Source organism: Salmo salar, chromosome ssa11 (genome assembly GCF_905237065.1).
Source record: "Salmo salar chromosome ssa11, Ssal_v3.1, whole genome shotgun sequence".
NCBI classification, from domain to species: Eukaryota; Metazoa; Chordata; class Actinopteri; order Salmoniformes; family Salmonidae; genus Salmo; species Salmo salar.
In genome coordinates, this window is record NC_059452.1 from 24,045,572 (window position 1) to 24,185,568 (window position 139,997).

Consider the following 139,997-nt stretch of genomic DNA (forward strand, 5'->3'; position numbering starts at 1 on the left):
AAATGGAGTCATGGTCAGATTTGCCAAAGGCAGGGCGGGGGAGGGCTTTGTACGCATCGCGGAAGTTCGAATAGCAATGATCCAGAAAGCTACCAGCTCTTGTCACGCATACGATATGCTGATAGAATTTAGGAAGTATGGTTCTTAGGTTAGCTTTGTTAAAATTCCCAGCTACAATAAATGTAGCCTCAGGATGTATGGTTTCCAGTTTACATAGAGTCCAGTGAAGTTCTTTCAGGGCCGATGAGGGATCTGCTTGAGGGGAGGGGGGTATACACAGCTGTGACTATAATCGAAGAGAATTCTCCTGGAAGATAATGCGGTCAGCATTTGATTGTAAGGAATTCTAGGTCGGGTGAACAAAAGGACTTGAGTTCCTGTATGTTGTTGTGATTACACCATGAGTCGTTAATAATAAAGGCATACACCCCCGCCCTTCTTCTTCTTACCAGAGAGATGTTTGTTTCTGTCGGCGTGATGCATGAAGAAACCGGGTGGCTGTACCGACTCTCACAACATATTCAGAATTTGCCATGTTTCCGTGAAACAGAGAATGTTACAATCTCTGATGTCTCTCTGGAAGGCAACTCGTGCCATAATTTCGTCCACCTTGTTAACTAGAGATTGGACAGTAATATGCTCGGAAACGGTGGATGGTGTGCTCGCCTTCTGAGTCTGACCAGTAGGCCACTCCGTCTGCCACTCCTGCAGCAACCACGTTGTTTTGGGTCGGCTTCTGGGATAAGATCACATATCCAGGGTGGAGGTCCGAACAAAGGATCCGCTTCGGGAAAGACGTATTTCTGGTTGTAATGATGGCAAGTTGACATCGCTTTTATATCCAATAGTTCTTCCCGGCTGTATGTAATAACACTTGAGATTTTCTGTGCTAACAACGTAAGAAATAATACATAAAAAACAAATAACTGCATCGTTTTCTAAGGACCTGAAGCGAGGCGACCATCTCTGTCGGTGCCATCTTGCACGTTAGCAGTGCTGTTAAGGTTAGGGTTACAGTAAGGGTTAGGTTTCAAATCAGATTTTATAACTTTGTGGCTGTGCCAGCTAGTGACTACCCTGCAGAGCTGTGGCTGCCTCCAGTACATGAGTCATCCCAATAAATGCCAAACTGCGTCTTTAACCATGGCTGCAAGACAAACACAAAATCTTCCCATTGGGCAACATCGTGACTAAGATAACAAAACATTATTATTATTTATTTATTTATTGTAAAGAGAGCAGGATTTTTAACCACCCAGTACATCTCACGGACCATTTCCAAGAGCCAACATGGAGAATTACAAAAATGTACTTTCTTCAAGACCTGAAAATATCTTATGAAAGCATTTATTTTTGGAAAAGGTCATGTTCAGGGTCAAGCAATACATTGTAGGCTGAGTGTAATAGATGCACTGTAAACTGAGTGTGAGAGATTAAATGTTTGACAGGGTTGACAGAGTTCCTTCTCTCTTTCTTCCTGACTTTCTTGAGTATGTGTTGGCTCTGCTGGGACTCATACTCGCCCTTCTTTGTTTGACTTTTTGCTCTTTCCCCCTCTTCCTCCTTTCCCGCTCACTTTGTGTAGGAGTGATCGTGGGCTTAGGGTTCTTATAGGTCAAGTCCTCTGCAGGGTCAGAGGTCATGCAGCCTTTCCCTAGCCCAGAATCCTCTGGGACCCACACCACCTGCTGTGTCTGGGTCTATGTTACTTCCTCTCCTCTCCTCTCCCAGACACACACACACACACACACACACACACACACACACACACACACACACACACACACACACACACTTGATGATGCCAATGAGTAGATAAAATATGTGCCCTCTTCTGGTGAAATAGTGCAACATACACAAAATACTGAATTATACGTTCCTATTATACAGTATAAGCACAACATATATTCAAAGCATAGTTGTTTCTATGGCTCATTGTGCTGTGTTAGATACAGGTCCAATGTACTCTTTAGTTATGACAGCAGTCTCTGTTTCTCTTTCTCCACACATCTTTGAATAACAATGAAAATCATTTCTTCACCCACTCCGCCTTAGACATGTCCTCCTGCTGTGTTATGGAAAGGATTATCTTTCTTCTTACGCTTTCTTTGTCTCTGCATTTCTCTGTGATGCTCTATATATAATATCACTGCATGGTAATTCCCATTGGTGGAACAATAAGGATTTCTCAGAATCTTCAGCCCTCTCTGAAATGTCTGGAGATGTTAGTGAAAGCTGCCATGCAATCTATCCTAATTGAGTAAATGGTAGAGAGAGTAGGGGTGGGGGGGCTTCGTATCTCCCCATGTGACATGAGTGCTCTTGGGCAGGCTAGAACCAGAGTCGTGGCCCGCTAAACCCAACACCGCCCCTAATTGAAAAGCTTACAAGGGCCATGGGGAAGCTGTTAAAGAGCACTCAGAGAGTCACACTCCTCAGGCCCACACCCAATCACACACTGAGAAGAGCAGGGGGCTCAGGCTCCACTGGGTACCATAACATTATGATTTGGGGCTTACTAAGGGAAAAATATTCAACTCCATTTTACAAGCTCAGTCAATGTATCAACTTATATAGGTGAATGATGATGATCATTCCCAAATCAGTTCCGGGACTATCAAATTACTCAAAACAAAGAGGTGGATTGTTCCTTCTCTATCTGTTACTAAAGGGAAAAGATCCAGGGAAACTCTTTGCTGAGCCCTGTTGGAAAGATAAATTAATTAACTACAGGCTACCGACATCACAAACACACACACACACAATATAGAAAATAGTAAAAATATAGAAACATCCTGGAATGAGTAGGTGTGTCCAAACTTTTGAATGGTACTTGCTTAATTAATTTGATTGATATTATGGTGTTTTTATTCCATGAAAAATGAAAAACCCTCTGGGTTTCTGTTAGGATGGAACGGAAAATATAGCGCTGTACAACGTGACGGTCGGCAGTACAGTACTGGGCTATTTAGCTAAAGAATCCCTGTGTCCTGCAGACGGGAGACCGGGGTTCAATCCCCCAACAGGGAGGACGGAGTAGGCTGTCCTTGTAAATAAGAATGAGTTCTTAACTGATTTTATATGTGTTATTTCATAGTTGTGCTTTTGGTGAATTAACTTTATGACAAAAAAATATGCACTATCGTTTGTTTCTACATTAACTAACATATTCCTCTCAATTGTACTTTTTTATCTTGACTCGTTAGGACGTTATAACTACTTACATCTGCTTCCCCCGTAATGTTTTGTCAGCCATCTTTGTTGAAGAAAGCCACCAGGGATGGGTGGCTCGTGTCAAATTCGTCATTGGAACCACTCGATATGATTGGTCATATAAAAACCTTGGGACCCAAATGCAAAATGAGTGCTCTAACTCCCCCTTGTGGTGGTCTGGAGCAATGAAGCCGTGATGCTGGGTACCTCTAAGTCACGCTGTGTAAGCTCGCAACTTTTAAAGGAGGAACCACTGTAAGTAAAAATCTCTCTCCCTATCTTCTGAATCAAGCTTGTAACTTCAGTACAGTAGCCTATGCTTTGAAAAGGGAAAGGGACAGGTTGCCTAATCATCCACAAGCAAAGATTTTCATTTTGCAGGCAGACACTAGAATAAGTTTCTGAGTGACAGAGTGAGGCTTTGCATTGTTGCATTTTGTTGTGGGACTAGAAAAAAAATGCCTGGAATGTAAAAGAAAGTTATTAACCAGTTCCCATGCTTTTAAAATAATGGTTCTGTTCTGGAACACTATGGATCACTTTTGTTCCAGGTACCATTTCTGTTCCTTAGAAAATGTTATTATTTTCAGGTTTTTGTTTCTGTTCCCTGAACCGTTTCCAACCCGTTGACAACTCAACCAAATGTAAATCAAAACTAGACTTTGAATTGACGTCTGTACAGAGTGGGTAAAGGCTTTATAATTCATTAAGATCATGTTAACAGACTGATATTATCTAATAGAACAAAGATCTCCTAAGCCTGTGTTAAGGGGCAGGTGAAAGAGAGGCTTGCTTCAGTAAGGGGTCGGGGAGAAAAGAGGGGGGGCGTGTAGTAGCTTGTCAGAAGTGGTTTTCTGCATGACATGAGTATGGCTCCAATACTTGCCTGAATCCATGTTTTGCTCAAACTGAGTAAAAGCAACGACCCCTGACCATTTTATGTCACTATAGGCTCAGTGCACGTTTCGTGTATTTTTATTTTTGACATTCAAGATTTGAAAGAGAAATAAAGGTCAGAAAGGTGGGAAACAAAAGCTTTACACCCTCTTTAACTTTGGAAGTTTTTCCTTGAATATTGCACAAATCTGTTATAAATAAGATCACAACTTTACACTGCTATCCAAATGTGTCAGACTTTGAATACAATTAGGCCTTGGCAGTTTGAACTGACTCAAATCTATTTGTTTTTGCATATCTGGTTTAAATCTGTTATTTTTCCTGCAGTCTGAACAGTGGCCTGCATGTATTCATAGATGCCAAGGGAAGCCAGGCTTTGCCCCAAAAATTACCAAGAAAAAAAACCTGTCTAAAATAATTTATCTTTCGTCTCTCTGTGTTTCATACTTTTCCTTCAATTCGCAAGAGGCTGACTGTATCTCACCTGAGAAAGCATCCGAGCGGGGGAACAGCGCCCCTCTGTCTCTGTATGTGTAACCCATCTTTCTGATGCTGTCTGGTCAAAAAGAGTATGGTATTGTTGCCGCCATAGCAGTGAATGCAAAGGAAGCCAGTTTGGATTTGGCTTCACACCAATCACTTCACATCAAGCCAAACATCATTTGACAGAAAAAAATCTGGAATTGTTTCATCTTGCTGTTGTTGTCCTCCGGTGGCTAGCTAGCTAGCTAAAATTGCCCTTTTGCTAAATTAGTGAAGGAATGGGATTTGGACTTGTGGTTTTACTTCATTATCCGTAATGGATTCTGATCCAAACATAAATTAATATAATGTGCCTCTGGCCTGAGAGGTTGAAAGTTCAATATGTACACTGAACAAAAATATAAATGCAACATGCAACAATTTAAAAGATTTTACAGTTCATAAGGACATTGAAATAAATAAATTAGGCCTTAATATATGGATTTCACATGACTGGGAGTACAGATATGCATCTGTTAGTCGCAGATACCTTAAAAAAAAGGTAGGGGCGTGGATCAGAAAACCAGTCAGTATCTAGTGTGACCACCATTTTGTCATGCAGCGCAACACATCTCCTTCGCTTAGAGTTGATCAAGCTGTTTGTTAATTGTGGCCTGTAGAATGTTGTCCCACTCATCTTTGATGGCTGTGCAAAGTTGCTGGATATTGTCGGGAACTGGAACATGCTGTTGTACATTTTGATCCAGAGCATCCCAAACAGGCTCAATGGGTGACATGTCTGGTGGGTATGCAGGCCGTGGAAGAACAGGGACATTTTCAGCTTCCTGGAATTGTGTAGAGATCCTTGCGACATGCATTACCATGCTGAAACATGAAGTGATGGCAGGGATGAATGGCATGACAATGGGCCTCAGGATCTCGTCACGGTTTCTCTGTGCATTCAAATTGCCATTGATAAAATGCAATTGTGTTCGATGTCCGTAGCTTATGCCTGCCCATACCATAACCCCACCTCCATCTTGGGAACTCTGTTCACAATGTTGACATCAGCAAACTGCTCGCCCACACAACGCCTTCTGCCGGTACAGTTGAAACCGGGATTCATCTGTGAAGAGCACACTTCTCCAGCGTGTCAGTGGCCATCGAAGGTGAGCATTTGCCCACTGAAGTCGGTTACGACTACGAACTGCAGTCAGGTCAAGACCCTGGTGAGGACGACGAGCACGCACATGAGTTTCCCTGAGACGGCATGATTACACGTGTTCTGCAGTTATGAGACTGATTGGACGTACTGCAAAATTCTCTAAAACAACATTATGGCGTATGGTAGAGAAATTAATATTTACAATTATCTGGCAACAGCTCTGGTGGACATTCCTGCAGTCAGCATGCCAATTACATGCTCCCTAAAAACTTGAGACACCTATGGCATTGTGTTGTGTGACAAAACTACACATTTTAGAGTGGCCTTTTATTGTCCCTAGCACAAGGTGCACCTGTGTAATGATCATGCTGTTTAATCAGATTATTGCTATGCCACACCTGTCAGGTGAATGAATAATCTTGGCAAAGGATATATGCTCACTAACAGGGATGTAAACACATTTGTGCCCAAAATTTGAGAGAAATAAGCTTTTTGTGCATATGAAAAATATCAGAGATCTTTCAGCTCATGAAACAAGGGACCAACACTTTACATGTTGCGTTTATATTTTTGTTCAGTGTAGCTAGATGTAGTAGGTTAATGTTAACTAGCTGGCTAATCGTTGCCCATGAAAGGAAGTTAGGCTAGCGAGCCAGCATTTTAGCCAGGTAGCCTAGGACAATAAAAACTTAAAGCATGTAATGTATGACAAAGTCATAGACTATTTCGGCAACATGAAACAGAGGAAGATCACATTGGTATTTCTCTACAAGTAGGGTGAGTCAGCATGATTTTTCTACTTACGCACACACACACACACACACACACAGCCACATTATATTTAGCTTATGTTGATTGGACTAATTTGGTTTTGGAATCTTTTAGTTGTCACTGTGTTAGACTAAGCATAATATAGGTGATTTCATGATATTGAAATGTTGAAGTTGAAATGGTGCTGGAATAGCGGAGGCAGCTCATGTTTTCTTTGCGACTTGCAGTTACTCTCCAGTGTTCTAAATCAATAGTTGTTTAGTAGTCTGAAAATGTGGAAAACATTAACTTGATTGACAATGCTGACTTGTCTAGTTAAATAAAGGTTAAATAAAATAAATAAAAATAAAAGGCAATGTAACGGTTTGTTACATCCAATATGCTTTGTGGACTCCATCTGACAGTTGCTCTCCGGTTTTGTGATGAAACAAAAGTGTGGTTGAATTGTGTGAGTTCATAAATTCGCTCTGGCTATCTACTCTGATTTCAGAGCACTCTCTCTGAGCGCAGAATAACTGATGAATTTACCAACGCTCAACACCAGTTGAATATGGCAAGTGTCAGTAAACGTTGACAAAAAAGCATAATTAAATTGTTGCCAGCAGCACAGTTGCAGTCACCAATGCTCTAGATAACATGAAAACAGCCTAACCAGCTCTACTAGGGGGGAGTAAAATGGTCAGAGTGATGTGTACTCTCATTTGTGTCTGGAAGTAGCTAGCAAGCTAGACAACATTAGCCAGTTAGCTTGGCTGCTATTGTGAAGTCAGAAAATGGTCTGAATTTAGGAAAGGACAATCTGACATCACTGTGAATTTACAAACAGCTCACTCTGACACTCCAGGTTCAATTTACGAACACACCCGTGTCTTCTTAATGTTTCGGCTGTAGGCCTATATATCACGGTTGCAAGGCATATGAACTAACAGGTTATAGAACTTCACAGTTATCCCAACACATAGGTAGTAATATGGCTTCCCCAGTGATTTTACCCATGCACCGCTACTGAATCTGAACAGCCAAAAAGCACATGGAACCAGATATCAAACCACATGAAGGTGGTTTGAAGTCAGATACAAATCTGTCCATGTACCTTGTGTCTGAATGGTCAAATCTTATTGATTTTCCCTCAGCTGGTTTTTAGACTGTTATTTGGCATATCTTGTTGCTTGATAGCTGCTTTGTTGACAGTTTGCCAAGAACATGTGGTAGCTAACTAGCTTGTTAATTGTTTACAAACAAATTAGTGAATGTGCTAGAAAGCTAAAGGGCTAGCTAGCTAGTTGACTACTGTGGCCAAAAATGGCTTGTTTTTAATGTTGGATCATCTTATCCTTTGAGGCTTTAAAAGTATTCTTACACTATGATTTTGACCATTCAAAGCAACTGGGAAACGTACATGGCAGGCATTGTTGTCACCTTAGCTTGCTACATAACTTCTGAGTGATAGGAAGAAGTAAGAGCACCACCACCAATCAGCCTACACCACTGCCAGTACGCACACCAATCGTTACTATGACAACTAGCTTGGCCATGTCAACTAATGACTGCTGTCTGAAATCCGATTTGGTCACTTGTAACTTGCTGTTTGGACAGTCAGTATTCCTAAATGGAATTGAAAATCTAAACTGATTTGAGCATTAAGCCCTGCAGTGTGAACGAGTTTAAACTCACAACGATTCAATCTAATAGGAGGAACATAATGGATTTGATGGATGAACTCGGGACCATGAGTGCATAGCCTATGCCTTCCTGTCCTCATCTGCTTTTCCTCTATGCACATGTTGGTAAAGAAGTAAGACAGGTTAAAGCAAATTCTGGCTGTCCTGTTTTTTGTGAAAATTAAGGAGAAAAGCTATTTACTATTATGGATGATTGAGAGGCACTATATGTTTCTCTCGCCCAAATCAGACAGAAATTGCGACTTCACGCTTACCGGTGTCCTGCAACGCACCCACCAGAAGCGGAACGACGTTAAGTCAGCTGATTATCAAACCAGCCCCGATTGGATTCTTGGCGTGACACGATTGGATAACTGGCGAGCTTGAGTTGTTTACTTTTTTTGCGAGTGATATTTCCCCTCTTCTTTCTAACTGTATACGGTTGCAGTAGGTTTTCGTTATTTGTGAAACTGACACACTTCAAAACGGAATGAGTACTACCATTAGCACCCAACGAGGACAGGTAAATATAACGACTAACGTTAGATAACAAGCTATAGTAGCTAGCTAATGTTAAATTAGCTAACGAACACGGATAAACACCATTTTAGCTAACGTTAGCTTCAATAATCACTCGTTTTCATTTTAACCCAAATTGGCCAGATTAGCTGTAGCTAGCTGCAACGTTTTAATGCAAACAAAACGGTAACGTGAGTTAATTTAACAAACATTAGCTAGCTACAGATTTTACTAACTTCCAGCTAGCTTGCTGGGTCGTTTTTACGACAGCTAGCTAATTTAGAAGCCTAAAGTTTGGCAAGTCTCTCTTGATATAGCCATATAGCTAGCTTGCGCTCCTTAGGTAGAGCTTGCCAGGAGCAATAACCACAAAGGCGTAGTTAGCATTCGGCTAACTAGCTATGAAAATGAACTACTTACTGGTTAAATCTAAAGTCAACTAGACAGTTATATAGCTAACTACTTCTTCGATGGGGTTTAACGGCGATTGGTTTCCAATGTCAGTGGTCCATTACCGCCTCCAGCTGGACGGGGTATTGAATAAGAAACTAACAAGAAAACATTCCGGGAAAGGTGGGAAAACGACATACAAAATAAAACACGTCAACTAACAAAATAAATAAAACATCATACTTCTCCAATCACAGTCCACTCAAAAATACATCCCTGTGATGGGGCTACATTCACTGACAGGATGTCTTGCACGGCTGTGAAATCACAAAGACACAAACGTTCAGCAGCATTCACAATGATTCCATTTTACTTAGACGTCTTCTCAGCTTGTGCTGTACAGTTTATGACCATTGCAATAAATAATACAAAGTCCACCTTTTTAACATGTAGTGTTTCACTATCCCTCGGTTGATGAGAAACCTTCACTGGTCATGGTGGCTCTACCATTGCTTCTTCCCCGCCACTTGTTCCTCCCAATTTTCTCACCACCTCCAGATAGGAGACACACTGGACACTCTTTACCCTTTCCACCTCATTCTCCTTCACCCTAACAGGGCACTCCAAGAATTCAGGCGCATGTTCACCTCCACAGTTGCAGCATTTCCCTTCATCTGGCATACGATATTCTTCCCGTCTGCACACACTTGACACAAGACCAAATCTTTTACATTTATGACACTGAAGGGGCTTGAGCACAAAAGTTCTTACAGGGTATCAAGGGAGAGACTCTTTATCAAAGAAGAGTAGCATTGATGAAGTGAACTTCTTTTCTCCGTCCGCCATACAGGTCAATCGACGTGCACCAACCACTCCATCAAAGTCTTCAGTTATATCCTCTGCCCTTATTTCTTGCGCCACCCCAGAAATAACCCCCTTGATAGGCGTCCTGCTATGGAAATCCATGCAGGAAACATTCCACTCCAATATCATTTTGACTCTTAACACACGCTTCTAACACATGCTTCTTCTGCTCCGCAGACACAAAGAAATCGAAATAAGACCACTTCTTGTGACTCACCGACTCCATACTTTCTTCCAACACATTCCAGATTTTCCTGGAGATGTTAAATGGATTTCCCAAGTGGCAATGATCCAAAACTGATCCAAAACCCTGATTCAGACCAAAAATGAGTCTAGTGGTTTCCTATTTTCCAACATAGCGTTACTTCTCTTGTTTCCCTTTTTCTTCGCCACTGTAACCCACTCATTCTCACTTTCTGTACTATTAGCTTCACTCGACTCACTAAGTTTCAAACAAAAACTTACCTTCCGCCATCTTCTGTCTAGCTAACTACTGTATTCACAGAAGTTGATTTATTTTTTTTATATATTTTTTTTCCGCTCCCCAGACACGATCAGGACACGCAGATTGAAATATCAAAACAAACTCTGAACCAACTATATTAATTTGGGAACAGGTCGAAAAGCATTAAACATTTAAGGCTGAGGTCTACATTTAACAGTTAATTTGACCTGGGATGTAAACATTGGGTTGTTATTTTACCTGAAATGCACAAGGTCCTCTAATCCACAGATAAAAGGGTACAAGTTTTATTAGTAATCTCACCTCCTTCAGGCTGCTGCTTCTTCTTCTGACTTTATTGGCGGTTGGCAACCAACTTTAAGGTGCATTGCCACTACCGACTTAAGTGTAGACCTCAGTTCATCTTTGAATCACCCACGTGGGTATATGCTCCTAAAATCCAATTAAGAGATGGCACGTGGTATATGCTCCTAAAACCCAATGAGGAGATGGGAGAGGCGGGACTTGCAGCGCGTTAAGCGTGTGTGTGTGTGCAATGTGTGTGCAATGATTGAATAACATGTATTTGGACATTTTATTTTGCAACGCACGCGACGCGAGCGGAGGGGTCAGCATGTGAGGCAAATGGCTGTAGCTAGCGTCTATATGGCCAGTTTAGCTAACGTTACTCGCCAAGATTTAAACTTGCTTGAGTTTCTCAGGACACAGCTAAACCAGTGTCGTCTGTTAGCTATTTGAGCTGAAGCCTAGGCAGGAGGTATTAAGCAACATTTTACTGAACCACCTCTATAGGGCAGTGATGGAGAGGCAAGCAAGATCTGATGATGTTGAACTGGTTTCCCAGACTGATTAAACCCTCACCAAATCACCCAACACTTTTTGTCCAATAACTAAAGATGGGGTAGTGATATTTTTATGACATTTTCAAATAAAATGTAATTAATGAAATTAAAATGCCATATTATGCAAATGTGGCACTTAATATGCAAATTAGTCAGTAGGAAAACACAATTACAGTAAATAAATCCCAATTTAAAGTAGGGATTGTCATATTATTAACAAATCTTAATGTTTTATGCAAAACTGAGAGTTTGTAACAATTTATGAAATTAGAACAACTTTTTTTATGATTTATAAAAATGTGATACTTAATATGCTAATTGACTGTGTACACAAAATACAACAAGTTAAGACCATTCATTTAAACTAAGGTGGTCATTGTTAACATATATTGATGTTTTATGCAGAACTGGGAGTTTACACTGAGGAGTAATACCCTGACTACACCACTCGCGTCACGTGCGCTGCAAAATAGATGTAGAAATCCATATTATTAAATTATTGCACCCACACTGCTCATGTGCGTCAACGAGCGTCTGCGTTGCCAAGGGCTAAAATATAAGTATTTTCTATTTGTGACGCAGTTTGCGCTGCAAGTCCTGCCTCTCCCATCTCCTCATTGGTTATACCCACGTGGGTGACTGAAAGACAAACGCGGTCGGTGGCGGTAATGCACCTAATTTATGAAAGTTGCCAATCGCAATATAAAGTTCAGAGAAAAAAAGGCCTGGAAGGAGGAGAGATGACTAGAAATGATTCGGTTGACCGTTTTATGTGTGGATTAATTGTCGGAGTAGAGGACCTTGTGCATTTCAGGTATAATAACAACTCAATGTTTATATCCCAGGACAAATTAGCTAGCAAGTGCTAGCTAAATTGCCATAAATGTTTAATGCTTTTCGACCTGTCCTCAAATTAATGTAATTGGTTCAGAGTTTGTTTTGATATTTTAACCTGTGCGTCGTGATCGCGTTTGGTGTGGGGGGACAAAATAAATGTGTTCATGATTGTGCACGATGGCGCACGCGCACAGCCGGTTTGGGTTTCGTGTAAGGTGGAGCCCATGCGTGTGTACACACACACACACACACACCAGGGGTGTCAAGAGTACATATAATTGGGATTAATTACATTATCATGAACAGAAAGCTGGCTTACTATTTAGTATTTACCAATTAGCAACTGTTAGGCAGTTTATATCACAGTTATGTTGGATTTAGTTGTCCAACTGAAGAGGCCTGGAGTGCCAAATATTAGGCCCAACCCTGTGCCACCTGCATACACACTCTGCATATCCCACACACACAGCATCCACAGCATACCTTGTCAGCTCGGGGATTCGACTTCGGTTGCAAGTCCAACACTCTAACCACTATGCTACCTGCCACCCGGGTTTCTATAGTTTTGATAGCAATTAGCGACTTTTCCTAATCAATTCTGCCGAAAATAAGAGTGGGAGAAGTTGTCTGCAACAGAAGTCATATCAGAGGCACAAGGGGAGGGGGGTTTGCACCGGGAGAGGGGGCGAAAATGCTTCGTCAGGGACCGCAGCTGTGCCGCAAGGCAAAATGTCAACTAGCAACAAATCAAGGAGCCAATAGTTGGTCTCACTGAAAAATAGTTGGCAACACTGGCTATGACGCTCTACTTTGTAACCTGTTATGTTTTTTTTCGTGTATCTGAGGAAAACATGTAAACATAGACCCGAAAGAATATAGTTTTACCTTATATTTCAGTCCAAGGATGTCCAATACTCATGAAACACCCTCAGGACTTTCCAATACTTCTTAGCAATACAATGTCACACCGATCTTACTATGGTAGGTTGAGGAATACTTACGCCAAGAGCAAATATGAACACGTTGATTTTGCGGGTTTCACAAAAAGGGCTGTCCCACAGAATTCTTAGCATTGCACTTACTTTAGATTTGGGCTCATGTCGCATAAATATCATAACATACCGTATTGGGATTTTTAGGCATTGTTAACAACTGCCACATTAATGTTTTCAAATGATTAATGTACTTTGACGACCACGTTATTGACATTTAGTGGAAGTAGATTTGTTTACTCCTGTTCTTTGTAGAATTCTCACATAGTGTCCATTGTTTGTCGCGTCAGTTAACACCCTATCAATGGTGTGTCCGTGAAATCGCTGCATATTATGACCTTTTTCTTCCTCTAGTGTGGTTTACCTGTCCTCACTCTCACAATTCCTCTGCTCGTCTTTTTTAGGTATACATTGGGGAGTTGCCTCAAGACTTCCTGCGTATTACTCCCACCCAGCAGCAGCAACAAGTTCAGTTGGATGCCCAAGCAGCGCAGCAGTTGCAGTATGGGGGATCCCTGGGCACTGTAGGACGGCTTAGCATCACTGTTGTGCAGGTAAGGTGTTTTTAACTGCATCTGCTTGGTCTTTCCCTAGAGTCAAGACTTATTGTGAGACACAAGGTTATGAATGCAGTGGGAATGTTTTCCTGTGAATCACTTATGTCCCTCTTCTCTCCAGGCCAAGCTAGCTAAAAACTATGGTATGACACGCATGGACCCTTACTGCAGGGTCCGACTAGGGTATGCTGTTTATGAAACCCCCACAGCCCATAATGGTGCCAAGAATCCACGATGGAACAAAGTTATCCAGTGCACTGTCCCACCTGGAGTAGACTCCTTCTACCTGGAGATCTTTGATGAGGTGAGGAAGAAGGAATTAGGGGGCGGTGGGTGAGGAGAAGTTCGTAACTTATCGGCTCGCAACTAGGCCTGTCTGGAGTTATTGATAGCAATCTACTTTGTGTTTCTTCTTGAAGATCATCCTTGATTTTAGGGACAAGTTATTGATTTTAGGTGTTTGTGCTGGTCACTTTTCCAGAGGGCATTCTCCATGGATGACAGAATTGCATGGACACACGTCACCATCCCGGAAGGCCTGAGAGAGGGCAGTGTGGTTGATGAGTGGTACAGCCTCAGTGGCAGACAAGGCGACGACAAGGAGGGCATGATCAACCTGGTCATGTCTTATGCTGTGAGTTCATAAAACACACATGCTCACATTGTCATTGTAGGACAGTTTGAAAGTTATTGATTGATGTTCCTCTTGGCTCTCATGCTTTCAGAACATGCCAGCAGGTATGCATATGTCCCCACCCGTTGTCCTCATGCCCACAGTCTATCAGCAGGGGGTAGGATACGTACCCATTGCAGGTGAGTAGAACCATACTGTGACGTAGTGTTAGGTTGAATGAATAATAATAATCCAAATGGATTCCAAGAAAACTCGAGCTAGATTAATTCACCACACTGGGTGTTGCAGCAAAAGCACACATACAGGTCATAACACGACTACAGGCTACTGCAATCCACTAGATAATTACACTCCTCATACACAAAGAGCCTAAATCTAACACTACTTTTGATCTCTAAGAATATATAAAAACTGTATATTCAGAGTATATAAAACAGTAAAGATACAAGACAGTGTTATAGAACAGTAATTATGATCTATCAGCTCTAACTCCATCAGCCCTATTCCACCCTTATGGAATCATTCTTGCCCTCAGAGACAGGCCCCCTTTCCCTCTTCCCAAATACAATGCACATAGATCTTTCCATCTAACCCATAACATAATAATTACTACTGCTAGGCTAATTATACAATTATAAACAGATTAAAATGGGCTCAAGTCAGTCTTCAACAGTTGGCAATCTTGGACAGAGACACTGCAGCCATCTAAGGCCCGATTCTATTTTGATTGCTAGTCTACGTTCCAAATGGAAGTGGGCATAGCTTGCCTTTATGTAAGTGAAACTAAAGGACGAAATAGACCACGCCTCTGACTGACCACAGAACATTGTCATTTTCTGTTCATTTTCCTGACTATTGTACATGTTGAATTGCCACTGCTCATCGGCACCCAGCAGGTGATCTACTTACTGTGCACGGCTGATGTTTATTAGTGTGTGTTGACCTGTTTAAATTATACATTAATAGGAGATTGTTGCTTACCCATTTCTCTCTGGTTTGCTCTTCTCAGGAGTGCCCACTGTATACAACCAGGGAATGGTGCCCATGGGTATGCCTGCAGCACCCACAGTCGCCGCACAAGAGGCTCCCTGTAGCGAGGAGGATCTTAAGGCACTGCAGGACATGTTCCCCAATCTGGACAGGGAAGTGATCCGCACTGTAATTGAGGCCCAGCAAGGTAACAAGGATGCCGCCATCAACTCTCTGCTGCAGATGACAGAAGAGCTGTAACAGTGGAGCCACAAATAAATCCACTGTGGCGGCCAGAACATTGCCCATTCACAGCAACAGCACCCTGCACAGTTTGTAAATATGCACTCAGGCCTGCGAGCTCTCAACTGTCACTCACACTAAATAAAATATAGCAGTTTTTTTTTTTTAAACCATAAGCAGATGTCCATATCTGAGGTGTCACACATTTTTACATCTGTATACATTACCATCTGTATTATGAAACAACGTATAGCTTTGTTCCTAGTCCACATCTGGGATTGGGACAAATTGGTTTACCTATTGATAAGTGCTGTGATGGCTGGTTGGCTTCTCAATTTTACATTCCGCTTTATTCAGAATGGGTTATGTACAATTGATGTTGATGCAGTGCTACTGTATATGGGGTAATGAAAGGAATTGATCCTGCAGAAGCTTTAGATCTTTGTGAAAGCAGTTGTTGTGAGACATTGTTGAGAGCTCCCTAACCTGTCTTCTCTGTATATGTGTATTGACCAGTACTGTCCTGAGCCTATCTGTATTTGATTGAGATTGATTGATATATATATATCAATCTGTCTAAATATAGTTATATATTATAAATTATGAAGACAAGAGATTTAGGTATGCAGCGGTTCAGAGCAGAAAGAGAACTTATCACAATATAACAAACCGCGATGACTTAGGACATGTGAAAATTCCCACACAGCCAATGCCTATCAACCTCTCAAATGTTGAGGTTAATTTGCCACCATTCCACTCTACTCTAGATAACGCCATATGATTTTGTACTTCTCCAACCAAAAATGCCTCTCCCCGAATGTTTCAATATCACTGGTCAGTGGTTTAGTAACAGTGGGTAACTATGGTGGAAGAATATATCATGGTAATCCAATATCAAATAATGACATGGTAATATCAAATTATTGAATGCAGTGAAGAAATAAACTTATTACTGATATCATCCTTTTCCTTCACCCTATCTGAATTCACAGGCTTTATTGCAAACCGTTATAGGCTGTGAAAATCCCTGCTGGATTAATAAACAAAATTGTGTGCACAACCCAATACCATGATATTCAGAACATTTGTAAATGTTGGTATGACTATCTTACAGATAAAATGTAATGTCCTACCACTACCATATATAGGCCCACACATAAAGAGGAGACTTGTAAAGATCCATTGACATGAGGTATTGAATGTTGCCGGCCCCCAAGGGTCTGATTTTAACATGGGGTTTTCATTTGATATTTGTATAAGCTTAATCTTCAAAGATGTGCATATATTTTTCCAAGGAAAGATCCTCTGTTTTGGTGTGATTCATTAAAGAAAATATATAGTACATTTCCTTTATGCTTAGGCCATCTCCATGAGTGTCATACAGTATGTAAAAATACTTCTTGTTTAAATTTAAAAGACCCAATTCTGGGCACTTATGTTTGATTTAGCGCTCTATCCCCTCTTGATTTAACAAATTTCTCTACCTTTCACTTTCGTGAAGACACAACAAGCACTTTCATTTTAAATGTTGGGTTTTCTTCTCTGTTTTCCCACATGTCCCATTCTCATAGACATATTTTGAACATGATTGTGTCATGTTTAGCCAGACATCTGTATAACCCCTAACACTTCCAACGTTTATCCATTCTACTTGTTTGTTGGTGGTAGTCCATAAGTAAATGTATCTTCCTAAGCTAAAGAGACCATAACATTTCTTTCACTTTTACAGTCCTTTTAGATCAATGTGCACAAGGATGTTCAAAGGCACTCAAGCGGAAGTTAGGAAGGTTGTTCTGATTCTGTTGCAATGGAATGGCAAGGCTATGTGCTACAGCAGTTTATCTGGTTTGAATGTACAACACTTTTTTGGCATCAAATTATGTTTGCAATTTGACATTTGCTCTTGTTTCTTTTACTCATGACACATTATGGAAATAAATGTTTTATCTGCATGTGTTTGGTCTTGTAGTGTAGATCTCATCGTGGTTTGTTTGCTATGCCATTTTTGGACTTGATGATTGAAATATACCATAGACTTTTGAAGAATATCACTTGTGCTGCGTTTACCGTTAATGTGGTCTCTGTGATCGCTGGAACATTGCCTTTAAAATGTGCATATAGTGGACAAACGTGATTGGATTGAATCTGGCCCTTAAACTATAATTTTGAACTCATGGATGGTACATCAATAGAGACAGAGACTGTCTGAACTGCAGATTTCCCCTTTAAACCCCACTATGTTGTCAATGTCACAAGAACATCACTACCCTATTCTAGCTACATATTTTATTATACCCCTACTGTCTTGTGGCTTACTGCTTGGCAAGTTTTGTTGCATCAATATATTTTCAAAAGTCACTAGTATCTAGCTACAAGTAACTGCCAAAATAATAGAAAAACTTGAGTAAATGAGGGTTCTGGTGGCTCTGTTATGGTGTGTGGTGCATTTTCCTGACATGGTTTATGACCACTCAACCCATAGAGCAGTGGTATTCACATTATTTCAGCGCAAACCCCCAATTTTTTCAGCCAGATTTTTACATCAACAAATAACCTTCAATTCATTGCATTTTCATCTCTTATCAAAATGAGAAACCAATAAATACATTTACTCAAAAATGTTATCTTTCAAATAATCTTTCTGAAAAACGTTTGTATATTGTCCCATACAACAATTGGTACCCTATTTTTTATTTATTTTTTGACATTTTGGCGACCCCACTACAGTTCCGTCGCAACCCTGACTTTGAATATCACTGCCCTAGAGGGCAAGATTAACACCAGTACTGTACATACACAACCATGTGATTAGCGATCAGCTTCAATTTATGGTGAATCATTTCTATCCTGATGGGAGTGGATGACAATGCCCCCATCCACAGGGCACGAGTGGTCCCTGAATGGTTTGATAGGAATAAAAACGATTTAAACCATATGCCATGGCCGTCTCAGTCACTAGATCTCAACCCAATTGAACATGTATGGGAGATTCTGAAGCAGCGCCTGAGACAGCATTTTCCACCACCATCAACAAAATACCACATTATGGAATTTCTCTTGGAAAAATGGTGTCGCATCTCTCCAGTAGAGTTTCAGACACTTTGAGAATCTATAACAAGGTGCATTGAAGCTCTTCTGATGACTCCTGTTGACCCAACGCCCTATTAGGACACTTTATATTGTTACTGTTATTTTGCCAGTTACCTGTACATACTTCTAAGTAGCATAATGTCACTGTGAATAGCTTGAAGGATTGTGAGAATTGCTGAAAGAGCAAAGGAACATGCAGAAGCAGATGATGTTGCTGTTATTTATTAATCATTACAAATGAGAAAAAAGATTACCCTCTACATTTATCATTGAAAATACATTCATTCTACAATGAAGGTATAAGAACATAATACTAAGTGCTGCCGATTGTGGAAATACACTGACATGATAGATTTAAATAAAACGTAACAAGAAAACAAATTTGAACTAAGACATTCAATGTCATGAGGATAATTCCTATATCAGTGTGCATGTTGTCTCCCTAGACGTTTAGCGCCTCCTCCTGCGCTGTCTGGTTGTCCCCGGGGCCGCAGTCGCTCCTGCATCACAGTCTGTGACATGACATCCGCACGACTCAACGTGGATGTAGGAGTGCTTGACCTTTGACCCATCAGGGCACATCAGCTCCACCTCTTTCTGGCTAGTGGTCGCCTCTTGGCAGCAGGAGCAGTAGTGCATCATGGTGTTCGCCTCTGCTGAGTACCTGCACATTCACAGAAACACAAGACAAGTTGAAAAGAGGGCTTGAATTCCCTAGGTTGTCTTGCCAAGATGAGCACAGGAACAATAAGTAAGTCAAATAGGCTCCTAGTTCATAAAGGGCACACTAGACAGCGAATAGGTGATCACTGACTGGGGCTTGCATGACATTGACTAGTGCTGCATTCAGCATCTGTAGTACTTACATGGAAGAGGTTCCACAGTTTCCTGAGCAGGAATTGATCTCCACAGGCTCAGCGGTCGCACAGCCACTGATGACAATGCTATTGGTGGTGTACTTCATCTCACAGACATTCCTGCGTTCTGTGCCTGGTCAGGAAAGATGCATCAACAGTTATTGTTTGAAACAGTATGACACAGTAGATGAAGCAGAAACAGCCAACATGTACATTATTGGCCAGTATGTAGGCACACAATGTTTCCTGTTGTTCTTATTTAGGTGACATAGCATGCTATTATTAACCAGTAGTTGCGTGGTTATTAGGACTGTTGGCTGGATGTGTTACTTACAGGTCTTGCAACATCCATTTGCATCTGTCTTTTCTGTTCCCTGGGGTGAAAAATAGGAGAGATGATTTATAAGCGGCAGATTGTATACATTATGCGAGCTCCCTTCCATTCTAAATGTTACTGAAACATCTATCGCTATGACCCAAGAGCACTAGAAATTATAGTAACATTCTGAGTGAGAATGGGAAACAGTGTAACTTCAGTGTTGATTGTCCCCACGAAGGAGGTGAGATAGGATAGAAACTCACTGGAACACAGTTCTCTGGGCTGAATGCAGGGCACACAGTCTTCACCTCCACTGGTATATATTGGTCATATGTTTTGTCACACGTGTACATCACACATTTGTCACCAGGTGGTGACCATGTTTCGTTCACCTGTCGCACAAGGAGAAGTTGATGAAGAATTATGATGGAGTTTCAGATCATGCAGACAGATTTTGCATCCTCATACACTCTTGTGGTACTCACCTGAATAGTGTGTTTGGTCTTATCTGGCATATTAACCACACAGCTTGTCTGTACACACTTCCCACAACACTGACCAGGTATGGCCTGATACTGGAAGCCCTAAGACGAGGATGGAGAGTACATTAGTAAATCATTGGTAACCTACTTCATAAGCCTCCAGAGTTGGCTACTGCAAGTTTTTTATAAATATGTAAATCCATTTATCATGTTTGTTAAGAGAGACATGACTACCTGTGAACATGTAGTGTCGCAGGAGATATTTGTGCACACAATGTTGTTGAGCTTGGTGCTAGGATCCATGGTCGAGCTGCAGATACAATTCTCACATGTTCCTTTGGGAACTTCAGCACCAGCCTGGAGAGAAAGAGAGAAACACAAGTTATAATCCACTATAACAGACTGTTTGAATAGAGGAGGGTCAGAGTGCAAAGGGAGCAGCTCTATAGTAGAATGTGGCCAATTATGAGGGCAGCATTCACAATACAGCTTATCTCAAGCTATGTGTGTGGGTATCTTTCAGAAGCTTGTTGAATTTAATTTATTTGAAATGATTTATTCTTACCTGGTACTCAATGTTATTGTAGACACATACACCCTTAGGAACTGAACAGACACACATTGAGAAGGAATCAGTCAGTGATACCAGTGATTCATGTCATAGTTAACACAAACGTAATTCAAACCAGTGATACCTGGGAATTACAAAGTCAATGAACTAACTAAACCACTGATGAAGTAAATCAAAGGGACCTACCACAGGTATACTCTGGACAGCAGCTTGAGTTGGACGTGCTTATAATTGCCTCCCACCCTGGCTGGCAGTCCATCATGACTTTGGGGCAAAGCAGTGCATCGCACTCTGTTACAGAGGTAACCAATGAGAAGTGATTAAAAGACAAGCCTATAGAGGGTCAAATAACCCATATAACCCTACAGAACACTTCAGATAATCTTGGTCTAGTACTGTATGAATAAGAGTTGGCATTCTAATGATTTACTGAAGGGTCTGTTCCATCACTCACCACATGTATATTTCTGGCAGCAGCCTTCTGTCTTGTTCACCAGTCTGTAACCGGTCTCATTGCAGATGGGTATGGCTGGTGTGGGGCAAGTGATAGGCTGGCACTGGACAATCATGGAGTCCATGTCACAGGTGCACTGCTGGCAACTACTCTCCCATGTATCACCAGGCTTAAGAAAAAACAGGGTAATGTCAGGTCAATACATAAAAAGAAAAGAGTAACTCAAATGTTGTTGTTCTGCAATGAACTGGATTTAACCATGGCAGTTAATATGAACCATCATTAGGTGAGAAGAAATGGGTTGGAAGTGGTTATTCAGAGATGAAACTTTTTCTGGTCTGGTCTTTGGAAGGAATACAGAGGACAAGACCTATGCTATGTCAATGAAAAGTATCCATCCTAAGTATGTGAGTTTCCGTGACTCACGTGAAATGCATCTCATGATATGTCTATGTGAGAATGAATATCTGGAGAATATTTAGATGGAGGAAATTCTTACCATTTGGGGGTTGCCATCAGGTCCGGTGCAGCCTGAAAAATAAATACAGGGTGTGTTTAAAATGTTTGTCTCACATAGTTGGGGTCAAGTTCTTTACACCTCCTCATTTTAACTGTTCCATTACAAATAAAGCCAGTAAACCATGATTCGTGCTGGATTAAAGGTTTAAAAGTACAGAAAGGTCTAATTCTTATATTGATAGCTACCTGCAAAATGACCCATAACCCATTCTTACCACAGGAGACCACACAAGTATCAGAGTAGGTGCTGAACAAGACGGTTTTAGATGGACAGAAGCAACCCTCCTTCGTCTTATTGATCATTTGGGTTTGGTTGTTCAAATACTTCTCATTATATCTGAGTGCAAAAGAGGTTTGGGATTATGCAGTAGATCCTTTATTTAAAAGAAGGCTCATATGAAGGAAATTCATATGACATCCAATCAGACTTAAGCTTACCTGGTATTACATGTTGGTTCAACTGCTGGACCACATGGCATGTACACCTTAGTGGCTGGGCATGTATGCTCTGCAGGACAAAAATAGGTCACAGTTATGCTAAACACCAGCAAACATTTTTTTAAAGTAGTTGCCTATGACAAAAGTCGCTGCCTATGAATTTGTGGCATGACTACTATGCTTGGATTCATAGCTCACCACATTCTCCATCGGTGGACTTCCTCCATTCAATGCAGATCCCTTTATTTGCACATTCAGATGCATACGCCTCCAGACTAGAGCAGCTAGAATTAGCATTGTAGCAGACATCTGATCTACAGGCCTGAACGAAGGCATCAGGAGAAACTGCTTTATGGCATTCCTCAAAGACCCTTTGACAGAAAAGAACATAGTGATTTAGAGAGATGCATGGAGTGCAAACTTTAACCAGAAATGCCAATGGAATGGTACCTGTATTATGGTAAAAAAACTGGTTTCAAATACAAGCAAATTAACATGACAGAAAACGTACATTACAATTGATAAAACACATTAGGAAGTGAATGATTATTTAGGCATTCCTATTGTGTGCTTGTTCCCTTTTTCAAACTTAGTTTGATATGTTCCTTACTTGCTGTTCATGATTTCACAAATGGCTGTCTTGCAGGGGGTAGGGGATGTGCTTGTGGGTGGTGCTGTTGGAGGAGTTGGACAGTCCTGGTTTGGAATTAGCCACTGGCTAGCTGCGACTGAGCAGCTCTGAATCTGACCATTAGGTGACTGGCAGTCATTCTTCTGGGAATTATCACAGGTACCTTGAAAAATAGGGATATTGCATAGTGTAAAACCTAGTTAGCAAGGCCAGGTCATAGTTTTTAGTTGTATTCAATTTTATAGGGTGGTCTAGATAGGAGCATCTACTGAAAGTTTGAAACTGTGAAATGTATATTGACCCTCTTTAATAATACTCACCACACTGGCCCTCTGTGCTGCTTTGGAAGAGGGAGTAAGGAAGGTTGATGCTAAATGATGACCCCTTGTAAGACACCTGAACCTTAAGATCAGGGATCTCCAGCACGACCTCCACACCAGTACTTGTTAGAGCAATGTCACCCATTCTGTAAGCTGGGTAGATTCGTTTACTGTTGACATATACCTGCATTTGTGCAAAAATGAATACACATTTAGATGGTTGAGTCATGTGTTATCTTGAAAGTAGTAACATGACAATGTTAACCCCATTATTGGTTTTAATTTAAAGTTATGGGATTTTAATAATGCATGATAACGCAGCAGCATAAAATGCAGGAGCATAAAAAAATACAAGCAATGAGAATGATATTTTTGAAATAGTTACCATGTTTTCTGTTGTTTCACCAGATCTCTGCTGGGTAAGAATCACTTCATAGGAATTGTAGTGAATGATAAGGGACTGAGGACAGAATCCATTGTCAGCGTTTCCACAGTAGTGATTATCAACAATAATGGTAAGGTTGTATTTGAAGTTGATTTCTTTCACTAAGATGTATGAGCAGTTCTCCTGGAAATTGTAATATACTCCATCAAATGTCATGTAGTGAGATCCACCCCATCCACTGCATACACCTGCAACATGTTAAAATATGAGTTGATAATAATCAAGCTATTGACAGAGGACATTAAAAAGGAATGAGCAATAATGTCTTATTTTCATTCAGATTGTTGGGTTGTATGTTGTCACTTACATTCACATTCATATGTAAAGCAGCATCCAGTTGAATCGTAGACCTTGACAGGTGGACGGCCATTCTCACACTGTAGTGGCTCCACTGGCTTGCATTTTACTGGTAGCTGGACAACAATGCCATCCTGGCAAATTGCTGTGGTACAGCTATTCAGCTGCCAAGATTCTCCATTCTGCCATTGATTTGATAAGGGAAAGCAATTACTCAATCATTCACAAGGAGGGTTAAACATACTCTAAGTGTACGTCAAGGCATGGACTCTACAAGGTGTCGAAAGCTTTCCACAGGGACGCTGGCCCATGTTGTCTCCAGTGCTTCCCAAAGTTGTGTCAAGTTGCCTGGATGTCCTTTGGGTGGTGGACCATTCTTGATACATAAAGGAAACTGTTTAGCGTGGAAAAACCCAGCCTTGTTGCAGTTCTTGACACAAACAAGTGAGCTTGGCACCTACTACCATACTCCATTCAAAGGCACTTCAATCTTTTGTCTTGCCCATTCAACCTCTGAATTGCACAGATACACAATCCATGTCTCAAGCAGTACACCACAAAGAGATATATAAATATTCACCCATTTTATTATTACCCCCCCCCCAAAAAAAAAGATTTGTAGGGAAAAAATGACCTTTCTTGGTGGCTGAACACTAGTGCAGTCTGAGGAGGATTGAGTTGTTGGTGGTGTGGTCGTGGTCTCTTCTGACGTTGTGGGTGAAACAGTGGGTGGTGTAGAGGAAGGACATGGATTTGATTCCACTTCAACTTGACACGTTGTTTTACAGTAAGCGGTGAAGCACCACCCTGAACCATCAGTCACATTATACACTAGGTTCCCTGATTGTTGAGAAAGGCAAGTGTTATAACATTTCATTTTGCAAAGTTCTTTAAAAGATTAGGGAAATGTAATTTATTTTGATTGTCTGAATGATATTTATAACATGTTACCTGGTAGATATTGTGTCCCATTAACATTGCAAATACACTGGCTGGTGGTGACTACTTGTGATGTAGGTGTAATAATCACTTGATGCGATGTTGAAGGAGTTCTTGTTGTTTCTAATGGGCCTGTGATGACAACTGGCTCAGTTGTTGTTTCTTCAACTGTTGTAGTTTCACCTGTGGTAGGTGTAGTTGTTGTGGGTGCAATTGTAGTTGTTGTTAAAGTAGTGGGATTGGATGTTATGACTATTGGCCCTGATGTTTCTTCACCAGTTGCTGTGGGCTGTGATGTTGAGGTTTCAACAATTACAGTGGTGGAAGTGGTTGTTGGGCCGGTGGGGACTTCTTTAGGTGGCTTTGTGGATGTAGATGGAATTGTCTCAGTTGTGGTTTCTTCAACTGTTGTAGTTCCACCTGTGGTAGGTGTCGTTACCTTGGTTGTATGGGTGCAATTGTAGTTGTGGTTAAAGTAGTGGGATTGGATGTTATGACTACTGGCCCTGTTGTTTCTTCACCTGTTGCTGTGGGCTGTGATGTTGATGTGGTTTCAACAATTACAGTGGTGGAAGTGGTTGTTGGGCCGGTGGTGACTTCTTTAGGTGGCTTTGTGGATGTAGATGAACTTGTCTCAGTTGTGGTTTCTTCAACTGTTGTAGTTCCACCTGTGGTAGGTGTAGTTACCTCTGGAGTTGTAATGGGTGCCTTTGTAATTGTGGTTAATGTTGTGGGATTGGAAGTTATGACAACTGGCCCTGTTGTTTCTTCACCTGTTGCTGTGGGCTGTGATGTTGAGGTTTCAACAATTACAGTGGTGGAAGTGGTTGTTGGGCCGGAGGTGACTTCTTTAGGTGGCTTTGTGGATGTAGATGAACTTGTCTCAGTTGTGGTTTCTTCAGTTCTTGTAGTTCCACCTGTGGTGGGTGTAGTTACCTCTGTAGTTGTTGTAAAAGTAGTGGGATTGGATGTTATGAATACTGGCCCTGTTGTTTCTTCACCTGTTGCTGTTGGCTGTGATGTTGAGGTTTCAACATTTACAGTGGTGGAAGTGGTTGTTGGGCCGGAGGTGACTTCTTTAGGTGGCTTTGTGGACGTAGATGGAATTGTCTCAATTGTGTTTTCTTCAACTGTTGTAGTTCCACCTGTGGTAGGTGTCGTTACCCTGTAGTTGTAATGGGTGCCTTTGTAATTGTGGTTGATGTTGTGGATTGGATGTTATGACAACTGGCCCTGTGGTTTCTTCAGCTGTTGCTGTGGGCTGTGATGTTGATGTAGACGTTTCAACAATCACAGTGGTGGAAGTGGTTGTTGGGCCGCTGGTGACTTCTTTCGGTGGCTTTGTGGATGTAGATGGAATTGTCTCAGTTGTGGTTTCTTCAACTGTTGTAGTTCCACCTGTGGTAGGTGTCGTTGTTGTAGGTGCAATTGTAGTTGTTGTTAAAGTAGTGGGATTGGATATTATGACTATTGGCCCTGATGTTTCTTCACCAGTTGCTGTGGGCTGTGATGTTGAGGTTTCAACAATTACAGTGGTGGAAGTGGTTGTTGGGCCGGTGGGGACTTCTTTAGGTGGCTTTGTGGATGTAGATGGAATTGTCTCAGTTGTGGTTTCTTCAACTGTTGTAGTTCCACCTGTGGTAGGTGTAGTTACCTCTGTAGTTGTAATGGGTGCCTTTGTAATTGTGGTTAATGTTGTGGGATTGGAAGTTATGACAACTGGCCCTGTTGTTTCTTCACCTGTTGCTGTGGGCTGTGATGTTGAGGTTTCAACAATTACAGTGGTGGAAGTGGTTGTTGGGCCGGAGGTGACTTCTTTAGGTGGCTTTGTGGATGTAGATGAACTTGTCTCAGTTGTGGTTTCTTCAGTTCTTGTAGTTCCACCTGTGGTGGGTGTAGTTACCTCTGTAGTTGTTGTAAAAGTAGTGGGATTGGATGTTATGAATACTGGCCCTGTTGTTTCTTCACCTGTTGCTGTGGGCTGTGATGTTGATGTTGAGGTTTCAACATTTACAGTGGTGGAAGTGGTTGTTGGGCCGGAGGTGACTTCTTTAGGTGGCTTTGTGGACGTAGATGGAATTGTCTCAATTGTGGTTTCTTCAACTGTTGTAGTTCCACTTGTGGTAGGTGTAGTTACCTCTGTAGTTGTAATGGGTGCCTTTGTAATTGTTGTTGAAGTTGCTGGATTGGATGTTATGACTACTGGCCCTGTGGTTTCTTCAGCTGTTGCTGTGGGCTGTGATGTTGATGTTGAGGTTTCAACAATTACAGTGGTGGAAGTGGTTGTTGGGCCGGTGGGGACTTCTTTAGGTGGCTTTGTGGATGTAGATGGAATTGTCTCAGTTGTGGTTTCTTCAACTGTTGTAGTTCCACCTGTGGTAGGTGTCGTTGTTGTAGGTGCAATTGTAGTTGTTGTTAAAGTAGTGGGATTGGATGTTATGACTATTGGTCCTGATGTTTCTTCACCTGTTGCTGTGGGCTGTGATGTTGATGTAGAGGTTTCAACAATTACAGTGGTGGAAGTGGTTGTTGGGCCGGTGGGGACTTCTTTAGGTAGCTTTGTGGATGTAGATGGAATTGTCTCAGTTGTGGTTTCTTCAACTGTTGTAGTTCCACCTGTGGTAGGTGTCGTTGTTGTTGGTTCAATTGTAGTTGTTGTTAAAGTAGTGGGATTGGATGTTATGACTATTGGCCCTGATGTTTCTTCACCTGTTGCTGTGGGCTGTGATGTTGATGTAGAGGTTTCAACAATTACAGTGGTGGAAGTGGTTGTTGGGCCGGTGGTGACTTCTTTAGGTGGCTTTGTGGATGTAGATGGAATTGTCTCAGTTGTGGTTTCTTCAACTGTTGTAGTTCCACCTGTGGTAGGTGTCGTTGTTGTTGGTGCAATTGTAGTTGTTGTTAAAGTAGTGGGATTGGATGTTATGACTATTGGTCCTGATGTTTCTTCACCTGTTGCTGTGGGCTGTGATGTTGAGGTTTCAACATTTACAGTGGTGGAAGTGGTTGTTGGGCCGGAGGTGACTTCTTTAGGTGGCTTTGTGGACGTAGATGGAATTGTCTCAATTGTGGTTTCTTCAACTGTTGTAGTTCCACTTGTGGTAGGTGTAGTTACCTCTGTAGTTGTAATGGGTGCCTTTGTAATTGTGGTTGATGTTGCTGGATTGGAAGTTATGACAACTGGCCCTGTGGTTTCTTCAGCTGTTGCTGTGGGCTGTGATGTTGATGTTGAGGTTTCAACAATTACAGTGGTGGAAGTGGTTGTTGGGCCGGTGGGGACTTCTTTAGGTAGCTTTGTGGATGTAGATGGAATTGTCTCAGTTGTGGTTTCTTCAACTGTTGTAGTTCCACCTGTGGTAGGTGTCGTTGTTGTTGGTGCAATTGTAGTTGTTGTTAAAGTAGTGGGATTGGATGTTATGACTATTGGCCCTGATGTTTCTTCACCTGTTGCTGTGGGCTGTGATGTTGATGTAGAGGTTTCAACAATTACAGTGGTGGAAGTGGTTGTTGGGCCGGTGGTGACTTCTTTAGGTGGCTTTGTGGATGTAGATGGAATTGTCTCAGTTGTGGTTTCTTCAACTGTTGTAGTTCCACCTGTGGTAGGTGTCGTTGTTGTAGGTGCAATTGTAGTTGTTGTTAAAGTAGTGGGATTGGATGTTATGACTATTGGCCCTGATGTTTCTTCACCTGTTGCTGTGGGCTGTGATGTTGATGTAGAGGTTTCAACAATTACAGTGGTGGAAGTGGTTGTTGGGCCGGTGGGGACTTCTTTAGGTGGCTTTGTGGATGTAGATGGAATTGTCTCAGTTGTGGTTTCTTCAACTGTTGTAGTTCCACCTGTGGTAGGTGTAGTTACCTCTGGAGTTGTAATGGGTGCCTTTGTAATTGTGGTTAATGTTGTGGGATTGGAAGTTATGACAACTGGCCCTGTTGTTTCTTCACCTGTTGCTGTGGGCTGTGATGTTGAGGTTTCAACAATTACAGTGGTGGAAGTGGTTGTTGGGCCGGAGGTGACTTCTTTAGGTGGCTTTGTGGATGTAGATGGAATTGTCTCAGTTGTGTTTTCTTCAACTGTTGTAGTTCCACCTGTGGTAGGTGTCATTGTTGTAGGTGCAATTGTAGTTGTTGTTAAAGTAGTGGGATTGGATGTTATGACTATTGGCCCTGATGTTTCTTCACCAGTTGCTGTGGGCTGTGATGTTGAGGTTTCAACATTTACAGTGGTGGAAGTGGTTGTTGGGCCGGTGGTGACTTCTTTAGGTGGCTTTGTGGATGTAGATGGAATTGTCTCAGTTGTGGTTTCTTCAACTGTTGTAGTTCCACCTGTGGTAGGTGTCGTTGTTGTTGGTTCAATTGTAGTTGTTGTTAAAGTAGTGGGATTGGATGTTATGACTATTGGCCCTGATGTTTCTTCACCTGTTGCTGTGGGCTGTGATGTTGATGTTGAGGTTTCAACAATTACAGTGGTGGAAGTGGTTGTTGGGCCGGTGGGGACTTCTTTAGGTGGCTTTGTGGATGTAGATGGAATTGTCTCAGTTGTGGTTTCTTCAACTGTTGTAGTTCCACCAGTGGTAGGTGTCGTTGTTGTAGGTGCAATTGTAGTTGTTGTTAAAGTAGTGGGATTGGATGTTATGACTACTGGTCCTGATGTTTCTTCACCTGTTGCTGTGGGCTGTGATGTTGAGGTGGTTTCAACAATTACAGTGGTGGAAGTGGTTGTTGGGCCGGTGGTGACTTCTTTAGGTGGCTTTGTGGATGTAGATGGAATTGTCTCAGTTGTGGTTTCTTCAACTGTTGTAGTTCCACCTGTGGTAGGTGTCGTTGTTGTTGGTTCAATTGTAGTTGTTGTTAAAGTAGTGGGATTGGATGTTATGACTACTGGCCCTGATGTTTCTTCACCTGTTGCTGTGGGCTGTGATGTTGATGTAGAGGTTTCAACAATTACAGTGGTGGAAGTGGTTGTTGGGCCGGTGGTGACTTCTTTAGGTGGCTTTGTGGATGTAGATGGAATTGTCTCAGTTGTGGTTTCTTCAACTGTTGTAGTTCCACCTGTGGTAGGTGTCGTTGTTGTAGGTGCAATTGTAGTTGTTGTTAAAGTAGTGGGATTGGATGTTATGACTATTGGTGCTGATGTTTCTTCACCTGTTGCTGTGGGCTGTGATGTTGAGGTTTCAACATTTACAGTGGTGGAAGTGGTTGTTGGGCCGGAGGTGACTTCTTTAGGTGGCTTTGTGGACGTTGATGGAATTGTCTCAATTGTGGTTTCTTCAACTGTTGTAGTTCCACCTGTGGTAGGTGTAGTTACCTCTGTAGTTGTAATGGGTGCCTTTGTAATTGTGGTTGATGTTGCTGGATTGGAAGTTATGACAACTGGCCCTGTGGTTTCTTCAGCTGTTGCTGTGGGCTGTGATGTTGAGGTTTCAACAATTACAGTGGTGGAAGTGGTTGTTGGGCCGGACGTGACTTCTTTAGGTGGCTTTGTGGATGTAGATGGAATTGTCTCAGTTGTGGTTTCTTCAACTGTTGTAGTTCCACCTGTGGTAGGTGTAGTTACCTCTGTAGTTGTAATGGGTGCCTTTGTAATTGTGGTTGATGTTGTGGGATTGGAAGTTATGACAACTGGCCCTGTTGTTTCTTCACCTGTTGCTGTGGGCTGTGATGTTGATGTAGACGTTTCAACATTTACAGTGGTGGAAGTGGTTGTTGGGCCGGAGGTGACTTCTTTAGGTGGCTTTGTGGATGTAGATGAACTTGTCTCAGTTGTGGTTTCTTCAACTGTTGTAGTTCCACCTGTGGTAGGTGTCGTTGTTGTTGGTGCAATTGTAGTTGTTGTTAAAGTAGTGGGATTGGATGTTATGACTATTGGCCCTGATGTTTCTTCACCTGTTGCTGTGGGCTGTGATGTTGATGTTGAGGTTTCAACAATTACAGTGGTGGAAGTGGTTGTTGGGCCGGTGGGGACTTCTTTAGGTGGCTTTGTGGATGTAGATGGAATTGTCTCAGTTGTGGTTTCTTCAACTGTTGTAGTTCCACCTGTGGTAGGTGTCGTTGTTGTGGGTGTAATTGTAGTTGTTGTTAAAGTCGTGGGATTGGATGTTATGACTACTGGCCCTGTTGTTTCTTCACCTGTTGCTGTGGGCTGTGATGTTGATGTAGAGGTTTCAACAATTACAGTGGTGGAAGTGGTTGTTTGGCCGGTGGGGACTTCTTTAGGTGGCTTTGTGGATGTAGATGGAATTGTCTCAGTTGTGGTTTCTTCAACTTTTGTAGTTCCACCTGTGGTAGGTGTCGTTACCTCTGTAGTTGTAATGGGTGCCTTTGTAATTGTGGTTAATGTTGTGGGATTGGAAGTTATGACAACTGGCCCTGTTGTTTCTTCACCTGTTGCTGTGGGCTGTGATGTTGATGTAGAGGTTTCAACAATTACAGTGGTGGAAGTGGTTGTTGGGCCGCTGGTGACTTCTTTCGGTGGCTTTGTGGATGTAGATGGAATTGTCTCAGTTGTGGTTTCTTCAACTTTTGTAGTTCCACCTGTGGTTGGTGTCGTTGTTCTGGGTGCAATTGTTGTTGTTGTTAAAGTAGTGGGATTGGATGTTATGCCACTATTGGCCCTGATGTTTCTTCACCTGTTGCTGTGGGCTGTGATGTTGATGTAGAGGTTTCAACAATTACAGTGGTGGAAGTGGTTGTTGGGCCAGTGGTGACTTCTTTAGGTGGCGTTGTGGATGTAGATGTAATAGTCTCAGTTGTGGTTTCTTCACCTTTTGTAGTTCCACCTGTGGTTGGTGTAATTACTTCTGCAGTTGTTGTGGTTGAAGTTGTGGGATGGGAAGTAATGCCAACTGGTTCTGTTGTTTCTTCACCTGTTGTTGTTGGCTGTGATGTTGAGGTAGAGGTTTCAACAATTACAGTGGTAGAAGTGGTTGTTGGGCCAGTGGTGACAACTTTAGGTGCCATTGTGGATGTAGATGGACTTGTCTCTATTGTGGTTTCTTCAACATTTGTAGTTCCACCTGTGGTTGGTGAAATTACCTCCGCAGTTGTTGTGGATGAAGTCGTGGGATTGGAAGTAATGCCAACTGGCTCTGTTGTTTCTTCACCTGTTGTTGTGGGCTGTGATGTTGAGGTAGAGGTTTCAACAATTACAGTGGTGGAAGTGGTTGTTGGGCCAGTGGTGACTTCTTTAGGTGGCATTGTGGATGTAGATGTAATAGTCTCTCTTGTGGTTTCTTCAACTTTTGTAGTTCCACCTGTGGTTGGTGTAATTACCTCTTATTTTGGTGCATTTGTTGTGGTTGATGTCTGCGGATTGGAAGTTATGACAACTGGCCCTGTGGTTTCTTCACCTGTTGTTGTGGGCTGTGATGTTGAGGTAGAGGTTTCAACAATTACAGTGGTGGAAGTGGTTGTTGGGCCAGTGGTGACTTCTTTAGGTGGCGTTGTGGATGTAGATGTAATAGTCTCAGTTGTGGTTTCTTCACCTTTTGTAGTTCCACCTGTGGTTGGTGTCGTTGTTGTTGGTACAATTGTAGTTGTTGTTAAAGTAGTGGGATTGGATGTTATGACTATTGGCCCTGTTGTTTCTTCACCTGTTGTTGTGGGCTGTGATGTTGAGGTAGAGGTTTCAACAATTACAGTGGTAGAAGTGGTTGTTGGGCCAGTGGTGACAACTTTAGGTGCCATTGTGGATGTAGATGGACTTGTCTCTATTGTGGTTTCTTCAACATTTGTAGTTCCACCTGTGGTTGGTGAAATTACCTCCGCAGTTGTTGTGGTTGAAGTCGTGGGATTGGAAGTAATGCCAACTGGCTCTGTTGTTTCTTCACCTGTTGTTGTGGGCTGTGATGTTGAGGTAGAGGTTTCAACAATTACAGTGGTGGAAGTGGTTGTTGGGCCAGTGGTGACTTCTTTAGGTGGCGTTGTGGATGTAGATGTAATAGTCTCAGTTGTGGTTTCTTCAACTTTTGTAGTTCCACCTGTGGTTGGTGTAATTACTTCTGCAGTTGTTGTGGTTGAAGTCGTGGGATTGGAAGTAATGCCAACTGGCTCTGTTGTTTCTTCACCTGTTGTTGTGGGCTGTGATGTTGAGGTAGAGGTTTCAACAATTACAGTGGTGGAAGTGGTTGTTGGGCCAGTGGTGACTTCTTTAGGTGGCATTGTGGATGTAGATGTAATAGTCTCAGTTGTGGTTTCTTCAACTTTTGTAGTTCCACCTGTGGTTGGTGTCGTTGTTGTGTGTAATTACGTAGTTGTTGTGTAAAGTCGTGGGATTGGAAGTTATGACTATTGGCTCTGTTGTTTCTTCACCTGTTGCTGTGGGCTGTGATGTTGATGTAGAGGTTTCAACAATTACAGTGGTGGAAGTGGTTGTTTGGCCGGTGGTGACTTCTTTAGGTGGCTTTGTGGATGTAGATGGAATTGTCTCAGTTGTGGTTTCTTCAACTGTTGTCGTTCCACCTGTGGTTTGTGTAATTACTTCTGCAGTTGTTGTGGTTGAAGTTGTGGGATGGGAAGTAATGCCAACTGGTTCTGTTGTTTCTTCACCTGTTGTTGTTGGCTGTGATGTTGAGGTGTTTCAACAATTACAGTGGTGGAAGTGGTTGTTGGGCCGCTGGTGACTTCTTTCGGTGCCTTTGTGGATGTAGATGGAATTGTCTCTATTGTGGTTTCTTCAACTTTTGTAGTTCCACCTGTGGTAGGTGTCGTTGTTGTTGGTTCAATTACCTGTAGTTGTTGTTAAAGTCGTGGGATTGGAAGTAATGCCACCTGGCCCTGTTGTTTCTTCACCTGTTGTTGTGGGCTGTGATGTTGAGGTAGAGGTTTCAACAATTACAGTGGTGGAAGTGGTTGTTGGGCCAGTGGTGACTTCTTTAGGTGGCATTGTGGATGTAGATGTAATAGTCTCAGTTGTGGTTTCTTCAACTTTTGTAGTTCCACCTGTGGTTGGTGTAATTACTTCTGCAGTTGTTGTGGTTGAAGTTGTGGGACTGGAAGTAATGCCAACTGGCCCTGTTGTTTCTTCACCTGTTGTTGTGGGCTGTGATGTTGAGGTAGAGGTTTCAACAATTACAGTGGTGGAAGTGGTTGTTGGGCCAGTGGTGACAACTTTAGGTGCCATTGTGGATGTAGATGGACTTGTCTCTATTGTGGTTTCTTCAACATTTGTAGTTCCACCTGTGGTTGGTGTCGTTGTCTCTGGGCAGTTGTTGTTGTTGTTAAAGTCGTGGGATTGGATGTTATGACTACTGGCCCTGTTGTTTCTTCACCTGTTGTTGTGGGCTGTGATGTTGATGTAGAGGTTTCAACAATTACAGTGGTGGAAGTGGTTGTTGGGCCGGTGGTGACTTCTTTAGGTGGCTTTGTGGATGTAGATGTAATAGTCTCAGTTGTGGTTTCTTCAACTTTTGTAGTTCCACCTGTGGTTGGTGTAATTACCTCTGTAGTTGTAATGGGTGCCTTTGTAATTGTGGTTAATGTTGTGGGATTGGAAGTTATGACAACTGGCCCTGTTGTTTCTTCACCTGTTGCTGTGGGCTGTGATGTTGAGGTTTCAACATTTACAGTGGTGGAAGTGGTTGTTGGGCCGGAGGTGACTTCTTTAGGTGGCTTTGTGGATGTAGATGGACTTGTCTCAGTTGTGGTTTCTTCAGTTCTTGTAGTTCCACCTGTGGTGGGTGTAGTTACCTCAGTAGTTGTTGTAAAAGTAGTGGGATTGGATGTTATGAATACTGGCCCTGTTGTTTCTTCACCTGTTGCTGTGGGCTGTGATGTTGATGTAGAGGTTTCAACAATTACAGTGGTGGAAGTGGTTGTTGGGCCGGTGGTGACTTCTTTAGGTGGCTTTGTGGATGTAGATGGAATTGTCTCAATTGTGGTTTCTTCAACTGTTGTAGTTCCACTTGTGGTAGGTGTAGTTACCTCTGTAGTTGTAATGGGTGCATTTGTAATTGTGGTTGATGTTGCTGGATTGGAAGTTATGACAACTGGCCCTGTGGTTTCTTCACCTGTTGCTGTGGGCTGTGATGTTGATGTAGACGTTTCAACAATTACAGTGGTGGAAGTGGTTGTTGGGCCGGAGGTGACTTCTTTAGGTGGCTTTGTGGATGTAGATGGAATTGTCTCAGTTGTGGTTTCTTCAACTGTTGTAGTTCCACCTGTGGTAGGTGTCGTTGTTGTTGGTGCAATTGTAGTTGTTGTTAAAGTAGTGGGATTGGATGTTATGACTATTGGCCCTGATGTTTCTTCACCTGTTGCTGTGGGCTGTGATGTTGAGGTTTCAACATTTACAGTGGTGGAAGTGGTTGTTGGGCCGGAGGTGACTTCTTTAGGTGGCTTTGTGGATGTAGATGGAATTGTCTCAGTTGTGGTTTCTTCAACTGTTGTAGTTCCACCTGTGGTAGGTGTAGTTACCTCTGTAGTTGTAATGGGTGCCTTTGTAATTGTGGTTGATGTTGTGGGATTGGAAGTTATGACAACTGGCCCTGTTGTTTCTTCACCTGTTGCTGTGGGCTGTGATGTTGAGGTTTCAACAATTACAGTGGTGGAAGTGGTTGTTGGGCCGGAGGTGACTTCTTTAGGTGGCTTTGTGGATGTAGATGGAATTGTCTCAGTTGTGGTTTCTTCAACTGTTGTAGTTCCACCTGTGGTAGGTGTCGTTGTTGTTGGTGCAATTGTAGTTGTTGTTAAAGTAGTGGGATTGGATGTTATGACTATTGGCCCTGATGTTTCTTCACCTGTTGCTGTGGGCTGTGATGTTGATGTTGAGGTTTCAACAATTACAGTGGTGGAAGTGGTTGTTGGGCCGGTGGGGACTTCTTTAGGTGGCTTTGTGGATGTAGATGGAATTGTCTCAGTTGTGGTTTCTTCAACTGTTGTAGTTCCACCTGTGGTAGGTGTCGTTGTTGTAGGTGTAATTGTAGTTGTTGTTAAAGTAGTGGGATTGGATGTTATGACTATTGGCCCTGTTGTTTCTTCACCTGTTGCTGTGGGCTGTGATGTTGATGTAGAGGTTTCAACAATTACAGTGGTGGAAGTGGTTGTTTGGCCGGTGGGGACTTCTTTAGGTGGCTTTGTGGATGTAGATGGAATTGTCTCAGTTGTGGTTTCTTCAACTGTTGTAGTTCCACCTGTGGTAGGTGTCGTTACCTCTGTAGTTGTAATGGGTGCCTTTGTAATTGTGGTTAATGTTGTGGGATTGGAAGTTATGACAACTGGCCCTGTTGTTTCTTCACCTGTTGCTGTGGGCTGTGATGTTGAGGTTTCAACAATTACAGTGGTGGAAGTGGTTGTTGGGCCGCTGGTGACTTCTTTCGGTGGCTTTGTGGATGTAGATGGAATTGTCTCAGTTGTGGTTGCTTCAACTGTTGTAGTTCCACCTGTGGTAGGTGTCGTTGTTGTTGGTTCAATTGTAGTTGTTGTTAAAGTAGTGGGATTGGATGTTATGACTATTGGCCCTGATGTTTCTTCACCTGTTGCTGTGGGCTGTGATGTTGATGTTGAGGTTTCAACAATTACTGTGGTGGAAGTGGTTGTTGGGCCGGTGGGGACTTCTTTAGGTAGCTTTGTGGATGTAGATGGAATTGTCTCAGTTGTGGTTTCTTCAACTGTTGTAGTTCCACCTGTGGTAGGTGTAGTTACCTCTGTAGTTGTAATGGGTGCCTTTGTAATTGTGGTTAATGTTGTGGGATTGGAAGTTATGACAACTGGCCCTGTTGTTTCTTCACCTGTTGCTGTGGGCTGTGATGTTGACGTTTCAACAATTACAGTGGTGGAAGTGGTTGTTGGGCCGGAGGTGACTTCTTTAGGTGGCTTTGTGGATGTAGATGGACTTGTCTCAGTTGTGGTTTCTTCAGTTCTTGTAGTTCCACCTGTGGTGGGTGTAGTTACCTCATTAGTTGTTGTAAAAGTAGTGGGATTGGATGTTATGAATACTGGCCCTGTTGTTTCTTCACCTGTTGCTGTGGGCTGTGATGTTGATGTAGAGGTTTCAACAATTACAGTGGTGGAAGTGGTTGTTGGGCCGGTGGTGACAACTTTAGGTGCCATTGTGGACGTAGATGGAATTGTCTCAATTGTGGTTTCTTCAACTGTTGTAGTTCCACCTGTGGTAGGTGTAATTACCTCTGTAGTTGTAGTGGGTGCATTTGTTATTGTGGTTGATGTTGCTGGATTGGAAGTAATGACAACTGGCCCTGTTGTTTCTTCACCTCTTGCTGTGGGCTGTGATGTTGATGTAGACGTTTCAACAATTACAGTGGTGGAAGTGGTTGTTGGGCCGGAGGTGACTTCTTTAGGTGGCTTTGTGGATGTAGATGGAATTGTCTCAGTTGTGGTTTCTTCAACTGTTGTAGTTCCACCTGTGGTAGGTGTCGTTGTTGTTGGTGCAATTGTAGTTGTTGTTAAAGTAGTGGGATTGGATGTTATGACTACTGGCCCTGATGTTTCTTCACCTGTTGCTGTGGGCTGTGATGTTGATGTAGAGCTTTCAACAATTACAGTGGTGGAAGTGGTTGTTGGGCCGGAGGTGACTTCTTTAGGTGGCTTTGTGGATGTAGATGGACTTGTCTCAGTTGTGGTTTCTTCAACTGTTGTAGTTCCACCTGTGGTAGGTGTCGTTGTTGTAGGTGCAATTGTAGTTGTTGTTAAAGTAGTGGGATTGGATGTTATGACTATTGGTCCTGATGTTTCTTCACCTGTTGCTGTGGGCTGTGATGTTGAAGTAAAGGTTTCAACAATTACAGTGGTGGAAGTGGTTGTCGGGCCGCTGGTGACCCCTTTAGGTGGCTTTGTGGATGCGATGATCTCAGTTGTGGTTTCTTCCTTTGTTGAAATTTCAGCTGTGGTCGATGTAGCTTCTCCACTTGTTGAGGGTTCTGTAGTTGTTGTCATCTCCATTGTTGTTGAAGACCATGTTGATGTTGATGTTGGTTCTGTTTTTGAAAAATATATATCTTTAGTTAACTCGGCCAGAAAAATGACATTTTAGTTGACCACATAGCTCGTTTTTACAATTCAATATTTTAACATATCGTTAATATGAATTTAACTTATCATTACCACCTAGAGGTCTTCACGGGTCCACCCAAACCCGAATACTCAAGACCCCACCTGGGACCCGAGCGGTTCCGGGTCCAAAATGCAACGTTTTTCCCGGGTTCGGGTCGATTTCTGTTTGATTTTCATCAGGTCTCGAGTCAATTGTAAGTACAGCTGATAAACCTGAGTTGGCCCGAAATTACCCAATCAAAGCTCTGCATAGCTTATAGCATATTTAAATTACGCTAATAAGGTTAAATTACATACTTATAGAAGGCAAAATACAAAGTCCTTTTTGTTAACCAGTGGAGAAACTTGGCTGATAAACGTAATTTTTTTTACACTTGGGTCCAATCGGGTTTGGTCTAGACCCAGACCCGATAGGGTATGGGTCGGGTCTAGATCTAGTTATCGTCGGGTTTGGGTATAATTGTTTTTGGGTCCGTTCTTGTCCGAGTTTGATTGTCCTCGGGTCCGTTCGGGTGTGGGTCCAACTTTTTGGACCCGAAAAGGCATTTACTAACACGTTACATACCAATTTCTATTAATTGCCATCCAGATTGATATTTAGAGAAAATCTGTCTGCACTTTAATCATTCAAGAGTTTCTCTGCTTACCAGGTGTTGAGAAGTGGAAGACAGTTGTGGGCTTTAGTGTTGTTGTAAAGGCCTGTGTTGTAGTTGCATGGACAGTTGTTGTGGTCAGAGGGGATGTTGTGGTTGGTACTGGAGTTGTGGTCACTTTACAAGGGGAAATGTTCCTGGTAATGGTTCCGTTCGCGGCACAAACAGCAACTATGCAGTTACCAATCCCATCTGTTGTATTGTAGAGGGTTTCTCCATATGGGTGCTGTTTACCATTATGCAAGCATGTACAATCTACAGGGGGGAAAGTATTTTACAATTAAATTCAATCAATGTTGCTTTGGTCATTGCTAAATATGTTACTTTTATTTGGTGATGTCATCCTTACCATTTACATCATAACTACAACTCACTCCAGTCATTGTGCAGGTGCTTTAAAGAAGAAAAATTATTTAAACATTGAAATTATTCACAGGTTCAAATTATATAGATATAAATGTTTTGTTCAAAATACCAGTAAAGAGGTAAGACTAGTCAGGACTTGGTAATAAAGTAAGTTGCGAGCAGGGCACGTTTTCATATTGTCATACAACCATAATTGGCATCACTATGGAAAAACTAGCATGACCCTTCCAATCTTTGCCGAACTCCTACCCTCTTCCCTAGAATTAAGATAGCACAGAGTACCTGGTACTTTCACAGATGGAACATTCAGAATATGCTCTGAAAGAGTACAGGTACTGTGAACTGAATTATTCAAACATACCATGTTTCACAATTTTGTGCCGGAAGATTCTGTCCATTGGTGTACTGGTTTCCTTCATTGTCATAGCAACCACATTGTTCCCTCTCCACACACTTCATTGTCTCCTCATTGAAGTAAGGTTGTGCCGCAGGACAGTTAGGATAGCAGCCTGTAATAAGCACAATAGCCAAGAGGTTACAAAAGGTCAAGTCTTGTTAAGGATAACAGTAGTCAGTGTAAATGTAGCCTGAGGCTGCTCAGACACACAGCATGTAGATGTATAACAATTGTTGGGGTCAGTTTCAGTTACAATTGTTATTCAGAAATAATATCCAAAATGAGACAAAATATGAGTTCGACGGTCATATCCTTACCTTCCAATGCTGGAATTAAACTAGAACAGTCTCCAGAGGGATTCCTGCAGGTCTTCATACACTGAGCTCCACATGCCTTGTAGTGCCACTCACATTCTCCAGTAGGGTTGTAGTAATCACAGAACAGTGCTGTTTGTGGTGGACAAAATATGGTGGACAAAAAAGTTGTCATTGTTTGAACTAGAATAATGATGCCTTTCCATGATCAACTGTCCTATATGATAATGTGTCAACCTAGTCCAGTATTGAATTGACACGCGCCTTAATTTAGTTGAAAATCACATTCACTGTTGATTGTGAAGAAACTTACGGCAAATTCGAGGGGTTCTCCAGGCTACGCATGCTCCAGCTTCATTGCAGGCCTTTGCATAAGCTGCCACTGCTGTACAGAAGCACTCACAGTCTCCACCACTGTCACAAGCACATGAGTCTCTCACACAAGCATCGTAGTAAGGAGAGGGGTCCACCTTAAAAGCACAGCAATGCAGTAAGATATACAGAAGTTGCATGGTGAAGTACATTGCTTTGTCCACAAAAGACAAGACCACATATCTTACTAGTAATATATCCTAGTTGAATATATCCATACCTGGTTCTGGCAAGCTGCGAAGACATCACTGTTAATGATGCTGCACTGTTTCTGGGCCCAAGACGCTCTGTACGGGTTGGAGGCACATGGGTGCACTACAGCGGATACACTTGGGCAGCTTGATGAAACTTTCCAGCTGTTTCCAAATTCCACCGGATCAACAACAGTCGCTTGGGCTCTAGTGGTGAAGTCATTGTTAGCGTTGCCATCATAGTTTCCACACAGACCACACACCAGCCCCTGAAGAAAAGAGATCATGATTTAAAATGATTGATTTGGCAGGGTTCTACAAAAGTCTTGGTAATATCAGTTTTGACTGAATACTGAATGCAGTTCTTTATCAGAGTATCTTAATGTACCTGGTATTGTGGGCTAAGTTTGATAAAGAGACTGGTCTTCTTGTCCCACATGAGGATTAGACCACTTTTGACTTCAATGACCAGATAATTCCCCAGAAGGCTGATCTGTTTAGGAAACTGCTCTTCTGGAGTACTCCTGACAACTTGAGCGTTTCCATCTGCCAGTATGAGTTCACTGGTCTGAAGAAGAGAAATATGGTTTCGTACATAACTTGGTCTGAAATCGGATCTCAACCTGATGTTTGGTTGATGATTTATTGATTGTTCTTTACATGAGGGATGGAATGTACAGTATTGTGTGAAGTCAAGTTGCTCATTACCCCCAGGAAGAGCTTGATGGTCTTGGAGCAGGTGGTGCCTTTAGTTCCACAAGGAACGTTCTCTGTGAGAACCCTGAAGCTGCCACTGCCGTTAGTATTGCCACAGTAGTCCTGTGCGAATGGAAAATATTATTAATATGGTTAAATTTCACACTTTTCAATGCTGATACAATTCTACCAAATAAAGAGACACAAACCTGAATGAGAGTGTATTCACAGTTTCCATTAAAGTTGAACCTTTTCTCATCAAAAGTGATATAGTGACCCTCTCCATAGATTGCACAAACTCCATCACAAAGATGTGTGGTACACTGCCATTGTCTGTCGTTGCAAGTACTGTGAACAACACACACATAATGTCAGTTTTTTCATTATTTGTAAGTCTGTGTTCATTATGTTTTCTCCCCCATGAGATGTAAGACACAAAACAGGCATACCATGTATTGCAGTCAACCTTAAGGGTCTTTCCAGATTGGTAAGTATTTCCATTGTGAGAACAAGGACAAAGTTCCTCCTTGATGCAGTCTCCGTTTCCATCAGAGACCAGTCCGTTGGGGCACATACAACCTGATGTGCACTCTGTGCTAATCTAAAGGGATTTAACAAAAAAAAAAGTACATAAATAAGTCATGGCAAATGAAAGAGATGTGGACTATGTTTTTGTGCGCAGAGGTGGGGGGTCTATTTGACATAACTTCGATTTTCCAAGGGTTATGTTCATTTAACACGAATCTGTATAATAGTGACAGTGTTTGACAATCCCATTTAGAGTGAATGAGGGACTCACACAGGTCATGTCCAGAGTTTTGCAGCTCTTCTGACACTCTGAACCTGAAGCTCCCGGAGGTGCAGTTGAGCAGTTGAAGAAAACCATAGGCAGTGTGCATACTGGGGATAATGATATAAGAATACAAGTTATAAAAACGATTTTCAATTCTCAAACAAGCAGAATATAATTGTAATAAGTACAGAAATATCCACATTCATTAATCACATTGTCTTACATGAATTCCTTGAATCCTCTTGGGTCGTTTCAAATGTACCTGTTTTGTGAAGGATGCATGTAAAGGGTTAAATCATATCGAGCCATATATTTTATAAATAACTATTAAATTGCAAGCAAAGAACATAAAACTTACTAAATAGTCTTGCTCCCCCAGTGCAACTCAGTGTCCCTTGTCTGCAAGTGCTGTAAAATAGTTACAGTATTAATAGTTATAGTTAGATAATCAAATGAACAGCAAATATCATTATGACATAATTTAATACACATTTTTAAATATATCCATCAAGTTTCACTAGTACTTGTATTTATTTTGGTCTCCTAGCTTTATACGTATGAGGGAGGTGCTTACCAGGTGGCACCGTCTCTGCTGATAGTCTCTCCTGCAGGGACCACTGAGCCCTTGTCATAGCAGGGACAGTTGGTGGGGGCAACACACTGGCCAGCCTCGTCCATGTAGGTGCCCTCTGCACAGCCACAGCCGTCCACCGGAACAAACTCCACCTGGCAAGATTGGTCTGTCATGCTCAGGGAGCGGCAGGTGCGTCCACAGCTGGTCATGTTGTAGGTATAAACTGTTTGACTTGGACAAGTGGCGAATTTATCTGAGAAAAGTCATTAGATATGAGTAGTATTAGCAAGACCATTTTTGGTTTCCTTATATCTTTGTATTTGTGCAGTTATTTCTTCAGGTTGTTTGTATTTAGTAACTCAACCCTACAGTTGTTGTTTCAGTAAATCATTCTATTCTAATAAATTTTCAGCACTCATTAAAATGACACATTGATGCCGTGTTGTCTACTCACTGCAGATAGTGTCTCTCCAGCCGCTGAGCTGGATACCCTCGGCAGCACAAGCGTGGACATAAGAGGAGACGGCAGCACACATGCAGTCCTCACTCTTCTCGCAGTTACAGCTGTCATACATGCAGTTCTGTTGGAAAAAGAGTCAAAGTGTGTCAGGACTATAACCTCATCACATAAGAGTTTAATGGTTTTACTTTGTGATTGTATCCTTCTTAATTAACTTACGGTTTTGTAGGTGTCAGGTCTTATTTCAGAATGGCAAGGGGAGAACACTCCTTTAGGATCTGATAACATGGAACACCAGTGCTGGGCATATTTTTCTGTGAAAAAGACAATCATCATTTCCACATACGCATATACTATCTTATATGCATTTGTTATAATCATTCAACAAGTGATTAATCTGTAGGCTTAATAAATATGTACCATTTTCAATGCTCAAACTGCAGGGGTTTTCAAAGCTAGTCTTGACATCAGGGCAGCTAGACATGGTCTTCCATGTGTTGGCAAAAGCTACAGCTGTGCCCTCCACCAATCCACTGATGACTCTGAACTCATCTGCCTGAACATCATTGTAGTTTCCGCAAAGGCCTGTGGAAAAATAATTGAAGCCATATGATGTATTATATTTTTATGAATAGAGATACTGAAGAAAAAGGTATGAAACTGGTGGATGAATCTGAAGCATACCACAGGTTGTTCCTTTGTAGGATGAGATGGTAGTTATGTAGATCTGCATAATTGGTGAAAGCTGGATCTGAAGTTGAACTCCAAGAGTTGTCTGGATAACAATGTAGAATGAGGAGGGCTTGAAGACTGTCACTTCAGCTGCAATACATTAAATAAATAGAGGGAAACCATTAATGTTTCATCTAGTGAATATAAATAATATGGAGTTTATACGCTGATCCACACTACAGTTTAATTTGGCATTACAATGGATTATCTCACCTGTATAGAGCGGGAGCTGAGAAAGAATCTGATTTACAAAAACACTTCCACATGACTGGACTCGGATCACCTGTGAATTAGATAAGATAATATATTGTATTAAATTCTCATTTGTTTCCATACATGAGCATTTTAAAAGATTGCAAACAGCCCAGCAATAATTGCCAAATCAGGGCAGTTTTAAATAAGGTTATTGTTTGTTAAGTCAAAATGTTTGAGGAACATTTATTTGCAAGCCAGTATAATTATCTTCAAGAAGTGTTTTTGTTTGGAAATGAGTTGATTGTATCATTTTCTCTGAAACATATTTGGAGAGTTGCCTTACGGTGGATCTGCTGGAGAGGGATAGGGTAACAGCCCTCATGCACGTCTCAGTGTCAGTCAACCCACACTTCACAATGTCTCCCAGCACGGTGAATTCAGTTCCATTGCATTGCTAAAAAAAAACAAGTATGAGTTTGAAGGCAAAAACATGAAACGAGAGTGACTCATTTGGACCCATTTCTACTTCAACATATGGCTTGAGGAAAAGCTATTTTACCTCACCTTTTCACCTTAGTTTGCACTGAAAAGTTATGAATATTTTCTACTTGCTTATATTGCTTTGCTATACTGCACCATTTGCGCTGACCTTGGTCAGAATGTAAGAGCAGCCCCCATGAAAGGTGTAGGCTTTCCCATCATAGGTGTTGATGTGGGATCCTCCTTCCACAGAGCAGGTCCCAGGACAGTCCTTGTCTGTACAGGCCCACTGACCACCAGCACAGGTGCTAAAGGGAACATTTATACAGGCTCATCTGTTTGGAATGATTTGGTATGATTCATGAAAATGAGGCATGGGATATGTCATGTTTAAATCAGATGATGTACTTGGCATACCATTCTTTACAGTTGCTGGTGTAAGATTCTCCAGATTTGTATAATTGTCCATTGTGGACACAGAGGCATTCGCTCACTGGAATACAGCCACTGTTGTTGACATCATCGAAAACAGTACCTATTTGGTGAGAGATCAGGCAGAATTTTAAGACAATATTCAGAAAGATTTTAGTTCCAGACAGAAAATTATTCCTTTTCACTGTTTAAGAGATTGCTGTAACTGCATTCAGTAAGGAGTGTTATTCTAATGTTTACTTTACACAGAAAACTGCACTGCCTCCAAGAAGTAACTGAGAAAAACATTCATTATTTACTCCTTCCTTTGTCACCTTATTCAGATACTTTGCACACATTGACATAAAAGGCATAATGGGTAAAATGTAAGTTTTTTCATGATGTGCTTAAGGTTAACTTGTACACCAGAGTTGAAACTATGTGGTACCTAGAGGACAGAAGCAGCCGCCTGTACAGTGGTCTTCACACAACTGTCTGGCCTCTGGGTTGGAGCAGGTGTCAACACAGGGGCTTCCACACTCCTGGTACTCCATGTTGTAGGGGCATGTCTTATCTGACAAAATAAACATTGTGATGAACAGTTTCCTTAAAATAGATTGTGAACATGATCATTAAGTGTTTGGTGGGCATATTGAAGAGTATCTGCATGCTTACAGCAGAACTGTTTAGTCCTCCATTGCTGGGGCTTCCCCCCTGCATGAACACACTGACGGGAGTACTCTGAGATGGTGTTGCACAGGCAGAAGGAGTTGGTGCTGTTATCACAGTGGCACAGGTCAGCCAGGCAGGTCTCGACGAAGGCGTCCTTGTCCAAATAATTAGTGCAGCTACTGAAAGCTGCACTGGAGAACAGCTGCTTACAAAATTCCTACAAAAATAGAGACAAACCACAAAAGGTTACCATATAGAAAACATTTGATGGATCACATGGAATAATTACCATTTCTAACTTCTATTAATATTGTTTTTGTATTCTTCTTCTGTGGTTTGAATTGGAATACCTCATCTCCACAACTCTCCTCAGAAGTTAGCGTAGGCTCCTCACAGACTTCCAGAGGACCATCCAGTTTCCAGAGGTTTCCATAGTCAGAGCTAGAGAGTTTCCCACCTGCAACACAGACATTGACAATTAGCCTTTCCACCTACGGTATGTAATGTAGTTAAATTTCAATAGTTTGGTCTGATTTTTTATTTTACCATTGATGATGAACTCGTTGTATGTTTGGACTTCATTGAAGTCACCACACAGTCCGCAGGTCTGGTTTCTGTACTTATCGTTCATTTCAATCTGTAGAATGACCAGATGCAAGGTGTTTAGTAAAACATAAAATCTCATCCTGTTCAGCACCATTCACGTGTTCTAAGTCCTGGCTGTCCTCCACGTTTAAAACCTTTCTTTTTGTTAGTCTTTATATTAGGGAGTGACAGAAAATCTAATTCAAATCTACAAGTATTTGCAAACACTTCTTCAAATAAACATTGGAACATTAGCCTGTGTGTGTATAGCCTATACATCTTCACAGATCCTGTTAAATTCATCCTCATTCTTCAGGTAATTCTGCCTTTCAATGTTAACATTTTAGGAGGGGAGTAGACAGTGAGAGAAGGTGCAGCCAAAAATAGGTGTCTCTCACTCACGATCAACTGCTGATCATTGCCAACGATGACAAAGATTTTATGCTTTTAATCTAAAGAAAAATGTAGCATTATTAACTAATCAACCATTGAAGAGGAAAGTTAGAAAAGCAGGTATTTTACCATTAGGGAGTCATCCTTGTTCCAAACAGCAACCAGCCCCAGTTTGGCTACGACCTTCACATTGGATGTAGTCTTCACGATGCTGACTCCAGACAAGCTGAATGGCAGGGTCACCCTTCAGGAGGAAAAATATACTTAAAGGTCATCCTATACATTATGATTGTAATGTTTATTAAACTCCAGAATGTAGCACATAAAATCCTCAAGAGAGGTGCTTGCAGAATGGCGTATCAGTCAAATGACAGGGAAACTCACGTCTGCCCATTGACCACAACAACACCCTTGGATAGCTCCACCACTACACCATCCAGCTTCATGGTGATCTTGCTAATGGTGGGCTGGTTGTCCACCACCTGCCGCCTCATCTGGATGTTGAAAGCCTCATAGCTGCTCTTACACAGTGAGGTCACAACATGGTTGCAGGTGGAGGGGAGCTGGAAAAAGTCCCCGTCGAAGGTCTTGAAGTGGTAGTTACCCCATGTGCTGCAGACCTGGTCATTGTGTGAGGCATTCACTCCTGAGGGACAAGGAATACAAATGTCAGTTCCTTCTTAGATTATTGATGGATACCCAGTCATTTATTTGGTGTGCATTCTGTCAGAGATTTACCTGAAAGTGTGGATATCGTTGTGATCATAGTCGGGATGATTGTTACACTTGTGGTGGGGCTCACTGAAATAAAAGCAATTCATGAGTATTTTACAATATTATATGAATATTCCAGATGGAATTCAATAATTGCAGATATAGATTGTTGCACTGAGCTTTTAGAAGTGTATTTGATTTGCACAGCAGTATGTCCAGACAAAGAGACATTTGAGGCATGATGTGACCCATTCAATAAGGCTCCAATCAATTCGTATCGCCGAAGTTCAGCGCTATCATGCAATTTAATTTCAAAGGGAATGTTCCTGCGTTCGGGGAGTATTCTGTGCCTGAACTACAGTACTTTGATGTTTTTTGAATCGCATAGGTGTGGTCAAAGCTTTTGGAAAGCTCAGCCCTGCAGGTCATCCGACAAATAAAACAGACCTAAAAATTCCATAATCAAATGTCATCTGCTTTGTAAACTAAACATATTGAACTCCGATGACTGTTCAGGTCCCTATTTTACATATTTAGGCATCAGATGTTTCCTGTTAGTATCCTGTCAGTTTCCTGTCCTGTTATTTGAGTAATATCAGACATCAGACTTAGTTACCATAACTGTTATTTTAAAGATATACATTTGAGTTTGTATTCTGTTCTTGTTTTCGTTCCCGATCAAACGTTTTCTTTTCAAAAGTATTAACTCACACCCAGTGTGGGGAGTGATTTATGTATTTATAACACTTTAAACTATGCTACAACCACTCATGATAACAATCACAAATGATAATGATTTCTATAAGTTTACACATTTTTCACCACGTGTAACATTTTCAAATTTAGATGGAAACAATCTCATAAGCAAATGTGTATAAGGAACAGAAATTGGATGAATAATGTAATCATATGATCGTAGTAAATGTGTATGCTGCCCTAAAGCAGAAAACAGGAAAACCGTTATTACTGATTGCGTAAAAACTGCTACTGTATACCTACTGTCGAATTCTTCAAAATGCTATGTATAATACATGTATAATACATGTAATCAATGTTCTGTGTGTTAGTACATTTCTGAATAGCTAACACATACATTTTTTTGATAATGAGATTTTGCATAAAATATATAGATATATTATCAAATCTGAAAGTCACCTAATCATATATTGATAGGGTATATTTGTAAACTAAACTTGTGGTTACAGATTTTAAACCTATAGACCTGCTGAATTAACATAGATTATGTCGATGACATTCTTTCATACATACATTCCAAGTATCAATAATCATAATAATGTGGTGTGGTCCTGAATACTTACTATTTGTTATTCATATTCAGTGTGATTTATGACATAATATGTCGATTTTACAGATTTGTCAGACTTTTAAAAATGTAGAATAATTGTATTATAATAATAATCATAAAAGTTTCTGATTTAGGCAAATGAATGAATATTCTACCAACCTGTTTGTGTTGATCTGATCAGTAGTGCCAGGTATATCAGCCTCCATATCAGTGTATCCTTGGTTGTCCCCATGGTGATCCTGTGGGTCGTGAACAGGTCCTACACAGGTGATATGAGAGAGGTGCTTAGGATGGATCTGGTCTTTATAACCACCTGTATTTGAGGAGGGACCTTAAAGGTTAGCACAAAGGTGGGGCCACAGGTTAAACATGACTCAATGACTTAAAGACTTCAATGTTCTGTTTTATGAGGTTTTTCAGTACATTAACAGTACATTAAGCATGAGCATTTACATACAGATTTAGACATTTTCATTAAGTATTCTATTATTGGGATTATTTGTGTACCTCTTGTTATTATAAACTCAGGTGGTTCATAACGTCCTTTATTATATTGCTCAAGATAATTTACTTAGTCTTATGTGATTTCCTTTCCTTCCTCATTCACTATCTATCTCAGGCAGCATCTCCACTCCAGTGGTTTAAGCATTTGGTATTGTATTAGGATCCCCCTTATTCCGAAAGCAGCAGATACTCCTCCTGGGGTCCACAATACAATACATGCTTTTTCTTTATGTAATGTAGATTAATGTATAATTACAGATACATTCATAATAAGTAGTGAGGTTTGATAGAACAAAAAAGGTGTATCTCCATGGCCATCCCAAACTCTGGCAATGTATAACAGATTAATAATACATTAATACACTTTATTGGCTCAGTAGCTTGAGCACACATTGTCCAAATGCAAACATTTGTCTCTCTGCTGTTACTCAAAGGAGTGATCATACTAATTGTGTTCATAGTTAGTATTCATAGGCTAGTGTGACTCACCAAGCTGATCCAGGAACTGCATCCTGATTAAAAAAGATGAGCCATTTTTTTCAAAATAATTTTGACACACTGATGTGCATTTCTTCAATTATGTTAATCATTTCAGCTTTCATATATGACCACTAAGTCTATCAACCTATTCTTTTTGGTTTAAATTCAACAGGAATGACTAGTTGGTATGTAGCACATCGCTTTAACAGCATAAGTTCGTTTTGCAGCAGCATAGGAAACTGTCTACATTTTCCAAATTTATGTTTTAAAATATAACATACATTTTTTTGTCAAACCATCCCTGTTCAATTGGTGGGTGTCATTTTAAGGCTTATGGTTATTGTTAAGTTTAGACACCTTCAAACCCTCACTTTAAGCATAGATAAAAATAAAAAAAAGTCTCAACATACTGGAAATATGCTCCATTTTCTTTTACTAAATGACCAAAAAGTAGACATTTTACTAAAAACCCATTAAAAGATGTTTGCTCTACCTGTTTGCCTGTTAAGGAGATGCAGGGAGTCTGGAAGCAGGTGCAGTTGGTGAGTTTAATAACGAACATGGAGATATACAAAACAAAAGAAGTGTCTGGACAACAAAACAGAACCAATAATGCCTGATGAGTGAGGCTACAGAGTGCTAAATAAAGGAGTAGTAATCAAGGTAGTGATAAAATCCAGGTGTGGGAGTAGGCATGACAGAATCCCCTGACGCGCGGCTCCAGCCCCAGGGGGATGCCGGTCAGGACGTCCGAGGGCGAGGGGCAGGCCAGTGGGCGAAGGGGGAAATCGTCCACCGGGACCCAACACCGCTCCACTGGACCGTACTCCTCCCAGTCCACCAGGTACTGGAGTTGGCACCCATGACGTTGGGAGTCCAGGAGGGATCTGATGGCATAGGCGGGGCTCCCCTCGATGTCTAGGGGAGGTGGAGGACGGCATCAGCCAGGGGACCAGGAACCACCAGCCTGAGGGAGGAAACATGAAAAGGGTGAGAGCCAGTAGTTAGTGGGGAGCTGTAATCTATATGTTACCTTGTTGACCCTCCGGAGAACCTTGAACAGCCCCACAAACTGGGGTCTCAGCTTCATACAGGGCAGGAAGTGTGGGAGGTTCCTGGTGGAGAGCCAGACGCGAACATGGCTGCGGAGGGCGTGCTGGAGCCTCACCTGGGCATCGTTCAAAACCTCCTCAGTGCGCCTGAACCACTCACTCATTCACCGCAGGAGCTTTGATCTGGCCCAGGGTCCATGGAGCCAGGGCTGGCTGGTATCCCAGAACACACTGGAAGGCAGTCAGCCCGTTGGAGGAGTGACGCAATGAATCGTACTCCGCCCAGGAAAGGAATTGGGCCCACTCCCCCTGCCCGTCCTGGCAGTGACTCCTCAGGAACCTCCCCAGCTCCTGGTTCATCCTCTCCACCTGCCCATTAGACAGAGGCCGGTACCCAGAAGTGAGGCTGACCATGACCCCCAGCTTCTCCATGAAGGCTTTCCATACCTGTGACATGAATTGGGGGCCATGGTCGGAGACGATGTCCTCCAGAATGTCATTGCTGGAAGACCTGCTGGAACAGTCCCGCAGCAAACCAGAGAGCGGCAGGGAGACCAGAAAGAAGGATAAAACTGCAGGATTTAGAGAATCTGTCCACAACCACCAAAATGGTGGTGAAACCAGCAGAGGGGAGATCAGTGACAAATCAATAGATGAGACCAGGTACGCTGAGGCACAGGAAGGAGTTTCCCCGCTGGAGCGTGCCAGGGAGTATCAAGGCACAAGGCGAGACCCAAATGCAGTCACAGGAGGCAGATGGTTGGAGTCTTACAATGTTTATTAATCCAAAGGGGTAGGCAAGAGAATGGTCGTGGACAGTCAAAAGGTCAAAACCAGATCAGAGTCCAGGAGGTACAGAGTGGCAGACAGGCTTGTGGTCAAGGTAGGCAGAATGGTCAGGTAGGTGGGTACAAAGTCCAGAAACAGGCAAGGGTCAAAACTGGGAGACTAGAAAAAGGAGAATGCAAAAAGCAGGAGAACGGGGAAAACGCTGGTTGACTTGGAAACATACAAGACACACTTACACAGTGAGCGGAAACACAAGGTTAAATACACTGGGGAAAATAAGCGACACCTAGAGGGGGTGGAGACAATCACAAGGACAGGTGAAACCGATCAGGGCGTGACTGGGAGATTTAGTTTGGGCACATATGGAACAGGAGTTGACATAGCGAGTGATGTTCTGCACCAAGGTGTGCCACCAGTACTTTCCAGAGATTGAATAGTGCGGGTGATACCTGGATGTCCACGACGACAGCTGTGTGCGCCCAGGTCCACAGCCGATCAATTATCCCTGTGGGAACACAGGAGGATAGGTAGCAGGTGCGGGTTCCATTTCCAAGGCCTGGCGAATGTCTACATCTATGTCCCAGAGCATGGGGCCTACGACTCAAGAGGGCGGAATTATGGGTGCACTCAGGACAGGAACCTCTCCCGAATCGTAGAGAAGGGACAGGGCATTGGCTATGGTGTTCTGTGAAGCTGGGCAATATGTGAAGTCGACTCTAGTGAAGAAAAGCACCCACCTTGCTTGTCGCGGGTTCAGCCACCTCGCTGTCCGTATGCACTCCAGGGTCCGATGGTCAGTGAGGATGAGAAATCCTTGGCGGCCTCCAGCCAGTGTCTCCACTCCTCTAATGCCAACTTCACCGCCAGGTGGTCCCGATCTCCGACATCATAGTTCCTCTTTGCAAGAGACAGTTTCTTTGAGTAATATGCACATGGATACAATTTCTGTGGATTACCTTGTCGTTGGGACAGGACAGCCCCCACATCCACTTCTGAAGCGTCCACCTCCACCACGAAGGGCAGCGTACGTTCTGGGTTTTTGAGCAACGGGGCCGAGGTGAAACATACCTTCTGGAGGTGGAAGGTTTCATTGGCTGCATTACTCCACCCCAACTTACAGGGACCACCCTTAAGGAGAGGTGATAGAGCTAAAGTTCTTAATGAAACGGCGGTAGAAGTTGGCATACCCCAAAATCCATTGTAACCCCTTTATGGTGGTTAGGACTGGCCATGACCTGACAGCGGTGACCTTCTTACCATCCACCACTCCTTGCATGCCGATCTGGCAACCCAAAAAGGAGAAACCCTCCTGATGGAATTGGCACTTCGCTTTGACATACAGGTGGTTGGCCAGGAGGTGTTCCAGGACTACTTGGACTTGAGCGATGTGATCCTCCAAGTTAGCCGAGTAGACCAGGATGTCATCAATATACACGACCCCCTGGCGTCCGAGCATGTCCCAGAACACCTCGTTGACGAATGCCTGGAACACTGATGGAGCATTGGCTAATCCATAAGGCATCACAAAGTACTCGTAGTGACCAGACATTGTGCTGAAAGACATTTTCCATTCATCCTCCTCCTGAATGCATATACGATTGTAGGCACTCCGCAGGTCCAATTTGGTAAAGAGTTGTTCAATTGTGGCCAGCACTAACGGGAGAGGGTAGCGGTACTTTGTGGTGATGGAATTCAGACCTCTATAATCAATGCATGGGCATAACCCTCCATCCTTCTTGGCCATGAAAAAGAAGGACTGCGAATGAAACCCTGTTGGAGCCTCATGGATGTACTCCTCCATAGCCTTGGTTTCAGCCACTGACAGAGGGTAGATGCGGCTGCACGGAGGCGCAGAGCTTGCATGCAGATCAACGGCACAGTCCCAGGGGCAATGAGGAGGGAGATAGATGGCACAGGTCTTGGAGAAAACCTCCCGCAGGTCTTGGTATACCTCTGGGATGTTGGGCTGAAGGGCAACCACAGGACTCTCGACCGACTTGGATCCACAGGGGAAGGGAAAGCAGGTCATCGGTGAGGGTGAGTGGTGCTGTGATGTGTGTGATAGTCCCGGATCCCAGTGGTCCACGATCCAGCACTTGAACCGGAAAAGGAGAGGAAAGCAGATATGAGGTGATGTTCAGGGAGGAGGCAAGGGCCTGGTCCATAAAATTCCCTGCGGCACCGGAGTCCACTAGAGCTGTAGAAACAACACACGGGGGACAGGCAGCCAGTGAAATCAGTACTAGAAAGGGTTTGGCAGAAAGTGATGGAATACTCACTCCTAACCCAGGAGACAGATGATCACGGGGCTGTCCCTCTGCTCTTGTGAACCCCAGGTTGGAACATACCGGACACCGTTGAAGCCGGTGCCCCTCCTGACCGTAATAGGGACAGACCCAAAGCTGTCTCCGACAGTGTCACTCAGCCGCGGGGAGGCATATGCCCCTACCTCCATTGGTTCAGGCTCTGACTCAGAATGGTCAATGGAGGAAGGAGAGAGGCAATGGAGGTGTCAATGCTCCCAAAGGAGGTTATCCAGACGGCTGGCCATCGTGATGAATGCATCCAAGGAGAGTGTGTCGTCTTGGCAGGCCAACTCTGTCTGGACCTCTTCGCGCAGTCCTGTTCCGAATAGGGTGTGGAGCGGTGGCTCATTCCAGGGTGTACTCCACAGCGAGGGTGTACTCCACAGCGATCTGGCCATCCTGCTGTAGTTGGAGTAGGAGCTCACCCCCCTCTCTACCCTCCAGTGGATGATCGAAGATATCCCTGAACAGAGCCATGAACCTCTCATAGGAACCCAGCTCATCTTCTCCCAGATGGTCGTAGCCCACTCCAACCCCCGTCCGGTCAACAGGGAAATAACCATGGCAACCTTGGACCTCTCGGTGGTGGGGGCTCCCATCTGATGGCCGATATAGAGGGAGCACTGGAATAGTAAGCCACAGGATTTAGATGGAGTCCCGTCATATTTGTCCGGGAGGGACAATCGGCCATCGCTGACCTGGGCGGACTGATGGATAGGCTGGCGTAGTGGCTCGCTGAATCGACTCGTGGTAGATAATCCTCCGCTAGTTGGAGGTGACGCCCCTTGGGTAATGTCAAGGCGTTGAAGAACATGGAGGACCTCATCCATAGCCATCCCCAGTGGCGCCATCTGGTCATGGTGTTGGCGAAGTAGGTGTCCCTGTTTGCCGACCATCTGGGAGAGGTCTTGATTACTTGCTGCTTCCATTTGCTAAAGCAGTATTCTGTAACGGAGATACAGGGAGTCAGGAAGCAGGTGCAGTTGGTGAGTTTAATAATAATGACCATGGCATGATGTAAAACAAGACCAGCGTCTGGACAAGAAAACAAAACCAATACTGAATGATGAGTGAGGCTACAGAGTGCTAGATAAAGGGGAAGTAATCAAGGTAGTGATGAAGTCCAGGTGTGCGTAATGATGGGTTGCCAGGACCGGTGGTGGTAAACCAGCGATATCGAGCACCGGAGCGGGAGAGCGGGAGTAGGCGTGACAATACCTTTCTATATTTCACTTTACATTGACACTAATTTATTTTATCACCATTGTGGAGGTAACTGCCAAAATAAGGGAAACACTTGAGTAAATGAGGGACACAAAGTATATTGAAATCAGGTGCTTCCAAAAAGGAATGGTTCCTGAGTTAATTAAGCAATTAACATTCCACCATGCTTAAGGTCATGTGTGTATGTGTGTGTGTGTGTGTGTGTGTGTGTGTGTGTGTGTGTGTGTGTGTGTGTGTGTGTGTGTGTGTGTGTGTGTGTGTGTGTGTGTGTGTGTGTGTGTGTGTGTGTGTGTGTGTGTCAGTCAACAGATCTCAACCCAATTGAGCATTTGTGGGAGATTCTAGAGTGGAGCCTGAGACAGTGCTTTACACTACCATCAACAAAACACCAAATTATGGAATTTGGTATCATAGAAATGTTGTTGCATCCCTCCAATAAAGTTCCAGACACTTGTAAAATCTATGCCAAGGTGCATTGAAGCAGTTCTGGCAGCTCACGGTGGCCCAATGCCCTATTAAGACACTTTATGTTGGTGTTTCCTTCATTTCAGCAGTTCTGTGTTCAAACCAAGCCAAATCCTGCTTGGTTTTCCTTCTATAAATGTAACACGACATGAAATATTGTACTGTCAGTTGATTAACATTTGTTGAAGAATTGCTTTTTCTTATTAAGTCAATCATCTAACTTGCCTAACAGGAATTTTATGATCCATTGCTGACAGAGCCGACCTATGTGTGAAATGATCATATCTGTATATGATCTTGTCTACATTCATCTGCTAAAGGGAAGAATCTGTTGCAGGTTTGTAGGTTAGTACTTTTTGTATCTGACCCATCTTTACATTTCACAATGGAATATTCATAGTGGTCAATCAGGAATTCAGACAGAGCTCAAACCTCACTACCGGGCGCTCTTCCAAAATGCTATTGACTGATTTATGACTGATAATTGGCCCAACCTTTCAATGTCTTTCACACTGCCTAGGCTATGGCATATGCCCTTGTGTCTACACCCCAGGTGGTTTCTTTCCTAACAAAGCCTTCACTGAATAGCCTATCCATCCTTCCCCACGCATCCCCACCTAGGTCTTGCCAGAGGCTGTGTGCGGCTCCACCTTACCCAAAGGCTTCAACGATTTTTGATGATTTTAGCAGCTCCGGGTTGTGTATTTGGCTCATCTATCGTCATAGCTATACTTGGTTTTTGTATGGAACCATTATTACACAAGCTCTGGGTAAATAGATTGAGGTTGAGAGTAAACTCAATTCAGCATACAGAAGTAATATCATACAGAGCAAGTTGATGAGCACTCTGAATAACTCAAACAAACTGTGATGATTTATGGGTGACAGCTTAATGTTAATTGTAACTACAGGTTAGATTGAGGTAGGTTGATACAGGAACTTTTATGTAAAAGTAAGTGTAATATTAAAACATGTTGAATAGAGTGGGAGAAATGAATCATAATGAACTATCCAGTGTGGAGAACACAGTTGAGCTACATATGTTTACAGGTTTTTTTGGCTATATAGGTTAGTAAAGAGAAGTTCCCCAACAACACTACTGTATGTTTAATAAAAAATTAAAAAATACATTAGCTTATTTATTTGACCATTAAATTATTGCATGGGTATTTTACTGTCCCTGGTCTAATTATGTCACACATATGACCCACTTTCTGTGAGCTCAGAGTTCCTATTTTGATGACTTGGCAGCAAGTATACAGTGCCTGGAGCTGGGTAAAACTAATAACAGTCCTAGTATTATGGCCTTTGGGCAGTGGGGTCCCTATTAAGTTGATCCTACCTGTTCTACTGCATACTTTTTATCTCACAGGAAGGTTGTTTACCTTCTTAGGTGTGACTTTCAATGTTGATTCAAAGTCAATACAATTATTGATCTAATTCCAATTTAAATGCATATCTAATCCACTGTGACACTATGGCACCTCAAGGCATAATCTTCTAAGTATCTGTCATGTCCTGTCCAAAGCAATTGGCACTACACTGACTTTGATTGAAATCGATTTTATGTTTGTCAAGTGCCTTGACTGTGGTGGTCTATTGAAGGGCCCATTATTCCATTATCCATCATTCTGTTTCAGGTAAAGGGTTTCAAGAAACTGTAGAGAGTATTTCTCATTTTAAAGAGCCATTGAAGCCTCAACTAACCAAAAGCTGTCAGCAAAATGTCCCTTTGGACACCAACACTTGTTGTGCCAGTTGTAGACGAGTCAGTATAACATGATCATGCTATAAAGCAGGCATGAGTGCTCTTTTCTGCAATATTAGTTATGATTTGAATGAGTCTATTGATCCCCTTTTTGTCTGATTGTTGTGAAGCTACAACATCAGTAAGATACTGTAAGTAATCTGTAACAGAGGACTGGTTATAATAGCAAAAGAGTTTTATAATTCCCTCCAACTCAGGTGGGAACCTTCCCATTTCTGTTCACGCAGTTGACAAACACTATCAAAATAATTTGAAAGAAATCGTTTAAGCGCATAAAAAAACGGTGTTTGTTTTATATAATCACACATACCACATAGAGACCCCCTCAGCCCCCAGCTGTGCCCTGGACACCATATGTGAATTAATTGTTTTGAGTTTGTACTGTTAGGTGACCTAAACTGGGATATGCTTAACACCCCGGCAGTCCTACAATCTAAGCTAGATGCCCTCATTCTCACACAAATTATCATGGAACCTATCAGGTATAACCCCAAATCCGTAAACATGGGCACCCTCATAGATATCATCCTGACCAACCTGTCCTCTAAATACACCTCTGTTGCCTTCAACCAGGATCTCAGCGATCACTGCCTCATTGCCTGCATCCACAATGGGTACGTGGTCCCTGTCAAACGCTCCCTTAAACACTTCAGCGAGCAGGCCTTTCTAATCGACCTGGCCCGGGTATCCTGGAAGGATATTGACCTCATTCCGTCAGTAGAGGATGCCTGGTTATTCTTTAAAAGTGCTTTCCTCACCATCTTAAATAAGCATGCCCCATTCAATTTTTCTTTTTAACCAGGAACAGATATAGCCCTTGGTTCACTCCAGACCTGACTGCCCTTGACCAGCACGAAAACATCCTGTGCCGTACTGCATTAGCATCGAATAGCCCCCGCGATATGCAACTTTTCAGGGAAGTTAGGAACCAATATACATAGGCAGTTAGGAAAGCAAAGGCTAGAATTTTCATACAGAAATTTGCATCCTGTAGCAGAAACTCCAAAAAGTTATGGGACACTGTAAAATCCATGGAGAATAAGAGCACCTCCTCCCAGCTAGCTGCCCACTGCACTGAGGCTAGGAAACACTGTCACCACCGATAAATCTACGATAATCGAGAATTTCTACAGCTGACCATGCTTCCACCTGGCTATCCCTACCCCGGCCAACAACTCTGCACCCCCCACAGCAACTTGCCCATGCCTCCCCCACTGCTCCTTCACCCAAATCCAGATAACTGATGTTCTGAAAGAGCTGCAAAATCTGGACCCCTACAAATCAGCTGGGCGAGATAATCTGGACCCTCTCTTTCTAAAATTGTCTGCCTCAATTGTTGCAACCCCTATTACTAGCCTGTTCAACCTCTCATTCGTATCGTCTGAGATCCCTAAAGATTGGAAAGCTGCCGCGGTCACCCCCCTCTTCAAAGAGGGAGACACTCTAGACCCAAACTGTTACAGACCTATATCTATCCTACGCTGCCTTTCTAAGGTCTTCGAAAGCCAAGTTAACAAACAGATCACCGACCATTTCGAATCCCACCATACCTTCTCCACTATGTAATCTGGTTTCCGAGCTGATCATGGGTGCACCTCAGCCACGCTCAAGGTCCTAAATGATATCATAACTGTCATCGATAAAATACAATACTTTGCAGCCGTATTTATTGACCTGGCTATCGACTCTGTCAATCATCGCATTCTTATCGGCAGACTCAATGGCCTTGGTTTCTCAAATGACTGCCTTGCCTGGTTCACCAACTACTTCTCAGACAGAGTTCAGTGTGTCAAATCGGAGGGCCTGTTGTCCGGACCACTGGCAGTCTCTATGGAGATAACACTGGGTTCAACTCTCGGGCCGACTCTTTTCTCTGTATACATCAATGATGTCGCTCTTGTTGCTGATGATTCTCTGATCCACCTCTACGCAGATGACACCATTCTGTATACTTCTGGCCCTTCTTTGGACACTGTTAACAAACTTCAAAAAAGGCTTTAATGCCATACAACACTCCTTCCGTGGCCTCCAACAACTATTAAATGCAAGTAAAACTAAATGCTTGCTTTTCAACCGATAGCTTACCGCATCTGCCTGCCCGTCTAGCATCACTACTCTGGACGGTTCTGACTTAGAATATGTGGACAATTACACATACCTAGGTGTCTGGTTAGACTGTAAACTCTCCTTCCAGACTCACATTAAGCATCTCCAATCCAAAATTAAATCTAGAATCGGCTTCCTATTTCGCAAAAAAAGCATCCTTCAATCATGCTGCCAAACATACCCTCGTAAAACTGACTATCCTACCGATCCTTGACTTCGGCGATGTCATTTACAAAATAGCCTTCAACACTCTACTCAGCAAATTGGATGCAGTCTATCACAGTGCCATCTGTTTTGTCACCAAAGCCCCATATACTACCCACCACTGCAACCTGTATGCTCTCGTTGGCTGGCCCTCCCTTCAAATTCGTCGCCAAACCCACTGGCTCCAGGACATTTACAAGTCTCTGCTAGGTAAAGCCCCGCCTTATCTCAGCTCACTGGTCACCATAGTGGCACCCACCCATAGCACGTGCTCCAGCAGGTATATTTCACTGGTCACCCCCAAAGCCAAATTCTCCTTTGTCCACCTTTCCTTCCAGTTCTCTGCTGCCAATGACTGGAACGAATAGCAAAAATCACTGAAGATGGAGACTCATACCTCCTTCACTAACTTTAAGAATCAGTTGTCAGAGCAGCTTAAAGATCATTGGACCTGTACATAGCCCATCCGTATATAGCCTTCCCAACTACCTCATCCCCATATAGTTTTTTTTTCTTCCCCTTTGCACCTCAGTATCTCTACTTGCACATTCATCTTCTGCACATCTATCACTCGTGGTTAATTGCTAAATTGTAATTATTTCGCTGCTATGGCCTATTTATTGCCTTACCTACCTAATCTCACTTTATTTGCACACACTGTATATAGATTTTCTATTGTGTTTGTTATTGACTGTACATTTGTTTATTCCATGTGTAACTCTGTGTTGTTGTTTGTGTCGCACTGCTTTGCTTTATCTTGGCCAGGTCCCAGTTGTAAATGAGAACTTGTTCTCATCTGGCCTACCTGGTTAAATAAAGGTGAAATAAAAAATGTATTTCCCTTTGTTTTATATAATCACACATAGCCCCATGTATTTCCCTTTGTTTTATATAATCACACATGGCCCATGTATTTCCCTTTGTTTTATATAATCACACATAGCCCCATGTATTTCCCTTTGTTTTATATAATCACACATGGCCCATGTATTTCCCTTTGTTTTATATAATCACACATAGCCCCATGTATTTCCCTTTGTTTTATATAATCAGACATAGCCCCATGTATTTCCCTTTGCATTTTGTACTGTACATTTTGTACACTTGGTACAGTTAAAATGAAATGATCTGTTTTTTATTTTCGGTGAAACCAAAGGACTATTATTGCCCGGACAATATAGTTTCTATTTTGTATACTTTATTTAATATGAGAGATAAGTTAGGACAAATACTTTATTACTTTATTAGTCCATCAAAGTGGAACATGTGTCTTTAGTACTGTATAGGGAGGAGCACAGTGTAAGCCTCAGTGCTGCCCCTGGAGATATGGAGAGGTTAACTAAGTGCTTTGCTGAAGGACAACATTAGGAAGTGGTGCCAGGGATCTGAAACCAGCAACCTTCCGATTACTGATCCGTTTCTCTAACCTAACACCATCTCAAATTGAAATAAGTGTTTGAGACTTTGAATTGTGGTTGTTTGTCTGGAAGAGGATAGGCCATTGTTGAACTGCGTGTCTGCAATCAAATATTTCTCAACAGAATTACAAAAAGGAATGAAAACAAGAATGTGGTACATATGCATAGCCTATTGCCAACTTTATTTTGGCTAAAATTAAATAAAAATTGAATAAGAAGCTGAAACTATTTCTCCTACGTTTAGCAGATTACTTTGCAGGAAAGTGAACAAGTTGAACATAAGTAGAAAACTAATCTAAGCAGTAACGGGATGGCAGTGGAGAGTCATTCATCTTCTCCTGCGTCGTGACCTTGTGACCTGGGTCGCCTCCGGGGTCACGCACTCTGTCCTCTGGCAGCCACATTTATTGATGTGGATGTAGGAGTGGTTGAACTTTGACCCGTCTGGGCAGATCATCTCCACTTCCTTCTTGGTGGTGGATTCTTCCCGACAGCAGGTACAAGAGCGCTCCATCATGTTGGCCTCAAGAGAATACCTGAAAACAGAAAGGAGAGGCGATGTCATTATGTGGAAGTACTGATGGTAGCAGTTGTAATTATATAACATTGGCTGTGTTTACACAAGCTGCCTAATTCTGATCTTTTGACCAATCAGATGAGCTCATTTGCCAATAATTGGGAAAAATATCAGAATTAGGCTGCCTTTGTAAACACAGCCATTGTAACATAACATATTACTGAAAATATAATTTGTAGATTGCATTTAGCCAGGCAGCCCAATTCTGTTTTATTGGGAGGAATAATGTGTTAGTGTTCCTGAAATATTTCAGGAATGATCAAAATACTCACATGGCATAGGTGACACAGGATCCACCGCATGTTGTCACTTCCACCTTGTTTGCAGACTTGCAGCCATTGCTGTCCAGGTACACTTTGCCCTTTGTCACGTTGCATTGCTTAGTTATTGGAATACCTGCACACAAAAGTGAAATTTTCAAATGAATTCATTTTCCGAGTAGCTAAAACACTTTTTCCAATGCATGATAAAAGGCAAGAATGATTTACAAATGTCTATCAAAAAGGATAGTGTTAAAAAGACACTCACAGACATGGCAGCAACCATCTGGAGCAACAACTTCAGTTCCCTTAAAAACAAGAAAATGGAAGAAAAAACAAGAACATTTTTAAGTCACTGACATAGCGTTTACCAAACTGTCTCCACATGTTTTTATGTGTAGTGTTCTTGCATTGTTCACTTTAAGCAACAGGTGTCAATAACGTCACATAAATACACAGTAGGCATACTATATTAAGCAACAGGCCTTGGTCTGAGTGACTGGGCATGTTTAAACTGTATTTCACGAATATGATTTTGCACATTGTCCAGTTGTTTTCAAATGAGCCAGTTTCCCAGACCCAGATAATTTGCCAGATGTTTATTGTAACTCACGGGTATGCAGTCTTCTGGGTAGAAGTCAGGGCACACAGTCTTAGCCTGGATTGGGATGAGTTGGTCCATAATATTTACGCACTCATACTTGAGACACTTGTCTCCAGATGGTATCCAGACAGAACCAGGCTGTAGAGGTGAGAATATGAATGATATCAACAGGATATTCTTCAAATTATATAAGATATATTGTATCATTGCTAAGATAGTTATTTTGCATAACACTTTATTACTACAGTAAAATTACATGTTGGGGTTTTTAAATAATCAAGTGAAATAGGACTGATATGTTTTACGAATTGTAAAAAAAAAAAATGCAATTTTTGTATCTGTGAGAGATCAATAATGCGGCTTGATGCTATTTTACCTGAATAGTGTGTGTGGTGTTATCTGGCAGCATAACCACACAGCTTGTCTGTACACACTTCCCACAACACTGACCAGGAACGGCTTGATAATCATAGCCCTGAAAGGAAGAAGACAGACCGAAAGAAAACCTTTATATTGCACAATTATACCAATGTGTGATCCTGGTAACTCACTAGTAATTACACTTATCCAGTAGTAGCCCAATAGTGGACACAGAGGAATCAGTGTTATTATAATATTTTGACATGGATAAGAACTCACATTACACTAAGTTTGTTGAATTACTTAATGAGGCCAAAGGGTGTCGATGTGTCAATGGAGATCAATTACCTGTTGGCAGTGAGTGTCACATTCAGTAGGTTGACACTCAATGATATGTAGATGCGCTTGGGCATCCACACTGTCACCACACACACAATTCTTACACTTGTCCTCAGGAACATTGGCACCAGGCTGGAATGAGAAAATACAATATTTCTATGGAAAATCTATGAATTGAGACACTTTTTTTGTCCTATCTAATCTCATACATGGATTGACCAAAAAATATTGTTGGCACCCTGATAGAGGCCTCTAATTTTTTAAAGGAGGTATTTGCTTAGTTTAACTTGTTTGTAATGAATGTATGCAAGTAAAATAACGTTGTCCTCTTTTATTAAGTTGATAATTTAGAAGTGGTGGGACTGGCCAAAATGAACATAGACACATCGACATCTCACCTGATATTCAGTGTTGTTAAACACACAGACATCCTTTGGCACTGTGGGGCAAAGAACATGGATAATCACTTAATACTGCAACTAACATGTTGGGATTTCTAGGATATGCACACACATGCATATGTACACGCACACTCAAGCACATGCAGATGTATACTCACCGCATTGATAAGTTAGGCAGCAGACTCCCATAGTTGCCTCTGTCTCGAATCCGACTGGACAAGTTATCTTGGAAGTAGAGCATCGTGTGACATCACACTCTGTTTGGAAAGAAAAAACGATTGTTTTAAAATCTATGCAAATCGCCACAGTGGTTGGATATATTAGGTAATCACCAAAAATGTTAATGTTTTTACCGAGATGTTAAAAAGCCCACATATAGCGCACATTATCCAAACAAGTCACTCACCGCATTTGTCCTTTTGACAACAGTCAACGGTTTCTACGACCTTAACTTGGCCCTCCTGATCACAGGTGAGAGGAGGCTGATGTTGGCATGCCACAGGCTGGCATTGGATTTCCAGACTGTACGGGTCACAAACACACTCCTGGCAGTTGCTCACCCAGGTCTCATTAGCCTGCAATGAGGAACAATTTAAGCACACTAAGGTTTGTTTGGACACTACCAGTACAAAGTTCAATCATTCAGTGTGTGGAATCATAAATTACAGAAGCATTTTGAGGTTCTATGAGAAGCGCTATAGAAATGTAATAAATAATTATTATATATTATTACTATTGCACACATTATTATACAGGATTGGCAAAAGTGAACTATCCACATGTGACTACCTACATGATGTGTATGTCATTAATTAATAGTTTCTCTTCCCTGCTAAAACCTGTGAGTGAAATTCTAACTATTTTACCTCTTTCCATTCTCCATTTGGCAACAGGCAAATATCTGATGAACCAAAGAGAAGAATATACATTAAAAAACGAAGTCATTGAAGTACAATCCACTAGGTCGTTTTGATAATGTACTGTATGTACCGGAAGCACTTGATAAAATCTATATAAAATCAATATAAATCAAAATCCACACCATTGAAGTATCTGTGAAAAATGCTGTGGATATTTTTTGTTTGTTTTACAAAAAGCTAAACCAGCTTTCAAACCAGCTATCACAACACCATACTGTAAATCACCACACACTCATTATACAATGCTGTTATTTGACCATTCTTACCACAGCTGGGGATACAGTAGTTTGAGCTGGAACTCATAAGAGTGGTACCAGGGGGACAATAACATCCCTCCAATTGTATATCTCCCATGACACTGAACTCATTTTGAGTCTGGATGAATTTGAAATTGTACCTGCAGAGATATTCAAAAAAAGTTTCAATAGCTGAGAGAATATTTCTCCATCATTATACCCATCCACTGAACAACAACAGCATTATACATACCAGGCATTACAGGTTGGTTCAACTTGTGGACCGCAGGCATTATAAACCTTGGGTTTCTCACATGTGAAGTCTGTAGCGGGTGAGATAAAAAGGTTAATAACCAATAAGCTACATCATAGAGAGGCTATCTGAGCTTTATGGTCTTGAGGAGTGACCTACTTACCACATTGTCCATTTGTATAATTTCTCCACTCAATACAGACTCCTGCTTGTGCACATGCATCAGCATAGGTCTGCAAGCTGGTGCAGCCAATGGTAACATCATCCATATAACACGCATCAAAGATACATGCCACAATGAATGGCTCGTAGGGGATTATCTTATGGCAACTCTCAAAGACCCTTAAAAATATACCACACTTCAGTTAGATACTTAAATATGTTAATTCACTTTGTTTTGTCATCAGGCTTTGTCAAATGATTGCCGTGTTTTAGTATGTCAAGTTATTGTTCGCACTGAGATTATTCTGATTGAGAGGTTATCGATACTACAGAGGAGATTTATTGTGAATACTAATTGCTACTTACTTGCTTTGAATGAGATAACAAATGGGTGGATCGCAGCCTGGTGGTTGTGTTGGTGTCGGCTCTGGTGGTGGTGTGCACTGACTGTTATTGTGGTCAGCAACATGCCATTGGTGTGCCATGTCAGGACAAGATGAATCAATAGCCCCATTTGGCAAGCGGCAGTCATCTGTCCGGTTGTTGTCACATGTACCTGAATAAGATTGAAAACCATCGTTAGACAATGAGACATCATGGGGTAATCATCGTAACAGAGTGACCATAAAACACCTGTACTCACCACACTGTCCCTCAGTGTTGCCATTGAACTTGTCCCAGGGCAGGTATATGCTAAACATAAGACCAGTGAAAGACACCTTGGCATTAATTGCTGGTATGACTAAAAGGGTCTCAATTCCGTTGTCTGTGATGCGGAAGTTCTTGGTCTCATATGCTGGGATGATGCGTTGCTGGTTTACATAAATCTAAGACAGAAATATTAAGAGATGGACAAAATGGTTACAATAATTCAATATTTGCATACCCAATAGTATTCTAGAACTGTATCCTATATCTAATACATAAAGGAATTATATCAATCTTAAATGGAAGCTAATCAATATCTAAGCTAATCAAAAAGCAAATCCCTCTTAAATGAAAAAGGAATGAAAATGTCTTGAACACACAGTATTTAAGATATTTTAATTACCAGACTTGTGAAAACTCCATCAACGTCCTTCTTGGTCATGAATATCTCATAAGATTGATAATAAATTGTCAGAGACTGAGGACAGGAAAGTCCATCTGGGGCATCACAATAGTAATTGTCGATTACAACACTGAAGTTGTACTTTGGCAGGATTTCTTTGACCAAGACGTAAGAACAATTTCCTTGGAAGCCATAGTATGTTCCATCAAAGGTGACATAGTGAGGGTCTCCCCAACCATAGCAGATACCTTTGTAAGAAGAGAATGATTATCATTTAAAAGGACACGGATGTGGAATGTTTTATGCTAAATGAATAGTGTGGTGCTGAAATGTTTCCAATGTTAGACATTCATATACAATTACTGCTGGTAACTATTAGATAAACCTAAACAAGTCAAAGAGTAAGAATAATTTTGAACTAAAATCAATAGCTAAAGTGGATTTTATGACACAAAGAATAAACATATATTTTTTTCTTGGGGGGGGGGGGGTAAACTTACATTGACACTCATAGTGGAAACAGCATCCAGATTCGTCATACACTTTGATTGGAGGATAGTTATTTTCACATGCAATAGGCTTCGGAGTCTCACAATGTACATGCTCATAAATAACTTTCCCGTTGGCGCATGTTCCGTTGGTGCACTGGTTATGTTTCCAGCTGTCACCATTCTACAAACACAGAAAAGTATTAGTCTTACAGGAAATATCTATAAAATCATACAATTTATTTTTATATATAATCACCCTTTTGTAAATAATAATTCCTATGGAATGTTTCCAAAAAGGTTATTATCTATAGAAGAGCAAATACCTGTCTTGGAGGAAGTTCATGGTCACAGTTTTTCTCAGATGGATATTTTGGGGTGGTGGTTGTTCTTTCTGTTGTATGTGGTATTGTTGTTGTTGGGAGCAGTGTAGTGGTTGGTGTAGTAGTAGTAACTGGGGTATTTGGATACACCATCTGACGGAATGGGCTTCTACTTTGCAATTCTTGTTGCAGAGAGCAATGTAGCACCATCCATCATGGTCAGAGATATTATAAACAATTGAACCTGAAAATATTTTGACGAGTATTACATTTTGTACAATTTAACATGTATAATTCAATATAAATTGAACATTACTAATGGCTGAACTAATGGTAATATACAAAAGGTTTCGAAAGTGAAAAGGTGGAAAATAAAAACTTACCAACGGAGAATTCACGATGATTGAAAAGGCAAGAAAACAATTAAGGGGTAATGTGGGTATTTGGTTTTGTTATCAGTTGTTACAAATTTAGGAATATATTGGGTGGCAGAGTTGTTGTTTTTGTTGTTAGCTGTTGATGTCAAAAGTAATTGGAACCAATTGCTGTTTAGTTGTGGTTGGGATATGTGTTGTGGGAGGACATTGACAACATTTCACTCGTATCTCATAATCGAAGCACTTTTGCTGAAGACCTTGCTTATTGTTTTTACAAATCAGTCCAACGGATGGATTGCAAGTCACGTCTTGGCCAAGCTGAGAGATCTGAAGTCCAGGGTATTGTTTTGCTCTACATTCAACTGCCTCTGGAGCTGAGCAAATGTGATAACCAGCAGCAATGATGTTCTTAATGGATTCATTATCTCCACCTTCAGAGCCAGACGTTGGCTGACCAAGGTTGATCCAGTCTGACCACACACAACTTTCTTCACCACTGCACTGGGCAGTTGATTCTCCTTTTGAGGTTGATGCAGGAGTAGAGGTTGGAGTTGTGGTGGAAGGCAGAGTTGTTGTTTTTGTTGTAGATGGAGCTGTTGATGTCAAGATTGTAGTAGAGGGTGTAGGAGTAGTGGTGGGAGGAACTGTTGTTGTTGTTGTAGTTGTGGTTGGGATGGGTGTTGTGGGTCCACATTGACAACATTTCACTCGGATCTCATAATCAAAGCACTTTTGCTGAAGACCTTGCTTATTGTTTTCACAAATCAGTCCAACGGATGGATTGCAAGTCACGTCTTGGCCAAGCTGAGAGATCTGCAGTCCAGGGTATTGATTTGCTCTACATTCAACTGCCTCTGGAGCTGAGCAAATGTGATAACCACTAGCAATGATGTTCTTAATGGATTCATTATCTCCACCTTCAGAGCCAGACGTTGGCCCACCAAGGTTGATCCAGTCTGACCACACACAACTTTCTTCACCACTGCACTGGGCAGTTGATTCTCCTTTTGAGGTTGATGTAGGAGTAGAGGTTGGAGTTGTGTGTGGTGGAAGGCAGAGTTGTTGTTTTTGTTGTAGATGGAGCTGTCGATGTCAAGATTGTAGTAGTGGGTGTAGGAGTAGTGGTCGGAGGAACTGTTGTTGTTGTTGTTGTTGTTGTTGTCGGGATGTGTTTTGTGGGTCCACATTGACAACATTTCACTCGGATCTCGTAATCAAAGCACTTTTGCTGAAGACCTTGCTTATTGTTGTCACAAATCAGTCCAACGGATGGATTGCAAGTCACGTCTTGGCCAAGCTGAGAGATCTGAAGTCCAGGGTATTGATTTGCTCTACATTCAACTGCCTCTGGAGCTGAGCAAATGTGATAACCAGCAGCAATGATGTTCTTAATGGATTCATTATCTCCACCTTCAGAGCCAGACGTTGGCTGACCAAGGTTGATCCAGTCTGACCACACACAACTTTCTTCACCACTGCACTGGGCAGTTGATTCTCCTTTTGAGGTTGATGCAGGAGTAGAGGTTGGAGTTGTGGTGGAAGGCAGAGTTGTTGTTTTTGTTGTAGATGGAGCTGTTGATGTCAAGATTGTAGTAGAGGGTGTAGGAGTAGTAGTGGGAGGAACTGTTGTTGTTGTTGTTGTTGTTGTTGCGGATGTGTGTTGTGGGTCCACATTGACAACATTTCACTCGGATCTCGTAATCAAAGCACTTTTGCTGAAGACCTTGCTTATTGTTGTCACAAATCAGTCCAACGGATGGATTGCAAGTCACGTCTTGGCCAAGCTGAGAGATCTGAAGTCCAGGGTATTGATTTGCTCTACATTCAACTGCCTCTGGAGCTGAGCAAATGTGATAACCACTGCGCAATGATGTTCTTAATGGATTCATTATCTCCACCTTCAGAGCCAGAGGTTGGCTCACCAAGGTTGATCCAGTCTGACCACACGCAACTTTCTTCACCACTGCACTGGGCAGTTGATTCTCCTTTTGAGGTTGATGCAGGAGTAGAGGTTGGAGTTGTAGTAGTGGTGGAAGGCAGAGTTGTTGTTTTTGTTGTAGATGGAGCTGTCGATGTTAAGATTGTAGTAGTGGGTGTAGGAGTGGTGGTCGAAGGAACTGTTGTTGTTGTTGTTGTTGTTGTCGGGATGTGTGTTGTGGGACGACATTGACAACATTTCACTCGTATCTCATAATCAAAGCACTTTTGCTGAAGACCTTGCTTATTGTTTTCACAAATCAGTCCAACGGATGGATTGCAAGTCACGTCTTGGCCAAGCTGAGAGATCTGCAGTCCAGGGTATTGTTTTGCTCTACATTCAACTGCCTCTGGAGCTGAGCAAATGTGATAACCATGCAGCAATGATGTTCTTAATGGATTCATTATCTCCACCTTCAGAGCCAGACGTTGGCCCACCAAGGTTGATCCAGTCTGACCACACGCAACTTTCTTCACCACTGCACTGGGCAGTTGATTCTCCTTTTGAGGTTGATGTAGGAGTAGAGGTTGGAGTTGTTGGTGGAAGGCAGAGTTGTTGTTTTTGTTGTAGATGGAGCTGTTGATGTTAAGATTGTAGTAGTGGGTGTAGGAGTAGTGGTGGGAGGAACTGTTGTTGTTGTTGTTGTTGTTGTTGCGGGATGTGTTTTGTGGGTCCACATTGACAACATTTCACTCGGATCTCATAATCAAAGCACTTTTGCTGAAGACCTTGCTTATTGTTTTCACAAATCAGTCCAACGGATGGATTGCAAGTCACGTCTTGGCCAAGCTGAGAGATCTGCAGTCCAGGGTATTGTTTTGCTCTACATTCAACTGCCTCTGGAGCTGAGCAAATGTGATAACCAGCGCAATGATGTTCTTAATGGATTCATTATCTCCACCTTCAGAGCCAGAGGTTGGCTCACCAAGGTTGATCCAGTCTGACCACACACAACTTTCTTCACCACTGCACTGGGCAGTTGATTCTCCTTTTGAGGTTGATGCAGGAGTAGAGGTTGGAGTTGTATATGGTGGAAGGCAGAGTTGTTGTTTTTGTTGTAGATGGAGCTGTTGATGTCAAGATTGTAGTAGTGGGTGTAGGAGTAGTGGTCGGAGGAACTGTTGTTGTTGTTGTTGTTGTTGTTGTCGGGATGTGTGTTGTGGGACCACATTGACAACATTTCACTCGTATCTCATAATCGAAGCACTTTTGCTGAAGACCTTGCTTATTGTTGTCACAAATCAGTCCAACGGATGGATTGCAAGTCACGTCTTGGCCAAGCTGAGAGATCTGAAGTCCAGGGTATTGATTTGCTCTACATTCAACTGCCTCTGGAGCTGAGCAAATGTGATAACCAGCAGCAATGATGTTCTTAATGGATTCATTATCTCCACCTTCAGAGCCAGACGTTGGCTGACCAAGGTTGATCCAGTCTGACCACACACAACTTTCTTCACCACTGCACTGGGCAGTTGATTCTCCTTTTGAGGTTGATGCAGGAGTAGAGGTTGGAGTTGTGGTGGAAGGCAGAATTGTTGTTTTTGTTGTAGATGGAGCTGTTGATGTCAAGATTGTAGTAGAGGGTGTAGGAGTAGTGGTGGGAGGAACTGTTGTTGTTGTTGTAGTTGTGGTTGGGATGGGTGTTGTGGGTCCACATTGACAACATTTCACTCGGATCTCATAATCGAAGCACTTTTGCTGAAGACCTTGCTTATTGTTGTCACAAATCAGTCCAACGGATGGATTGCAAGTCACGTCTTGGCCAAGCTGAGAGATCTGAAGTCCAGGGTATTGATTTGCTCTACATTCAACTGCCTCTGGAGCTGAGCAAATGTGATAACCAGCAGCAATGATGTTCTTAATGGATTCATTATCTCCACCTTCAGAGCCAGACGTTGGCCCACCAAGGTTGATCCAGTCTGACCACACGCAACTTTCTTCACCACTGCACTGGGCAGTTGATTCTCCTTTTGAGGTTGATGCAGGAGTAGAGGTTGGAGTTGTGGTGGAAGGCAGAGTTGTTGTTTTTGTTGTAGATGGAGCTGTTGATGTTAAGATTGTAGTAGAGGGTGTAGGAGTAGTGGTCGGAGGAACTGTTGTTGTTGTTGTTGTTGTTGTTGTCGGGATGTGTGTTGTGGGTCCACATTGACAACATTTCACTCGGATCTCGTAATCAAAGCACTTTTGCTGAAGACCTTGCTTATTGTTGTCACAAATCAGTCCAACGGATGGATTGCAAGTCACGTCTTGGCCAAGCTGAGAGATCTGAAGTCCAGGGTATTGATTTGCTCTACATTCAACTGCCTCTGGAGCTGAGCAAATGTGATAACCACTGCTGCAATGATGTTCTTAATGGATTCATTATCTCCACCTTCAGAGCCAGACGTTGGCTGACCAAGGTTGATCCAGTCTGACCACACACAACTTTCTTCACCACTGCACTGGGCAGTTGATTCTCCTTTTGAGGTTGATGCAGGAGTAGAGGTTGGAGTTGTGGTGGAAGGCAGAGTTGTTGTTTTTGTTGTAGATGGAGCTGTTGATGTCAAGATTGTAGTAGAGGGTGTAGGAGTAGTGGTGGGAGGAACTGTTGTTGTTGTTGTAGTTGTGGTTGGGATGGGTGTTGTGGGTCCACATTGACAACATTTCACTCGGATCTCGTAATCAAAGCACTTTTGCTGAAGACCTTGCTTATTGTTGTCACAAATCAGTCCAACGGATGGATTGCAAGTCACGTCTTGGCCAAGCTGAGAGATCTGAAGTCCAGGGTATTGATTTGCTCTACATTCAACTGCCTCTGGAGCTGAGCAAATGTGATAACCAGCAGCAATGATGTTCTTAATGGATTCATTATCTCCACCTTCAGAGCCAGACGTTGGCTGACCAAGGTTGATCCAGTCTGACCACACACAACTTTCTTCACCACTGCACTGGGCAGTTGATTCTCCTTTTGAGGTTGATGCAGGAGTAGAGGTTGGAGTTGTGGTGGAAGGCAGAGTTGTTGTTTTTGTTGTAGATGGAGCTGTTGATGTCAAGATTGTAGTAGAGGGTGTAGGAGTAGTGGTGGGAGGAACTGTTGTTGTTGTTGTAGTTGTTGTTGTCGGGATGTGTGTTGTGGGTCCACATTGACAACATTTCACTCGTATCTCATAATCAAAGCACTTTTGCTGAAGACCTTGCTTATTGTTGTCACAAATCAGTCCAACGGATGGATTGCAAGTCACGTCTTGGCCAAGCTGAGAGATCTGAAGTCCAGGGTATTGATTTGCTCTACATTCAACTGCCTCTGGAGCTGAGCAAATGTGATAACCAGCAGCAATGATGTTCTTAATGGATTCATTATCTCCACCTTCAGAGCCAGACGTTGGCTGACCAAGGTTGATCCAGTCTGACCACACACAACTTTCTTCACCACTGCACTGGGCAGTTGATTCTCCTTTTGAGGTTGATGCAGGAGTAGAGGTTGGAGTTGTGGTGGAAGGCAGAGTTGTTGTTTTTGTTGTAGATGGAGCTGTTGATGTTAAGATTGTAGTAGAGGGTGTAGGAGTAGTGGTGGGAGGAACTGTTGTTGTTGTTGTAGTTGTGGTTGCGGGATGTGTGTTGTGGGTCCACATTGACAACATTTCACTCGGATCTCATAATCGAAGCACTTTTGCTGAAGACCTTGCTTATTGTTTTCACAAATCAGTCCAACGGATGGATTGCAAGTCACGTCTTGGCCAAGCTGAGAGATCTGCAGTCCAGGGTATTGATTTGCTCTACATTCAACTGCCTCTGGAGCTGAGCAAATGTGATAACCAGCGCAATGATGTTCTTAATGGATTCATTATCTCCACCTTCAGAGCCAGACGTTGGCCCACCAAGGTTGATCCAGTCTGACCACACGCAACTTTCTTCACCACTGCACTGGGCAGTTGATACTCCTTTTGAGGTTGATGTAGGAGTAGAGGTTGGAGTTGTTTGGTGGAAGGCAGAGTTGTTGTTTTTGTTGTAGATGGAGCTGTTGATGTCAAGATTGTAGTAGTGGGTGTAGGAGTAGTGGTGGAAGGAACTGTTGTTGTTGTTGTTGTTGTTGTTGTGGATGTGTGTTGTGGGACCACATTGACAACATTTCACTCGGATCTCGTAATCAAAGCACTTTTGCTGAAGACCTTGCTTATTGTTGTCACAAATCAGTCCAACGGATGGATTGCAAGTCACGTCTTGGCCAAGCTGAGAGATCTGAAGTCCAGGGTATTGATTTGCTCTACATTCAACTGCCTCTGGAGCTGAGCAAATGTGATAACCAGCAGCAATGATGTTCTTAATGGATTCATTATCTCCACCTTCAGAGCCAGACGTTGGCTGACCAAGGTTGATCCAGTCTGACCACACACAACTTTCTTCACCACTGCACTGGGCAGTTGATTCTCCTTTTGAGGTTGATGCAGGAGTAGAGGTTGGAGTTGTGGTGGAAGGCAGAGTTGTTGTTTTTGTTGTAGATGGAGCTGTTGATGTTAAGATTGTAGTAGAGGGTGTAGGAGTAGTGGTGGGAGGAACTGTTGTTGTTGTTGTAGTTGTGGTTGGGATGGGTGTTGTGGGTCCACATTGACAACATTTCACTCGGATCTCGTAATCAAAGCACTTTTGCTGAAGACCTTGCTTATTGTTGTCACAAATCAGTCCAACGGATGGATTGCAAGTCACGTCTTGGCCAAGCTGAGAGATCTGAAGTCCAGGGTATTGATTTGCTCTACATTCAACTGCCTCTGGAGCTGAGCAAATGTGATAACCAGCAGCAATGATGTTCTTAATGGATTCATTATCTCCACCTTCAGAGCCAGACGTTGGCTGACCAAGGTTGATCCAGTCTGACCACACACAACTTTCTTCACCACTGCACTGGCCAGTTGATTCTCCTTTTGAGGTTGATGTAGGAGTAGAGGTTGGAGTTGTAGTAGTGGTGGAAGGCAGAGTTGTTGTTTTTGTTGTAGATGGAGCTGTTGATGTTAAGATTGTAGTAGTGGGTGTAGGAGTAGTGGTGGGAGGAACTGTTGTTGTTGTTGTTGTTGTTGTTGTCGGATGTGTGTTGTGGGACCACATTGACAACATTTCACTCGTATCTCATAATCAAAGCACTTTTGCTGAAGACCTTGCTTATTGTTTTCACAAATCAGTCCAACGGATGGATTGCAAGTCACGTCTTGGCCAAGCTGAGAGATCTGCAGTCCAGGGTATTGTTTTGCTCTACATTCAACTGCCTCTGGAGCTGAGCAAATGTGATAACCACTGGCAATGATGTTCTTAATGGATTCATTATCTCCACCTTCAGAGCCAGACGTTGGCTGACCAAGGTTGATCCAGTCTGACCACACACAACTTTCTTCACCACTGCACTGGGCAGTTGATTCTCCTTTTGAGGTTGATGCAGGAGTAGAGGTTGGAGTTGTAGTGGTGGAAGGCAGAGTTGTTGTTTTTGTTGTAGATGGAGCTGTCGAAGTTAAGATTGTAGTAGTGGGTGTAGGAGTGGTGGTCGGAGGAACTGTTGTTGTTGTTGTTGTTGTTGTTGCGGGATGTGTGTTGTGGGTCGGACATTGACAACATTTCACTCGTATCTCATAATCAAAGCACTTTTGCTGAAGACCTTGCTTATTGTTTTCACAAATCAGTCCAACGGATGGATTGCAAGTCACGTCTTGGCCAAGCTGAGAGATCTGCAGTCCAGGGTATTGTTTTGCTCTACATTCAACTGCCTCTGGAGCTGAGCAAATGTGATAACCGCTGGCAATGATGTTCTTAATGGATTCATTATCTCCACCTTCAGAGCCAGAGGTTGGCCCACCAAGGTTGATCCAGTCTGACCACACGCAACTTTCTTCACCACTGCACTGGGTAGTTGATACTCCTGTTGAGGTTGATGTAGGAGTAGAGGTTGGAGTTGTAGTGTGGTGGAAGGCAGAGTTGTTGTTTTTGTTGTAGATGGAGCTGTCGAAGTTAAGATTGTAGTAGTGGGTGTAGGAGTGGTGGTCGAAGGAACTGTTGTTGTTGTTGTTGTTGTTGTCGGGATGTGTGTTGTGGGAGGACATTGACAACATTTCACTCGTATCTCATAATCGAAGCACTTTTGCTGAAGACCTTGCTTATTGTTGTCACAAATCAGTCCAACGGATGGATTGCAAGTCACGTCTTGGCCAAGCTGAGAGATCTGCAGTCCAGGGTATTGTTTTGCTCTACATTCAACTGCCTCTGGAGCTGAGCAAATGTGATAACCACTGGCAATGATGTTCTTAATGGATTCATTATCTCCACCTTCAGAGCCAGAGGTTGGCCCACCAAGGTTGATCCAGTCTGACCACACACAACTTTCTTCACCACTGCACTGGGTAGTTGATACTCCTGTTGAGGTTGATGTAGGAGTAGAGGTTGGAGTTGTTTGGTGGAAGGCAGAGTTGTTGTTTTTGTTGTAGATGGAGCTGTCGAAGTTAAGATTGTAGTAGTGGGTGTAGGAGTGGTGGTCGAAGGAACTGTTGTTGTTGTTGTTGTTGTCGGGGATGTGTGTTGTGGGACGACATTGACAACATTTCACTCGTATCTCATAATCAAAGCACTTTTGCTGAAGACCTTGCTTATTGTTTTCACAAATCAGTCCAACGGATGGATTGCAAGTCACGTCTTGGCCAAGCTGAGAGATCTGAAGTCCAGGGTATTGTTTTGCTCTACATTCAACTGCCTCTGGAGCTGAGCAAATGTGATAACCACTGGCAATGATGTTCTTAATGGATTCATTATCTCCACCTTCAGAGCCAGACGTTGGCCCACCAAGGTTGATCCAGTCTGACCACACACAACTTTCTTCACCACTGCACTGGGCAGTTGATTCTCCTTTTGAGGTTGATGTAGGAGTAGAGGTTGGAGTTGTAGTATGGTGGAAGGCAGAGTTGTTGTTTTTGTTGTAGATGGAGCTGTCGATGTTAAGATTGTAGTAGTGGGTGTAGGAGTGGTGGTCGAAGGAACTGTTGTTGTTGTTGTTGTTGTTGTTGTCGGGATGTGTGTTGTGGGACCACATTGACAACATTTCACTCGTATCTCATAATCAAAGCACTTTTGCTGAAGACCTTGCTTATTGTTTTCACAAATCAGTCCAACGGATGGATTGCAAGTCACGTCTTGGCCAAGCTGAGAGATCTGCAGTCCAGGGTATTGTTTTGCTCTACATTCAACTGCCTCTGGAGCTGAGCAAATGTGATAACCACTGGCAATGATGTTCTTAATGGATTCATTATCTCCACCTTCAGAGCCAGACGTTGGCCCACCAAGGTTGATCCAGTCTGACCACACACAACTTTCTTCACCACTGCACTGGGCAGTTGATTCTCCTTTTGAGGTTGATGTAGGAGTAGAGGTTGGAGTTGTTTGGTGGAAGGCAGAGTTGTTGTTTTTGTTGTAGATGGAGCTGTCGATGTTAAGATTGTAGTAGTGGGTGTAGGAGTAGTGGTCGAAGGAACTGTTGTTGTTGTTGTTGTTGTTGTTGTCGGGATGTGTGTTGTGGGACCACATTGACAACATTTCACTCGTATCTCATAATCAAAGCACTTTTGCTGAAGACCTTGCTTATTGTTTTCACAAATCAGTCCAACGGATGGATTGCAAGTCACGTCTTGGCCAAGCTGAGAGATCTGCAGTCCAGGGTATTGTTTTGCTCTACATTCAACTGCCTCTGGAGCTGAGCAAATGTGATAACCACGCTGGCAATGATGTTCTTAATGGATTCATTATCTCCACCTTCAGAGCCAGAGGTTGGCCCACCAAGGTTGATCCAGTCTGACCACACACAACTTTCTTCACCACTGCACTGGGCAGTTGATTCTCCTTTTGAGGTTGATGTAGGAGTAGAGGTTGGAGTTGTAGTAGTGGTGGAAGGCAGAGTTGTTGTTTTTGTTGTAGATGGAGCTGTCGAAGTTAAGATTGTAGTAGTGGGTGTAGGAGTGGTGGTCGAAGGAACTGTTGTTGTTGTTGTTGTTGTTGTTGTCGGGATGTGTGTTGTGGGACCACATTGACAACATTTCACTCGTATCTCATAATCAAAGCACTTTTGCTGAAGACCTTGCTTATTGTTGTCACAAATCAGTCCAACGGATGGATTGCAAGTCACGTCTTGGCCAAGCTGAGAGATCTGCAGTCCAGGGTATTGTTTTGCTCTACATTCAACTGCCTCTGGAGCTGAGCAAATGTGATAACCACTGGCAATGATGTTCTTAATGGATTCATTATCTCCACCTTCAGAGCCAGACGTTGGCCCACCAAGGTTGATCCAGTCTGACCACACGCAACTTTCTTCACCACTGCACTGGGTAGTTGATACTCCTGTTGAGGTTGATGTAGGAGTAGAGGTTGGAGTTGTAGTAGTGGTGGAAGGCAGAGTTGTTGTTTTTGTTGTAGATGGAGCTGTCGAAGTTAAGATTGTAGTAGTGGGTGTAGGAGTGGTGGTCGAAGGAACTGTTGTTGTTGTTGTTGTTGTTGTTGTCGGGATGTGTGTTGTGGGAGGACATTGACAACATTTCACTCGTATCTCATAATCGAAGCACTTTTGCTGAAGACCTTGCTTATTGTTTTTACAAATCAGTCCAACGGATGGATTGCAAGTCACGTCTTGGCCAAGCTGAGAGATCTGCAGTCCAGGGTATTGTTTTGCTCTACATTCAACTGCCTCTGGAGCTGAGCAAATGTGATAACCGCTGGCAATGATGTTCTTAATGGATTCATTATCTCCACCTTCAGAGCCAGAGGTTGGCCCACCAAGGTTGATCCAGTCTGACCACACGCAACTTTCTTCACCACTGCACTGGGTAGTTGATACTCCTGTTGAGGTTGATGTAGGAGTAGAGGTTGGAGTTGTAGTAGTGGTGGAAGGCAGAGTTGTTGTTTTTGTTGTAGATGGAGCTGTCGAAGTTAAGATTGTAGTAGTGGGTGTAGGTGTAGTGGTCGATGGAACTGTTGTTGTTGTTGTTGTTGTTGTTGCGGGATGTGTGTTGTGGGTCCACATTGACAACATTTCACTCGGATCTCATAATCAAAGCACTTTTGCTGAAGACCTTGCTTATTGTTTTTACAAATCAGTCCAACGGATGGATTGCAAGTCACGTCTTGGCCAAGCTGAGAGATCTGCAGTCCAGGGTATTGTTTTGCTCTACATTCAACTGCCTCTGGAGCTGAGCAAATGTGATAACCACTGGCAATGATGTTCTTAATGGATTCATTATCTCCACCTTCAGAGCCAGAGGTTGGCCCACCAAGGTTGATCCAGTCTGACCACACGCAACTTTCTTCACCACTGCACTGGGTAGTTGATACTCCTGTTGAGGTTGATGTAGGAGTAGAGGTTGGAGTTGTAGTAGTGGTGGAAGGCAGAGTTGTTGTTTTTGTTGTAGATGGAGCTGTCGAAGTCAAGATTGTAGTAGTGGGTGTAGGAGTGGTGGTGGAAGGAACTGTTGTTGTTGTTGTTGTTGTTGTTGTCGGGATGTGTGTTGTGGGACCACATTGACAACATTTCACTCGTATCTCATAATCGAAGCACTTTTGCTGAAGACCTTGCTTATTGTTTTTACAAATCAGTCCAACGGATGGATTGCAAGTCACGTCTTGGCCAAGCTGAGAGATCTGCAGTCCAGGGTATTGTTTTGCTCTACATTCAACTGCCTCTGGAGCTGAGCAAATGTGATAACCACTGGCAATGATGTTCTTAATGGATTCATTATCTCCACCTTCAGAGCCAGAGGTTGGCCCACCAAGGTTGATCCAGTCTGACCACACGCAACTTTCTTCACCACTGCACTGGGTAGTTGATACTCCTGTTGAGGTTGATGTAGGAGTAGAGGTTGGAGTTGTAGTAGTGGTGGAAGGCAGAGTTGTTGTTTTTGTTGTAGATGGAGCTGTCGAAGTTAAGATTGTAGTAGTGGGTGTAGGAGTGGTGGTCGAAGGAACTGTTGTTGTTGTTGTTGTTGTTGTTGTCGGGATGTGTGTTGTGGGAGGACATTGACAACATTTCACTCGTATCTCATAATCGAAGCACTTTTGCTGAAGACCTTGCTTATTGTTTTCACAAATCAGTCCAACGGATGGATTGCAAGTCACGTCTTGGCCAAGCTGAGAGATCTGCAGTCCAGGGTATTGTTTTGCTCTACATTCAACTGCCTCTGGAGCTGAGCAAATGTGATAACCACTGGCAATGATGTTCTTAATGGATTCATTATCTCCACCTTCAGAGCCAGACGTTGGCCCACCAAGGTTGATCCAGTCTGACCACACGCAACTTTCTTCACCACTGCACTGGGCAGTTGATACTCCTGTTGAGGTTGATGTAGGAGTAGAGGTTGGAGTTGTAGTAGTGGTGGAAGGCAGAGTTGTTGTTTTTGTTGTAGATGGAGCTGTCGAAGTTAAGATTGTAGTAGTGGGTGTAGGAGTGGTGGTCGAAGGAACTGTTGTTGTTGTTGTTGTTGTTGTTGTTGGGATGTGTGTTGTGGGTCCACATTGACAACATTTCACTCGTATCTCATAATCGAAGCACTTTTGCTGAAGACCTTGCTTATTGTTTTTACAAATCAGTCCAACGGATGGATTGCAAGTCACGTCTTGGCCAAGCTGAGAGATCTGAAGTCCAGGGTATTGTTTTGCTCTACATTCAACTGCCTCTGGAGCTGAGCAAATGTGATAACCAGCTGGCAATGATGTTCTTAATGGATTCATTATCTCCACCTTCAGAGCCAGACGTTGGCCCACCAAGGTTGATCCAGTCTGACCACACGCAACTTTCTTCACCACTGCACTGGGCAGTTGATTCTCCTTTTGAGGTTGATGTAGGAGTAGAGGTTGGAGTTGTAGTAGTGGTGGAAGGCAGAGTTGTTGTTTTTGTTGTAGATGGAGCTGTCGAAGTTAAGATTGTAGTAGTGGGTGTAGGAGTGGTGGTCGAAGGAACTGTTGTTGTTGTTGTTGTTGTTGTTGTCGGGATGTGTGTTGTGGGACCACATTGACAACATTTCACTCGTATCTCGTAATCAAAGCACTTTTGCTGAAGACCTTGCTTATTGTTTTCACAAATCAGTCCAACGGATGGATTGCAAGTCACGTCTTGGCCAAGCTGAGAGATCTGCAGTCCAGGGTATTGTTTTGCTCTACATTCAACTGCCTCTGGAGCTGAGCAAATGTGATAACCACTGGCAATGATGTTCTTAATGGATTCATTATCTCCACCTTCAGAGCCAGAGGTTGGCCCACCAAGGTTGATCCAGTCTGACCACACGCAACTTTCTTCACCACTGCACTGGGTAGTTGATACTCCTGTTGAGGTTGATGTAGGAGTAGAGGTTGGAGTTGTAGTAGTGGTGGAAGGCAGAGTTGTTGTTTTTGTTGTAGATGGAGCTGTTGATGTCAAGATTGTAGTAGTGGGTGTAGGAGTGGTGGTCGAAGGAACTGTTGTTGTTGTTGTTGTTGTTGTTGTTCGGGATGTGTGTTGTGGGAGGACATTGACAACATTTCACTCGTATCTCATAATCGAAGCACTTTTGCTGAAGACCTTGCTTATTGTTTTTACAAATCAGTCCAACGGATGGATTGCAAGTCACGTCTTGGCCAAGCTGAGAGATCTGAAGTCCAGGGTATTGTTTTGCTCTACATTCAACTGCCTCTGGAGCTGAGCAAATGTGATAACCACTGGCAATGATGTTCTTAATGGATTCATTATCTCCACCTTCAGAGCCAGAGGTTGGCCCACCAAGGTTGATCCAGTCTGACCACACGCAACTTTCTTCACCACTGCACTGGGTAGTTGATTCTCCTTTTGAGGTTGATGCAGGAGTAGAGGTTGGAGTTGTAGTGTGGTGGAAGGCAGAGTTGTTGTTTTTGTTGTAGATGGAGCTGTTGATGTTAAGATTGTAGTAGTGGGTGTAGGAGTAGTGGTCGAAGGAACTGTTGTTGTTGTTGTTGTTGTTGTTGTCGGATGTGTGTTGTGGGACCACATTGACAACATTTCACTCGTATCTCATAATCAAAGCACTTTTGCTGAAGACCTTGCTTATTGTTTTCACAAATCAGTCCAACGGATGGATTGCAAGTCACGTCTTGGCCAAGCTGAGAGATCTGCAGTCCAGGGTATTGTTTTGCTCTACATTCAACTGCCTCTGGAGCTGAGCAAATGTGATAACCACTGCGCAATGATGTTCTTAATGGATTCATTATCTCCACCTTCAGAGCCAGAGGTTGGCCCACCAAGGTTGATCCAGTCTGACCACACGCAACTTTCTTCACCACTGCACTGGGCAGTTGATTCTCCTTTTGAGGTTGATGTAGGAGTAGAGGTTGGAGTTGTAGTAGTGGTGGAAGGCAGAGTTGTTGTTTTTGTTGTAGATGGAGCTGTCGAAGTTAAGATTGTAGTAGTGGGTGTAGGAGTGGTGGTGGAAGGAACTGTTGTTGTTGTTGTTGTTGTTGTTGTCGGGATGTGTGTTGTGGGACGACATTGACAACATTTCACTCGTATCTCATAATCAAAGCACTTTTGCTGAAGACCTTGCTTATTGTTTTCACAAATCAGTCCAACGGATGGATTGCAAGTCACGTCTTGGCCAAGCTGAGAGATCTGCAGTCCAGGGTATTGTTTTGCTCTACATTCAACTGCCTCTGGAGCTGAGCAAATGTGATAACCACTGGCAATGATGTTCTTAATGGATTCATTATCTCCACCTTCAGAGCCAGAGGTTGGCCCACCAAGGTTGATCCAGTCTGACCACACGCAACTTTCTTCACCACTGCACTGGGTAGTTGATACTCCTGTTGAGGTTGATGTAGGAGTAGAGGTTGGAGTTGTAGTAGTGGTGGAAGGCAGAGTTGTTGTTTTTGTTGTAGATGGAGCTGTCGAAGTTAAGATTGTAGTAGTGGGTGTAGGAGTAGTGGTCGAAGGAACTGTTGTTGTTGTTGTTGTTGTTGTTGTCGGGATGTGTGTTGTGGGACCACATTGACAACATTTCACTCGTATCTCATAATCGAAGCACTTTTGCTGAAGACCTTGCTTATTGTTTTTACAAATCAGTCCAACGGATGGATTGCAAGTCACGTCTTGGCCAAGCTGAGAGATCTGAAGTCCAGGGTATTGTTTTGCTCTACATTCAACTGCCTCTGGAGCTGAGCAAATGTGATAACCACTGGCAATGATGTTCTTAATGGATTCATTATCTCCACCTTCAGAGCCAGAGGTTGGCCCACCAAGGTTGATCCAGTCTGACCACACGCAACTTTCTTCACCACTGCACTGGGTAGTTGATACTCCTGTTGAGGTTGATGTAGGAGTAGAGGTTGGAGTTGTAGTAGTGGTGGAAGGCAGAGTTGTTGTTTTTGTTGTAGATGGAGCTGTCGAAGTTAAGATTGTAGTAGTGGGTGTAGGAGTGGTGGTCGAAGGAACTGTTGTTGTTGTTGTTGTTGTTGTCGGGATGTGTGTTGTGGGAGGACATTGACAACATTTCACTCGTATCTCATAATCGAAGCACTTTTGCTGAAGACCTTGCTTATTGTTTTTACAAATCAGTCCAACGGATGGATTGCAAGTCACGTCTTGGCCAAGCTGAGAGATCTGCAGTCCAGGGTATTGTTTTGCTCTACATTCAACTGCCTCTGGAGCTGAGCAAATGTGATAACCACTGGCAATGATGTTCTTAATGGATTCATTATCTCCACCTTCAGAGCCAGAGGTTGGCCCACCAAGGTTGATCCAGTCTGACCACACGCAACTTTCTTCACCACTGCACTGGGTAGTTGATACTCCTGTTGAGGTTGATGTAGGAGTAGAGGTTGGAGTTGTAGTAGTGGTGGAAGGCAGAGTTGTTGTTTTTGTTGTAGATGGAGCTGTCGAAGTTAAGATTGTAGTAGTGGGTGTAGGAGTGGTGGTCGAAGGAACTGTTGTTGTTGTTGTTGTTGTTGTTGTCGGGATGTGTGTTGTGGGAGGACATTGACAACATTTCACTCGTATCTCATAATCGAAGCACTTTTGCTGAAGACCTTGCTTATTGTTTTTACAAATCAGTCCAACGGATGGATTGCAAGTCACGTCTTGGCCAAGCTGAGAGATCTGAAGTCCAGGGTATTGTTTTGCTCTACATTCAACTGCCTCTGGAGCTGAGCAAATGTGATAACCGCTGGCAATGATGTTCTTAATGGATTCATTATCTCCACCTTCAGAGCCAGAGGTTGGCCCACCAAGGTTGATCCAGTCTGACCACACGCAACTTTCTTCACCACTGCACTGGGTAGTTGATACTCCTGTTGAGGTTGATGTAGGAGTAGAGGTTGGAGTTGTAGTAGTGGTGGAAGGCAGAGTTGTTGTTTTTGTTGTAGATGGAGCTGTCGAAGTTAAGATTGTAGTAGTGGGTGTAGGAGTGGTGGTCGAAGGAACTGTTGTTGTTGTTGTTGTTGTTGTTGTCGGGATGTGTGTTGTGGGAGGACATTGACAACATTTCACTCGTATCTCATAATCGAAGCACTTTTGCTGAAGACCTTGCTTATTGTTTTTACAAATCAGTCCAACGGATGGATTGCAAGTCACGTCTTGGCCAAGCTGAGAGATCTGCAGTCCAGGGTATTGTTTTGCTCTACATTCAACTGCCTCTGGAGCTGAGCAAATGTGATAACCACTGGCAATGATGTTCTTAATGGATTCATTATCTCCACCTTCAGAGCCAGAGGTTGGCCCACCAAGGTTGATCCAGTCTGACCACACGCAACTTTCTTCACCACTGCACTGGGTAGTTGAAACTCCTGTTGAGGTTGATGTAGGAGTAGAGGTTGGAGTTGTAGTAGTGGTGGAAGGCAGAGTTGTTGTTTTTGTTGTAGATGGAGCTGTCGAAGTTAAGATTGTAGTAGTGGGTGTAGGAGTGGTGGTCGAAGGAACTGTTGTTGTTGTTGTTGTTGTTGTTGTCGGGATGTGTGTTGTGGGAGGACATTGACAACATTTCACTCGTATCTCATAATCGAAGCACTTTTGCTGAAGACCTTGCTTATTGTTTTTACAAATCAGTCCAACGGATGGATTGCAAGTCACGTCTTGGCCAAGCTGAGAGATCTGAAGTCCAGGGTATTGTTTTGCTCTACATTCAACTGCCTCTGGAGCTGAGCAAATGTGATAACCGCTGGCAATGATGTTCTTAATGGATTCATTATCTCCACCTTCAGAGCCAGAGGTTGGCCCACCAAGGTTGATCCAGTCTGACCACACACAACTTTCTTCACCACTGCACTGGGCAGTTGATTCTCCTTTTGAGGTTGATGTAGGAGTAGAGGTTGGAGTTGTAGTAGTGGTGGAAGGCAGAGTTGTTGTTTTTGTTGTAGATGGAGCTGTCGAAGTTAAGATTGTAGTAGTGGGTGTAGGAGTGGTGGTCGAAGGAACTGTTGTTGTTGTTGTTGTTGTTGTTGTTGTTGTCGGGATGTGTGTTGTGGGAGGACATTGACAACATTTCACTCGGATCTCATAATCGAAGCACTTTTGCTGAAGACCTTGCTTATTGTTTTTACAAATCAGTCCAACGGATGGATTGCAAGTCACGTCTTGGCCAAGCTGAGAGATCTGCAGTCCAGGGTATTGTTTTGCTCTACATTCAACTGCCTCTGGAGCTGAGCAAATGTGATAACCACTGGCAATGATGTTCTTAATGGATTCATTATCTCCACCTTCAGAGCCAGAGGTTGGCCCACCAAGGTTGATCCAGTCTGACCACACGCAACTTTCTTCACCACTGCACTGGGTAGTTGATACTCCTGTTGAGGTTGATGTAGGAGTAGAGGTTGGAGTTGTAGTAGTGGTGGAAGGCAGAGTTGTTGTTTTTGTTGTAGATGGAGCTGTCGAAGTTAAGATTGTAGTAGTGGGTGTAGGAGTGGTGGTCGAAGGAACTGTTGTTGTTGTTGTTGTTGTTGTTGTTGTCGGGATGTGTGTTGTGGGAGGACATTGACAACATTTCACTCGTATCTCATAATCGAAGCACTTTTGCTGAAGACCTTGCTTATTGTTTTTACAAATCAGTCCAACGGATGGATTGCAAGTCACGTCTTGGCCAAGCTGAGAGATCTGCAGTCCAGGGTATTGTTTTGCTCTACATTCAACTGCCTCTGGAGCTGAGCAAATGTGATAACCACTGGCAATGATGTTCTTAATGGATTCATTATCTCCACCTTCAGAGCCAGAGGTTGGCCCACCAAGGTTGATCCAGTCTGACCACACGCAACTTTCTTCACCACTGCACTGGGTAGTTGATACTCCTGTTGAGGTTGATGTAGGAGTAGAGGTTGGAGTTGTAGTAGTGGTGGAAGGCAGAGTTGTTGTTTTTGTTGTAGATGGAGCTGTCGAAGTTAAGATTGTAGTAGTGGGTGTAGGAGTGGTGGTCGAAGGAACTGTTGTTGTTGTTGTTGTTGTTGTTGTCGGGATGTGTGTTGTGGGACGACATTGACAACATTTCACTCGTATCTCATAATCGAAGCACTTTTGCTGAAGACCTTGCTTATTGTTTTTACAAATCAGTCCAACGGATGGATTGCAAGTCACGTCTTGGCCAAGCTGAGAGATCTGCAGTCCAGGGTATTGTTTTGCTCTACATTCAACTGCCTCTGGAGCTGAGCAAATGTGATAACCACTGGCAATGATGTTCTTAATGGATTCATTATCTCCACCTTCAGAGCCAGAGGTTGGCCCACCAAGGTTGATCCAGTCTGACCACACGCAACTTTCTTCACCACTGCACTGGGTAGTTGATACTCCTGTTGAGGTTGATGCAGGAGTAGAGGTTGGAGTTGTAGTAGTGGTGGAAGGCAGAGTTGTTGTTTTTGTTGTAGATGGAGCTGTCGAAGTTAAGATTGTAGTAGTGGGTGTAGGAGTGGTGGTCGAAGGAACTGTTGTTGTTGTTGTTGTTGTTGTCGGGATGTGTGTTGTGGGAGGACATTGACAACATTTCACTCGTATCTCATAATCAAAGCACTTTTGCTGAAGACCTTGCTTATTGTTGTCACAAATCAGTCCAACGGATGGATTGCAAGTCACGTCTTGGCCAAGCTGAGAGATCTGCAGTCCAGGGTATTGTTTTGCTCTACATTCAACTGCCTCTGGAGCTGAGCAAATGTGATAACCACTGGCAATGATGTTCTTAATGGATTCATTATCTCCACCTTCAGAGCCAGACGTTGGCCCACCAAGGTTGATCCAGTCTGACCACACACAACTTTCTTCACCACTGCACTGGGCAGTTGATTCTCCTGTTGAGGTTGATGCAGGAGTAGAGGTTGGAGTTGTAGTAGTGGTGGAAGGCAGAGTTGTTGTTTTTGTTGTAGATGGAGCTGTCGATGTCAAGATTGTAGTAGTGGGTGTAGGAGTAGTGGTCGGAGGAACTGTTGTTGTTGTTGTTGTTGTTGTTGCGGGATGTGTGTTGTGGGTCCACATTGACAACATTTCACTCGTATCTCGTAATCGAAGCACTTTTGCTGAAGACCTTGCTTATTGTTTTTACAAATCAGTCCAACGGATGGATTGCAAGTCACGTCTTGGCCAAGCTGAGAGATCTGCAGTCCAGGGTATTGTTTTGCTCTACATTCAACTGCCTCTGGAGCTGAGCAAATGTGATAACCAGCAGCAATGATGTTCTTAATGGATTCATTATCTCCACCTTCAGAGCCAGACGTTGGCTGACCAAGGTTGATCCAGTCTGACCACACACAACTTTCTTCACCACTGCACTGGGCAGTTGATTCTCCTGTTGAGGTTGATGCAGGAGTAGAGGTTGGAGTTGTAGTAGTGGTGGAAGGCAGAGTTGTTGTTTTTGTTGTAGATGGAGCTGTCGATGTTAAGATTGTAGTAGTGGGTGTAGGAGTGGTGGTCGAAGGAACTGTTGTTGTTGTTGTTGTTGTTGTTGTTGTTGCGGGATGTGTGTTGTGGGACGACATTGACAACATTTCACTCGGATCTCATAATCAAAGCACTTTTGCTGAAGACCTTGCTTATTGTTTTCACAAATCAGTCCAACGGATGGATTGCAAGTCACGTCTTGGCCAAGCTGAGAGATCTGCAGTCCAGGGTATTGTTTTGCTCTACATTCAACTGCCTCTGGAGCTGAGCAAATGTGATAACCACTGGCAATGATGTTCTTAATGGATTCATTATCTCCACCTTCAGAGCCAGACGTTGGCCCACCAAGGTTGATCCAGTCTGACCACACACAACTTTCTTCACCACTGCACTGGGCAGTTGATTCTCCTTTTGAGGTTGATGCAGGAGTAGAGGTTGGAGTTGTAGTAGTGGTGGAAGGCAGAGTTGTTGTTTTTGTTGTAGATGGAGCTGTCGATGTTAAGATTGTAGTAGTGGGTGTAGGAGTGGTGGTGGGAGGAACTGTTGTTGTTGTTGTTGTTGTGGTTGGGATGTGTGTTGTGGGACCACATTGACAACATTTCACTCGTATCTCATAATCGAAGCACTTTTGCTGAAGACCTTGCTTATTGTTTTCACAAATCAGTCCAACGGATGGATTGCAAGTCACGTCTTGGCCAAGCTGAGAGATCTGAAGTCCAGGGTATTGATTTGCTCTACATTCAACTGCCTCTGGAGCTGAGCAAATGTGATAACCAGCAGCAATGATGTTCTTAATGGATTCATTATCTCCACCTTCAGAGCCAGACGTTGGCTGACCAAGGTTGATCCAGTCTGACCACACACAACTTTCTTCACCACTGCACTGGGCAGTTGATTCTCCTTTTGAGGTTGATGCAGGAGTAGAGGTTGGAGTTGTGGTGGAAGGTAGAATTGTTGTTTTTGTTGTAGATGGAGCTGTTGATGTCAAGATTGTAGTAGAGGGTGTAGGAGTAGTGGTGGGAGGAACTGTTGTTGTTGTTGTAGTTGTGGTTGGGATGGGTTTTGTGGGTCCACATTGACAACATTTCACTCGGATCTCGTAATCAAAGCACTTTTGCTGAAGACCTTGCTTATTGTTGTCACAAATCAGTCCAACGGATGGATTGCAAGTCACGTCTTGGCCAAGCTGAGAGATCTGAAGTCCAGGGTATTGATTTGCTCTACATTCAACTGCCTCTGGAGCTGAGCAAATGTGATAACCAGCAGCAATGATGTTCTTAATGGATTCATTATCTCCACCTTCAGAGCCAGACGTTGGCTGACCAAGGTTGATCCAGTCTGACCACACACAACTTTCTTCACCACTGCACTGGGCAGTTGATTCTCCTTTTGAGGTTGATGCAGGAGTAGAGGTTGGAGTTGTGGTGGAAGGCAGAGTTGTTGTTTTTGTTGTAGATGGAGCTGTTGATGTTAAGATTGTAGTAGAGGGTGTAGGAGTAGTGGTGGGAGGAACTGTTGTTGTTGTTGTAGTTGTGGTTGGGATGGGTGTTGTGGGTCCACATTGACAACATTTCACTCGGATCTCGTAATCAAAGCACTTTTGCTGAAGACCTTGCTTATTGTTGTCACAAATCAGTCCAACGGATGGATTGCAAGTCACGTCTTGGCCAAGCTGAGAGATCTGAAGTCCAGGGTATTGATTTGCTCTACATTCAACTGCCTCTGGAGCTGAGCAAATGTGATAACCAGCAGCAATGATGTTCTTAATGGATTCATTATCTCCACCTTCAGAGCCAGACGTTGGCTGACCAAGGTTGATCCAGTCTGACCACACACAACTTTCTTCACCACTGCACTGGGCAGTTGATTCTCCTTTTGAGGTTGATGCAGGAGTAGTGGTTGGAGTTGTACTTGTTGTAGGTGGAGCTGTCGATGTTGAGGTCTTTGTAGTCGGTGTTGGAGTAGTGGTGGGAGGAGCTGTTGTTGATGTGATAGGTGGAGCAGTCGATGTTAAGATTGTGGTATTGGGTGTTGGAGTAGTGGTAGGAGTTGTAGTTGTGGTTAGAGTTTGAGTTGAGGTTGGAGGAGTAGTGATTGTCGTTGGTTTACTTGTTAATGTAGTTAATGTGGATGTTGACAATGTTGCAGCTGTGACAGTAGATCTTGTTGTAGTTTCTGGTGTTGTAGTTTGACATTTCACAGTCTTACAACACTTCACCTTAATTTCATAGTCAAGGCATATTGGAGGAATGCCTTGATCTTTGTTCTGGCATATTAGTCCAACCTTCGTATTACATTCTACAATCTTGTCCTAATTCAGACAATGGGACCCCTGGATATCGCACTGCTTGGCACATGACATCCACTGGTTTTTCACAAATATGTTTTCCAGATTCTAGAATCTTTTTAATTGATTCATTGTCGCCACCCCCAGGACCAAATTGAGGATAGTCCACATTATACCAAGGTGACCACTCACAAACTGTGCAGTTTGGGGGATTTGTATTCAACGTGGTTGTTGATATAGTGGAGGTGGTTGCGTTTTTGTTTGTTGTTGTAACAGGTGGCATTGTAGTTGTTGGTGCAATGGTTGTAGACTTAGATGTGCAAAGATTTTCATCACAGCAGAGGACTCGAACTTGGTAGTTAAAGCACAGTGGGAATTTGCCTGACTGGTCTTCATTTCTGCAAGTCAACCCTTCTGCTACATCACACTGCACCACTTGGCCCACTTGGCTTATGCTAACATTTGGGTACTTCTCGGCTCTGCATTGAATCTTGCTTGGCTTCTCACATATATCGTGTCCCTCTGCTCTTATGTTGTTGTAGGTTTCAGAGTCTCCTCCTGGAGTTCCAAGTGTAGGGAATGTGGTATCAAACCATTGTGACCACACACATGGATATCCACATGTAGTAGTAAAGGTTGTTGGAGACACTGTTGTCTCTGTTGAAGTTGTGGTTGGCGCTATAGAATCATGGATTACATTACAGTTAGTCAGTTAAATACAAAAATAAAAATACCTTTTCTTATTTTAAAGTGGTGATAATGTAACACAATCTAATGAAGGTGCCGAATTAGCAATGTCTTCAGCCATTTTGATTGCAAGAGATACTTGCTGTAGTTTTTACACTTCATATGCAACAATGGTGGCTGGTGGAACTTTAAACAGAGTGAATGGGCTCATAGTAATAACTGGAACGGAATCAATGGAATGGTCTCAAACACAAACAACTGATTTGTGTTTGAGACCATTCCATTTACTCTTTCTGACTCATTATTATGAGCCATCCTCCCATCCTCAGCCTACTCTGATATTTAACCAAGTCATACTAGTCACTAGTCACTCAAGACTTAGTCTCAGGTACCCACCAGTTGGTGTTGGTGTTGAGAAAGTGAAAACATTTGTTGTCACTGTAGAGGATGATGTAGAGGTAGGGACAATCGAAGATAGAGTAGAAGGAATTGGAGTTGTAGTTGAACATAGGTACATGTCCCTGTGAATGGTTCCATTCTTCCCACAAACTGCTGTTATACAGCTCCTATGTCCATCTGTTGTATCATATATGATATGCCCATAGGGGTATTTGTTCCCATTGTAGGTGCAAGTGCAAGCTGAAAGGATAAGATATATTTTAGCGTACTGGAATGTTGAAAACATTATTAATCTGTTTTTGTTTTTGTTGAGGGATGCATTCATACCTTGTTCATCGTATTTGCAGTCCACTGTCACGGAATTACAATAGCTTTGGAAAAATAAACATTTACAATTCTACTTAGTTTCATTTATGACATCCAAACATAGTTACGGTGTTCACAATTCTGGCCAAGACCAAGATTCTCTGTATTACTAAAGGCATACCATGTCTGGCAGTTTTCTGTGGTTGGTACTTTTTCTCCATTATTGTAGTGTTTTCCATCTCTGCCATAGCAGCCACACTGCTCCTTCTCCACACACTTCATTATATCTTCATCAAAGAAGGGTTGAGCAGGAGGACATTTTGGATAGCAACCTAAAGAAGAAGAATATTCAAATATTAATGATCAAAAAGCAATTGATTGATTGAGGTAATTTAAAGCTAGAATATTTTGTAGCTATAGCAATTTTCTGACATATAAATGAATAATATATTTCCATTACTTATTGAAGAATATAATTTATAAATGCCTCCTGAGCATTGTTCAACTGTCGTACCCCATAAGAACCTAAAATATACACTTGTTTTACCCCAATGTTTGTAAACAAAAAAAATGAAATCCAGCACTGTATAGCTGCAAAACATGGTTAAACCAATCATTTGTATATCATGAATGGTCAGCCCTTGCATCCATAGCTCTGTCTATGGATTTGAGAGTGGTTACAATTTTCCGGGGTGGCCACTTTGTTATTGTTTCAATTAAGGACTCTAGCTTTAACATTAAAGAAATACTAAGTATCTGTTATAGAAAATTGCTGTTACCCAAAATATATCCTAAATGAATGTTTACTGTACCTTCAAGGGGTGGTATCTGAGTTGAGCAGCTCCCAGAGGGATTCCTGCAGGTCTTCATACACTGAGCTCCACATGCCTTGTAGTGCCACTCACATTCTCCAGTGGGGTTATAGTAATCACAGAACAGTGCTGTATGTGGTGGACAAAAGCTCTCTGTAAGTATTATCTTCAATTCGGTTTAAACTGTCAGCACTTAAATGAATTGAACATTTAGAAACTCACGGCAGATTTGTGGGCTTCTCCAGGCTATGCAGGCTCCAGCCTCATTACAGGCCTCTGCATAAGCTGCCACAGCAGTACAGAAACACTCACAGTCTCCACCACTGTCACAAGCACATGAGTCTGTCACACAAGCATCGTAGAAAGGAGAGGGGTCCACCTAATTGGAGAACATGATTAGGTCAACATGATCATATCAAATTCCAAAACATTCAGTGAACGACTAAAGTCTAAACCTACTTTAGAATGGCAGTCTGTGAAAACTTTGCTCTGTATGATGCTGCACTGCTTCTGTGACCAAGACTGCCTGTAAGGGTTGGCAGTACAGGGGCTCCTTTTGCTCTTTGCATCGGGGCAGCTTGCAGAGACTTTCCAGCTGTTTCCAAAGTCTAGAGAATTGACAACAACTGCCTGGCTCCTGGTAGTGAAGTCATTGTTTGCATTGCCATCATAGTTTCCACACAGACCACAGACATGTCCCTGAAGAGGACATAGCAAAAGATTCAGTTGAATGATAAAAAGGAGTCATAACAGACTTCCATCAACTTATCAGTTGATGGAATACTATAACAATATTTTAATATCTAATTTGTCATCCAATCAAAGTTGAAATGTACCTTGAACTGTGGGTTCAGTTTGATGAACATGCTTGTTTTCCTGTCCCACATGAGAATCAAACCATTATTGGCTTCAATCACAAGGTAGATGCCCATTGTGCGAATCTGGTAAGGAACCGCCTCCCCTGTATTTCTCTCAATGACTTGGTAGTTCCCTTCTGTCAGAATTAATTCACTGTTCTGAAAGAGATTTTTTTTTTTTATATAGTTTGAGTATACAGTTAAGGTATTAATGTATCTAATTACTCATTATGTTATAATGTATGCCATAATGTTCATTTTTTTGCCAAGCCTCATGAAGCTTTGATTTATGTGTATATAGTGTGCTTTATAGTATGCATGTATGTATGTATGTGTGTGTGTGTGTGTGTGTGTGTGTGTGTGTGTGTGTGTGTGTGTGTGTGTGTGTGTGTGTGTGTGTGTGTGTGTATGTATGTATGTATGTATGTATGTATGTATGTATGTATGTATGTATGTATGTATGTATGTATGTATGTATGTATGTATGTATGTATGTATGCATGTTATATTAGTAGTCTTGGCTTCAGTAATGGTATGTGCCAGGCAGAAAGCAGGAATCTAGTTACCCCCAGGAAGAGCTTAATGGCCTTGGAGCAGGTGGTGCCTGTTGTTCCACAAGGGATGTTCTCAGTGATGACTCTGAAGCTGCCATTGGCATTGTTGCTACCACAGTAGTCCTGTTTAAGGTTTCAGTCATAAATTTAACAACAGCGAACATAGTATTTTGGTGGTTGGCACATTATCTCCAACCAAACATGTAAGTCAATCATTGAAATAGTGAAAAGGTACAGCTTGTTGGGAATGCTACAGCAGCATCCACAAAGCAACAGCAGATCATGTCCAAACAGTTTCAAATTTGCTTTTCAGACTCCCCAGAAACACCTACAGTATATACCTTAAAACAATTAACACAAACCCTTATTGTTCAGCATGTATTAATACTTGACCAATAAATCAAATAATACTGGTGTTGATCACTTAGACTATCAAGAAACCCTGCAAGCATACCTTTGTAAGTGTGTATTCACAGTCTCCATCAAAAGTGAATCGTTTCCCATCAAAAGTAATGTAGTGTCCATCTCCATAAATGGCACAGGTTCCATGGCACAGGTTAGTTGTGCACTGCCATTTTCTGTCTTTACAAGTGCTGAAAGTGGCAAAAACAGATATATCAGACTGAAGTCTTAATTGGTTTAAAACCCCAATTGAGGCAAGATAACCTTACCAGGTATTGCAGTCGACCTTGATGCTGTCTCCTGGTTGGTAAGTAGCTCCATTGTGAGAACAAGGACAAAGGTCTGGCTTGATGCAGCCTCCTTTTCCATCGGATACCAGTCCAGAGGGACACATACAGCCTGATATGCATTCTGTGCTGATCTGTAAATTGAAAATGATTGATTTGAAAATATACTGTGTAAAAATTGTGTTTACTAAACGTTAATCTGGTTCACGGAAAGTTCCGCACAAATGCGTGAAGTCTGGTGGACCAAAAGGTCAAACTTGGCCTTCATTAGCCATTAGCCAATACAGAAAGACTAGGAGAAACTCCCAGGGCATAGGCATTGGCTTATTCAGCTTAATCTACCAACCAGTCATCTCCCACAACACCTTCCCCCTAGCTCACCCCATACACTAGCGCACCACAAGCACGGAGCCACGCCTCGCAGTCGTGTGATTCGCTCAAATTAAATTACGACCAATACTTTACTCAATAAGGAAACTCCCATAGAATTATATGGTCACTCCCACTAAGGACAACATTTAATCTTTGATGCATGAGGCTTAAATGCGCTGTGCGCAATAGCTTAGAGATGAGGTTAACTATACCAATATCAAAAAAAATGAAAGTTTATATTTTACTCTCGATTTTAATTCATTATCCTATGGGCATTATATGACTATACACTGAGTGTAGAAAACATTAAGAACACCTGCTCTCTCCATGACATAGACTGACCAGGGGAATCCAGGTGAAAGCATTGATCCCTTATTGATGTCACTTGTTAAATCCACTTCAATCAGTTTAGATGAAGAGGGGGAGACAGGTTAAAGAAGGATTTTCAAGCCTTGAGACAATTGAGACGGATTGTGTATTAATATCAATATTAGGAAGGTGTTCTTAATGTTTTGTACGCAGGCGTATATCCGCTGTGCGGAATGGACTGGAGGCGAGGTGAATAGGGGACTTACACAGGCCATATCCAGAATGTTGCAGCTCTTCTGACACTCTAACCCTCTCACTCCTGGGCTTGCATTGGAGCAGTTGAAGAAAACCATTGGTGCAACACATGCTGTGAAAATAAAGGGAATTCATGTATCATGACTGTTGTGTCTTTCACAAAATCAAAATGCTCTGTAAAGTGTGTACTAGGATGGAGAGATAATATTTCAACATGCACATAGCCTGGTTCTGTTGCCAATAGCATACTATTACCACACACTATATCTGTATATAGGATTTGGAAGAGTGCCATTAAATTTTTGTACTTATTTCAAATTCAGTGTTGTCTGGCACAGTACAATAGCTCAAAATTGTGAGTTGTTTTGACAATTTATATACATAAACTTACTTGGCTGATCGGGTGAATCTCCAATGCAACGGAGTTTTCCCTCCTTGCAGGTGCTGAAATAAAATGGTGTTAATGGTACTTGAATGTCCCTATGCTCACTACAGGAAAGCAAGGCCCAAGGCTCTTGGTTCATAAAGTCCCAAAAATATGCCTTTGAAATAAAATGTGTAGTGAATTACATTGACATACAGCTTGAGTATAGGTAAGTAAATAACTCGGTCCATACCACATGGTTCCATCCTTGCTCATGACCTCTCCAGGGGACACCACTGAGCCCTTGTAATAACAAGGGCAGCTGGCTGGTGGAACACACTTTCCCTCATCATCCAGGTAGGTTCCCTCAGAACAGACACACCCATCCACAGACTCGAAGGTGATTGAACAGGTAAAGTCAGAGTCGCTGTAGCAGCGGCAGGAGCGATCACTGCTTTTTATGCTGTAGCTGTAGACCATGGTGCTAGGGCACGAGGTGGAGTATTTGTCTGGGGATGGCAACAATTAGTGTTTGATGTAAATATTTTCAATATTTGTATCTTATTCTCCCACAATTGACACATCTTCTTAGGTATTATGGTGTGATTGTCACTCACTGCAGATAGTGTCTCTCCAGCCGCTGAGCTGGATACCCTCGGCAGCACAAGCGTGGACATAAGAGGAGACGGCAGCACACATGCAGTCCTCACTCTTCTCACAGTTACAGCTGTCATACATGCAGTTCTGAATAGAAAACCACAGTCACAACAGCATCCATATTATACTGTACAATAGTTTTAATTAATTGTGTGTGCATAATATGCACAAATTCTGTGCAGATAAACAATACCTAACAGCAAGCAACGTAATTCTCAATTTCCCCATAACAGCTGGCATCACGTTACATACATTTGTATATTAGTTATGCTCAGGAAACTGTCTGAAATGAATAGTATGGTGAAATGGTCTCACTTCTTTGTACATGTCTGGGCTTATTGCTGTGTGGCATGGAGCAAACAACCCTTTAGGATCAGCCAGCTGAGAGCACCAGTGCTGGGCATACTTCTCTGAAATAGTGAAAAAATAAACCACAGGAATTAGTTAGGCCAACTTTAAGAAACACTTGCACCATTCTCCATAACAATTAAAACAGACATGGAAAGGTGATAAACCATGCAGATACCATTGTCAAGACTTAAACTGCAGGGGCTTTCAAAGCTACTCTTGATGTCTGGGCAGCTGGCTCGTGTTTTCCAGGTGTTTGCAAAACCAATGGCTGTGCCCTCAGTCACTCCACTCAGGACCTTGAAATCATCTCCTTGGTTGTTGTTGAAGTTTCCACAAAGACCTGTAGGGTGAACATGTATTTATATACAGGGAAAATAAATAATTCCCAGAACATGAACACCTCAGTGGACTGTGGTGGTTGGTCAACGGATGATGAGACATACCGCAAGTTCTCTGCTGCCAAACGGTGCTTGCAGCAATATAGACCTGCATTATTGGTGAGAGTTGGATTTCCAACTGGAGGCCAAAGGTGGTCTGGATGATGATGAAAAATGAGGAGGCTCTGAAAATAGTTACTCCAGCTATAAGGAACAAAGTGGGAAGAGGAAGGAGTAAGATTCAGCATTATGATGTTATTAAGTAAAATATGTGTCAGTGTTGAATGATAAAGCTGCATCACCATCACAACATTCCCCTTTATCATGATGTATTCCCCATACCATGATGTGCTTTAACTGTAGGACACACGTTTCATGTATGCCTAGTCATGACTACATTGATTGTACTGTATGTTTATTGTACAACTGTAACTTACCAGCAGAAAAGGGCAGCTGAGAATAGATTCCATTTACAAAGGCTTTTCCATTGGGTTGTATGTTGATCACCTGCGTAGAGGGGCATTGTTTGACCATATGCTTATTCATGTTATTCAAATAATACATTCAAGTCTAAAACCTAACAACACTAGGGAAAAAACATTTACTGCAGTCAAAGGCTGATAGCATGTCAGTCAAAGAATACTTACAGTGGCTCCTTCTGAGAGGGACAGGGTAACAGCCTTTAGACAAGTCTCACTGTCAGAAAGCCCACACTGCACCAGATCCCCCAGTACAGTGAATTGCATCCCATCACAGTCCTGAAAAAAACATAATTAAGTCAAAACATACAGGGCGGTAGCACTCCGGGAACATGGTTGGAGAGCCCTTTTCTATATTACAATTTTCATCATAAAAACTGGATATATCAGAAGAAAAGTAAAGAAGATGAGCTGTAATACAGACATAATAACTACAAAGAAGGTTGCACGTTTCAAAATGTATTTTATGTGAATGAGATTCATGCACACAGAGCTTTGATGAGGAAACTGTATAATCACCTTAGTCAGAACATAAGAGCAGTCCCCATGGAAGGTGTAGGTTTTTCCATCATAGGTGTTGATGTGGGATCCACCCTCCACAGCACAGGTGCCAGGACAGTCCTTGTCCACACACTTCCACTGACCACCAGCACAGGAGCTTAAGGGCAAAATATAAATTATTCAATGGAACTTACAAATTGTCACCCCTGGAATAACTTTTTGTCTCAAGTCAGAATTCTTAGCCTGGTTTTCTTACCAATCTTTACAAGTGCTTGAATAAGACTCTCCGGGTGCGTAGGTTTTTCCATTGTGGCGGCAGGAGCATTGACTCAAGGCGATACAACCATTCTTGTTGATGTCATCAAAAACGGTTCCTTTGGGTGAGCGCATACATGTGGTTATTATGTCTCCATCCCAACATACTGCCCTACAAAGGCAACACTATGTCTTTTGTTTTACTCCAAAATCTGAATTCAAAGTATTTTTCTGTCTCGACAGACAATTTCTGAAACTCAACTGGCTTATTCTTGTGTCAGGAACTAAATACCACATGAATCAGATAATATACCTGGCCATTACAAAACACCAAACTTGTAATTGCCTTTGTAACGCAACATAGTCCAGTCCACAATATGGAATCAATTACTTTGCATTCTATCAGTATACAGTCTGCTCCATTCCAATGGATTTTTATTACATCTCTTTGAAGAAGAGGATGTTCAGAGAATGTTTAAATATGTCTGCCTACCTGGAGGACAAAAGCAGCCATCTGAGCAGTGTTCCTCACACAGCTGGCCTCTCTCAGGGTTGGAGCAGGTGTCAACACAGGGGTTTCCACACTCCTTGTACTCCATGTTGAAGGGGCATGTCTTATCTGCAAAGATAAGGTTATGTCAAAATATGAGTACACTGTTGCAACTAACCAATGTGCGATTTGAATGTTGATACGGGGAGTAAGGGCATGCTTACAGCAGAACTGTTCACTCCTCCATTGCTTGGGCTTCCCCCCTGCATGAACACACTGGCGGGAGTACTCTGAGATAGTGTTGCACAGGCAGAAGGACTTGGTGCTGTTATCACAGTGGCACAGGTCAGATACACAGGCCTCAACAAATGAGTCAATGGCCAATAAGTCCTTACAGCTGCTGAAGGCAGGACCGGAGAGCAACTGCTCACAAACTGGTTTCTATCAAACAAAAACAGACAGATGTTATAATTAGGACATATACAGTGGAGTCTGAAATAATTGACACCCTTGATAAAGACGAGCAGAAATTACTGTATAAAATAAATGCAAAACAAATTTGGTAAAATATATTATTTTATATTAATACGATTGCTTCTAGAAATAGATTTTGTTTAAAAAGTAATACAAAAAACATCTCAGAAAGGTAGAGGTGAAAATTATTGACATCCCTGTTTTCACTATCTTTCAGTACTTCACCTTGTGAGGCTAACTGCAATAAGCCTTTTTCTAAAATGTTTTATGATTTGGAGAACAAATTAGGACCACAGGAGATTGGTGGCAACTTAATTGGGGAGGACGGGCTCGTGGTAATGGCTGGATCGGAATTCGTGGAACGGTATTCCATTTACTCCGTTCCAGCCATTTTTACGAGCCGTCTTTCCCTCAGCAGCCTTCACTGTTTAGGATCTTTGATGTCCTTTGTCTGTTGTTATGGACTGCCCTCTTTAATTCAAACCACAGATTTTCAATGGGTTTCAAAGAGAGACTGAGATGGCCATTGCAAAAAGGGGCTATTTTGCTTCCACTGGTCCTGGGGCTCTTGTAAAGATCAATCATGAACTTTACCCAGTACCTGGACATTTTTGCCAAAACCTTGTTGCCACTGCCAGATTGCTGAGACTTGGTCTTCAGTGGATCTTCCAGCAATACAATAACCCCATGCACACATCAAAATCCCCCAATAAATATATATTTGTCTTCAAAATCAACTCAGTCTCCGAACTTTACACCCATTGAAAATCTGTGGTTTGAATTGAAGAGGGCAGTCCATAAGCACAGACAAAGGATATCAAGGATTTTGAAGGATTCTGTATGGAGGAATGGTCTAAAATCCCTCAGAATTTGTTCTCCAACTCATAAAACATTCTAGAAAAAGGCTCAGTGCCATTATTTGCAAGGTGTGGTATTGAAAGGTATTGAACACAGGGGTGTCAATAATTTTGACCCCAGACTGGAGAGAAAGAAAATATGACTTTTTAACAAAATGTCTTTCTCAGAGCAATTGTATTAGTATAAAATAATATAATTTTCAAAGAAATGGAGCACACAATATACTGTAGCACTACAGTCATTTTTGCAAATCTTTATCAAGGGAGTAAGTCATTTCGGACCCCACAAGTTGTTAAGTACACAGCAGCCTAGCCAATATCCCTATTCTTATCATAAGCGATGAAGTGTAACCTACCAGATTGGGGCATTTCTGATTTGAAGGCAGTGTGTTTTCAGTACAGCTTTCAGTGGGTCCATCCAATTTCCAGAAGTTTCCGAAGTCGACAGGGGACAATTTCATACCTTTGGCATAAAAATAAATCAAATTATTGTTAAATGTCAACTGTATTCCAAATAATAGGCAATGGTTGATGTTTTGATAGTGTCAATGAAAATGTACCATGGCTATAGAACTCATCAAATTGCTGAATTCCATTAAAATCTCCACATAGACCACAGGTCTTATTTCTGAATTTGATGTCCATCTCCACCTGAAATAGACATTTTAGGGTGACATTTTACCTCCATAACCGCATAACACTCGACAAAAACGGGAAATAACTGTAACAAAACAAAGATTTAACAGGAGTGACAACCTATTCCTTAATAACTATAGATTAGGACTACCTTAATTAACTGTTGTTAACACAGTGCCCACCACAGCACAGGCCTTCAAATGTAGACATTGACCACACCGCAAAAATCTAACTCCACCTAGAAATATTCATAAATGCATAATTGTTGTACTACCAAGAAGGAATCGTCCTGGTTCCATATGGCTACCAATCCCAGTTTTGCTTTGATCTTGATGTAGGAGGGAGTCTCTTCAATGAGAATACCAGACTGGCTGAATGGTAAGGTGGCACTGGAGGAAGAGGAAGACAAAGCACTAGATTCAACTAGAACTTAGTCAGACCAACCAATTTTACATTAGCTCAATTGACTTCATTTTATGACATTTTCATTTGTACTTTAAAAACAACATTCTCATCTCTGTCACTGTAAATATGTGCTTGAGCATAATTACCAAGTATAAGGTTGAGTCTAATCTGTTAAATCAAAGCGACTGGGACAACAATATGACATCCAACTACTTGAGCACTGATTAAAAAATACAGCTACATGAGAAATTCTTGAGGAACTTACTTATTCCCATTAACAACAACGGAACCCTTGGATAGCTCCACCACTGTGCCATCCAGCTTCATGGTTATCTTGCTAATGGTGGGCTGGTTGTCCACCACCTGCCGCCTCATCTGGATGTTGAAATCCTCATAACTGCTATGGCACAGTGAGGTCACAACATAGTTGCAGGTGGAGGGGAGCTGAAAGATGTCTCCGTCAAAGGTCTTGAAGTGGTAGTTACCCCACGTACTGCAGACTTGGCCATTATGTATAGGACTCACTCCTGGAGGAAAGGACAACCAATTCAGCTATGATAGCATACAACTCAGCAGCTTTTATCTTCAGATATTTAGAAAGAAATGAATAGATAACGGGGAGCAGATATTATTTCCCATTTTTGCCCCTCGTAAAACCTTGCATTTAACTAGGAGTCCAATGGTTGACTGCTAGATTGGCTTTACTCACTCATCATAAGAGTCTACTGACACACCCGTGTGTCAATCTAATTAACATAATAAATAAATCCCCACCAAAATCTGTCACTTTAAGCTAAGGATATCTGTTTTTTTGCATGGGCTGCATCTCAATCCACCGCATCCACCTATGTCGACCTTCCGCATCTGAGGTTGAAAGTGGCAGAGCTACGGAGCTGTTTGTCACACCAGGGGACATCCTGAAAATCGGTATTCTGACGAAAACGTCTTTAGCGTCCAAACGATTTGGCCTACTAGCTAATATGACCACTGAGGTGTCACATAACTCATCTGATGTCGGTACCGCCGATGTGCCAACTTCTGTCTTTTGCGTCCATTTGGTCTACAACCCCCACAAGTGTCATGGGACTCGTCTGAAGTTAACCCATACAAATTAATGGAAGTATGGAGGTAGTTTTGTGCCAAGAAAATAAAAGGGGTTAAATATGTGACAAAAAAAACACAAATATTTCCTGAGCTTTCTTATATCTCCAGACAGTTTTTTGGCATTTATGAATGTGTTATTCAATGCGTTTCTATGGGCTATAGTAGTAAACGCCAAATTCAATATTTAATCAACTAAAATACCAAGACTTTTCAAAGTACATCCAATGTCTATTATGTTTATGAACTTGAAACATAAATTAATAAGTAAGCCTACTTTTTGCTTTTAAACCGCAGCTAATACACAAAACCTGTTGCACATGTGGATATGTTGTGGATATGTAAGGCTGCAGTGTTATGACTGTCTCCATCATGGTTATTGTCCTATCACCACTGTCTGTGGATATGTAAGGCTGCAGTGTTAATCATTGTCATCATCCTCAGGGCTCATGCATCTGTATAGCACAGGTATTATGAAGCTTACCTGCAATCTCAGGTATCCTTGACATTGAGGGGATGATGTTAACTGTGGTCTTTGGTGTATCCTCTGAAATCAAAGTGTATGTTAATAAGTTACAGGAATTTTTACTGTAAATCATTGTGGAATCCTGTATATTTCAGGTTCTGTTATGTAGTTCTCTTGCCAATCCTACATTTACCTATTCATCAATCATAACCCATGCTTAAAAGGCACACAAAGGCAAGACTGAGCATATTCACTCATTGTTAGGCTGTCCAATGAGATAAACATTGGAGCTATTGTGAGAGCGCTATGACATACAGTAACATACAGTTTAGCCCTGTCAACACTAAAGTACAAGGTTTCATGTAAATCAAAATCATGGATTCTACCCACCACTTTGAGAGGCAGTTAAACCAATCACCAGTGCCATCCATATTAACACCCATGTGGGTGTCTGTGTTGTCCCCATGATCATCCTCTGGGTAGGGAAAACAGGTGGTATGAGAAAGGTACTTAGCTTGGTTTTATACCACCTGAGTGAAAGGAAGGTCTTAAGTTCTAATAGACGTGAAGGTGTGGCAGAAGGGTTGGCTCCATCCAAAGGATTTCATGGCCCTCTCAATTCAGTATAAGAGGTTTAAACCCCATTTTATCATTGCACAGAAAAAGCTGTCATCAACAAGTGGTTCCTAGATTTGTTTACCTTGTGACCAAGTTCCAATATTTATCGTGACCAACCAAATAAACCAAACACATGTGTCAACCTAGTCTTGAGTTGAGCCACAAGCCAGGAGGATATATCCCTGACCCATCATTCAGGAGACACTGTCATAGACAATGTCCATAACCATTATTATTGCATTAGTTATCCATTAGATTGATTGTATATATATATATATATATATATATATATATATATATATATAGTGGACTGAATAAACACCAAAACACGTCATAAAGTCTTTGTGTTAATATGTTTTGTTTATCTTTTGATGACTCATTCAACAGACCAATATAACACGCTGCAGGTGTGTTCCTATCACAAGATAGATTACTGATTCGCTCAAATGTCCTTACACTGAGGCTGCAATTTCTTATTGTTTCTCTTATCACAAACAGTTTTTACACACAATGGCAATATTGCTCATGACTTAATATGAAGGAAAACCCTTGGTTACATTACTAATTAATTGTTTTATAAACACGAAAAGTTTTCAAAATGCCATTAGTATTGTTGTAATGCACAATGTGATTATGTGGTGCTGTGGAAAGTAGCTCCACCATCTCATGTCCTTATATCAATATTCTTGTAGAAGCGCCATTCCATTTGATTTCAATCACTTTTTGACTGCACCCCTTTAAATTTGAACCAAACTTTCTATACATATTTGCCCATCGTAGAAGTAGTCAGAAAATAACTTTTTGGACCTGAATGCCAAAACATTTAGGAGATAGAGGTGCTCAAAGTTTACCCATTTTTCATACCCCAGCCTACCCTAAGACATCCATAAAAGCTTGCAAAGAGGGTAGTCAAACTATTTTATAATAATAATTAAAACAAATATTTTAATACATTTTTTACCTCTAACATCAATTATCTAAAAATGCATGTACTCCAATCTTCGCATCTGTTGTAGCTTAGACACAATTTTAGAACATCTGAGGTGTTTGTGTTGTGACTGACATTGGTTTAGACACAGCATGCTCTTGAATACAGGGTGTGTGTCATGTTTTGACAGATAAAAATCGAAATTTCTACTTTCAAATGGTAGCACAAAGATGGTTGGAGGTCCACACATCAGAGAATGTTGACTTGAATGGGAACATCAGTTGTTTTAAATTGTTTTGTCAATCTTCCATACAAACCTATTGAAATCATAGAAATATAGATAATAGAACAGCCATTCCTATTTAAGTTGAAATAGTTTTACAACACTGTTTGCAAGGTTTTAAATGATGACATACTCAACCATTTACCTTTTACAGTGCTGAAGACATGCATGTCTCATGGTAAGATGGGGTATGCAAAATGGGTCAACTTTGAGCAATTCTAGCTCCACTTTCTGACCACTTCTACCATGGGCAAATATTTATGGAAAGTTTTGTTCAAATCAAAAGGGGTGCGGACAAAAAGTGAATGAAATCAAATGTAACGACCCAGAACTGAGGTTCAAAATGAGAATGTTTTGGCATGAAAACCCCCTTTAGGATTAAAAATACGGCCATTAAAACTGTGAATGAATGGAATGTATTGTTGAAAGCTGTGTTCTTGTTGCAAAGCATCACGTGATTCATGATTTGAAAATTAAATTGTCACTGAGCTATTCACACAAGGGTTAGATAGATTCTACATAAACTGTATCCCCAACTAGACCTTTGACAAGATTATTAAGGATATTGATACCATCTTGTAATTTAAACATACAGTCATATTGTCACGACCGTCGGATGAAGTAGACCAAGGTGCAGCGTGGTGAGCGTACATTTTCCTTTTTATTGAATGTCGCCAGCAAAACCAATAAACAATACAAAACGACCGTGAAGCTTTACAGGGCAAAGTGCCACAAACAAAGTTAACTACCCACATGGACAGGTGGGAAAAAGGGCTACCTAAGTATGGCTCCCAATCAGCGACAACGAAGTACAGCTGTCCCTGATTGAGAGCCATTACCAGGCCAAAACAAAGAAATACAAATCATAGAAAATAGAACATAGAATGCCCACCCAAATCACACCCTGACCAAACCTAAATAGAGACATAAAAAGGCTCTCTCAGGTCAGGGCGTGACACATATCCTTGAAAGTAAATGGTAACAACTTATTTTTAGGTACTCATAAGCATGTACATAAGAATCTAATAACAATTAGCAAACAAATTTGATAGTATCTTTAAATTAAAATGACCTCTATGTATTAGCATTTGCTGCTAGTGTACAGTGATCTCCATGTGAATTTGGATAGTGATGCTCTCCATATGTATTTGATCTGCCCAATGAGGTCATTTCTGGACAATAATTCTTGCAAGAAGCACACTATGTCATTATTATTTCCACATTGAGACAGTTTCTACATTTGCATATTGTTTACATTTTTGTCATTTAGCAGACGCTCTTATCCAGATCAACTTACAGTTACTGCATTCATCTTAAGATAGCTCAGTGGGACAACCACAAATCCCAGGCATAGAAAGTAAAATGTTCCTCAATAACGTAGCTATCAGTGGGGAGAAGAGCTTGGACTGGGCTGAGCAGGAGCTGCCCTCCCGTAGGGGTGGGAGGGCCAAGAGACCTGATGTGGCGGAACGGAGTGCTTGGGTTGGAGTGTAGGGTTTGAACATAGCCAGAAGTTAGGGAGGGGCAGTTCCTATTGCTGTTCCGTAGGTAAGCACCATGGTTTTGTAGTGGATGCAAGCTTTGACTGGAAGCCAGTGGAGTGTGCGGAGGAGCGGGGTGACATGAGAGAACTTGGGAAGGTTGAAAACCAGGCGTGCTGCAGTGTTCTGGGTAAGTTGCAGGGGTTTGATGGCACAAGCGGGGAGCCCAGCCAGGAGCGAGTTGCAGTAGTCCAGATGGGCGAGGACAAGTGCCTGGATTAGGACCTGCGCCGCTTCCTTTGTGAAGTAGGGTCATACTCTACAGATGTTGTAGAGCATGCAGGAGTGGGTCACTGCTTTGATGTTTCAAACTTCAACCTTCCCAAGTTCTCTCACGTCACCCCGCTCCTCCGCTCTCTCCACTGGCTTCCAGTTGAAGCTCGCATCCGCTACAAGACCATGGTGATTGCCTACGGAGCTGTGAAGGGAACGGCACCTCCATACCTTCAGGCTCTGATCAGGCCCTACACCCAAACAAGGGCACTGCGTTCATCCACCACTGGCCTGCTGGCCCCCCTACCTCTGAGGAAGCACAGTTCCCGCTCAGCCCAGTCAAAACTGTTCGCTGCTCTGGCACCCCAATGGTGGAACAAGCACCCTCACGACGCCAGGACAGCGGAGTCAATCACCACCTTCCGGAGACACCTGAAACCCCACCTCTTTAAGGAATACCTAGGATAGGATAAAGTAATCCTTCTAACCCCCCCCTTAAAATATTTAGATGCACTATTGTAAAGTGGTTGTTCCACTGGATATCATAAGGTGAATGCACCATTTTGTAAGTCGCTCTGGATAAGAGCGTCTGCTAAATGACTTAAATGTAAATGTAAAATGTTTGCAGAGAATGACAGGGTGTTGTCCAGGGTCATGCCAAGGTTCTTTTCACTCTGAGAGGGTGACACTTCGGAGTTGTCAACCGTAATGGAGAGGGGTTTGAGCGGGCAGGCCTTCCCCTGGAGAAGGAGCAGTTCCGTCTTATTGAGTTGAGCTTGAGGTGGTGGGCTGATATCCACGTTGAGATATCTGCCAGGCATGCAGAGATCCGTGCCCCCACCTGGGTGTCAGAAGGGGGAAGGAGAAAAGTAGTTGAGTGTCATAGCATAGCAATGATAGGAGAGACCAGACCATGTGAGGATATTACGGAGCCGAGTGACTTGGCGTATAGAGAGAAGAGGAGAGGGCCTAGAACCAAGCCCTGGGGGACACCAGTAGTGAGAGTACGTGGTGCAGACACAGATCCTCTCAATGTCACCTGGTAGAAGCGGCCTGCCAGGTAGGATGCAATCCAAGAGTGTGCAGATCCTGACACCCACAGCCCTGAGAGGGTGGAGAGAAGGATTTGATGGTTCACGGTGTCGAAGGCAGCAGATAGATCTAGGAGGATGAGAACAGAGGAGAGAGAGTCAGCTTTGGAAGTGCGGAGAGCCTCCGTGAAACAGAGAAGAGCAGTCTCGGTTGAGTGACCCGTCTTGACGCCTTACTGGTTAGGGTCAAGAAGGTCGTTCAGAGAGAAATAACGAGAAAGTTGATCAAAGACAGCACACTCATGTGTTTTGGAAAGAAAAGAAAGTAGGGATACACGTCTATAGTTTTTGACGTAAGATGAGTGTTGGTTTCTTGAGGAGGAAAGCAACTCGGGCCATTTTGAAGTTAGAGGGGTGGGATGAATTGATGAGGGAAGAGAGGAATGGGAGAAGGTCTACAAAAAGTATGTTTATTGTGTAACATTCTCTTTATTAAATAATATTGCCTTTATTATGGCTAACACATGACTTATAATACTTGAATTAGAAAACACTTAACCAAAGCCTAATATATCACTAATAAGACACAATGAAGGCATTTTAGCTACTTATATACACACTTATAAACTGCAAATAAGTGGTTTACACTGTATGTGTGGCCTACTTTAAAGTAAAGTGTTACCAAATAATCAGTTTGTATATTATACTAGTATTCATGTTTAACGCCACAAGAAGAATAATGCGTAATTACCCCATAACATGTTGCAAAATAATTGGTTTTAGTCATTAGCGCACCGTGCAAGGGCTATACACACCTGGACACAACAGCCAGAGAGCTGTGCTGTATATCCCTATGGCCAATAATGAACTTAATAATTATTTTGGGTCATCGGTACAGATATCCAGGACTGTACTTATACTATGGATGCAACGGTACACAGTATGTTGTCGGACCGTTCGGTACGCCCCCTACGGTTCAATACGCACACGTGAACTACGGAATTACGATATGCCTGTCATTTTCCTATAATTTCCAAAACTTGCTTATTGCGTTGCAGACTACACACACGTTGTTCATTCAGATCCACAGAACCAGACGCGCAGTTTGTGAACAGGCTTGGCAGGCAACTGCGTGGGGCCACAGGCCGTTAGGGGTCTCCTGAGGGCTGACAAACTTTACTCCACAGCAATGTCTCAAAATGTGGCAACCGCAGTGACCGCAACCCCTTCCCCATTAAACAACCAATGGGCAATTTGCAATGACATCTCAGTAGGAAACCTCCCTAAAGGGGCCCCATGAAGATATGGGAAACTAAAACCAAATATTCTCTCAGCTCCAACGTGACAATGGCGAGTTCTAGCGAGACAGAGAGAAGCACATTTGAAGATGCACCGCCGTCTTTCAAATCCGCTGTGTGTGAACATTTTGGATTCAGCGTTCAATACGATGACGAGGGTAAGAAGACCGTAAACAAACAAAGTACAGTCTGCAAGCATTGCTTTGCCACTGTCCTCTACTCAAGTGGAAACACTTCTAACATAATGTGTCATTTACGTCACCATAACCCGGCCATATCCCTTGCGGGTGGAGCTGGAGCAAGGAGAGTCCACTCATTAGTGAAAACACAACAATTTCTCGCTGCTGCCTTCCAACAACAATTTGCGACAAATTCAGAAAAACATAAAGAAATAACAAAAGCAGTGGGAGTATTCATAGCCAAAGATTTGCAACCCTATTCGTGGGTTACTGACTCGGGATTTCGTCAACGGATCAAAAAAAATTAACCGTGTTACAATGTCCCCTCCCGTACACATTTCAGCAGCAAAGTAATTCCCAAACTCTATGAAACATCACGAAGAGAAATTGAAAACGAATTGACACAGACACCCTATCTAGCTCTCAGCATTGATAGTTGGACCTCCAGAGCAACTCAAAGCTACCTCACTGTGACGGTTCACCATGTACTGGAAGCTACCTCACTATGATGGTTCAATATGTACTGGAAGCTACCTCACTGTGACGGTTCACCATGTACTGGATTGGGAGATGAAGAGCTACGTGTTGCAAACTCGTCCCCTGTATGAGATTCATACAAGTGCACACTTTTCTTAAATATAAAGACACCAAAACCATAACGTGGCCCACAAACCATGATACATACCGAACCGTGGGCCCACTGTACCATTGCATCCCTAACATATACACTACCTTTCAAAAGTTTGGGGTCACTTAGAAATGTTCTTGTTTGTTTGTCCATTAAAATAACATCAAATTGATCAGAAATACAGTGTAGACATTGTTAATGTTGTAAATGACTATTGTAGCTGGAAACGGCAGATTTTTTAATGGAATATCTACATAGGCGTACAGAGGCCCATTATCAGCAACCATTAGAAAACGCTTTTTCAATTACGTTAGCACAGCTGAAAACTGTTGTTCTGATTAAAGAAGCAATAAAACTGGCCTTCTTTAGACTAGTTGAGTATCTGGTGCACCAGCAGTTGTGGGTTTGATTACAGGCTCAAAACGGCCAGAAACAAAGACCTTTCTTCTGAAACTCATCAGTCTATTCTTGTTCTGAGAAATGAAGGCTATTCCATGCGAGAAATTGCCAAGAATCTGAAGATCTCGTACAACGCTGTGTACTACTCCCTTCACAGAACAGCGCAAACTGGCTCTAACCAGAATAGAAAAAGTAGTGGGAGGCCCCGGTGCACAACTGAGCAAGAGCACAAGTACATTACAGTGTCTAGTTTGAAAAACAGACGGCTCACAACTCCTCAACTGGCAGCTTCATTAAAAAGAACACTGGACAGAGGAAAATTGGGAAAAAAAGTGTTATGAACAGACAAATCTAAGTTTTAGGTGTTCGAATCACAAGAAGAACATTCGTGCGATGCAGAAAAAATGAAAAGATGCTGGATGAGTGCTTGACGCCATCTGTCAAGCATGGTGGAGGCAATGTGAGGGTCTGGGGGTGCTTTGGTGGTGGTAAAGTGGGAGATTAGTACAGGGTAAAAGGGATCTTGAAGAAGGAAGGAAATTCACCATTTTGCAACGCCATGCCATACCTTATGGACGGCGCTTAATTTGAGCCAATTTCCTTCTACAACAGGACATTGACCCAAAGGACAGCTCCAAACTATGCAAGAACTACTTAGGGAAGAAGCAGTCAGCTGGTATTCTGTCTATAATGAAGTGGTCAGCACAGTCACTGGATCTCAACCCTATTGAGCTGTTGTGGGAGCAGCTTGACCGTATGGTACGTAAGAAGTGCCCATCAAGCCAATCCAACTTGTGGGAGGTGCTTCAGGAAGCATGGGGTGAAATCTCTTCAGATTACCTCAACAAATTGACAACTAGAATGCCAAAGGTCTGTAAGGCTGTAATTGCTGCAATTGAGGATTCTTTGACAAAAGCAAAGTTTGAAGAACACAATTATTATTTAAATTAAAATAATTATTTATAACCTTGTCAACATCTTGACTATATTTCTTATTCATTTTGCAACTCATTTCATGTATGTTTTCATGGAAAACAAGGACATTTCTAAGTGACCCCAAACTTTTGAACAGTGGTGTACCATAGATCAAAGTTAGTTGGGTCAAAGTTGAAGCAAGAAAAATATCAGACCTGGGTCAAATACATTTGTCAAATATTTGAGATGCACTAGATTAACGTGCCTGTTATAATGGCTTGGCTAAACCTCACATTGGATATTCGGTATTTTACAACTTGATGTTAGATGGTTCCTCACCCTGAAAGTAGTCAGTGGGCCAGGAGAAAATGTAATTCATACTTCAGTTTTCTTTAAACAGCCACTACAAACTTCAGCTAACTTCAGCCACTACTAGCTAACAATTAATGGAAGGATATGTGTAAGGCACATGGGGTTGTGTGAAACTTACTCCTCAGCTAGAAGTGTCCACACTTGCACTAGCAAATAGACAGCTTTTCGCATGGTACCGACCGGAAATGCACTTCAGGAGGGCCGGCAGGGCAGAGGTCCTGGGTTTGAACCTCGATGTGAGTCAAATCCCCTTTTGGTAACATCAAACCAAATATGACGTTTATTTGACTGAGACATGTTGACAATTGCACACATGCCCCCATCAGTTCCATCAATTTTTTGCAAGCGATGGCTAAAGTTAACTGACATTTACAGTGGCTGTTTAGAGAATGGATTACAGTTTCTCCTGGCCCACAGACTACTATTAGGATGAGGAACCATCTAACAACATGTTGTAATATCCTGAACTTCCCCTTTAATAAAGCCTTTCTTGCTTTATGTCTTGCTGTATGTACTGTACTGCAGCTTTCAATTCATCTTGAAATTATATCAACATTTTAATTTCATCAACAGGAAGACATGTCAGCCCATCTAACCAGAAAAATTGGACTCTGCACTGACGCCCTAACCTCTTAATTGAATGATGTAGCAATCTAATCATACCATAGTTCATTAATCACTTGAAAACATGGCCATTAAATGGTCATTTCCACTTCATTCACTGACACTCCTTAGAATCACCAGGGTAAATATTTACGCTGGTCATAGCAATGGTTGCGGTGCCAAAATTTGTAAGCATTACGTTTCCAAGAACAGAATCTGGATCCTGGCCCTCATGAATACATGTCCATTTAATAAGTAATAAAGCTGTAGTTAATGTCATTTATGTGATATAATTATAATTTGAAACTAACCATTTGATGGGAGACCTCCCTGATATGTAGGTCAGTAGGCCTTATTTTTAGCCATGAGTTATCAGAACAACAATTTCTCAAGGGCAGTGCAAAGGAGAATTATTTCATCAATCCTGCTGTAAAACGAAAAATATATACACTACCAGTCAAATGTTTAAGAACACCTACTCATTTAACGTTTTTTCTTTTTATTATTTTCTACATTGTAGAATAATAGTGAAGACATCAAAACTATGAAATAACACATATGGAATCATTTAGTAACCAAAAAAGATAATCCCTTGAATGAGTAGGTGTTCTAAAACTTTTGACTGGTAGTGTATATACACTCCCCTTCGTATTTATTTGTACAGTGAAACTAAAATGTTTAATTTGGCTCTATACTCCAGCATTCTGGATTTGAGATCAAATGTTTTACATGAGGCAATAGTACAGAATGTCACCTTTTATTTGAGGGTACATATATTTTTCATACATATTTGTTTTACAGTTTAGAAATGATCAGCAATGTGTCCCTCTCTCCGATATTTTGCACGCAGGGCTTTTCATTTTACAGTTAGAACCCAAAGGTCTGTGGTTAGAACTCTATGGGTGGAGTGGGGATTTCTTTCTGGGAGGAGATTGTCAGAGTACATTGCGTGTCACTGAGAGCCAGACAAACCTGGGTGTTAGTCTATGTCTTTATTGTAACCAAGCAGAAAAAACAATATGTTGCCATAACTAAACAAAATGTGGTAGCTACATATGCTACATTTGGTGTGATGTTATGATGTTGACAACTGAAAAAAGCACAACATTTTTTTTATTGCATATCTTAACTTTACAAGTGAGAGCTTTTCATTCCCACTTTAGATGTTAATGCTGTTACCTAAATTAGTATGTAGAAAATTAATTTGTAATACTATGCAAGGCTTTGTTAATCTCCCAAGAAGTAACAATATTCTTCAAATGTATTTTTTTTTAGAGTTTTTCCTGTACGTACTTGTAGCTATAAAGAATTTAGAAACCTCAAATTGTTCTATGAATTGTGGAATGTTCGAGCATAAGTTCGTACTTTGGGTTCTATACCAATGACAAGGTACTGGTTCAAAAGCCTTACCCACCTCTAGATACACAGGTGGGGCGGCTGCCCGCAGGTAGCGTCAGGAAGCAGTGACTCAGATTTGTTGCAACAGTTCTGGACATTAGACCTTATGTGGTGTAACACTTAACATATACGTCTGTTTGCGAATGAAATTACAGTCTCTGCTGGGTGTCCATACTTCAATTTTTTGTCAGCCCTTTTCTTCTGCAAATATTTGTAGCTCATTGGTGCCCTCCAAGTTACACATGAATTACACTTGGTGAGCCAAAAAAAACTTTCAATCTCTCACACTAATATTAGCATACTAGTCCTGTATTAGCTGAGTGATATACACGTCTGTAGCATAGAAAAACATTTTAAAAATCAGCATCTCCGCTTTGGTAAAAAGGCATTTGTACAATTAAGAACAGTAGATTGCAGGATTCAATAGTCGGATATGTAAGTTTCTCTGAATAAAAGGTGGTCAATCCGATATCTGCAGTGGCCGTACAGCATTTACTGGGATACGGCCTCTACAGAAGTCAGAGCTGTTGTCAAGGAAGTGAGTTTGTATTTATACTGGACCTCCCGCCTCCACCTACCATCAACCAATCATGTCTATACGGAGCCCTCCGCATTGTAACAACATTTGGGTTGCCACAGCAATGCAGTAAGCTCAATATGACCTCTGCATGCCTCCAAATGCTGGTAACCACTCATAAACAAATACATTTAGTTTACATTTTTTCACAAAGTAGTGCACTGGGCCTTTACTAGTCCTGTATTAGCAGACCAATATAGACGCCTGTAGGTGGGCAAAACAAATATAATCTGCATGGCAGCCTCCCCCACTGGCAAAAAAAAGTTGTATCCATAGTTTCAGCATTTGGCTTCCATGTTCTAAAAGCGTTCTAAACTTTGGTGGATTACCTATACTGAACAAAAATATAAACGCAACACATAAACGGAACAAGTCTTGGTCCCATGTTTCATCAGCTGAAATAAAATATTCCAGAAATTTTCCATAGGCAAAAAAAGCTTACTTCTCTCAAAATGTAGGCACACATTTGTTTACATCCATTAGTGAGCATTTATCCTTTGCCAAGATAATTCATCCACCTTACAGGTGTGGCATATCAAGAAGTATACCTTGTGCTGGGGACAATAAAAAGTCACATGGAAATGTGCAGTTTTGTCACACAACACCACTGTTGTCTCAAGTTGAGGGAGTGTGCATTTGGCATGCTGACTGCAGGGATGTCCACCAGAGCTGTTGCCAGAGAATTAAATGTTAATTTCTCTACAATAAGCCACATCCAACATCGTTTTAGAGAATTTGGCAATGCGTCCAACCGGCCTCACACCCGCAAACCCTGTGTAACCACGCAAGCCTAGGACCTTCACCTGCGGGATCGTCTGAGACCAGCCACCCGGACAGCTGATGAAACTGTGGTTTTGCACAACCAAAGAAGTTCTGCACAAACTGTCAGAAACCGTCTCAGGTAAGCTCATCTGCGTGCTCGTCATCCTCACCAGGGTCTTGACCTGACTGCAGTTCAGCGTCGTAACCGATGTCAGTGGGCAAATGCTCACCTTCGATGGCCACTGGTACACTGAAGAAGTGTGCTCTTCACAGATGAATCCCAGTTTCAACTGTACCGGGCAGATAGCAGACATTGTGTGGGGGAGTGGTTTGTTGATGTCAACGTTGTGAACAGAGTGCCCCATGGTGGCGTTGGGGTTATGGTATGGGCAGACATAAGGTACAGAAAATAAACACAATTGCATGTTATCAATGGCAATTTGAATGCATAGATCCTGAGGCCCATTGTCCTGCCATTCATCCGCCGCCATCAGCTCATGTTGCAGCATGATAATGCACGGCCCATTGAACACGTTTGGGAGGCTCTGGATCGACGTGTACGACAGCGTGTTCCAGTTCCCGCCAATATCCCGCAGCCATTGAAGAGGAGTGGGACAACATTCCACAGGCCACAACCAACAGCCTGATCATCTCTATGCGAAAGAGATGTGTCACGCTGCAAGAGGCAAATGATGTTCACTCCAGATACTGACTGGTTTTCTGATCAGTGACCAAAAACAGATGCATATCTCTATTCCCAGTCATGTGAAATCCATAGATTAGGGTCTAATGAATTTACTTCAATTGCCTGATTTCTTTATATGAACTGTATCTCAGTAAAATCTTTGAAATTGTTGCATGCTGCATTTATATTTTTGTTCAGTGTAATTTACCGCATGATGATGTCACCATCGAAGGCCAAAACTCCATCCCACCAAAACAGGCTGAAATTTCAGGTTGTCTTTTCAAACCGCTCTTAAACCTAAAGGGCATTATAATTTTTTACAATTTCAGTGTTATTCCAACCTCATAGTGTGGAAATATATTAAAGACACCTGTTCTTTCCATGACAGACTGACCAAGTGAATCCAGGAGAAAACTTTGATCCCTTATTGGAGTCACTTGTTAAAATCCTCTTTAAATCAATGTAGAAGGATTTTTACACCTTGAGACAATTGAGACATGGATTGTGAATGTGTGCCATTCAGTGAGTGAATTGGCAAGACAAAAGATGTAAGTCCTTTTAAACAGGGTATGGTTATAGGTGCCAAACACACCGGTTTGTGTTAAGAACTGCAACGCTGCTGGGTTTTTCACAGGCATATTGACACCTGTGGGAAGTATTTGAGTCAACATGGGCCAGCATCCATGTGGACCGCCTTCGACACCTTGTAGAGTCCATGCCCTGACAAATTGAGACTGTTCTGAGGGCAAAAAGGGGGTGCAATGTTTTGTAAACTTAGTGTATTTAAAACACAGGAAATCACGTTTTTGACTGCACTGGGCCTTTAATGTATGTTTTTATGGAAGCAAATATAAAATTGTGGCCAAGTATTTTATGTGCAAGTAAGCCTATACTGAATTTCCACACATGTGCTTGGGGATCGTATCATGTGCTAATGAGAAACACGTGTAGTGGATGTGTCTGAAATTGTGCATGTTCATGTGGGCTTCCCCTACTATTTGATTCTACAGCTGTGATAGAACAGACAGATTAATAAAGTATATCAGTTTTTATCAAAGTTTATCAGAGGTAGCTGATTGCTATCCAACTTTTGGCATTGTGCTATTGGGTGAGCACTGTTTAACAAACAGGAGTGGTGCTATTGAGTAAATGGGGACCAGGGAGAACCACAAGCCACAGATGGGTGTGGCTTTAAGCCTAGGTCCGGCTGGGGCTTAATGGACTCTTGACAAGATATCCTGAGGGGTATACTACAAAGCAGGATCAATGAGTTAGCCAGCTAACTTGCCGAAATATTCTGAACTACCTACTTATTTTTTGGAAAGATAAGCTTGACATGGGCATGGTCTATTTGATTCAAAAACCAAAAACACATATTTAAGCTTAGCTTTCAATAGTTATTTAATAGTAATTTAAGTTGTTTTATCAAAGTTAGCTGGCCAACTCATTGAGCCTGCTTTGTTGAATAACTCTCAGATGTGTTGGTGATTCTAGAAAATTCCTTAATCTTAAAAAAAAAAATATCCTTCAATATTACATTGCATTTGCTACAGTATAACCAGTACTATAGATCCCATGTGAAATATAATGGTGAAACATACTAAACAATAACATTTCAGTAGCGTTTTACATTCCAGGATGGCATTATGTGCTAATAACATGGTAATAGTAGGGTAACAACATAGTTACACTCAATGAAGACATTTTGCCCAGTTACCCCGTAATTTAATTGGAATTATATTATTCAGGGTAAATATCTATGCATATATCCTGCTCCTCCCTACACATCACGGAACTATTTGTGGCCGTCACATATTCCACTATTAGTCAAGTTTCATTCAACATTTTCCAAGAGTACAAGCATAGGGCTAACCCTGAAACTCAGCTCCTTTCCTGAAACATCATTAAACTGCTGTGTGAAGAGTATCTCTTGGCCTCTAGAGAGTAATAAACCACTATGTGCTGCAGGAAATATGTCTGTTTTTCCATCACGGATAAGTTAAGGGTCCTATACACCGCTTACCGAAACCAAGAACACATTCGTAATTCTGATAATCATCGAAATCATCAACATGTCCAGAGTTTGTGTTCAACTTAAACAAGACATTAAATTACATTCAGACACACCGAGCACCTATTTAATGAGCATAAAGGTGCTCTCTCTGGCATATAGGAATAACTGGGTTATGCAAACCTAACGGCTGCATGTATTATATATACACTTTATATTGCATTCTACCATTTCAATCGAAAAAAATTATAATAATCTGGTGAATGTTCTGATGGTACACTATCAACAACCTAAAACCTTTGCCAACTGTGTAAATAGCCTATTAACCTATTAAATAAATAATAAATAGAAGAGTTCCAGCCTTTGTTCTAGAAGGGTTCTGTGGTGGTGACAGATGCTGGTGTGGTTGTGTAATATCTATGATTATACAACAGGTGGGTCTAATCCTGAATGCTGATTGGTTAAAACCACATTCCAGCCAGTGTCTATTCCACAAGTTCCCACCGGCTAAATCTATGACATTAAAATGCCCATTTACTCTGTTCCATCTGACTATGCAATCCACTGTCATCAGCCTAGCCAGGCACTTTATAAACTTGATCTCCACAATAAAAAGCATCTAGACATTATCTCATTTATTTTAGACTAATATTTCGTTTTGAACAGCGGAGATTTGTATAAAACTTGCTGTCTGTCTCTCCGACATTTGCGATATTGTTTCAATATTCAAATTCTATCTCCAGCTGTCCTATAGTAATGAACATGTCGGGACGAGACAGAGGCAGCGTTTCTCTGCCAGTCGAAATCATGAATCAGCGGGCATCAATTTTTATGGATATATACAAAGAAATGTCAATTGAAAAAAGGTCAAACGAAACAAAGTGCAGCTAGTTTGCAGTCTTTCCAGCTTCAGTTTGAAGTGATTGTGTTGGCGGCTAGCTCCTCTGAACAAGTGTCCTGACGAGTGAGCATATTATCGTTGCCAGGCAAAATCGTGCCTGATTAGCGCACTGTTATGGATGTATCCAAATAAATGTCACTAGAAAACAAATGCAAATACAGCTACTTTGGTGTTATTCTGGCAGCACTTTTTGACGTGACTGTAAGTTAGCCGTAGTTGGCTAGCTAGCAAGCAAAGGAGAAGAGCGTTGCCAGCCAGTACTGCAACGGAACATTTAGAACGAACAACTAGGTCGCGTCCATAGATACAGAACAAAAAGACTGAACAACTGGGTCTAGCAACTAAACCGATAGAACTAACGACCAGCCGGCTTGGGTAGCAACCCTAGATTTGTGACGGGACAATATTTTGTGGAAGGATGAAATAGTATGAATAAATTCATAAAAATAACCTTTTTAATCAAAATATGTCAATTACTTGAAAATATTGTTAACCCGTGTATAAAAGTGATAATGCCTTCGAAGCCGGTGTTTGGAGGATATATTGGCATGGTTTGCCAGCCCTCGACTTCGCCTCGGACCTAACAACACCTGTGCCAATATATCCTCCAAACACTGGCTCCTCGTAAATTAGCACTTGAACAATAGGACATTTTTAGGTCAAAAGAGTAAAAGTGACACAATCAACTTTAATTGGCAACATCTGTAATATCATTGGGAGCAGAGAAGCCTTGGCCATTGATACATATATAGTTTTTAACCCATATAACTTAAAGGCACTGGGAGGACAGGAAGTGATTCAGTATGTACCAACAACTTAAACTACAGTTAGCCAACAGCCATACGATTGCAAAGGCCACAGGCGACAAGAAACCCTGTTGTAAATTGGGCGTTGCGTACGCTTATAGTTCTTCAGTGCTCTATTAAATGGCCTGTCTTAAAAAAAAAAAGATTTCATTAGATACAAAACATGTCCGAGAGACATATTAGATACAAATAACCCCCTGATTTGGGACAGAGAACAGCTTTGGTTGGACACACAATTGTATGAATATTTGAATATAATGCCGCCACTTAATTCCTTAGTGGTTTGTTTTTGAACATAAGCACACACACATTACTAGCAAGAAGATGATTTCTCATAACAGTCCCTTAATATCTATATAATGACCGCTGCAATTTAAAATCTCATCCCCATACACAAAAAATCATACACAATGGCAAGGGTTTGCAATAGGGTCATAACGTGTTCAGGGACAGGGCTTGTTTTCAGGTAAGACAAGAGCAGAGAAGACTGCTGCCATCCTTAGAACTAAATAAGATGACATCTTTTCATGTATGCTTGTGTAACTGTAACCCTGGATCTGAAACACAAAATAGGCACATCTATGGACACAATCATTGCTCAGTTGGAGAAGAGGGTCAGACAACTAAGGCATTTTCTTGCCAGTCCCCCATGAACTCCAATTCTTCCAGTCAATATGTCTTTAAAGAACAGAGAGAGGACTAAGCCCTTTCCACAACAAAAGCAAAGCCGTAAATATTCTGAGCGCACATGGACATAAGGCAGACTTAACGTAGTGAAATACTAGTAAAGTATGTGAAAGTCATTTGATATACAGTACATTTATAATAAGTCAAATATAAAAAAGAATTTACACTGTACACTGTATCAATTCCAATTTAAATGAGACAGACGGGAAGGATAAGTGTGACCTGTTTGTTATGAACCATGTGGTGTCTTCACAAGTGGCAGGGGGAGCTTGTACAGCTCTGTGGTAAATCAGTTAAGAAGACCTGATCTGGAAGCAGTTCAGAATTGTTCTGAGAGCAGATCACACAGGCGCTGTGACACAGTATCTCTGCTTGTCCTTAGTGTTAAGCGGTACATCTGAAAAAATAAGAGAGAGAGAGGGGTTAAATAGGTGAGAAGGCTGTTCATTGACTACAGCTCAGCGTTCAACACCATAGTGCCCTCAAAGCTCATCACTAAGCTAAGGACCCTGGGACTAAACACCTCCCTCTGCAACTGGATCCTGGACTTCCTGACGGGTTGCACCCAGGTGGTGAGGGTAGGTAGCAACACAACCGCCACGCTGATCCTCAACACAGGGGCCCCTCAGGGGTGCATGCTCAGTCCCATCCTGTACTCCCTGTTCACTCATGACTGCATGCCAGGCACGACTCCAACACCATCATTAAGTTTGCCGATGACACAACAGTGGTAGCTCTGATCACCGACAACGATGAGACCTCCCTATAGGCTGAGGTCAGAGACCTGGCCGTGTGGTGCCAGGACAACAACCTCTCCCTCAACATGATCAAGGAGATGATGGTGGACTACAGGAAAAGGAGGACCGAGCACACCCACATTCTCATCGATGGGGCTGTAGTGGAGCAGGCTGAGGGCTTCAAGTTCCTTGGTGTCCACATCCACAACAAACTATCATGTTCCAAACACACCAAGACAGTCGTGAATAGGGTACAACAAAGCCTATTCCCCCTCAGGAGAGTGAAAAGATTTGGGATGGGTCCTCAGATCCTCAAAACAAATTATACAGCTGCACCATTGAGAGCATCCTGACTGAATGCATCACTGCCTGGTATGGCAACTGCTTGGCCTCCGACCGCAAAGCACTACAGAGGTTAGTGCGTACGGTCCAGTACATCACTGGGGCCAAGCTTCCTGTCATCCAGGACCTTTATACCAGGCGGTGTCAGAGGAAGGGCCTAAAAATTGTGAAAGACTCCAGCCACCCTAGTCATAGACTGTTCTCTCTGCTACCGCACGGCAAGTGGTACCGGAGCACCAAGTCTATGTCCAAAAGACTTCTTAACAGCTTCTACCCCCAAGCTATAAGACTCCTGAACATCTAATCAAATGGCTACCCAGACTACTTGCATTCCCCTCCTCTTTGACGCTGCTGCTACTCTCTGTTTATTATCTATGCATAGTCACTTTAACTCTACCTACATGTACATATTACCGCAACTAACCTGTGCCCCCGCACATTGACTATGTACCAGTACCCCCTGTATATAGCCTATTGTTATTTTACGGCTGCTCTTTAATTATTATTTTTTTCTTAAAACTGCATTGTTGGTTAAGGGCTTGTAAGTAAGCATTTCCCTGTAAGGTCTACAGTTGTTGTATTCGGCGCATGTGACAAATAACATTTGATTTGAAATAGGTGGGTCAAATACTTTGTCTGGATATTGAAAAAGAGTTGGTTGAGAAAAGAGTTGGTGACAGGGTACTGGGGTGGAGAGTAATTCTCACTGGAGGGAGGTGAGGGCTACATACCTGTGCTTGAGTATTAGGCTCCAGTCTCAAGAGGCAGCCAACCTGGGTGGTCTTCGTATGGATGACACCAGCGCCCACAAAGTTGGAGGGGTTTGGATCTACCCCATCCAGCAAAGCAGCACCAAAGCCCATTATCTGGAAAACAAAAACCAGATCAAAGTTAAGACTATCGACAACACAGCCCAACATGCTGACTAGACCGGGCGCACGTGCGTCATCACGCGCATATTGATTTTGTCAACTCACACCAGACGCGATCAGGACACACATGTTGAAATATCAAAACAAACTCTGAACCAACTATACTAATTTGGGGACAGGTCGAAACACATGAAACATTCATGGACATTTAGCTAGCTTGCTGTTGCTAGCTAATTTGTCCTAGGATATAAACATTGGGTTATTTTACATGAAATGCACAAGGTTCTTTTCTTCCCGGATCTTTGTAGAATTTTGAGTCACACAAAATTGTGTTTTCTCTACTCCGACAACAGCTGCACCATCGAGAGCATCCTGATGGGTTGTATCACTGCCTGGTATGGCAACTGCTCGGCCTCCGACCGCAAGGCACTACAGAGGGCAGTTCGTACAGCCCAGTACATCACTGGGGCCAAGCTTCCTGCCATCCAGGACCTCTATACCAGGCAGTGTCAGAGGAAGGCCCTAAAAATTGTCAGACTCCAGCGACCCAAGTCATAGACTGTTCTCTCTGCTACCGCACAGCAAGCGGTACCGGAGTGTCAAGTCTAGGTCCAAGAGGCTTCTAAACAGCTTCTACCCCCAAGCCATAACACTCCTGAACAGCTAGTCAAGTGGCTACCCCCTCCAAAAACATGTGGACATCTTTTGCAACGCTCAACACCTTGTAGAGTCCATGCCACGCAGGAGGTGTGGTCAGCATGTTACACAGTATTGCTAGTGAAGTCAGGGTGACCTTCATTCAGTTTCTTCACTTCCGTCTTTCATTTCTATCAACAAAAAACAAAACAACACAAGTCAAGACAAAATCTCCATAGCAATTCTAATCATAAAGGGATCTCACCTTGGCTTTGGTAACCTCTGTGTCCATGGAATGCTTTGCTTTGAAAATCTTTTGTACCTCTTGCTGAGGGCTGTGGGTAGAGAAAGTCAGTCACATACCACTAGCAGTTTCGCCCTCAGCTGTTAAGGATGTGTAACTACACTAGGTTTTACCTTGTTGCTGAATGATGGAAAATTGATACAAATGTATTTCCATGTGAACGTTTTGATGTTGTTGCACAATTTTCACATTTAGTTGCATTTAATTAAAATGCATTAGATGAAGTTGTATTTCACTGACCTATACCACCTACATAAATCAATATTTGGTAGAAGCGCTTTCTGGAATACCAGTGAATTGTTTAATAGTCGCCACAGACTGCACACTCCTAGGGAAACATTGATCTATTTCTCTTGGCAATGTTGCTCAAGCTCTAATAGAATAATTTCACAAGACACTGTGTACCTATTCTTTTGGCATTTCCTTCACATTTAAATATACAGTAGAAGACAGTACACACTATTTATATCAATATTTACACATGCAGGACAATCTGAATGAATGAACCCTTTTGTGTCCTCGGAATACGAGGAAGAGTAAACTGGCACATTGTCAGAGGGAATATTGTGTCCATATCAAAAGAGAGAAAAACATGTAATATATGACCAAGCATATAGCAGAGATATGTTTCCTTACGCTCCAAGTTGTTTCCAGCGCTGAAAGAACTCCTGCGATGTCATCTCTGTAGGCTGGAAAAACTTGTTTAAAGTAATAGGCAGTTTAACAGCAATGCTCTGGAGAGTTCCCCCGTACCTGTGGGTAGAAACAGGAGTAAAACAACGCTAAATAACTGGGAAACCAATACAGTAGCATTTCCAACAACGTTCATGCAAACATTTAACGCCAATCTAGCAAATAGTTGCACACTGAAACAAACTCCAATATTCAATGTATTATAAAAGCACATAAAAGGAGGAAAATAAGTTCTTACCTAAACTGAATGTTGAGCACTGGTGCATCCACAAAGTCAGACATACACTCAATGTTGAGTATCTGCTGTAGTTGTGCACCCCCGTCCACAGTGGGGTCTGCAGGCTTGGCATGGACATTCAGTTGTAGGGGAACAGTTAAGAAAAAGGCACAATAGGGAGCAGTAAATGGCCACCCCTAAACAATACATAATATAAACTGGGAGGGATTTATTAGCATACGGAAATTATTGATGAAAATGACATAAGAGCTTCTAGTAAAGGATATGAGCCTGCAGAGTATCTTGGCAGACCACAGAGGCAGCGAAATTCATGAACTGGGTTGATGTCTTGTTACCAAAGAACACATACATCCGACCTGTATGTTGGAAAAAAGGAGAATTAATTGAACCCTAAGATCTAATGGTCAAAACCTGATCATAATCACTCTTAGGTGCATATGTATTTTTGCTGAGGCCTACTCACCCAAATTCTGTCTGAATTCAGACTTCAGGCCGATCTGGAGGAGCTGGTTCTCGTATAGGACACCATTGTTCTTGCACACAAACCTGGAAGGGAATGGTGCAAGTGGTAAGCATCTCATATCTGGCATCTTGGGCTTAATGTACTGTATTGACTCCCAGGATTGGACTCCAACCAATATGCCAAGAGTCCCGCAGTGTACAGTAGGGAGGTAACTAATGTCCCTTTCACCAGCGCAATCTGCTGTGAGCATGCAAGTGTTTTGAACAGACTCCACTGATGACGTCTCTTACTTGTCTTCAGGTTCCTCTGCTGTGGGCAGAGTGGCGTTGGCATATGCTACTTGTGGAGTATTCGGCAGGAAACTGAAGCCAAGAGTGAGATGCACAGCGAGAATGTAAAGGGCGAGAGGAGCACATTCACACCAGGTTTTAGTAAGCTCCATGACGGATCAATGCAGTTAAAAAGCCCCTCCCTCCCTCTGATATTTGACCCACTGACACACTCTTTCTTACCTGGAGAAGTTCTCATCTGCAACAGGCCCCACTGCCACTGGTGTCTCTACAGGAAAGGCTGCTATGTTTTCAGAGAAAACATCCACCAGCAGGCTTGTCCCCTTGGAGGCAGGAGGGGCAGAGTTTTGAGTGGTGATGGTGCTGCCCAGGCCAAGCAGGTCTGTGGAGGGAGTGGGGGATGCGGCCACCTTAGGAGAGGTAACGGTCACAATTACTTCACTTCGGAGGTTCAAGATGGGTTGATGAATCAACCGCTCCAATTGGTCTTACGCTGATGAAAGTACAGAGCAGTGCAACACACACACACCATGCAAAACAAACCTCTGTGGGAGGATCTATAATTATTAGGACTATACTTAGGACTCAAAAATAAAAAATTATCCGTAAAAACTTAAGTAAGTAATCAAGCTCACACAAAAGCAATGCGTCATCTTAGCATCTGGAATTGTCTTTATTCCGTGAGCAGATCAGATTACATGATGTTGTTAGGACAGTGTTTTAAAGTTAGGGAAGTGACAAGTAAAAAACCCAGCATGAGCATCCAGAACCTGAAAGAGGGGCCCAGCAGAGAGCAGCACAGGGACAGCAGAGGCCTGGGGGGGCATGGGGGTGAGGGGGGCCTGCAGGAGGTAGGAAGAGGAGACCGGACGTGGCCGGTTGGTGGGGGGTGCGGTCAAGGCGGGGGCCAGAAGATCCCCAACAAACGAGAGTGGAGAGCTCTAATGAACAGAGGAGGAAACAGTGAAGGCAGGACAGAACGAGAGAGCTGAGGAGAGTTACTGAAAAGACAGCGGAAAACACCAGGACAGAAAAATAGGAAATGTACACGCCTGAAAGGAGAGGAATAGGAGGCTCTAATAAGTAAACAACACATGACAACAGTAATACCTTGGCATTTGAGGTAGTGCTGCTATGGTCTGCAGTACCCCCATTGGCACTGCGTTCTTTGCGGTTCTCATCCAAATCAGGATGCAGGTTTCCTGGTCCCTTCTTCCTCTTGAGTTTGGCCAGTATAGAGGACTCCCTCTCAGGGAAGGGAGGCATCTCTTCCAACACCGTGGCCTTGAGGGGAGCACAGAATGAATGGGGAATGAAGATCATGACCTGTGTTGGAGGAACTGGAGGCCCTACAGTGTCCTTTTCCGAATTATAGTCTATCTACCAACAAAGACTTTCTGTGGGATGTATTCTGAACAATTAAAAACCAAACAGCTAAGTGTAATATAAAACTGTTGTTTTTAATTGCATTAAATGTAAAAGTGTTAATCTTGCCCACCTGCTAGCTCGCTGCCATAGAGGACCACAATGGAAATAAGCATTCAAGCTTCGTTTTTTTTATGCTAGTTAATTTTTTATGCATGTAATGTCTCCAGCAGAGCATACTACTACTTTTAATGATCTAATAAATGCAATCAATCAGGCTTATAATGGCACAAAGGCAGGGTGGAATGTCACTGACCAGTATGTCAGTGCTGGCGATGCAGCTGAGGCGCAGGTACTCCACAGCACGCTGCTGTAGCTCAACGTCTGCATTGCGGAGCTGGCTGTCTGAGCGCAACACCTCCTGGATGGTGCCCTTCACCTCAGGGAACAGGTTGATGAACTTGATGTAGGCTGAGAGCAGCAAAGCCCGGGTGGGCACCGAGCACAGGTGAAACTTGGAGTGGAGCAGGTCAAACTGGATGAGTGGACTAAGGAGTTCGAGCAAGAAGGACAATGGATGACACACAGTGAATGACGTCTGTTCTCAGCTCCAAAGGATATTATTGACTGTACATTTCTCCAACCACTGGAGGCTGCTGAGGGGAGGACGGCTCGTAATTGCTGGAATGGAGTCAATGTAAAGGAATAAACCACATGGAACCATGCTTTTGATACCATTCCATTGACTCCATTCCACCCATTACTATGAGCCATCCTCCCCTCAGCTGCCTCCACTGTCTCCAACTGAGAATAACAGTGGATCACTGAAATATATGGCATTGATTGGTTACTAACCTTGACCTTGAATCTCCTGCTATCAAGTTCCCAAACTCCCCTAGAATGTACCCTCCGACCTTTACCAGGTTTTCATGGCAGGCTGGGGCCTGGAGTGCCTGTGGAAAGGAAAGAGAGTCAGAGTTACAGTTGAAGTCAGAAGTTCACATACACTTAGGTTGGAGTGATTAAAACTCGTTTTTCAACAACTCCACAAATTTCTTGTTAACAAACTATAGTTTTGGCAAGTCGGTCAGGACATCTACTTTGTGCATGACACAAGTAATTTTTCCAACAATTATTTACAGACAGATTATTTTCACTTATAAATTCACTTATACATTCACTATCACAATTCCAGTGGGTCAGAAGTTTACATACACTAAGTTGACTGTGCCTTTAACCTGTCTGGGCTAGGGGGCAGTATTTTCACGGCCGGATGAAAAACGTACCCAATTTAAACAGGTTACTACTCTGGCCCAGAAACTAGAATATGCATATTAGTAGATTTGGATAGAAAACACTCTGAAGTTTCTAAAACTGTTTGAATGGTGTCTGTGAGTATAACAGAACTCATATGGCAGGCAAAAGCCTGATAAAAATACAACCAGGAAATGAATAATCTGGTGCCTGTAGGTTTTTCATGTCATTGTCAATCGAACACAGTGACTAAGGATTCATTTTGCACTTCCTAAGGCTTCCACTAGATGTCAACAGTCTTTAGAAAGTTGTTTGAGGCGTCTATGATGAACAGAGACCGAACAAGAAGGCTGGGATGTTGGTAACCCAGGGAAGGATGTCAGTTCATTGGCGCGCATTCACGCGAGAGGTAGCTCTGTTCCAAAACGTTTTTCAAGACACTGGTTTCGTCCGGTTGAAATATTACTGAATTTTCACATTCTAAAGGCCCTAAAGATTGATGCTATACAACGTTTGACATGTTTGAACGAACGTAAATAGATTTTTTTTTTTACTTTGTCGTGACATTTTCCTCGCGCGTCCTACATTTTGAGTAGCTTACTAAAACGCGCAAACAACATGGAGTTATTTGGACATAAATTATTAACTTTATTGAACAAAACAACATTTGTTGTGGACCTGGGATTCCTGGAAGTGCCTTCTGATGAAGATTATTAAAGGTAAGTGAATATTTCTAATGCTATTTATGCATTTAGATGACTCCAAAATGGCGGCTATCTGTATTGCGTAGTGTATTTTTCTGAGCACAGTACTCAGATTATTGCAAAGTGTGCTTTCCCAGTAAAGTTATTTTGAAATCTGTCAATGCGGTTGCATTCAGGAGATGTTAATCTATAATTCTTTGAATAACAGTTTAATATTTTATCAACGTTTATGACGAGTATTGTTGTAAATTGTTGTGCTGATTCAACGGCATTTTAGCGGGAAATACATTTTCTGAACGTCACGCACCAATGTAAAATGCTGTTTTTGGATATAAATATGAACTTGATAGAACAGAAAATGCATGTATTGTCTAACATAATGTCCTAGGAGTGTCATCTGATGAAGATTGTCAAAGGTTAGTGCATAATTTTAGCTGGTTTTCTGCTTTTGGTGACGCCTGTCCTTGCATTGAAAATGGCTGTGTGTCATTTTTTGTCTATGTACTGTCCTAACATAATCTAACTTTATGCTTTCACAATAAAGCCTCTTTGAAAATCAGACAATGTGGTTGGATTAAGGAGATGTTTATCTTTCAAATGGTGCAAAATAGTTGATTGTTTGAGAAATTGAAATTATTCGATTTTTGCTATCTTGTCAAGCAATCCCGTTACCGGGATCCTATCTCAAAATTCTAGAAAATGATGTCATGGCTTTAGAAGCTTCTGATAGGCTAATTGACATCATTTGAGTCAATTGGAGGTGTACCTGTGGATGTATTTCAAGGCCTACCTTCAAACTCAATGCGTCTTTGCTTGACATCATGGGAAAATCAAAAGAAATCAGCCAAGACCTCAGAAACAAAATTGTAGACCTCCACAAGTCTGGTTCATCCTTGGGAGCAATTTCCAAATGCCTGAAGGTACCACGTTCATCTGTACAAACAATAGTACGCAAGTATAAACACAATGGGACCACGCAGCCGTCATACCGCTAAGGAAGGAGACACCTTCAGTCTCCTAGAGATGAACGTTCTTTGGTGCGAAAATCAATCCCAGCACAGCAAAGGACCTTGTGAAGACGCTGGAGGAAACGGGTACAAAAGTATCTATATCCACAGTAAAACGAGTCCTATATCGACATAACCTGAAAGGCAGCTCAGCAAAGAAGAAGCCACTGCTCCAAAACCGTCATAAAAATCCAGACTACGGTTTGCAACTGCACATGTGGACAAAGATCGTACTTTTTGGAGAAATGTCCTCTGGTCTGATGAAACAAAAATGGAACTGTTTGGCCATAATGACCATTGCTTTGTTTGGAGGAAAAAGGGGATGGCTTGCAAGGCAAAGAACACCATTCCAACCGTGAAGCACAGGGGTGGCAGCATCATGTTGTGGGGGTGCTTTGCTGCAGGAGGGACTGGTGCACTTCACAAAATAGATGGCATCATGAGGCAGGAAAATTATGTGGATATATTGAAGCAACATCTCAAGACATCAGTCAGGAAGTTAAAGCTTGGTCGCAAATGGATCTTCCAAATGGACAACGACCCCAAGCATACCTCCAAAGTTGTGGCAAAATGGCTTAAGGACAACAAAGTCATGGTTTTGGAGTGGCCATCACAAAGCCCTGACCTCAATCCTATAGAACATTTGTGGGCAGAACTGAAAAAGCATGTGCGAGCAAGGAGGCCTACAACCTGACTCAGTTACACCAGCTCTGTCAGAAGGAATGGGCCAAAATTCACCCAACTTATTGTAGGAAGCTTTTGGAGGGCTACCCTAAACATTTGACCCAAGTTAAAAGGAAATGCTACCAAATACTAAGTGAGTGTATGTAAACTTCTGACCCACTAGGAATGTGATGAAAGAAATAAAAGCTGAAATTAAATCATTCTCACAACTATTATTCTGACATTTCACATTCTTAAAATAAAGTGGTGATCCTAACAGACCTAAAACAGGGCATTTTACTAGGATTAAATGTCAGGAATTGTCAAAAACTGAGTTTAAATGTATTTGGCTAAGGTGTATGTAAACTTCCGACTTCAACTGTATGTATGAAATAGGATAATGGATTGGAGTGTGTGGATGGTTGGGGATTTTGGAGCAACACAACAAAACAGTATCAAGCGAATCCCACACAAACTCCTACCAGAGTGGAGGGATACGGGGCTGAGAACATATCAGTCAGCAGATCTTAACATGCACGTGAGGGCATTTCCATGATGGGTATGTCATGAAGTTGAGATTCAATCTGGGCAGACCAGCATGTGGGGTAGCAAGTCTGAACATGGGGACAAATGTAACTATAAAACAAACACAGCTGAAACTATGGTGGAACAGACTAAAGGAAAAATGGGAAGGCGTCTCGCTGGTTCTGAAAGGATGTATATCTGCAGTAGACATCAATGTATCTGATGTCAGAGTATGCAGTGGTAGAGATAATGGGCAATGAAGGAGGAAAGACACTGGAGAGGAGGGAGGGCTCAAGACTACACATCCACAAAACTGGGATGGAGGGATGGAGCAGCAGTCTGCATGGGTCTGTTTTAGGACCTTACAGTGACCTACCAGTGAGAGACAGTGAGACAGACACAAGCAGAGAGACTGAAGAGAGAATCAAGTCATCTCATATTGCTGTACCAAAGCACAAGGCGGGCTCATAGTTTCCTCCCTGAGAAGACATAGACAGGTTTAGTGGTGAATAGTGAATGACGCTCTCCATCCCCCTGACCTCACAGGTCACATCCAAGCAGGCAGAGCCTGTGATGAGCATCGGAAGTGAGCTGCTTAAAACGAATATGATTAAGGAAACCCACCTACATCAGAACAGAAACACCATTAGTCAATCCAGACAGACAAACATTAGGTTACAATGAGTTAGGTAGATGTTCCCCCATGGCTCGGTTAAAGACAGATTATTCACTAAAATAAAATAAGCACCTCGAACACTGTCTTGGCAGCATAACCTTGCACTTCATCTCTGTTGATAACGATCTGGATGACGCGGTACCAGACCTCGTCACTGACATAGTCCCCAGCGAAGCGGATCAGGTTGAGGATGGTGTCAACATACCAGGTGTAGTCAACTGCATACTTCTCTGCCAGGATGGCCACCTTTAGCACCTGTTGTGAGAGGTAGTCTTAACAGATCAAAGAACGATGGCATTCATGTTTTTATTTAGTTCTGTGGATCGTATTCTTCCAAATTATCTCAGTGGCATTTAAAACATGAAGCTATCATAAACTTTTGGTTGGTGAAATTATTAGAGAAATGGTTAGATACTGGGTTAGAACTCACTATCTCCTCTCTGATGGAATAGTCTGCCGTCTCCAGGTAGCTGAGCATCTCTGCTACAATCTGTTTGGCGTTGCTGCGGTCACACATTGCATAGAGCAGGTCCACAGCACGCTGACGCACACTGACATCTCTCTCCGACTGCAGGATTCAACCAGGTCAAACAAACATCAGGACTAAAGCAGAGTCACATTAACAGGAACAAAACAGACACAGGCATGCATACACTATGTACTAAAGAAGACACTGAATACTAGGACTGGCATATGTATCTTGTGAATGCAGGTACAAGTGTGTTAGCGTACTTTGAGGGCATTTATGACCGTCTCGATGTGCGTCTTAACGGCCTCATGGGAGAACTCGGAGCTGGCTAGGGTGCACATGCTCTCCAAGGCCAGGTAGCGCAGGTTAGTCTCCCGGTGCTGGAGGAACTGGCCCAGCTGGTTACAGGCCCGCACCAGCAGAGTGGGCTCGCTGTAGCGAGAAAGACAGACATTGGTGCCATTGTCACCAGGACAGTCCAACTCAACACATACAAACTGCATTTCTTGAATACATTGGTCCTCTGTAGCTGCTGCAACTGGGAGAGGGACTGACCTGTCATGGTGGATGATTAGACTGATGGCCTCAAACAGCACAGCGTTCTTAGCGTTGGAGTGCTGCACCTTCTTCGACTTGGGAGGCTCCTGGGCCTTGTTCAGGATGGTTTCCAGACATTCGGTCAGACGGCCCCGGATCGCACCATCCTCTGAGGGGGCAGGAAAGGGGGAGGAAGGGGGTCGCAGATGAAAGCACAACTATGTTCATCCCGTCAACACTACAGCCCTTTTCTGAGTAATATTATGTTCACACAGTCAAACACCCAACACGCATGTCATCATGCTGACACAGCTTCTTACCAGGCGGAGGATAGCACTGTAGGAGACGCAGGAGCTTGACAGAAAGCCAAGGAGCTGCAACAAAATAGTAGGTGTAGTCCTGCAGGTCAGTGGAGGCCGAGGAGACGATCTAGAGAACAGGAGGACATGAGACATGACTAACACATTACGCCTCAAGCAAACAACTGACTAATAACTAAGGTTAATAATGATATTCAATGGTCAAAAGTAGACATTGGACAAAACCTGAAATAAAACGTGACATATTGATGAAAGAAGAAAGAAAAGTCCTGCACACGGCCATATGATTACCCTGCTGAGTCTGGCTACAGCCAAGGAGACAGAGGTCTTGAAGTCCTCTGGGCTCTTCTGTGCCAGTGTGGTAATCAGGCTGGTGGCAGCGGTCACCACACCCTGCGCAAAAGGGAAGTAATACAACTGCCATTACACAGAAACAGCTAATCATTAATATTACACTATACACAAACCAATCCAATTTTTTTGCATGCAATGTTTTCCCCTCATTACGCCTACAAACTATTAATTTAGCTCAAACATAGCCCTAACAATGAAGACAGAAAGACATGGTGAAAGAATCCTCTCCTCCACACCCCACCGATCCAAATCTCCCTGACTAAAACCAAAGGTCCATAGTCCTCGCATAATAACCCCTGGCCCCATGGCAGTCCGTACCAGGTGCTGGTCATTAAGCAGATGAACCACCCGGGCGGTCCACTCGCCCATGAGCACTAGGTCTGGAGAGGTCCTGTTGAGACGCAGTAGGCACAGGGCAGCACTCTGCTTCACACTGTCCATAGTGTCCCTGCAAGACAAACCCTGGCAAATTATGACAGCACATCAGCATCACTTAACTGGCACATAGCTTCGTTTTTTTATTTTTATGAAAAGGCCTGACAAAGTTACAGCCTCAAATGTTAAACTGACAGAGAGGGTACCTCAGTCATTAGGATAAGTCTGCTCCACACCACTACCCTTTCTTACCCAGCCACCAGAATGCGGGGCACCTCAGCTGCAAAAGCCTCAGCCATCTCCCTGCTGCCCACATTTGCAATGCAGTGCAAGGCCAGGTTCATGAAAGTGGGATTCCTGCTGGACAGGTCATTCTTTAGGGCATTGTTGATAAGGCTGATGAGGTCACTGTTTGAGTTGACCAACACTGAGATGAACAGGTAACCCTGTGGATATGGATAGAAACAAAGCGTTTATCAAACCTGAAAGGAATTAAATGGAAGTTATCATAATAGCTTAACATAAACCTTGAGAATAGATTGGACAAAACACTGTTTATAACACAATTAGATACATAACTTAATCCACTCACAATCACACAAACAAATTCAAAGACCGGCTGGCTTCTCTACTCACAATTTGTTTCTCTGTGTACTTGTTGGAACTGAGCAGGTTGACTGCCTCCATGTGGCCAAAGTCGATGTCATGGCCAAGAAGGAATATGAAAAGCAGCTTGCACACATATTTCTTCTTACTGTATCCATCTAGTGCTTTGTCTCCTGCAGCAAAACAGAAAGGTCGTTGTCATGACTATGAAGATTTAGAAGCAACAAAAAAAATCGGAAGGAAAGAATACTTTTAAGGCAAGCCAAGTCACCATGACTGATCACGTGTTTGAGAGCACGGAGCGTTAGTGTTCTTCCCTTCTAAAAGAGCAACATGCTAACCACTCCTATAAAGGGAACAAAAACATGAAACCCACGTAGGAATAGATAAAAGTATTACATTCCATGTTGCTAGGTAAATCAATCCCACAACCGACTGTAGTTGAGGAGAGGGTGAGTCAGCACCACAAGACAGGAAGCTGAGTGCAGCACTTTTTTCACCTTGGTGAGAGGGCAAATGGTGGGAGGCCAAATGAGTGCAGCTGTGCAATGAAAATAATGACGGATTCAGAATGTAGCACAAATAAATAAAGTATGTCCAATGCCGCTTACAGGAAACCTTGAAGTGCGCTAACAAATGTAGACCAACGCACATTATAGCATGAAGAGCTGCAACAGCATTCTGAGAGTGGGGGTTTAATGGAGCCCCCACCCCTGTCTGGAACCCCACCTCCACTGTGTTTGGGACGTTGTCCCATGAGAGAGATTAGGAGGGGCTCCACATTAAGGATTAGTTTCTCTAAAATAAGGTTATAATTCTCTCTCTCGTTTATGAACTTTCCACGTAAAGTAAGTATTATCTGGTTCAAAGAAAGATAAACATGAAGATGTTTACATCACAATCATAAAACCTTTAATGAATGTGTGTAGAGAGAAAGAAGAGGAGAGAAAGACAGAAAAAGACAAAGAAAAGGAGAAGAGAGAAAAACAGCATGAAAGATTTTCTGTAGAGCTCTACAGGAAGTTCCTCTGGAAAACAGAGGAAAGGATTCCAGCCTGCTAACATACTGTGCCCCCCTCAGTTTCCTGACAGAACAGTTGACTCAACAACTCTCCCTGTCCGGCTATGCCCTTTAGCTTCTCCCTGCCTCACTGAACCTATATAGCCTATCTCTAGGGATAGTTAGGGACCGTCAATAAATTATACAATGTAAATGGCACTATATTTTATGAATTTATACAATTTATAGTTGGTGGGTGCGTTCTTTGTCATTGAAATTTGGAGGTATTGACCTTTTAAAATATTGTCCCATGTCCCATAGGGATATCGAATGTGAAACCAAAATGATCATGGGTGTTACGATTGGGTCATGTGCAGCTGTGCTCCAAATGTATGATTAGCCTACTTGGGAACTGCCAGCTGTGGGCAGGATTAAAATAAACCCAAACCACAGAAAACTGTTACAGTACCCTTCATTCCATGAGATAGTAAAAAAATATATAATCATCTCGCAACTCTCAGTTTTGGACAAGACTGACTTCATGACCAAATTTATCCTATTTACGATGTAGTACATTTTGACACTAGAACACATATTCAAAATAAGAAGTTGCTTTTTAGGGGTAGTCATTATTTAACCAAATAGCCTGCCTCAGTGGTAGCCTAAGTACTCCATCAGTTTGGAAGGCAAGCCTTTCCATACAAATGTGTTGTTTCATGATAAAAATGAGCTGGCCCATAAACCCATCAAAAGCAACTTTGCAGGTAGGCCCTACATGTTTTCTACCCACCAAAACACAAGTCACCTGATTTTATAGAAGCCACTATCCATTTTCACTTTGGAACAGCAGACTTATTTTAGGCTAGACAGAACAGGTGGTAGAGAACACTTCTGACATTCAGCGTAGCTGCATGGTGATCTCCTGTGAGGGCACTGTTAATCTAAGTGACTAGTGTCAGTGTCCACAAACTTTATGTGGAACCATCAGACACCAAAGTGTGTTCACACCCAGATTTAAGGGCTTTTGCTTGACTTACCTTTAAATTTAGAGCGGATGTTGGCCAACTCTTTGTTAATTCTCTTGATCTCTGCTTCTTTACTTTTACCTGAAATGGAAAATAAAACATGTTATGTTATATCTTCACTGTCACCTGTATGGGCCACAAGTTCTGCAGTTGCAAGCCTGAACGACAGAACTTGTGGAATGGAACAGTTTGGCTGTATCACAATACTCATAGACTGGGCTAAATAATTGATTGTTTCTTTCCTGCAAAGTATGTGTATTGATGTGCCTATGCACCATGAACTAGGGAGGTGAGGTCTAGAAATAAATTGGATACCCTTCAGGAGCAATGGTCTTAGTAGCAAGATGTCTAAATTACGGCATTGATTTGTCAGGAGAGCATACCTGGGTCCGGAGGATCAGACCCAGACCTACAGTTTAGGATCAGTTTTTCTGCATGGCTCTGTAGCATGCCTCATTCACACCTACATTGAAGTTATAGAAAGTTGGTAACCTTCACTGTCTCTGCTATGGATTTATGCAGGGAAACTACTGCTCTAAATAGACTAATTTGCTCACCGAGCACATTTAGACTTCCGTGGCTCTCGTCTAGGTGAAAGTTCCCAGTCCCACCACTACAAAACCCTGCACGCTGTTTTTTTTTATGGTAGTGTATGCAATCCAGCGACTAGTATTGTTATTGTCGAAGGAATACACACTCATTAACTGACAGAGCATGATGTTAGTTGCTAGAGAGAAAAAGGTAGCCAATTAGATAGCTAGTCAGAAAACATTTGTAGGTCACTAGTTTGCTACTAGATTACAGATATACCCAGCACTAAATATGTGTAAATTATCAATCTACAACGATGTAACACCAGCCAGCCAAAATGATGAATGTCACCATGCCATTTTTTATTTCCTGACTATGTGTGACCCACGCCCATTGGCTAGTTTGCTAAACTAGCTAACTTAGCGTGACATTAAACCAGCTAGCTAAGTATAACTAATACAGTAACATCTTGACTTGGCTGTCTGTAGCTAGCTATTTACCTTTATTTCACATGTTGGAAGTTTGTTTAGGAAAACATAGTTAGTTACCGTCCTTTGTGCGCTATTTTTGCTTCAATCTCTAGCTAACGTTGGATAGCTATCATGGCTAACGTCAGTTTGCTAGCTAACGTAACTCTGTTAGCTATAGTACCGTTAACTGACGTTGGCAGGTTAGCTATTTGCTAGGTAACTAGGTAGTTAGCGAACTACCCACACGTTATTTGTTGTATTAATTAAGTAGCTAGCTAGTTAAACATGGCGCGCGTGTGTCTTTACGTGGGATAGCTTGTTTCATAGCTAGCCTTGCATTCCTCCCAAATGAACTGTAGCTAGCTAATCAACAAGTCAACATCAACTACTCACAGTTCCTAATGTCCGATATAAACACACCGAGGCCACGCATTCCATCTCCTTTAGAGACTGCAGGCATTTTGTTCCACGCGATATTTATTTGTTAGCCTATTCTCTGCAGTCAGACCGTAAATAAACTTTATTTCAGTTGTTCGGGAGTAGGTTTCTGTTAAAGAGGCGGAGACATGCCAAGTAGAGACTAAGTAGAGACTGGGGACTCAGGATGTGTAAACGTCAGAGAACAGGCATTTTTAGAGCGAATGAGCCAACTCAAGATTCCCAGGGCGTGAAAAGTGGTGCAGTAGGCCACTCATTTCAAGTACAGTGATTGGTGTTATTGATGCATGGTGAATGTTGTTTCAGAAATACTTTTACTTAGTATAATCTTGCAGACAGACAGAGAGAGAGAGAGACAGTAAAAACAACAAATTGACGGATAACCACAGATACATGTCACTTTATTATGTGGATTCAGTCATTTTGACTGCATGGTACTACAATCTATGTGCAGGTTATCCCTTTTTTGTATCTTGCAGGCCTATTCAGTATGTATTTATTTTGAGAACATTTTCAACAAGTTTCATCTTGTGAAATGTGTGTCCCTGTTGAGATTGATTTTTTTTCTTCCCCCTTGGTCCTTCACATGGTGGTGCTGCTGTCACCACTTTTGAAAATCTTATGTTGCATGCAAACACAAACTCTTTGGGTGGGGGCTGGGGCAGTTGTATCATGCACAGTTTCATGAATGATGATGCGGTCTTATAATTAGAGACAGTGGTAGGGCCTATCTCTGTTCCTCTTCCTAAAGCACGGACCCCTATTTGCCTACAGAAGGAAGGGAGACTGAATTAAACGGCCACCGTCAGGTTTATGGCCATACAGTTAATATGATTTGACTTCTCGTACACTGTTGCCCCAGAGCTTTCCTTTAGCTGTCATTCATCCTGTGGATCCATGTCTTGCACAAAATGGACCTGACAGCCTGAATTTTCATTGAACCATGCATTCATATTTTCTCATAATGTCCACTCTCTTGACTGCACATGTTTGCCGCCTATCCTCCTACGTCAAACCTGTCTTTCTGCTTTCACGTGGCTCAGCCATGGCTATACTGTTTATATGGAAAACAGTTATGGCGAGACAAAATGCAGCTCTCACAGTAGAAGGGAAATATTGTCCAGGTGAACTGATACAGACAGTCAATTATTGCATACAAATGTATTCATGTAGCGTACATGAGATCCTCCCTTACCCATCAACCCAGACTCATCACAGTATCAGCCATTCCAACATCAGTGACAAATACAGTGCACTTCAATTAGGTCCCTCCACGTAATTTATGAAGTCTGCTCATACTGCATATCTAGTGTCAACAGTCCTATAATTACACCATGTTCCTGGAACAGTGATTTGCATGCTTATTGTGTAATCTGATCTAGACAGTTGGCCAACATGTTTTTTTTAGATGTTACAGTAAGAGGTATTTCTTAACCTTTGTTTTACACGAGTCTACTTCTTATATAAAGGTGACAGACAGGTGTTCAATGTTTATCAAATAGGTTCCAATGGATACAGGGGGAGAATAGAAGCTTCATTATGGTTGTCACATGGGTGATAGATGCAGAGGCACAGGATGAAAAGCAGGTTTTCTGATAATCAGATGGGTGAGCATAGCTTTCCTCCCCCATAATAGAAGACTCTTCAAAAAGGGCTCTGACAAAAGACACTCTCCTGCTGAAAGAGAGGTGCATACACTCAGTCTTTTTAATTAACATCTCCTCTACACGTGAATCTAAGCCAAGGTATACAAAAAACATTGACAATGTAGCACAAATAATCTAGGACTATACCTAACAATTAAACATCATTTTCAAACCTTTGCATAGTAGGGTAAATGTACATAATTTTACCAAAGTCTGCTCCTATTATGCTATTCGTCTCGACCAGGTATTCCCAAACTGGGGTACGGGGTACGTGCAATGCCGTCGGGGGTACACCAAATAAAAATGTGATGTGATTCACATTTCTAATTTTTAACATTTTTTTCTTCACATTTTCAAACAGTCCATTTATATTTTACAACTAGGCTATACATTTGGGTGAGGTTTTTTTTCTCACCTGAGTAGCCTCATTTCACTGCCAAAAATAAAATTAAACCATCTAGAGTTCAAATAACAACACAATGTCAAATACAGGTAGTCTGATCAAATAATTAACATCCAATCACATTAACCGTTACTCTCTCGCGGGAGTTCCACTAACGGTCCGTATGTAGCCGAACGTGCTGCTCATGTTGGTATCTGTACTGATGGAGCAAAGGCCATGACAGGGAAACATAGGGAAGTGGTAACGCACGTGCAAGCAGTTGCTAGGGTTGCAAAGGGTCAGAAACTTTCCGGTACATTTCTGGAAATTTCCCATGGGAAGTTAAGCCTTCGAATTTGGGGATTTTTGCTAAAATTCATTAAAAAAAAGTTAACTTATAACAGTGAACCTTTTTTGTGGGATACACATAAGGCAATTCTAGGTCTTTGGTTAAACTATCCCCAATTCAATGGAATTGCAACTCTCTGCATGCACAGTGCATTCTTCCATCACATGTGCAGTGCACTCTTCCATCACATGTACAGCTGATTCTCAAGATCTTGCACACTAATGAGATGCTATTGAGCCCACACCACTACATGCTTTCTGGTAAGTTTTGAGTACAATACTGGGTGGGGTGAATATGTTTTATTTGACATACAATATTTTTTGTTAACTAGTAAATATAGACTTCAGCAAAGTGTGTTTAAATCATTTCTAACTTGTTAACAATTTCTGCTAGTTAGTTTTTGATACCATGTGGGTTTTAGCTTGCTTGAGCCTGCTAACTGAGGCGTGTTAATTCACCTGTTTCCATACATGTTTCATTTTAAACATTTATCTTACAAAGGAGTTGTTTAATCTAACTGCTTAACTATTTATCTGTACATGGAATTGTATTTGTTGTTTTTTTTACAATTTTTTTTCTAATCTTTACAGGAAAATGCCACCGGCACTATCTGATGTTTGGAGACATTTCACTGCAGCTAATGTAGAAGGAAAAGCTGTGCCAAATCATATGTGAAGAATGCAACAAAGATGCATAATCATCTGGCCTAGTGCATAAAGTTCCCTCAGCGCTGACAACAAGCAACCTCTGATAAAAGTCCCTCTACTTCTATTCAAGGTGAATCAGACACCTTATCGATAGCAACAGCTCATGGTCCTCCTGGAATCAGAAGTTTTTTTGACTCAGTGGAGGAACGTAGTAAGAGAAATGCTGATGAAAGTCATGCTCGAGCTGTGTATTCAACTGGTTCACCTCTGATGCTCACAGGCAATGTGTATTGGAAGAGATTTCTGAATGTTCTTCACCCAGCATACACCCCTCCAACCAGACATGCTTTATCTACTCATTTGCTGGATGCAGAGTTCAAGTGAAGGTCAAGCAAATCATAGGGAAAGCAGACTGTATTGCAATCATCCATGATGGGTGGTCGAATGTTCATGGGCAGGAATAATTAACTACATCAGCTTCACCCCTCAACCAGTATTCTACAAGAGCACAGACAAGGGACAACAGACACAGCAGTCTCTACATTGCAGATGAGCTGAAGGCGGTCATCAATGACCTTGGACCACAGAAGGTATTTGCACTGGTGACAGACAATGCTGTGAACGTGAAGGCTGCTTGGTCTAAAGTGGAGGAGTCCTACCCTCACATCACACCCATTGGCTGTGCTGCTCATGCATTGAATCTGCTCCTCAAGGACATCATGGCACTGAAAACAAGGGATACACTCTACAAGAGAGCCAAGGAAATGGTTAGGTATGCGAAGGGTCATCAAGTTGTAGCAGCAATCTACCTCACCAAGCAAAGTGAGAAGAATAAAAGCACCACATTGAAGCTGCCCAGCAACACCCATTGGGGTGGTGTGGTCATCATGTTTGACAGTCTCCTGGAGGGGAAGGAGTCTCTCCAAGAAATGGCCATATCACAGTCTGCCAATATGGACAGCCCCATCAAGAGGATCCTCCTGGATGATGTATTTTGGGAGAGAGTGGTAAACAGCCTGAAACTCCTGAAACTTATAGCAGTAGCCATTGCACAGATTGAGGGAGACAATGCCATCCTGTCTGATGTTCAGACTCTGCTTGCAGATGTAAGTGAAGAAATCCGTACTGCCCTACCTACTTCACTGTTGCTCCAAGCAGAGGAAACTGCAGTTCTGAAATACATTAAAACGCGTGAAGACTTCTGCCTGAAGCCCATACATGCCACAGCGTACATGTTGGACCCCAAGTATGCTGTCAAGAGCATCCTGTCTGGTGCAGAGATCAACAAGGCCTATGGTGTCATCACTACCTCGTCACACCACCTTGGCCTGGATGAGGGCAAGGTTCTTGGAAGTCTGGCGAAGTACACTTCCAAGCAAGGGCTTTTTGATGGAGATGCAATATGGCAGTCGTGCCAACATATCTTATCAGCCACCTGGTGGAAGGGACTTTGTGGATCTGAGGCTCTTTCCCCTGTTGCCTCCGTCAGCCTCCAAATCCCACCAACATCAACCGCCTCAGAGCACAACTGGTCCTTGTTTGGGAACACACACACCAAAGCCCGCAACAGGCTGAGCAATACAAGGGTTGAAAAATTGGTGGCTATCAGGGAAAATTTGAGGCTTTTTGAGCCTGACAACGAGCCATCCTAAACAACGTTGAAAAGTGAC

The 139,997-nt window shown here is 42.3% G+C and overlaps 12 protein-coding genes and 1 long non-coding RNA gene across 23 annotated transcripts; 2 read left to right on the plus strand and 11 right to left on the minus strand.

Moving 5' to 3' along the window:
* Positions 1-8,488: 8,488 nt before the first annotated feature.
* LOC100169858 (toll-interacting protein-like) lies at positions 8,489-17,431 on the plus strand. Its single transcript, XM_014127093.2, has 6 exons — positions 8,489-8,692; positions 13,481-13,630; positions 13,755-13,937; positions 14,115-14,267; positions 14,359-14,446; positions 15,277-17,431. Exons 1-6 carry the CDS (start codon positions 8,660-8,662, stop codon positions 15,495-15,497), a joined length of 828 nt encoding a protein of 275 aa, XP_013982568.1. The 5' UTR covers positions 8,489-8,659; the 3' UTR covers positions 15,498-17,431.
* Positions 17,432-18,775: 1,344 nt separating this feature from the next.
* Positions 18,776-25,878, minus strand: LOC106591145 (intestinal mucin-like protein). Its single transcript, XM_045690378.1, has 20 exons — positions 25,823-25,878; positions 24,854-25,347; positions 24,537-24,742; positions 23,913-24,084; positions 23,546-23,793; positions 23,161-23,344; positions 22,820-23,003; positions 22,408-22,580; positions 22,210-22,279; positions 21,987-22,108; positions 21,752-21,783; positions 21,253-21,421; positions 20,985-21,089; positions 20,793-20,833; positions 20,462-20,584; positions 20,231-20,329; positions 20,009-20,137; positions 19,761-19,800; positions 19,436-19,559; positions 18,776-19,233 (listed from the first exon to the last, which is right to left on the minus strand). Exons 1-20 carry the CDS (start codon positions 25,876-25,878, stop codon positions 19,020-19,022), a joined length of 2,985 nt encoding a protein of 994 aa, XP_045546334.1. The 3' UTR covers positions 18,776-19,019.
* On the minus strand, positions 25,451-35,327 carry LOC123725142 (mucin-2-like). Of its 5 annotated transcripts, none has more exons than XM_045689218.1 (6): positions 34,258-35,327; positions 33,779-34,015; positions 32,837-33,054; positions 31,458-32,110; positions 28,436-29,010; positions 25,451-26,476 (listed from the first exon to the last, which is right to left on the minus strand). In XM_045689218.1, exons 2-6 carry the CDS (start codon positions 33,957-33,959, stop codon positions 25,968-25,970), a joined length of 2,136 nt encoding a protein of 711 aa, XP_045545174.1. In that variant the 5' UTR covers positions 33,960-34,015; positions 34,258-35,327; the 3' UTR covers positions 25,451-25,967. The 5 variants fall into 5 exon arrangements, 4 of the variants coding, with proteins under 4 accessions (XP_045545174.1, XP_045545173.1, XP_045545172.1 ...); XM_045689217.1 differs by having other exon boundaries at positions 25,452-26,476; positions 27,458-29,010; XM_045689216.1 differs by having other exon boundaries at positions 25,452-26,239; positions 26,477-29,010.
* Positions 29,769-34,796, plus strand: LOC123725144 (uncharacterized). 3 transcript variants are annotated; one of them, XR_006757533.1, is made up of 4 exons: positions 29,769-29,899; positions 30,137-30,385; positions 30,641-30,883; positions 34,750-34,796. It is a non-coding gene; the product is annotated as an uncharacterized lncRNA (long non-coding RNA). The 3 variants fall into 3 exon arrangements; XR_006757531.1 differs by lacking the exon at positions 34,750-34,796 and adding an exon at positions 31,127-31,388; XR_006757532.1 differs by lacking the exons at positions 30,641-30,883; positions 34,750-34,796 and having other exon boundaries at positions 30,137-30,397.
* Positions 35,328-38,825: 3,498 nt separating the features above from the next.
* On the minus strand, positions 38,826-48,418 carry LOC106562293 (mucin-5AC). Its single transcript, XM_045690381.1, has 29 exons — positions 48,310-48,418; positions 46,869-46,931; positions 46,515-46,776; positions 46,260-46,374; positions 45,699-45,789; positions 45,503-45,609; positions 45,156-45,369; positions 44,929-45,054; positions 44,487-44,604; positions 44,239-44,377; positions 43,933-44,043; positions 43,608-43,677; positions 43,347-43,484; positions 43,083-43,247; positions 42,882-42,976; positions 42,657-42,783; positions 42,203-42,455; positions 41,987-42,036; positions 41,852-41,890; positions 41,635-41,735; positions 41,285-41,436; positions 41,045-41,183; positions 40,848-40,958; positions 40,528-40,707; positions 40,169-40,408; positions 39,890-40,046; positions 39,580-39,708; positions 39,227-39,374; positions 38,826-38,892 (listed from the first exon to the last, which is right to left on the minus strand). Exons 1-29 carry the CDS (start codon positions 48,380-48,382, stop codon positions 38,826-38,828), a joined length of 3,780 nt encoding a protein of 1,259 aa, XP_045546337.1. The 5' UTR covers positions 48,383-48,418.
* A 12,198-nt stretch (positions 48,419-60,616) lies between these two features.
* LOC106562192 (intestinal mucin-like protein) lies at positions 60,617-66,634 on the minus strand. The gene is made up of 18 exons (XM_045689220.1): positions 66,444-66,634; positions 66,130-66,301; positions 65,630-65,877; positions 65,222-65,405; positions 64,945-65,134; positions 64,580-64,758; positions 64,417-64,486; positions 64,194-64,324; positions 63,874-63,908; positions 63,414-63,582; positions 63,166-63,264; positions 63,005-63,045; positions 62,616-62,738; positions 62,284-62,382; positions 61,917-62,045; positions 61,572-61,611; positions 61,316-61,439; positions 60,617-61,002 (listed from the first exon to the last, which is right to left on the minus strand). Exons 1-18 carry the CDS (start codon positions 66,591-66,593, stop codon positions 60,795-60,797), a joined length of 2,391 nt encoding a protein of 796 aa, XP_045545176.1. The 5' UTR covers positions 66,594-66,634; the 3' UTR covers positions 60,617-60,794.
* A 358-nt stretch (positions 66,635-66,992) lies between these two features.
* On the minus strand, positions 66,993-70,452 carry LOC123725245 (mucin-2-like). Its single transcript, XM_045690382.1, has 3 exons — positions 70,261-70,452; positions 68,947-69,295; positions 66,993-68,467 (listed from the first exon to the last, which is right to left on the minus strand). The coding sequence occupies exons 1-3, from the start codon at positions 70,450-70,452 to the stop codon at positions 67,794-67,796; spliced, it is 1,215 nt and encodes a 404-aa protein (XP_045546338.1). The 3' UTR covers positions 66,993-67,793.
* A 583-nt stretch (positions 70,453-71,035) lies between these two features.
* LOC123725246 (mucin-2-like) lies at positions 71,036-72,406 on the minus strand. The gene has a single exon (XM_045690383.1). It carries the CDS (start codon positions 72,404-72,406, stop codon positions 71,036-71,038), a length of 1,371 nt encoding a protein of 456 aa, XP_045546339.1.
* A 94-nt stretch (positions 72,407-72,500) lies between these two features.
* Positions 72,501-74,239, minus strand: LOC123725247 (mucin-5AC-like). The gene has a single exon (XM_045690384.1). The coding sequence runs from the start codon at positions 73,881-73,883 to the stop codon at positions 72,501-72,503; it is 1,383 nt and encodes a 460-aa protein (XP_045546340.1). The 5' UTR covers positions 73,884-74,239.
* A 2,154-nt stretch (positions 74,240-76,393) lies between these two features.
* On the minus strand, positions 76,394-77,823 carry LOC123725143 (mucin-2-like). The gene has a single exon (XM_045689222.1). The coding sequence runs from the start codon at positions 77,821-77,823 to the stop codon at positions 76,423-76,425; it is 1,401 nt and encodes a 466-aa protein (XP_045545178.1). The 3' UTR covers positions 76,394-76,422.
* Positions 76,891-82,267, minus strand: LOC123725248 (mucin-2). The gene is made up of 3 exons (XM_045690385.1): positions 82,084-82,267; positions 81,245-81,722; positions 76,891-80,266 (listed from the first exon to the last, which is right to left on the minus strand). Exons 1-3 carry the CDS (start codon positions 82,265-82,267, stop codon positions 79,450-79,452), a joined length of 1,479 nt encoding a protein of 492 aa, XP_045546341.1. The 3' UTR covers positions 76,891-79,449.
* A 6,376-nt stretch (positions 82,268-88,643) lies between these two features.
* LOC106562312 (mucin-5AC) lies at positions 88,644-102,074 on the minus strand. The gene is made up of 30 exons (XM_045689219.1): positions 101,965-102,074; positions 101,593-101,655; positions 100,273-100,534; positions 99,877-99,991; positions 99,527-99,617; positions 99,323-99,429; positions 97,860-98,076; positions 97,639-97,764; positions 97,147-97,264; positions 96,909-97,047; positions 96,558-96,668; positions 96,348-96,417; positions 95,977-96,114; positions 95,709-95,873; positions 95,498-95,592; positions 95,143-95,269; positions 94,779-95,034; positions 94,553-94,605; positions 94,173-94,273; positions 93,208-93,359; positions 92,991-93,129; positions 92,549-92,659; positions 91,962-92,141; positions 91,585-91,824; positions 91,348-91,504; positions 91,126-91,254; positions 90,495-90,645; positions 90,335-90,378; positions 90,005-90,247; positions 88,644-89,599 (listed from the first exon to the last, which is right to left on the minus strand). The coding sequence occupies exons 1-30, from the start codon at positions 102,044-102,046 to the stop codon at positions 88,926-88,928; spliced, it is 4,656 nt and encodes a 1,551-aa protein (XP_045545175.1). The 5' UTR covers positions 102,047-102,074; the 3' UTR covers positions 88,644-88,925.
* Positions 102,075-117,584: 15,510 nt separating this feature from the next.
* Positions 117,585-135,478, minus strand: LOC106562310 (AP-2 complex subunit alpha-2). 5 transcript variants are annotated; one of them, XM_014127102.2, is made up of 24 exons: positions 135,259-135,478; positions 133,877-133,945; positions 131,870-132,012; positions 131,486-131,679; positions 131,177-131,306; positions 130,796-130,897; positions 130,505-130,613; positions 130,203-130,353; positions 129,911-130,079; positions 129,609-129,746; positions 129,251-129,433; positions 125,205-125,302; positions 124,666-124,897; positions 124,095-124,268; positions 123,755-123,925; positions 123,207-123,394; positions 122,985-123,056; positions 122,695-122,777; positions 122,498-122,587; positions 122,232-122,355; positions 121,937-122,053; positions 121,262-121,331; positions 120,220-120,354; positions 117,585-118,806 (listed from the first exon to the last, which is right to left on the minus strand). In XM_014127102.2, exons 1-24 carry the CDS (start codon positions 135,323-135,325, stop codon positions 118,729-118,731), a joined length of 3,087 nt encoding a protein of 1,028 aa, XP_013982577.2. In that variant the 5' UTR covers positions 135,326-135,478; the 3' UTR covers positions 117,585-118,728. The 5 variants fall into 5 exon arrangements, 4 of the variants coding, with proteins under 4 accessions (XP_013982577.2, XP_013982579.2, XP_013982578.2 ...); XR_006757534.1 differs by lacking the exon at positions 117,585-118,806 and adding an exon at positions 121,082-121,187; XM_014127104.2 differs by lacking the exon at positions 123,755-123,925.
* Between the last annotated feature and the right edge of the window lie 4,519 nt (positions 135,479-139,997).

Coding starts and splice junctions, on each gene's coding strand:
- LOC123725247 (XM_045690384.1), bottom strand. CDS start 73,883: ATGTTGTCAATGTGGTCCCACAACACACATCCGACAACAACAACAACA.
- LOC123725143 (XM_045689222.1), bottom strand. CDS start 77,823: ATGTTGTCAATGTGGACCCACAACACACATCCCGCAACAACAACAACA.
- LOC106562192 (XM_045689220.1), bottom strand. CDS start 66,593: ATGGTGTATCCAAATACCCCAGTTACTACTACTACACCAACCACTACA. Junction 65,878..66,129: donor TTTCCACTATGAGTGTCAAT/GTAAGTTTACCC, acceptor CTTCTTACAAAG/GTATCTGCTATGGTTGGGGA. Junction 63,046..63,165: donor CTGCCTAACTTATCAATGCG/GTGAGTATACAT, acceptor TTTGCCCCACAG/TGCCAAAGGATGTCTGTGTG.
- LOC123725245 (XM_045690382.1), bottom strand. CDS start 70,452: ATGTGGACCCACAACACCCATCCCAACCACAACTACAACAACAACAAC. Junction 69,296..70,260: donor AAAGGAGAATCAACTGCCCA/GTGCAGTGGTGA, acceptor CAACCTCAAAAG/GAGAATCAACTGCCCAGTGC. Junction 68,468..68,946: donor CATCCCGACAACAACAACAA/CAACAACAACAG, acceptor AACACACATCCG/CAACAACAACAACAACAACA.
- LOC123725248 (XM_045690385.1), bottom strand. CDS start 82,267: ATGTCCTCCCACAACACACATCCCGACAACAACAACAACAACAACAAC. Junction 81,723..82,083: donor CTACATCAACCTCAACAGGA/GTATCAACTACC, acceptor CAACAACAACAG/TTCCTTCGACCACTACTCCT. Junction 80,267..81,244: donor CACATCCCGACAACAACAAC/AACAACAACAAC, acceptor ACACACATCCCG/AACAACAACAACAACAACAA.
- LOC106562310 (XM_014127102.2), bottom strand. CDS start 135,325: ATGCCTGCAGTCTCTAAAGGAGATGGAATGCGTGGCCTCGGTGTGTTT. Junction 130,614..130,795: donor CTGTAGCCAGACTCAGCAGG/GTAATCATATGG, acceptor CCTGTTCTCTAG/ATCGTCTCCTCGGCCTCCAC. Junction 118,807..120,219: donor AGCCTAATACTCAAGCACAG/GTATGTAGCCCT, acceptor TTATTTTTTCAG/ATGTACCGCTTAACACTAAG.
- LOC106562293 (XM_045690381.1), bottom strand. CDS start 48,382: ATGGGGACAACCAAGGATACACTGATATGGAGGCTGATATACCTGGCA. Junction 44,605..44,928: donor CGGCTGCTTCTGTCCTCTAG/GTACCACATAGT, acceptor CTCACCAAATAG/GTACTGTTTTCGATGATGTC. Junction 39,709..39,889: donor GAGAACCCCTCGAATTTGCC/GTAAGTTTCTTC, acceptor CACCACAAACAG/CACTGTTCTGTGATTACTAC.
- LOC123725142 (XM_045689215.1), bottom strand. CDS start 33,959: ATGGCACCTAAAGTTGTCACCACTGGCCCAACAACCACTTCCACCACT. Junction 33,055..33,778: donor AGTAATTACACCAACCACAG/GTGGAACTACAA, acceptor CACCAACCACAG/GTGGAACTACAAAAGTTGAA. Junction 32,111..32,836: donor CAACCACAACAACTGCAGAA/GTAATTACACCA, acceptor CCAAAATAAGAG/GTAATTACACCAACCACAGG.
- LOC100169858 (XM_014127093.2), top strand. CDS start 8,660: ATGAGTACTACCATTAGCACCCAACGAGGACAG. Junction 13,938..14,114: donor ACCTGGAGATCTTTGATGAG/GTGAGGAAGAAG, acceptor TCACTTTTCCAG/AGGGCATTCTCCATGGATGA. Junction 14,268..14,358: donor ACCTGGTCATGTCTTATGCT/GTGAGTTCATAA, acceptor TCATGCTTTCAG/AACATGCCAGCAGGTATGCA.
- LOC106591145 (XM_045690378.1), bottom strand. CDS start 25,878: ATGTTGAAACCTCAACATCACAGCCAACAGCAACAGGTGAAGAAACAA. Junction 23,004..23,160: donor CAGCACAGAGGGCCAGTGTG/GTGAGTATTATT, acceptor CTATTTTTCAAG/GTACCTGTGATAATTCCCAG. Junction 21,090..21,252: donor CTGCCAGAAATATACATGTG/GTGAGTGATGGA, acceptor CCTCTGTAACAG/AGTGCGATGCACTGCTTTGC.
- LOC106562312 (XM_045689219.1), bottom strand. CDS start 102,046: ATGATCATGGGGACAACACAGACACCCACATGGGTGTTAATATGGATG. Junction 96,418..96,557: donor CCCTCTCAGAAGGAGCCACT/GTAAGTATTCTT, acceptor CCCTCTACGCAG/GTGATCAACATACAACCCAA. Junction 93,360..94,172: donor ACATTCTGGATATGGCCTGT/GTAAGTCCCCTA, acceptor TTCAATTTACAG/ATCAGCACAGAATGCATATC.
- LOC123725246 (XM_045690383.1), bottom strand. CDS start 72,406: ATGTGGACCCACAACACACATCCCGCAACCACAACTACAACAACAACA.